At 36.0% G+C, this 114,039-nt stretch overlaps 12 protein-coding genes and 1 non-coding gene across 16 annotated transcripts; 6 read left to right on the forward strand and 7 right to left on the reverse strand.

Moving 5' to 3' along the window:
• Positions 1-6,465: 6,465 nt before the first annotated feature.
• LOC133851565 (transcription factor RAX3-like) lies at positions 6,466-8,223 on the forward strand. Its single transcript, XM_062288029.1, has 3 exons — positions 6,466-6,799; positions 6,907-7,036; positions 7,148-8,223. The coding sequence occupies exons 1-3, from the start codon at positions 6,664-6,666 to the stop codon at positions 7,872-7,874; spliced, it is 993 nt and encodes a 330-aa protein (XP_062144013.1). The 5' UTR covers positions 6,466-6,663; the 3' UTR covers positions 7,875-8,223.
• A 16,678-nt stretch (positions 8,224-24,901) lies between these two features.
• On the reverse strand, positions 24,902-27,111 carry LOC133851653 (1-aminocyclopropane-1-carboxylate synthase 3-like). Its single transcript, XM_062288171.1, has 4 exons — positions 26,814-27,111; positions 26,560-26,691; positions 26,308-26,468; positions 24,902-26,185 (listed from the first exon to the last, which is right to left on the reverse strand). Exons 1-4 carry the CDS (start codon positions 26,958-26,960, stop codon positions 25,201-25,203), a joined length of 1,425 nt encoding a protein of 474 aa, XP_062144155.1. The 5' UTR covers positions 26,961-27,111; the 3' UTR covers positions 24,902-25,200.
• A 13,351-nt stretch (positions 27,112-40,462) lies between these two features.
• Positions 40,463-40,990, forward strand: LOC133852683 (uncharacterized). The gene is made up of 2 exons (XM_062289446.1): positions 40,463-40,480; positions 40,577-40,990. The coding sequence occupies exons 1-2, from the start codon at positions 40,463-40,465 to the stop codon at positions 40,988-40,990; spliced, it is 432 nt and encodes a 143-aa protein (XP_062145430.1).
• A 4,982-nt stretch (positions 40,991-45,972) lies between these two features.
• Positions 45,973-48,504, forward strand: LOC133851860 (pentatricopeptide repeat-containing protein At3g49710). The gene has a single exon (XM_062288460.1). It carries the CDS (start codon positions 46,061-46,063, stop codon positions 48,218-48,220), a length of 2,160 nt encoding a protein of 719 aa, XP_062144444.1. The 5' UTR covers positions 45,973-46,060; the 3' UTR covers positions 48,221-48,504.
• Positions 48,505-49,984: 1,480 nt separating this feature from the next.
• LOC133883054 (probable pectin methylesterase CGR2) lies at positions 49,985-54,289 on the reverse strand. The gene is made up of 7 exons (XM_062322241.1): positions 54,045-54,289; positions 53,099-53,253; positions 52,856-52,895; positions 52,549-52,590; positions 51,159-51,533; positions 50,582-50,637; positions 49,985-50,220 (listed from the first exon to the last, which is right to left on the reverse strand). Exons 2-7 carry the CDS (start codon positions 53,210-53,212, stop codon positions 50,068-50,070), a joined length of 780 nt encoding a protein of 259 aa, XP_062178225.1. The 5' UTR covers positions 53,213-53,253; positions 54,045-54,289; the 3' UTR covers positions 49,985-50,067.
• Positions 54,290-57,120: 2,831 nt separating this feature from the next.
• LOC133852167 (GTP-binding protein At3g49725, chloroplastic) lies at positions 57,121-62,874 on the reverse strand. The gene is made up of 13 exons (XM_062288860.1): positions 62,374-62,874; positions 61,984-62,048; positions 61,808-61,870; positions 61,585-61,674; positions 61,357-61,469; positions 60,422-60,490; positions 59,883-60,027; positions 59,703-59,758; positions 59,526-59,576; positions 59,349-59,403; positions 59,218-59,274; positions 58,178-58,297; positions 57,121-58,057 (listed from the first exon to the last, which is right to left on the reverse strand). Exons 1-13 carry the CDS (start codon positions 62,810-62,812, stop codon positions 57,551-57,553), a joined length of 1,830 nt encoding a protein of 609 aa, XP_062144844.1. The 5' UTR covers positions 62,813-62,874; the 3' UTR covers positions 57,121-57,550.
• Positions 62,875-66,079: 3,205 nt separating this feature from the next.
• On the forward strand, positions 66,080-70,918 carry LOC133851792 (DUF21 domain-containing protein At2g14520-like). Of its 2 annotated transcripts, XM_062288368.1 has the most exons (11): positions 66,080-66,264; positions 67,938-68,014; positions 68,123-68,206; positions 68,338-68,451; positions 68,546-68,632; positions 68,741-68,880; positions 68,986-69,073; positions 69,446-69,519; positions 69,662-69,783; positions 70,243-70,505; positions 70,593-70,918. In XM_062288368.1, the coding sequence occupies exons 1-11, from the start codon at positions 66,087-66,089 to the stop codon at positions 70,632-70,634; spliced, it is 1,269 nt and encodes a 422-aa protein (XP_062144352.1). In that variant the 5' UTR covers positions 66,080-66,086; the 3' UTR covers positions 70,635-70,918. The 2 variants fall into 2 exon arrangements, with proteins under 2 accessions (XP_062144352.1, XP_062144353.1); XM_062288369.1 differs by lacking the exons at positions 69,662-69,783; positions 70,593-70,918 and having other exon boundaries at positions 70,243-70,379.
• A 669-nt stretch (positions 70,919-71,587) lies between these two features.
• On the reverse strand, positions 71,588-77,096 carry LOC133852310 (putative pentatricopeptide repeat-containing protein At5g65820). Of its 3 annotated transcripts, XM_062289046.1 has the most exons (5): positions 74,700-77,096; positions 73,548-73,694; positions 73,097-73,294; positions 71,997-72,150; positions 71,588-71,849 (listed from the first exon to the last, which is right to left on the reverse strand). In XM_062289046.1, exon 1 carries the CDS (start codon positions 76,827-76,829, stop codon positions 74,805-74,807), a length of 2,025 nt encoding a protein of 674 aa, XP_062145030.1. In that variant the 5' UTR covers positions 76,830-77,096; the 3' UTR covers positions 71,588-71,849; positions 71,997-72,150; positions 73,097-73,294; positions 73,548-73,694; positions 74,700-74,804. The 3 variants fall into 3 exon arrangements, with proteins under 3 accessions (XP_062145030.1, XP_062145029.1, XP_062145028.1); XM_062289045.1 differs by lacking the exon at positions 73,097-73,294 and having other exon boundaries at positions 72,013-72,150; XM_062289044.1 differs by lacking the exon at positions 73,097-73,294.
• Positions 77,097-77,753: 657 nt separating this feature from the next.
• LOC133852088 (pentatricopeptide repeat-containing protein At3g49740) lies at positions 77,754-80,326 on the forward strand. The gene has a single exon (XM_062288760.1). It carries the CDS (start codon positions 77,811-77,813, stop codon positions 79,995-79,997), a length of 2,187 nt encoding a protein of 728 aa, XP_062144744.1. The 5' UTR covers positions 77,754-77,810; the 3' UTR covers positions 79,998-80,326.
• Positions 80,327-81,222: 896 nt separating this feature from the next.
• Positions 81,223-86,901, reverse strand: LOC133852089 (squalene monooxygenase SE1-like). The gene is made up of 8 exons (XM_062288761.1): positions 86,476-86,901; positions 85,212-85,323; positions 84,049-84,223; positions 83,746-83,914; positions 82,480-82,698; positions 82,127-82,402; positions 81,653-81,931; positions 81,223-81,551 (listed from the first exon to the last, which is right to left on the reverse strand). Exons 1-8 carry the CDS (start codon positions 86,722-86,724, stop codon positions 81,441-81,443), a joined length of 1,590 nt encoding a protein of 529 aa, XP_062144745.1. The 5' UTR covers positions 86,725-86,901; the 3' UTR covers positions 81,223-81,440.
• Positions 86,902-89,080: 2,179 nt separating this feature from the next.
• LOC133852764 (squalene epoxidase 3-like) lies at positions 89,081-93,760 on the reverse strand. Its single transcript, XM_062289511.1, has 8 exons — positions 93,176-93,760; positions 92,286-92,397; positions 91,921-92,095; positions 91,511-91,679; positions 91,062-91,280; positions 90,649-90,924; positions 90,025-90,303; positions 89,081-89,374 (listed from the first exon to the last, which is right to left on the reverse strand). The coding sequence occupies exons 1-8, from the start codon at positions 93,722-93,724 to the stop codon at positions 89,237-89,239; spliced, it is 1,917 nt and encodes a 638-aa protein (XP_062145495.1). The 5' UTR covers positions 93,725-93,760; the 3' UTR covers positions 89,081-89,236.
• A 1,138-nt stretch (positions 93,761-94,898) lies between these two features.
• On the forward strand, positions 94,899-94,990 carry TRNAY-GUA (transfer RNA tyrosine (anticodon GUA)). Its single transcript is given in 2 exon segments — positions 94,899-94,935; positions 94,955-94,990. It is a non-coding gene; the product is annotated as a tRNA-Tyr (tRNA).
• A 612-nt stretch (positions 94,991-95,602) lies between these two features.
• On the reverse strand, positions 95,603-103,895 carry LOC133851616 (DEAD-box ATP-dependent RNA helicase 16). Its single transcript, XM_062288109.1, has 15 exons — positions 103,616-103,895; positions 102,993-103,151; positions 102,819-102,908; positions 102,520-102,648; positions 102,043-102,143; positions 101,678-101,792; positions 100,839-100,970; positions 100,189-100,254; positions 99,831-100,010; positions 97,914-98,009; positions 97,528-97,665; positions 96,716-96,798; positions 96,365-96,402; positions 96,052-96,266; positions 95,603-95,864 (listed from the first exon to the last, which is right to left on the reverse strand). The coding sequence occupies exons 1-15, from the start codon at positions 103,784-103,786 to the stop codon at positions 95,769-95,771; spliced, it is 1,809 nt and encodes a 602-aa protein (XP_062144093.1). The 5' UTR covers positions 103,787-103,895; the 3' UTR covers positions 95,603-95,768.
• Between the last annotated feature and the right edge of the window lie 10,144 nt (positions 103,896-114,039).

Genomic DNA, 114,039 nt, shown 5'->3' on the forward strand with positions numbered 1-114,039 from the left:
TTGGTAAACTTGGGATTAAAAAAAGTTCATCATGTGCCCACCAGACCAAGAACTAAGCTTGCCCATAACAAGATCAGGAGGTCGCGGCTTGCCTCTTTTATCAAAAGCCTAGGGCTTACCCAGGAAGAGTTAAGAGGAGAAGATCAGAAAAGTTGAAGTATTCCAGGGACAACTCTTTCTTATTCTCTGATGGTGATGGCAAACGCCTTAAGGTCGGTGCTCATCATGTCGAGCAAAGCAATAACCGTAAGAGTGAAAGCAGGAAAGTTGAATATTTTTTTTTTTTTGAAGGGAAAAGAGGAAATCTCATTAATCACTCCCAAAGGATGACAAAATTACAATCAAACTGAGACAAAGCTCAAAACATTACAGGGACTCACATTATAGGTACCCCGTTACAGTTACCCTAAAAACACATATTATACTAACAATTGCTACGAATAAGCCTAGCCAACAGAAAGGTGCCTCTGCGATAACATAAAAACTGCTACTTGCACTATAGAGTCGGTCGAACAATCCATATTTTAGAGAAATAATCCGTAACTATGAGAGAAATAATCTGTATTTTCGTCGGGATAAAGTTGAAGCTTTTGACCATAACAACAAGGTAGGCTCTCCATGCATACAAGGTTAGAACTCAAAATTGTTCGCCAAAAATTGCCCATCATCGTACGCGCGGAATGTCGTTTAAAGTGTCCTTCAACTGTCGACGTGTTCGTTGAGACGAGAGTATATGTGGTGAAGCTCGTTGGAAAATTAAAGAAGCGAAAAGAATTTTAAAAGAGGTTCAAGAGATATATATTTGGTGGGTTTTCAACCTTTTTTTTTTTTTTTCAAAAAATATACATATTTAAATTTTACCATTTTCATGATAAATGATATGAGATTTACGATAAAAAGACAATAGTGTTGCGTAGTGATTTTTAATCTTCAAAACCCAAAAAAAGTGCCTTGGTGTCAATTTACATTGCAGGAGTTTAGTTTCGGCTCAGTCCATTTCATCCTTGTATTTACACCTCACAATATTCACGATGATAATCTGACATGATCCCACAAGTTCATGGCCAGAAGCAGTAAAGTGTCTCACACAAACAATGGTACATATATTATCACGTCATTATAAAATTGTAAATAATCTGGTACTGTCATATACACCATTAAATACAAAAAAAAAAAAAAAAGAAAAAAGAAAAAAGAAAAATCAAAACTGTACAATCAATGATAAATGAGATGTTTTTTGGTTCTTTTAGAAAAGGCGAAATATATAGTTCATTTCCTGTTGTAATTTGGGTATAGGGCCCATTTGGGTTGTACTGAGCCACTTCTAATTGGGCCAGGCTTGTTTAAAATTCATGCAGTGAGAAAGTTTTGGGTCGTTTGGTTAACTAATTTGAAGATCATCTTTTATATATATGTTCAAACACAGAATTACGTACTCGATTTCACATTGCTTCTAGCTAGGGACTTTTCATGGCGATCGATATATTCCGCCCTTACAACGTTAAACCTAGTATCAGCAAATATGTTCGCAACTAGTGTTTGCACATGCAGTGCAGGCGTTAAATGTTGCAGATGTTCCGTACTTCTGTTGTCTTGACAATTATTTTTGTTCCGAAATTTTCCGGTCCGTAGTTCCTCCTAAATATAAATTGGGCAACTTACTCCGATCCTCTAAATTAATCTAATGTCTCTGATCGGTGGAACATCTTACGGACAGTGTGTACCCTCTTTTCCAATGATGCAGTGGGGACCCTACCCTAAAACACAACACACTTTCAATTGTGTCATGTTTACAGAGAAAACATACTATTCTACCACACCCACCAAGGCCTAGAGACAAAAACAGTGTAGAGAAACAGAAAAATCCCTTTTGAGTTCTCTCTTGATTAATTTGGTTCACTTTTTTTTTTTTTTTTTTTTTTTTTTTTAATCTTTACGCTATTTGATCGATTTTAAGTTAGTGCTAAAATTAATTTATTGTCTTTCTAAGCTCGTGGGATGGTTATAATTAAGAATATCATGATTGTATGAAAAAAAAAAAAAAAAAAAAAATGCAAGTTTTTAAAAATTTCAATTTTCATTTATTATCACCGTACCGTATGTGTTGATTTTGTAAATTAAAAACACAACATTTTCAATTACTTTATTATCGCTTCCCCAGACCCCAGTGTTATTGTCGATTACATTGATGTAAAACAACGTAAATTTGCCTCTGTCTTTCTATTACGCATTTCTAGAACCATCAAATTAAAGGAAGAAGAAACCGCGTGGCTGACTTAACTTTAGAGCCTAATAAAGGCTCAATCACTTTCTTTCTTACAAAGTATTTTAGTTTGTAGTGGTCAATTATGGTAATGCTTTTCTTTTTCGGTCCCAAAGCATCAGAGCAACGTCATGCTTACATGACATGTTTATCGTACAGCGTATTCACCACGGATCAAGAATTCAAGTTACAGTTGAAAATTATCACTTATCCATAGTTGAAGATTGTGACATAACTACAGTTGAAGTCTATCACTTAGTCACAGTTACCTAATTATAGTTGAAGTCCATTTGTATTATCTAATTTTCTTATTTATAGGAGCTTGTTATATTATGTAATCATTTAGACTTTATTCTATGAACGTATGTCATTGACCGAACAACGCAATTCTGTGTGTCTTTTTATTAATATTCCGCATTATATTTTCTTTCGGTTTAATCCACAACTTTTTCGAGATATATATAATTGAGTGCAGAAACTGATTTTTCATACGCCATTTAATTCCCCCCCTCCCAAAAAAAAAAAAAAAATTTACATTTTTTTTTTCTTTCTTTTCTAGGTGGTTTGCTAAGGATGCCCACATAATTAATTACCTTTCTCTTTTTAACGAAAACTCAATAACCATTATTTATTATTTCTTCCTTCTCTGCGAGCTAGGCACAAATTGAGCATATATTATATCAGTTGTAAGGATATGCACGCTACAGTCATTTTTGTCCTAGTCCAACTTCCTTAATTATTCCATTGCTATGGCCCTATGGTGCACCTTAACAACAAGAAAAGACGTAGTCTCTGACGTTTTTTTAAAGATCTTATTAAAATATGCATGTTTCTAGATGTTCAGAAAATTTCAACTTGATTAATATATGTCCTTTCACCCCTTCAGTGTCACGTATATTTTGACTTCAACCATTTAATTTTTGATGACTATACAATAAATACAAATTAATAATAATAATAATAACAAAGAAACAAAAAAAAAAAAAAAAAAAAAAGGGCAACATCATAGGAGAAGTTGGGCTCGAGGAAGGCGAGAGTCAAGAATCAAAGAGAAGTAAAAGTGAGGTAAGGTTCCGCCTCCGATTACAAAGTCTACCAAAGCAATTAACTAAATGCACACCCCAAATGGTCAGGGGGTGGTTTTGGCTATACCATTTGGCCATTTGGGGGTGGCAGAACCACCTTCAAATGGTTATCGAATGATTTCGATCGATCACCCTCATTTGGTCATAGGTGATGGATTGAACTACCACAATGACTGTAGGTGATGGACTGGCCACCCCATTTAGTCATTTCAGGGTGGTTGAACGACCACCATAGCAATTGGTGGTGGTTTGGCCATCCCCTAGCTATAAGGGGTGGTTTTTTTTTTTTTTTTTTTTTTTTTTTTTTTTTTTTTAATTTTTAATTTTATTTGTGTTATATTTTTAAATAATATTAATGAGATATATGAGACACGTGGTAGTTGCTAATTAATTTAATATGACACACCGTTAAATTATTGGACGGAAATACCAATTCCATGTCTACATATATTATCTACGATACTTTTAAAAACCGAAGAGTCCGTTTGACTTCGCGTTAAACCACACTTGCCTATGAAATATTTAACCCAAACTTTTAATTTCTCTACCAATCTAACCAATTATCTAACCTATCCTTTGCCATAGTAGGGGTTGTTTGACTCTCAATCACAAACCCTTATTTATTTATTTATTTATTTTTTAATAGAAATATCTCAGCTTTCATTAAAAAACAAATGAGTTGATCCGAAACACAAGATTTATGGACCACATTGTTCCCCAATAACAATATTAGAAATGCTTCGTGGAGCATCTTCCAACCAAATACAACCCATCTTTTTATGAGCAGCCTCCTTAGCCAATACATGAACTGTAGAATTAAGATCTCTATACACATGAGTGACGCTTGCAACTCTAAACTATTTTAACTCTTGTTGGATGGTCTCCGTTAAGTGCCCTGTCTTTGATTTTTCTTGCACATAGATAATGATTTTTTATTAGGTTCAACATAGGGGATTTGTATATGGGCGGCTAAGGTTAATTAGGCTAGGGGTTTATTTATTTTTTATTTGTTTCCCTTTCAAAGAATGTAGGTAAAATCTAGAGTAAATTAAAGTTTTGTTCTTGAATCCTATGCCCTCTTAGTGTTAATGTTGCTAATAAATCCATTAATCTAATCATATCATTCAAAATAAAATTATTTATTCCATGTGTGTATAACTTTTGTTTTGACCCACTTAACTGAGATAATTTCATTTCATTTCCTTCGTGAGCTTAGACTTTCTAGACCTACATCTACTTGGATTAGGCTTACAAATTACCCTAGCTTAGGATTAGAGTCGTTAAACTTCCAAGTAAACGTACCAATTGAGAAAAAAGTGGCCATGAGCTGTATCGGCCTTAGAAATAAGCAAAGGAAGAGAGAGAGAGAGAGAGAGAGAAGACCATTTCCTTCTATCCATGTTTGAAAAGTAGTGTACTTGCTTTCTCCCGCTTACTTTGTCTACTTTATAAGCAAATAAATAATACGCAAGAAAAACTCAGTGAAAATGAAGGAAGACAAATCTAAACACAGTGAAAAATCAACAACCATTAATATAATGCCACCTTTGACTTTTAGACATTCATCCAAGATTCAAGTCAGCCTCACGGTATTTTTCTTTTGGCGTTCATACCACTTTAGTTATTATAAATATGCTCTCTTAGTTCGTGAAAAAATAAAGAAAAAAGAAAAAGATTATGGGGGGGGATTATTATGAAATCTCAACAAAAAGACAAAAAAGAAGGTCTAATTTTGTGACGGGATTGACGTGACAGTGGGCTTCCTCGTTCTCTTGACTGCTATTGGCAAACTTGTACGTTGCCTCTTGAATCCTGATGTCTTTTTTAATTATTATATAAATTTTTTGGGTCCCAAATGGCATGTGTTATTAGCATAATTGGTTACACCCATAAGCCTTTTGCCTTGAAGGAGCAATCCATAGTTGAAACTAGCTAGGACCTTGGTTATATAATATTTGTTTATCTAAAAGCCCTCCATTATTGTTGCTCTAATTTGAAACTTTTGCTCTAATATTTAATTTATGATTAAATTTCAGATTTGGCGATACATTCAAACCATCACCACGCCAGCCAGCCAGTACACTCCCTTTATAAATATCATGGTACCCATTTGGTCACCTACTATAACGAAATATCCCTCATCATTCCCCACGATTGTAATACTTGACCAATTTTTTGATCACCATTGTTGTTATTGTTTTCTTTTTTCTATATATAGATATTACAACTTTGAAGAGGCATCTCGAGACTGATGGATCATAATAATGGTTCATATATAATTGATAAGATTAAGACATGCCACTTAACAGATCGATATTAGATTTTCAGGGCTAGCTTCAACAAGTTGATATCTTGTCACAAACTATGGCAAAAAATGATGTTAAAAAATGAAATAGAAACTGTCTGGATGACCATAAGACGTGTCTAGCCGGATCTTTCAAAGAACATAAAAGTTTTTGCATGTCTGGACAATTTGTGATGATGTCCGGACAATCAAATCGATACTTGATAACTCTTTGAAATTTCCGTCCGAACATGTAAAAACTTTGATGCTCACTAGCTAAAAAATTCGTTCGGACGATCAGAACAGACACCCACGTTTGATATGTCTTCTTTTAGCAAAATCTTTATACTGATAGTAGAAGATAGCGGTACCCATAACCAAGATTTTGACATTAATTAATCTTCCCTAGTAACGCACTGATGTGTACCACTCTCTGCTATGCACTTTCTTTCTTTGCTAATCATTTTCTCTCTACTTCTCGTTTTCTTTTAGAACCGTTTCTTCGTAAATAGGACACTGATGATATCATAATATTCTCCTAACATGCATAATCGAGCCATTTAGCCTACCACTGAGGAACCATTCAACTAGCTGATGTCTGATCTCTTAACCTTGTAGCCGGGTCCACTTATATAGAACCATCATGATCATGATCATAGAAATTAAGATGTAGCAGATCTTGACGAGGGGGAGAGAGAGTCAGTCAAAAGGAGGATGGCGGACATAATTAAGTTATATATATAGATTCTGGATTAAGAAAGACAAATGAGAAAAACCCTGGTCTCCTATTCGGGCATTTGCAAATGTTTTTTTAATTATTATTTTATTCATAAAGGTTCATCTTTTCTCATTACTCTTTTTGAAATCCTGTGACCCCTTCCATGTCTGTCCTCCTCCAGCCATTATAGTCTCCCTCTTATCTCTCTATTATATATATTACATAATCATCTATCATCGGGGGGCTAATAATAAAGGGGTCGAATTGATCAAGCTTACTTGAGAACCTCTCATCGATAGACAAAGAAAAAAACATGGGGAGAGCTCCTTGCTGTGACAAAGCCAACGTCAAGAAAGGACCATGGTCGCCCGAGGAAGATGCCACTCTCAAGGCATACATCGAGCAGCATGGCACTGGCGGCAACTGGATAGCCTTGCCCCAGAAGATAGGTATTAATTAGTACTTTCAATTTTTCACCTTCTTGATCTTTTTGTAAATTAAAATCCAAACCATGGCCAACTTATTCAAATTTGCATATTATCATTGCCTTGCTCAGGCCTTAAGAGATGCGGGAAGAGCTGTCGGCTTAGATGGTTGAATTATCTCCGGCCAAACATTAAGCACGGAGGGTTTTCCGAGGAAGAAGATAACATTATTTGTAGCCTCTATATAAGTATTGGAAGCAGGTAATTAATTACTTTAGTTTTGACAATATTATTTTGCAACCCTTTTCTCTGTTATAAGATCTTGTGGACAATAATAATTCGAATATGTTCTTGGTGTATATATCTATATAGGTGGTCCATCATCGCAGGACAATTACCAGGGAGAACTGATAACGATATAAAAAACTACTGGAACACAAGGCTGAAGAAGAAGCTCCTAGGCAAGCAGCGCAAAGAGCAACAGGCTCAGGCTCGGCGAGCCAACAGCCTAAAGCAAGAGATGAAGAAAGAGAGCTGTGAGACGTTTATGGCTCCTGGTGTCATGAACCAGATGATCAGCCCATACTGGCCTACAGACCCTCCTCTCGAGGACGAAGCAAATCTTAGGAGTTTGCTGATGAAGCTTGCAGGGGGAAGATTTTCAGACAATCATCAACAACCAAACACTAATTTTCAATACCCCATTAATGTTATTTCCTCGCCTCAACAAGATCAGCTATATGTGGACTCGATGAGTATGCTTACTTCTTCGGCAGCCATGAATTCCATTAACAGTACTACTACTTGTACTCAAATGCCAAACCTGTTTGAAAATCTCCCAAGCGAGCTTTGTGAATTGGGCTATGATCACAACCCACAACAATTAGATGGGGGGTTGTTGGAGGGGTTTTATGGAATGGCCGACATGGTCAATGGTAGCACCGGGACGACTAGTTCTGGAGAAAGCACCAGCTGGGGAGATATAAGTTCTTTAGTTTATCCCCCTTTGGTCTCTGACTATGAAGGTTGCCAACAAGGATTGCCACAGCCACAGGATTCTGCTTTTGAGGAGTTGAGGTACTTTGTGCCGCCGCAATAGCAGCAGTACTTCACATGCGTGGTGTAAATTAATTTGTACCGGTAGAGAATTTTCTGTCAGATTTTCAGAAAAAAAAAAAAAAAAAAACCGAAATGAATTCACTCAGAGAATTGTCTGTTCTTTCTCATATATGCTTCGTTAATTAGTTATATATAGTTCTTCACTCCATGCGTTCTCTTTTGCTATGATTTTTGGATTGATCAATTGCTAATGATTGTGGCTGCCGAGGAACCTTTAACTGTGACATTAATGTTCCACTGCGCCCTCGATCGGTCCAATTCTTCCGGCACTTTGAGTGCAATCATGTTTAATTAGATTTGTCTCCGCGTTGACTGGTCGATCTCCTCAATCAGTAGTGTTTGATGAACTTTATCGTTTATTTCTTAATTAATTACAACTTAAAAAGCTACACCCTTTTTTTTTTTGACGCCCAACACATGGGTTGATCGAGTTGTGTCGTTCACAAATCTCCCCCTGAATCCTCCATGAAAAGGCAGTAAAGTTGGAAAGGTGCTTTGACGTTTTGGCCGTCACTTGCTCGGATTTAGCAAGGTAGGGCATCAAAATGTGGCTTGTTTCTTTTATTGGTTTCTCCATGTCTGCTAAAACAATCAGAGCAGTGAAAGCATATCTTATCTGTCCATTTCATGTAATTCCAACTAGAAAGAGGAAAATTTTAAGTTGCCTAGAACTTTCTGTATTATGGGTGTGTCTGGTGGATCAAATTGGAGACCTATTTTGTTCAATATGCAAGAGAAGATCGAGCGGAGGTGGAGAGAGAAATAGAACACAAGAATTTTGGAGTAGTTCGATCTTAGAGATTTATGTACACTACTAGCAAGGCTCTATAGGTTACATTTTGATTTTATTGAATTTTTTTTAATACAATTGTTTTATATGCTCTATTTATAGAAAAATGTGGTAGCTAGGTAAGGTAGCTAGAAAAGGTAATCAAATCCTATAAATTTGATTACAAATCTATTAAGAGTATATATATAATTAGAGAAATGATTCATTTTCTCTTCCTGTCATTCTCTCATCCTCCCATTTTTTAAAATCATTATTGGATTTGTGCGGTTCATGTGGGTTCATCATAAGAGGATGGGAGAAAGACAAGGCTTAACATGAAAAATATCCTTAATATTCTAAGACAAAATTCAATAATTCAAATCAATCTTTTTATCTTGTTTTGCCTTTAATTAATTGGGGTTTTCTATTTGTCACTTGTTTAGTAGAAGTATATGTCACTATCAATTAATATAACTCTAACATGATAGAATTTTAACATCATGGAATAGCATCACATTGTTCAAAATCACATTTCATGTTCCTTGTGTTGTTCTTTCATTTCTTCAATTTTGTGAAGCTCTTGTATCACATTTTAAGACAGAAAGTATGCGTTGTTCACTAAACTAGATAGATGGTCTAAGGGAAAGTGAATTCGAATTGTGTTTGCCTTGATCTTTTGGATGCTCAATCAATCATTTTCATTCTTTCCTTCACAATAACATAAGATGAATCACCATGCCACTCATTAATTACCTGGTTAAAACAAACAATTGGCGGACCTCCATATCTTGCATTCACAATTAGCAGAGTTGTACTATGACAACAAAGCAATCATTCACATCACTTTGAATTCCCTATTTCATGAAAGAACAAAACATATAGAAATTGACTACAACAACATTCTAAAAAAAAACTATAAAACGAAACAATTCAAACTTTCCACATACCTATCAATCAAGGAACTCAATTCGACACAATTCCATCACTTGCTTGACAAGTTGGGTGGCATGAATATCCACTACAACTTGAGGGAGAGTATTAAGGGAAGAGAACCTGTGCAAATAAGGAAAGTAAGGGCGTCATTCACTCACCTACTGCAAATCCACTGATAAAGGAAACTCCATCTAGGTAATCCATCGATCACCTGTTGAGCTCATGGAGAAAGCTAGGATAGTCTCTTTCATGCATTTAAAGTGCTAACTTCCACGTTAATTTAGAATAACCATAGTTAATACGCTGTCATGTAATCGATCAATCATTAAGTAAATATACAGTTTCCGTAAATAGAGTTCTTTCTTTTCTTTTCTTTTTCGTAAATAGAGTTTATTTTTCTTCTTCTTTTGTTTATCTCTTTTGTTTTATAGCTATTTCTATCGATCATTAAATCACCACTTATCCTAAAAGCTTAAGTTAATAGTTAGGAAGAGGTAAATTTAATCACTTGATCAATACTTTAATACTCACCCACACGTGTGGGCTCAAACTTCTTTCTAAATAGGTGAGGCTCAACACGTGAAATATTTAATTGAAATGTAAGGTAACCAAAAGAAACAGAGTTCGAATTCAAGATCTCTGCATTATTTTTTCAAAAAACTTAAGCTTATAAGAAGAGATAAATTTAATTAATTAATTAAAATTATAACCAAAGAACGTGATAATACGCTCCGGCATGATGCCGGGTTTGCAAAGGTCTCTCATTTATGGAAGACATGCATCATACGCAAGGAAAACGAACAAAGCGTGTCAATCATACGCAGGACACAATTTTGTGGGGGGAGAGAGAGAGAGAGAGAGAGAGAGAGAGAGCACATGTTCATGCCCACAAGTCAAAAGAAAAAGTAGAGACGAAGCACCAAGTGAAACAAAATTGACTCGGTCTTTAATTGTCATCTTTTTCAGAATTCAAGTCCAAAGTATCGAGTCGATCGGAAGGATATATATGTGGACACGAGATAGATAGCCTTTTTAATTCAACCTTGGCTGCTAAGGAATTAATTAGTAGAGGTTAACTCACTGTCACCTGTCTTTTTTTCATTTTTCATTTTTTTTCTTTTCTTTTCTTTTCTTTTTCTTTCTCGATGTTTTGGGTGGATGGCATTTCTGGTGCATATATATATATATATGCTTGATGCAGACTGATAAGTACCTAATTATTTTAGCCTTTTAGGACGCAGTTTAATTATATATATATATATATATACACAGTCAACAAATTAATACATACCTTTCCCTTGTCCTGATTATGTCGATGGCAGCTCGATCCCAACATTTTCTGATACGGTTTTCGTCACCATTGATTTCATATGGTCCGTGACTACTGAAACATGACATCATGAAATTTCTTTTCTCGTTAAGCATTTCGTTTGTTACTTCAAATTTGTGTTTTCAAGTGGTTTCCATGCTAGATATGTCACTATACAATTTTACTTCACACTCCATTTGTTTTTTTTTTTTTTTTGGTGGTAAATCACCATGTTAAACCATTAATTATTTAAAAAGCTTAAATTATGAGAAGAAAAAAAAAAAAAAAAAAAGAAAGAAAAGCCCAATTAAGTAAAAGGTTGCATGTTGCATATTATTGAGCAAGCAGAAGATTAAAGAACAAAAAACAAAAACAAAAAGAAAAAGTGCTTACTTTTTTTTTTTTTTTTTTTTTTTTTTTTTTTTTAATTAGGTCAAAACTGATCAACCGACTCAATCAACCCGAAATTAATGCAAGATCGTTGTAGTTGTTCAGAGTACTAATTTTCAACTTGACTTTCCTTCCAGCTTTGTTTGGTAGGCCAACCTTTTATATTAGAGCCAATTGAAACAATGATTGGGAACTTTTTCAGCAGATTTTGTCAATACATGTAGGCAGGCACTTCAAAGTCTAGCTATTGGCAAAGTCAGTTCTTAGATTAATATTGGGTTCAACAACTAAAACTCTCGTAATAAGGCCTATCATTGATGTGAAGGGTAAGAATATTATTCCCCGAGTATTAATTGAATAGCTTTTACTTAAAAAATGAACAAAAACTTTAATTTCTTTATTAACTACCGCTCATTAATTATCTAGCTAGATCTCTAGCTACCGACATGTGGATCGATCGAGTTGCTTCCATCGATCTGATCAAGCTAATTAAGGGGAATCAGAAACATTATTTGCAATAATATAGATTATAAAATTCGCCCAATAACCCCAAGTAACACTTAGGGATGAGTGAATACGTGTTTTTAAATAATCACAACCAATTAAAATTTCACAATCATCACACACACACATATAACATCACCAAAATTAATTAAGTACAGCAATAAAAACATTAAACAATATACAATTTTGACGACAAGGTAAAAACCTTTTGAAAAAATCTTCAAAAATAAAATCACTCTGTAGTAGGTAAACCCAAGAAACTCATCCGTTAGGGAAGAATCAATTTACAGTTAGTCATACTAAAAAAAATGATGTGTTTGTCTCTACAGCTCTACTGGCCCATTATATATTCTGTCAAATCTCATTGTAACCTGAAACTCCGATAGCTATAGGTTTTTTATTTTGAGTGTGGTTAAGAGCATGCATGTGGATGGAAAAAGTATCTCTTGCAAACTAAATAATGGCCTCAAGGTTTTTGAAAAATCATGCATAAGGATGCTTATATAAGTCTTGAGTTCGAACAGATAAGTTTTTTCGTTTGGATGCAGCTAGGGTTTTAAAGATTTCTGGCTACAAGACGTGATTCGACCAAGTCTCCAATTAATCAAAAGTCTCGGCTTTGAGAATCTTCCTATTTTTGAATTGAACATACTCGTTCAGTGGAGATCCAATGAAACCTCCCAATCGAGTAGATATGGAACACTTGAAATATATCACTTTAAGTACTTTGCCCGAACCATCTGCGAGTACTGCCAAATCGGATTGAGTGTTTCAGGACACCTTCCTCTAGTGCTTTGACATAGCTCATCCAAACATGGTGCAACCACACACCGACAGACTAGATATATCGGCAATTGAAAACTTGAATTCTTGCACAATTGTCAAAGTTTCTTGTTTTCAATTTAAATACCAACTTAGACTAACAAAGTTAGGCTTAATTATACCAAACTTAATTTTGATACTGAATTAGCCAACATAAAATCTAACATGTTAGAATGAGAAGGAAATAAAGTACAATTTTGAAGAATACAAATGTGCACCAAATATGTAGTATAAGGGTGAAATCATGCGTATAGATATCTTCGTACATAGTGCTATGTACATCGTTATGTATGATTTGATTTTTTCTTGTACTTTCTAAAATGGATGAGTTCAATCGTATGCGATTGTGCAATGAATTCTCTCTCATGTCATGGACCAATATGATTATATATACTAAAGATAAAAATAAAAAATAAAAAAAAAAAAAAAAAAAAAAAAAAAAGAAGAAGAAGAAGAAGAAGAAGAAGAAGAAGAAGAAAAAAAGAAGAAGAAGAAAATTCCACGTAAACGTCGTGAACATAGACAACAAACAGCAAGAAAACAAATTCAAAAAAAGTAGATAGCAATTGATCAATAAAAAAATCATATGAAAGGAACAACAGAAACTACTGTTCAAGTAAATAAAGTTCTACGTACGTTTTCAACCCATGGGTGCCTGAATCCGACATTCATCAAGGTAATATATTACAAGTGTCACGTCAGGAATGGTTGACAAAGATGTTCCAAGTCAAGGTTTCTTATCATGCGTAGAAAAGTTTGGTACATAATGACAAATTAATTAGCTCCAAAAAACCCCGAGAGGAAGCTTCAAAGAAGCTTCAAATAAGCCCTAGCTAGCTAGCCTGGCAAAGGTGCGTGTTCCTTGTTCAAGAACACTACTTATCTCTTAAATTCAAAAGGCTTTTTATTAATAAAATGATTAATTAATTTGTCTAAGCAGTGACATCACTGAGAAGAGAAAAGCGCAGTATGAAATGAATACATGCACGCCAGACCATATGCTACTAGCTACAATCTGAATGCATAATGTCAAAGAGTCTGAATATTAATCTACTTGAATTAATTTAGTATATATATATATATATATATATATATATATATATATGAAAGCTATATATGTATGTATGTTGATGCGTGTTCGCTAATAAATGGAAGATACTACGAGCTTTGAAGGAGCATGGATGGTGGTAATTACTGAATAATTCCTGTAAAGGGAGGAAGAATAATCCAGGACGAGAAGCAGATTATATATGACAGAAAAAGCCTGAAACAAAAAACCAAAAATTAAAAAGATCGATTTATTATTTAATTCCGTATATATATCCGCACATTCTGTCGATCAATGCCATGACGATAATAAACACCAAATAAACCTTGATTGATGGCTTCAGGTCATCGAGGCCAAGACAAAAGCCCCGCGACGACCTGGCCTTCATGCAACCTTTTTCATATTTTATTGGATTGCAATATAATTAGATTAACGACAGTTGTTTTGTTTATTTTTGTGATATTGACACTCACTAACACGAGAATAATTCTTTATTCCAATTTGTTTTTATCAGAATATATAAACAATTAATGGAGTATATTTCCTTGTGGAAATAGATTTGTCTTCGATTATTCTGTTTCCACGAAGAAGACGTCGGTCAGAAATTTCTTGTTATCGGATGTAGATCAATATATATATATCCAAGATGATAAAGATAAGGTCATAGCTAGTTCATAGGATACCATTTTCCTAATCTCTTGTATATCTTAATGGATTAACTTTTCTCCCAATGTGTTTTTTATTACAAGCTAGAGTGAACACATTATTTTTTTTTTTTCCCTTTTTCTAAACCATAAAATCCGAACACACAGATTTCCTTGGACGTTTGTGATCAATTAGGGAGACAAGATTCTCTGTTTCCCAGTATTTGCTCAAAAAAAAAAAAAAAAAATTAGGTAGACAAGATTCAAATACACATACTATGTTAAATTATTATCTATCAAAATAAATTAAATTAATAAAAAATAATGAATTTAATTAATATTATAATATTTTGAAAGTGAACGTAATTAACGAATGGCAATTTGGCGAAGACTTGGAGACTCAAACTGGGCTTTTGTGTGATATTTTTAGCCTGCAAGATTGTAGTTTGCGAAGATTGAGTTGGGCCTAAGAACCCGAGAGTAGGCTTAACCAATCGTCCTTCTTGAGCGAATATACAAGTCTTCTGAATTTCGGCCTTTAGATATTGGGCTTTACAATGGGCCGGGTACAAAGATAATGGGCCCGCAAGCAACTGGCTGGAGCCTGAAAGGACATGATTATAAGAATACAACTTCAGCTAGCATCATTTTCAGTGGTTTTAGGATTCTCTCTGTCCTTGACAATCCTAACAATTACAAAACCCTAGGTAGTTATTTACTCAATTTTTCATTTGGCCAGCATCTCGTTATCCATCACGTCATCTATATCAGGTAATTCAAATTTAAAACCCTAATTTATGTTTAATTAATTTCGTTCGGCCGAATTAAAAATTTAAATAATTCAGCGATCATCTCATCATCCATCTCCACGTGTTTGTGGCTAGCTCCTACTCAATGCTAATCTGACACATGATAGATAACGTGGCGTACGTAAATACTGACATGTGGGACGATGTGAACCTCATGATGATTGACATGTGGCATAATATGGTTTTGGCATGTGGCACAATCTGAGGCTAACACGTGCCATAGTAAGGTGCTGACAGATGGCTCAATTTGAGGTTGACACATTTCATAATCTGTGGATGACACGTGGCATAGTCTGGGGTGAGACGTGTTATGGTCTTTAGCTGACACGTGGTACTATTTTGCACATGTGATACTACATCATACATAACTTTTGCTTCGAATATCATATTTGCACGTAAGATCTCAATTTGAAAAAGCTCTCTACTTACGGTTCGCATGTCATTAAGTACTGTATCGTTCTGGGGCCCAAAATCTATCATTAATTTTCATCTTCTAAAACCTTCTTCAAGTTAATTCTTATTATTTCTAACAAATATCCGCGAGTTTTCTTTAGATCGAATGGCCAGATTAATTTCTCTAAATTTTTCTTATTATCTCTTGCTTATCCTGGTATCACACAAACTCCCTTTGTCTTCATTACTTTGATTTACTAGAGAGTCGTCACATTCAACAATAGTTGCTATGTATATAAATGTACTTTTAGTAGCTAGGCTGCTTTGTTTCCGGAAGCTTGGCCATAAGTACTAGTGATCTCCAAAACGGAGATACATGGAGAGCGGAAAGAGGGCTAAGTATGACATTGGAACACAAGCTAGAAACCCTTTTTGTATTCATACGAACCGACAATATAAATATTGGAAAATCAATGTAATTAAACGTCCGAAAGCAGGAAAATGGGTCACGTTAATTAATCACCCCATTTGCGAGAATATGGAGCTTAATTGGCTTTTAGTATAGAATTAGAGTGATCATGACGGTGGAAGAATATTTAAGCATATATGTCCATGTCCACCCCAAGCAATACGTTATGATCTGATCATGACTTTCCACCCACACTTTCTAAATTCTTCCCGTTTCATACCTCGATTTCAAGCTTGCATGATCTTCTATGTCAGGATCCTTTGGAATTGGAGACCGTCCTACTGTAGGGATGACCCACATATCTGCTGGAATTGGACATTGGAGACCGTCCAACTCGTTAAACAGAACAAGAAAGGAGAAATTTTCTTGGATGACAGCAATTTTAGACGTCAACTTTAGGCACTTGCAACTTTTTGTCAGCTAAAGAGAAGGTAAGGGATCTTTTTCTTCATGAATTAATGCACCTAACCATAGAAATGTAGGGTACCCCAAATCACTCGTCCCACGGCAATGAAACGGGATACCTGGGATATCTCAGCCACTTTTGGAAGCAATAAAGTAAAGAAAGCCAGACGTTGTAGAAAGGGATCAAAAAGATCTCTCAGCCACGAATGTTTTGGCACCTTTCAAACACTTTTTTTTTGTTAAAGTCACAGTACGTACTGCTGAAGTTTCTTCGAAAGTGTCCCAATTTTTTGTTAATTATAACCAAATATTTCGAATTAAATGCTTGACGAAATACTTTCGTTCTTCAGTGGAGGCTTGATTGGTCACCAATCGATCACCATGACCCTAAAATATAATTGGTTCCCCTTTAGTTCACAAAAAGTGGTGCTTATAAAGAAAATGACCTTAAAAATATCAACAGATTAAATGCACGATGTATATGTATTGATGTTGCCAACCTTTATTCAATTCTGTCTTGAATAAAGAGGGTACGTAGGACTAGTGATCACATCCTATAAAACAAATGTCAGTAATTACGAATCTAGCCCAGAAAACAAAAAGGAAAGAAAAATAATTGTTTTATGTTGGGTAAACTTTTTAAAATCCCTTTCTATCTTTTCAAACATCCAAGAATACTTTTCAAAAAATAGTGACCAGATGACTTTCAGATGTGGTATCCACCACGTAGTAACACACTTTTTAAAACAAATCGTAAAATATTTTTTTTTTAAAATTAAAAAAAAAAAAAAAAAACTAATTTTTAATAATAATAAAAAAAGGGCCACGTGGCTACCCAACGGAGGAGAGGTTGTGGCCACCCCTCCTTTTTTGTGCCTTTTATTTTATTTTTTTTACTTTGCGTTTTGAAAACAGTACTCATGATATGCTTTTCACAGTAGTTATGATATGCTTGTCATTAACACTAAAAGTTTTCCAAAAAAATTTTCAAAGGTGGTTTTACCAAAAGAGACATATTATTTAGTACACTTGAGTTCCCTCTCATTTTTAAAAATAAATAATTATATTATTGGTTTTTGAGTTGGTCTAAATTACAAATCATTCATTGTGGTACAAAAAATTATTGTAAGGGTGGCACATGATCCTGTTAGGGTGGTCGCGCGCCAACCCCGACACCTTCTGGGGGTGGTGTGCGGCTATCCTCATTGGCCGAGGTTTGGCAGCCATACATTTCCAACACCTAATATATATATTTGAAAAAATAAAAATAAAAACTAAATGTTAGGTTTTTAATTTTTAATATTTTTTTTTATTAAAAGTAACACGTGTCGCGTTTTATTGGTCTGACGTGGCAACCTAATGATTTCTGTTAACTTCGTGGACGAAAAATGACTTCGAGGAGTGATTTGTAATTTTAGTTTACCACAAGGACCCTACAATAATTTTTTATACCACAAGGAGTTATTTGTAATTTAGGTCAACCTCAGATACTGATAGTGTAATTATTTCATTTAAAAATTAATCATTAGATCTATAGAACCCACAAGGCCCTGGACAAGCAATATTTCCGGATGAAGCACTGCTCTTACTAAATTCTTCTGTAACTGACTCAGAAAGAGTCCTTTCCAAGTTAACTGACTTTTGCTACACTGATTCCGGGAACTGAAAAGTCCATAATGGCGATCAAGATCGAAACATATCCTGCAGCGTGAACTTGAAATTCAACGCAACTGGAAGAAAATGATCCAGACATTCAATCCAGTAAATGTGCATATATATGTCAACTTCAAGTACTCGATCTATGTTCGTGAGCAAAAAAAAAAAAAAAAAAAAAAAAAGTTCTTTTAATACCCTTTCTTTTTTTTTTATCTTTTTTTTTTTTTAAAAAAAAAAACAAAATATTTGTATTATTATTTTATTTTAATAAGAGTATTTTCATCAATAGAAAAACATTAACAATTTTTTGTAGTTTGAGAAAGGGATATTGTCTAAATTGAAAGTTTATGGAGGACATTGTCAATTGTGTAGTAGTTTGAAGGATATATAGACTCTACCCTCTAATTATTATTATTATTATTATTGTTATTATTACCTTTTAATTTGCATGGATTTGAGAATCAAAACCCAAGCTGCATGTAGGTGGTTCATAAATGAACTGGGTGTAGTTTATAATGCAACTGTATATGAATGTTTAATTAATAGGTGTGTTTCCTATTAGCATGCAACTATTAGCATGGATCGATTGTGGCATGCACGAAGAAAAATATTTCAACTAAAAATATTTTCTATCCGGAATGTAATCATTACATTGGAGTTCAGGGGGTTTCTGGGATTAATTAGTTGCTGTCCAGGAAGAGTTGATTTACCATTCGTATTATCTTGATCCGTAATTAATCCTAGAGTTTGATGTTAAATATACCAAAGTTAATGCACTACAAAAAAATCAGGAATTGTGGATGGTTTCAAACCGTCTAGAAATTGAAAAAAACCGTCTGGAAATGGTCCAGACGGTTTCAAACAGTCCAGGACAATGGGTCGCTAATCCGTGTTAAGGACGGTTTGGGTCAAACCGTCCACAATTTGTCTTTTTTTTTTTAAAAAAAAATTATAATTATTATTATTTTTATGTCCATTGGTCAGATCGAGCTCCGTTTACCAGCGTAAATCAGCTCTGAAAATCCATCAGAGAATCGGGCTTCCTCGGTTCTTCTTGGGTACGACAGGTCATTGCCTGTCTCCTTCGAGTTCCACCGGAAATCAACGGTAGATCCGGTCACTGGGATTCAAAAAATCCTTCACAAATCAAAACCTTGTCTTTCAAACCCAATAATTTTCACAAATCAAACCCAATAATCATCATAATCCAAACCTAAAACAAACACAAAATGTAAATCAAACCTAAGAATTTCACTCACTTAAAAAAAAAAAAATCACAGATCCGTCCGGTGGTCTGGAAGAGAGTGGTGTCGAGGAGGCCGGAGGGGGGGAGAGAAAGACAGAGGAAGAGAGAACCGGCCGAAAATCCACGTATTCCGGCCAGAGATCCGCCCAGGCGTGGGTTTCGTTTGGATCTGACCTCGATCAGCGACGTCACCGACTCTGTGTCAAGATCCCGAAGTCGTCCCGTTCACGTCGCCTGTCTCATTCGCCGGCCAGAGAGAGAAGAAGAAGGACAAGAGGGAGAGGGAGAGGTGAGGTCGAGACTCTCTCGAGAGATTTTTTTTTGAAGGGAGAGAGATCGATCTAGGTCTTTCTTTTAAAAAGAAAAAGAAAAAGAAAAAAAAAAAAAGGCGATTTCAATAAATTTACATATGGTTTTAGGAAAATAGTTTGGAATCTCGAAAAAAAAAATGGAAAAAAAAATTAGACAGTTTTTTTTAAACCGTCTTTAAATTTACAGAAGGTTTTATTAGAACCGTCTGTAAATTTATAGACGGTTTAATTGAAACTGTTGTAATTTATTATTTTATGGACGGTTTTCAAAAAACCGTTAGTAAATTTTTTTTTTCTTGACGGTTTTAAAAACCGTCAATAAATGAGAGTTTTTTTTTTTTGTAGTGATAGCCATTATCTAGAATCCCAAAGCTAACAGCCTCTACATATGTTGACTACTCTGAAACAGGGTTTTTAACCTAGGCTAGTCCAAATGCCACGTGTTGAAGGGAATGAGTTTTTGGCAAAATCCTATCCTCAAAATTGCTCTTGTAGCTAGAAAAAGTTGTTGAAGCTTAGAATTTTAGCTAAACAATTTTTGAGCTTTAAGGTTGGTAATGGTAGGAGAACTTCAATAATTAGAGATGGGGCCTGGTATTGGCCAAGTGCCATGCCTGATCATCTGGTCCAAATACATAGTAGACTTCCTGAAATCAGCATTGGAGGGGAGGACATTCTGGTTTGGCGTTCTTCCTCTAGAAAATATTTTTGTGCATAGACTTGGAAGCAGATTTGGCCCAAATTGCCGAGGTTGATTGGCATAAGTTTATCTGGTTTGAGTTGGCTATTCCTAAACATGCATTCATTCTTTGGTTGGTGTTTAAGAATGCTCTTACCACTAAAGAAAAAATGTGTTGTTGGGGCTTTACAGGTTCTTCCCTCTGCAAATTCTGCTTTGCTTGTCAAGAAAGTAGAGAACGTATTTTCTATTGTTGTAGTTTCAGTAGGAGAATCTGGAGGAGTTTGCTTGCCGATTGTTTGATTTTGGATCCACCTATTGATTGGGATTCTCTTTGTCAATGGTGTGTTGATCATCTTAAAGGTATTGTGTTTAGGTTCTGTTGTCTACCATCTGTGGCTGCATCGAAGCGATTTGGAGCATGGCAAACTTCTGAGAACGAAAGAAGTTTTGATTAGACAGATCAAGTGGGATGTTCGTTCTCGGTTGCTTGGGCGTTGTTTGGCAAAAAAGTTTGAGAATAGTATGACTTTAGTTGTGAAATGGGGCTTACAGCCTCTTCTTGCAGTGTAATTGTTTGTTGGTTTCTTTTGTTGTCTGAAGTTGATGATGCTTTGTTTTGAGTAGCCTTGTATCCAGCTTGGGTGGAGTGATTGTTGGTTCTGTGTTTGAGCCATAAAAGAGTCTATTCATCAAAAAAAAAAAAAATAGCCTTTACTAGAAATATATCTTTATCATACCTCTCGGAAGAGAAAATAGCTTGAGAAATTCAATGAGAATTGTCTAGGGATTTTAATTTGAGTGGTAAGGATGGAAAAAAAGAAAAGAAAAACCCGAAGCGTAGAAAACACATAGACACAAGTAGACTAACCCCATGATTTTAGAATTAATAGAATTTAATGCCAAAAATATAAATCGATTAATAATATTTAATAGGCTATTATATATATATACGACTGTCATATAAGTGTCATAACACGATAGTTTTCAAACGACAAAGTATTTGTTAGCGATATGGTGAAAAAGCTCTTGAACAAAAGGAAGAGAGAAAGGCAGATTGACTGAGAATCCAAAGGAGATCGAAAAGGAAGAAGAGCGCGCTCTTCCTCATAATGAAGATGTGTGATTTTTCATTGGAGGGATGAATAAATTTAGTTGGCCAAGGTCATAAGGCCGGTAAGGTAAGCTTGTTGACTCAAGAACTCACTCTCTTTTGGCATTCACGAACAAAGAGTTTGGTTGAAACTATTGAAAATCAACCTTTGTATCAATAATGACAGGTAAAAAAAACAATTAAAGGCCAATTTTGATTACTACGTTATTCCAGTCATACATATATATAACAATCATATAGCAGTTACTAATTAAATAACATTTATCGTAGACATAATACAAGCTACCAGCCACATTGTTGGATTTAGGCATGGCCCTTGAATGAAGACAAACCTCTTATTGCTCAATCATTCACATAGAAATTCCAACAAAACATCAATCGATCTTATGTGCAACCCCACGGGGCCTGGGCATACTAGACTGTTTTTTTTGGTGGGGGGAAGTGGGTACGCTGGCATTACTGTGTGAGGCATACAGGCATGTTCACATGGCCCTCTTTGTCCCCATGAGAGCGAGCATCACCAAAGGGAGGACATACCAGGTTGCTCCTTCAATAAGGCACTAGAAGAAAACCCTAGCTAATACGTACACCCAGCTACCCCATTCAATTAAACGCATTATTCCAAATTTTTCTGCAGGTGTTCTATGTTCCCTAGCATGTGCTAACTCATGTGAAACCCACGTGTCACCCATACCACGTAATCTTCAAGAGAGAGAGAGAGAGGAAGCTAGAAAAAAGAAATTAAAAAAGAAAAAAGATCGAACTAATTAATATATACTTTTCGTCAATAAATTTAGTGCTAGCTAATTACCTGATCAAAAAGCAGTGAATTTGAGGGGGTTTTACTGCTAATAATTATAAATAATATATGGAGTATATTATACATTGTCATAGCCTTTCTTGTCATTGTCCCAGCAAGTTTTGTAAAGTAGACGCATGTAGGGTGATTATGGTCTAATTGTGATGTTTGTGTTTTTGTTTGCCGACAAACAGCTTTATTAATCAAAGGTTCATGTCTTGTTTTTCTCTCCAGTATTGTCTCCACTGAAAGCCAATTAATTAGCTGCTTTAATTACTGATCTTTCTCGCTTTTCTTGTTCTAGTTTTTAGGCTAAAAGGTGGTAATTAATTAAATAGTCCAATTGGGTACGTACGTACTTAATTAATTAATAACCTTATAGAAGGGAAATTTCCTTTTCCTTTCGTTTCTTGTGGAACCACGAAAATTTTATTTTAGAAGAAGAAAAAGAAAATGTCGGCTCTTTAATTTTAGATATGGTTGCGCGCGGCCAGCACATGCAACTCGATCCCATACAAAAGAAACATTTCTTTTTCCTTAAGTGATTGACTAACCCATTAATTTACGATTCTCCAAACTCGCAATATTAATGGATATAAACCCCTGATCAGCCGCCCAATATCTCAGATGGGTCGTTGAAGAAGAATTAGTCGAGTGATTAACTCCGCGCGCGCGCGTTGACATGTGATCGATCGATTAATATATATATATATATATAGGTGATATTGGAGAGATATAACTTAATTAATTAAAGAGCATATATTAATTAATTAAACCAATATGTAAATTAATTAAGGTCTGTCCCAGTTTTAATCTCTATATATATATGAACCTCGCGCGGCGTTAAGTGAACGTACGGGAATATGTGCAGCGTCGAAGACCAATTACTCAATTAGTAATTTGTAGCGATTCATGGGCACATGCATATGGTCAACAAGAACATGGAGATCGACCAAAATTCCCACTTATATATTTTATTTCACTTCAATTTTAGCTTCGCAACATCCTTCAATTCCCCACCACTAATCAGAGCAAATCAAACTCCGATCCTCACATGCAAGAGCTTAAGCCGCATATCATGCGACGTTAGAGAAAATCCTCATAAATAAATTAAACTTAAAGATTAGTACGTATAATATATTTCTACTTCATTAGAATTATTATGCTAACAATTAAATTAATTATTTCTGTAAACAATTCTTATCATTTGAGTGATCGATCCCCGTAAATAAACTTAATTAAGATAAGATGCCCATGAACATTAATAATTAGAGTAAAACCCAAATATATATACCTTTGTATACGATATAGATCGAACTATACACTAAGACTTCTGAGCTTTCACTACCTATTTGATGACTGTCCATTGGAATTATTTAATATGGTTGGTGGGTACGTCAAATATGAACACATGACTTCAATGTTAGCATACTATTCAATGAAGTAGCACATTCATATCCGGTTTAATTAGCAAATATTTAGTTAAAATTAATTTGGTTATAAAAGAACACCTTTTTTTCTTTTTATTTAGCTACCACTTTTTCACTATTTCATTTTAAATATTTTTTTCTTTATCTATTTTTACTATTTCCAAAGAGGAGATAGAGGATAAGATTTTATATATATATATAATTATTATTAATTTAACTTATGCATTGTTGAGCTACCGTGCTCAGCAAATTTCATTAACCGAATGTAAAGTTATTTTTGGTATTTTTTGCTGCAGGGCTTACCAAAGCAACATTTTGACTACCCCAACGTGAGTGCTTAGCTAGATTTACTTCTAACTAAGAATATTATAAACACATCCAAACTCTTTAACAGTGACATAGTGTTGTCGGAAGTAGTACAATTTTTCTTACAAACTAACATGCATGCTTAATATATATAATTTTATTAATTATGAACGGACACATCGGGTTTAGAAGAAATTGTTATAAAAACTATAGTAACCCAAATATTTCAATTAATAATACTATTTTAAAGGCATATATATATATACCGTATTTCACATCAATTTAAGTGAAAAATATTTTGATATGAGTTACGTACAGAACATCAATCTCAGATTACATACTGCTGTCAAAAGCAGAGGAGGATATGATGCTTAATATCAGTAATTGGGACATACTTTGTTTCCTGAAAAGTAACTCAAATTCCAGAACAGACTCGAGATGGGCCATTTAGCCGGAAAACCGCGTACGTAACCTGTGAAAAGCAAAAACCCTATAATTAAAGCAGTAAATTAATACACAGAGAAAGTTCTTCAAAATGCTACTTCATGATATATATCGGGCAAAAGAGCTTGTGTAGTAGGTGACGACTTTGACGATCGCAGGGGACCAAGATAATGTCAACTTTTCTTGCATATTCTTTCTTCCAGTGGAAGACTGAGATGGTGGCGGCCTAGGAGTCTCTGAGTTTGAAACCCTAATACCAGCACAGATCCCCTTCGGCCTCAGCCCCACACAAACAGGCTCCCCTAGGCCCTAGCTACGTACTCACACGGCTTAATTAAACAACGTTAATTTTGAGTCACCACAAAAACAGTGTTAATGATAAGGTCGGTTGAGGTCGAAACAATTAATGAAGAGCCGCCCAACGTCGGCAGCACAAGTCATCGCGCGTCTGAGGCCACTAATCTCGCCGGCGCCATTACGTACGTATATCATTTGCAAGCAAGATATTTGTTCACACGTACAGGTCATAAAATGAAGAAGATAATACTTGGTATTAAATTAAATTAAACCGTAGTTACATTCTCATGACAAGTAAATCATGATCAAATTACAGTTTAGCTAGTGTTGAAGATCACGAAGATTCAATGAAAGAGGACGACACAAACCAGCTTGTACAAACGGAACTAAAGCCACTTCTCATCCATGGCCTGCAAGGACAGAGTGCACCTTCTACGTACAATTTGGTAAAAAGGAAAACTGGAACTCCAAAAAAAAAAGAAAAAGAAATTTTCAAGTGGATGATAATATACTCTTAATTCACACCAGACTATCGCTCATCAGAGTCGCGGTCGCGGTCACGAGACGATAGCCGGAAAACCCACTTAGGAATTGACTTTCTTTTGGAGTTCTTGGAAGAATGGTAATTGCAATTGCTCTGGTTGTGGCCATTAATGGCGGTGGACTCGACCACAAAAGCCTTCAGTCGTTGCATGGCGAGGTTCAAAGTATCTTCGGACATGTTAGCAAAACACACACGGAACCAGCCGGGTTCGGCGCAGTGGCAGGACGACCCCGGAGAGATGTTTAACCGGACATCGTAAACAATTTTCTTCCAAAGCTCCATTTCCGCTTCGAATGTGTTGGAGCGCAAAAGGTGCCTCATGTCCACCCAGCAAAATAGTCCTGCATTGCTCTTAAGGCAGCTAATCCCGGCATTTTGGAGGCCCATAACGAGCATTCTATGCCGTTGCTTAAGCCTTTTTTGGTTCTCGGAGATGTAATTTTTCGTGAATTTCTTATCGGAAAGCAATGCGGAAAGAAGATACTGAGTTTGGGAAGAAACAAGGCCAAAGCTAGACATTTTGGTTGCCGCGGCCACGACCATGTCATCGTTGGAGTAGATTGCTCCGACACGAAAACCAGGTAGACCCAGGTCCTTTGAAAGACTATAGACAATGTGAACGCGGTTCCAGACTTGGGTATTGTGACAGTTTCTGTCCTTTAGCACTTCCATGACGCTTATAAAGCCTGGGGACCTGAAAACGGTCCCGGAATAAATTTCATCGCTTATGAGATGGATGCTTTTGGCGGTAATGAAGTCAATGAGAAGGTTCAGTTCACTTCGACTCATTGTGGTGCCCAATGGATTTGATGGGTTGGTGACTAAGACACCTTTGACTCTTAGATTACGTTTTTGTGCTTCTTGATAGGCTTCTTCAAGAGCCGATTCAGTAATCTGGAAGTCATTGGAGCTAGTGCAGTGTATCGGCACAATCTCAACCCCGGTTCGCCACTTGAGATCTCTATCAAATCTGTAAGCCAAGGAATGCAAGCAAAATCAGGGAAATGAACTTTATAGTATAAAGAATGAGCAACTTGGCAATATATTAAAAAAGGGAAGTAAAGAGGAAGATATATATACACGTATACGTACCCAGGGTAGTATGGCGTTGGAAGAAGAAAGGCTTCGCCGGCTTCGGCCAGGCAAAACATGAGAGTCTCGTTAGCAGAAGTTGCTCCGGCAGTGAGAACTAAGTTGTTGGGATTAAAGGTCACTTTGTTTCCTCTGGTTTCTGCCATGAATTCTACCAATGCCTAAACAACATAATGAAAATTGGAGTTAGAGAAAATAAAGTATTTTCATAATATTTCGCCGAATAATGAAAGTAGTTTCTTATATATATACCTTCTTGAAGTCGGGGAGGCCATGATAATCTTGGAAGAGAGCAAGCTCTCTGAATATGGATTCTCCATCTCTCTTGAACCCCGCTGCGTCCGGGTTCTTAGCAAGCCACGATTCGAGAAGATCAAAGGAGAGCTGCATATATATATAGATATTATCAAAACGATCGATGTAAGCAACCACGCGTTACGTTGGATAAAAATATATATTACATTTAAGGAAGAAAATTAACAAAATGAAAGGGATGGTTTTCTAACCTGATTCTCCGCAAGACCCATCTGAATGATTCCTTTTGGATTCCGAACCTCAACGTATGGGTTCTTCTCGTATTCTTGCCACCCCAGGAAGTACGAGGAATCTTGCCCGTGAGAGTTGCACGTAGCCTTTCTAGACAACAGCCTCATTTTTGGCGTCTCTGTGATTAAGCTATGAAGTAAGAAGCTGAGCGAAAGAGAGAGACAGAGACAGAGAGACACACAGCCAGAGAGAGGGATTGGCTTTTGGGATCGAATTAATCTTGATTTTGAAGAGAACCTGTAGGTGTGGTGAACGGGTCTATGGAATCGTAGTATATATAAAGGAGCCCTTCTAGCTGGACACGGAATGCCACGTCAATGACAAAAACACGACCATAACTAGAGGCCAGGGGGCATGACTTCTTGTGGCAATATTAATTAGTCTAATATTATTATTAATCAACAATATAATGTACGCGCTTTCTATCTGCTCTCCACCGGCTAGCTCAAAAATTAAAATTGCCGGTCGATCTATATAATATATTAATATTTACTATATTAACTCCTAAGTTTTACTCAATTGACATGCATCTGATCATATACCACCACATTTAATTTGGAAAGTGTCCCCCACTATAAAGTCAAGTGGCCGGGGGTTGTTCGGGTATTACCAATATATTCAAGTTACAACAGAGAATAAATAAGCTAACGGTACAAGGAATCAACCATAATTATTAATTATTGATATATATATATATATATATATATATATATATATATATATATATTGATTGGTAGGTGTTATATATATTGTCACATCAATTTGTAAAAAAATCAATAGTAAAAATTGTAGTAATTTTACTGTAGTAAAATGTGAGGAAAAATATTCGATCTATTATATTACAAGAAATTGAGGGGCATCATGATTTTTGGGTAAAGCTAAGATTTACAAAATTTAAGGTGAAAACTGACTGAAGACGATGCCACGGGGGCACAAAGGGATGAAGGTAATTAATTAGAATATTAGTTTTTTTGGAGTTGGAATAGGCCAGGTCGGTAGGGTTGGGATTTTTGGGATCACCATTAAAAAAAAAAAAAAACTGTTCATATATATAGCGCGCACTTAAGCCAATTAAATCCATGAGGATATGATGATGATGATGATGGTTAATGTTATAGGAAGTGAAAACCAAGAACCCAAAAAATGCATGAAAAGTGGAATTAGAAAAAGAAAAGAAAAATATAAAGTGTACGTATAATGTTTGAGAAAGCCATACCGACAGCAAATCTAATAGAAAATGGCAAGAGAGACCCACAAGGTCGACCTGAAGTCGGATCCTTGGCTGCACCTCCCGGGCCCATATGCTCCCGTTCTTCACTAGCCTCATCGAGTACATGTCGGCCACATCCTTCGCCTTTAAGCCTCTCCATTACTTCTTGTTTCTCCTTAATTTTTGTTTGTCACCCTCGCAACCAAATGCGATTTCTAGTCAAACAATCTCTAGTAGCGCTGCGAAACAAAAAGGTTGTCTTATTATATTGCGCTACAGATTACACCAAAACACATTGCATTTCGCGGAAAATCGCATTGCTCAAGAGATTTTCCAGTCGACGATATATATATATAATTTGATGATGATGATGGGTTTGAAGTTTGAAGTTTGAAGTTTGAAGTTTGAAGTTTGAAGTTTGAACGCTACATATATATATATATATATACATATGAGAGGTGATCAAAGACCTTTGTTTCTCGCAACGTGGGTGGAATTTTCTGACTGTACTTAATTAATTGCAGCCCAAATTTAACCAGGATTCGATCTCAACCAGGTGGTTCTCTAGCTCGTGGCCCATCGAATGGTGTTGATGGTCATGCTCTCGTAATGATGCTCGCCACTTGGACGGTCAGGAAGGGGGCATTCGTTTTACAAAGCCTTTTCTTTAAAGCTGAAAAATTAAAAGCTAGGCTAAAATTGGTGAGTTGGTAGAATGGAATATATATTATTAAACAAAGCAGTAATTGCTAACAACTTGTAATCAACCGTCCGCCGGTAGTTTTAGCTACCTGATTTCTTAGTGTCATAATAACATTTGGGGATTGAGGAGAGTCGTAAAGGGAAATCTCATGAAAAATCATAAAGAAAGTCTCTTTTGGGTAATAAATATATTGTTAAAAACTGACAGACGGTTTCTTTTTAAATGAGGTTGACGGATCAAAATAGCGATAGCTGGCTAGCTAGCTAGGTAGCCATATATTCGACGCTTTTTTTTTTCTTTTTTTTTTTTTTTTTTAATTTATGGTGTAATATTTGTTTCTTGCTTTAATGTCTTTGAGAGAATTAATTGAGAATATATACTGAGGGACAGCTCATGTTTCATGTACGTTTACTTGATCCTTTCTGGCAGTTTAAGGCTCATGTGGGTTACTTTAGGAAACCACGAAGAAATTATAACTCTAGTACTACAACATGCAACAAGAGGTCGAGGGTGATTACTTACGGACACTAGATTGAAGCAACGTACCCTTAATAACTATGAAGCATAAAGGGTAGGAGTACTTGATAATAACTAATGAGTGACCATATTTTAATTGATGCAGCACGTGAATAATTGTCATGCCAACTGATCGATCGATCTAGAGCAGGAAAAATAAAGGATTGACGTCTCACCAAACAGAGAAATTAGCATCACACCATAATATTCATAGAAGAGTAATCAAAACTCCTAAACAACAAAATCTGTTTATTCATCAATTTTAATTTGTTTATATTGGAGTACAATAGTTCACTTAAATGGACTCATTGACTAAACCTAACTCTAACCCAAATTTAACCGACTTTGGGCCAAATCCATTTAATAAATTACAAAATAACACAACTCTTAATTACCAACTTTTGCGCAAAGCCTCCACAAACTACCAACTCGACCAAAATAGAGCATTCAACTACCAAACACAACCCTTTTTCTTCCATTTCGTTAGTTAGAGGGGTTAAAAGTTAAAACAAATGGTCAACGGGTCACGTGACCGTCATGTGCCGTTTTTCATTGGGGCATGTTGGAAGATGGTGGTAGTTCATGAGGGAAAATAGGAAGAAAATGAGGGTAAAACAGCATGTGACGGTCACGTGACCTGTTGACCGTTTGTTTTAACCCCTCTAACTGACGGAAGGGGAGAAAATGGTTGTCTTTGGTAGTTGAATACTCTATTTTGGTCGAGTTGGTAGTTTGTGGGGGCTTTGCGCAAAAGTTGGTAGTTCATTGGGGAAAAATGTAATTACCCCTAAAATTTAAGTAAAATATAAAATTAAATACAAATAACCTAATTAACAAAAAATACCAAAATAAAACTAAAAAATCTGATTATTTATTTCCCATCTTGCTTGAGGGTTACTTTAGAAAACCACAAGAAGTACTAACCTTAGTACTACAACAAGAGGAAGATGGTCATCACTTATGGCCACTATAGTGAAGCAAAGTACCCTTACTAATAATGGAACATAAATTTAATGTAAGAGTACTTGATAATAACTAATGAGGAGACCAACCATCTGTGGTGGTAATTCATTGGCCTCAAGGAAATCTCTAAAGTGGTTGGGCATGTATTAAGATGAGAGTTCAACTCTCGACAAAGGAATCCTCAATCATGTCGTCTTTGGTCCCACTGATTTCTTGATGGAACTGGGTCAAGCTATGACTCAACCAGACTTGAGGGAACGCCTGCGATTCTCACTGTCTAAGCCCCTTCATGTGCGGTTCCTAACGTGCAAATGCTATTATGGTCACATTCAAGTAGAATAACTACATTTTTTAGTAGAAAAAAACTAATGAGGTGACCATATTTTAATTGATGCAGCACGAGAAGAATTGTCACACAACTTGATCAAGAATAGGAAAAATGAATGATAAGCATCTCACCAAACGAGGATTTGGCATCACACCAAAGAAAATGGTGTCTCACCATAAAAGAAGAATAATCACAACTCACAAAGAACAAAATCTATTTATTCATCAATTCTAATTTGTCTCTATTGGAGTACAATAGTTCACTTAAATAGACTCAATGACTAAACCCTAACCTGAACTCTAATTTGACAGATTTTGGGCCAAGCTCGTTTAATAACTTACAAAATAACACCAACTCTTAAAATTTAAATCAAATATAAAACTAAATACAAATAACCTATTTAATTAATAAAACTAAAAGACGCAATTATTTATTTATCATCTTACATTAGGGTTACTTTAGAAAACCACAAAGAAATAGCCCATGTACTTCAACAAAAGGTTGATGATGATTACTTATGGACACTACAATGAAGCAAATTACCCTTCCTAACTATGGAGCATAAAGTAGGAGTACTTGATAATAACTAAGAAGGGGACCATATTTTTTAATTGACAGAGCATGGGAAGATTTGTCATGCCAACAAATCAAGAACATGAGAAATGAAAGATTTGCGTCTCATTAAACAAAGGAATTGGAGTCACACAAAAGAGAATGGTGTTTCACCACAAGAGAAGAGTAATAACTAATAAGAACCCAAAAAGAAAAACAAAATATGATTATTAATCAATCCTAATATGTCTTTATTGAAGTACAATAGTTTACTTAAATAGACTCAACGACTAAACCTTAATCTGAACCCTAAATTAACTGACTTTGGGCCAAGCCCATTTAATAACTTACAAAATAACATAACTCTTAAAATTTAAATAAAATATAAAATTGAATACAAATAACCTAATTAGTTAATAAAACTTAAATAAAACTAAAAGACTCAATTATTTATTTCTTATGGTTACTTTAGAAAACTACGAAGAAGTAACTCTAGTACTACAACAAAAGGTGGATGGTGATCACTTATGGACAATAAAGTGAAGCCAAGTACCCTTGCTAACTATGGAGCATAAAGTACTTGATAATAACTTGTGAGGGGACCATAGCTTTTATTTGATGAAGGACGAGAAGAATTGTCATGCCAACAGATCAAGAACATGGAAAATGAGGGATTAACGTCTCACCAAATAGAGGAATTGGAGTTACACCAAAGAGAATGGTATTTCACCACAAGAGAAGAGTAATCACAACTCACAAAGAACAAAATCTGTTTATTCATCAATTCTAATTTGTCTCTACTGGAGTACAATAGCTCACTTTAACAGACTCAAAGACTAAACCCTAACACGAACCCTAATTTGACTGACTTTGGGTCAAGCCCATTTAATAATTTACAAAATAACACAACTCTTAAAACTTAAATCAAATATAAATCTGAATACAAATAACCTAATTAATTAATAAAACTAAAAGACTCAATTATTTATTTATCATCCTACATTAGGGTTACCTTAGGAAACCACGAAGAAGTAACCTCAGTACTACAACAAAAGGTTGATGGTGATTACTTATGGACACTACAATGAAGCAAAGTACTCTTACTAACTATGGAGCATAAAATAGGAGTACTTGGTAATAACTAAGGAGGGGACCATATTTTTTATTTGACGGAGCATGGGAATATTTGTAATGGCAACAGATCAAGAACATGAAAAATGAAATATTTGCATATCATTAAACAGAGGAATTGGAGTCATACAAAAGAGAATGGGTTTCACCACAAGAGAATAGTAACAAGACAAAATATGATTATTCATCAATTCTAGTCTATCTCTATTGAAATACAATAGTTTACTTAAATAGACTCAATGACTAAACCTTAACTTGAACCATAATTTGACTAACTTTGGGCCAAACTTATTTAATAACTTACTAAATAACATAGCTCTTGAAATTTAAATAAAATATAAATTTGAATACAAATAACTTAATTAATTAATAAAACCTAAATAAAACTAAAAGACTCAATATTTATTTCTCATCCTACATTAGGGTTACTTTAAAAAACTAAGAAGAAGTAACCCTGGTACTACAACAAAAGGCCGATGGTGATCATTTATGAATACTTAAGTGAAGCAAAGTACCCTTAGAGCATCCCTAGTGAGCTCTCCGCTTCAAAATTTTCACCAAAAATTGGTGAAAACCTCAAAAAAGCCCACTCCAACAAACTCTCTGTAATTACTCTATTTTGGGCCTTGTTAGAATTTCATCCCAAATTTTGCTATCAAATTTCATGAGCTATTCAATATTTTATTATTTTTCGTTTGTTTCCCGCCTCTCCCCTTCACTTTTCTTTCTCCCCCTTATTTTATTGCGTTAGTGAGAATCACATTAGTGTTGGACACCAAGGACTCAAACTCTAGCATCGAAGCTGGAGAGGTGTGTGACAATACACTCTCATAGTCATCCAAAGAACCTAAATGGTGGTTCTTTGACTTAGAAATCGTAGCAGAAGACGACGACGCGTTGTTGCTCTTCTCAAGAGCGGCATGGGAAACTCCTCAAAACACCCAGAAAATTTTCAAGTGCAATTAATGCAAAATAAAATCAGAGAAAGCTAAAAAAGGGGGCAAAAATATCTCAGAATCTCAACGATATCAAGTAAGACCCCATCTGAGGAACAAGAAAAAGAAAGAAAATTGTTTTATATGAAAAGCCCCAAAGCACTTCACTTCAGAACAAGTCCTGTAAAAACACCAAAATCACACAAAACCATCTTAGATTTAGCCCAGAAAAGCACCAAAACCCCCATAACTCAAACAAGGGTTTAACTGAGATTTAACAAAATTGCAAAAAGCCCATACCTCTTTGGCCTCAAACACATCGAAATGGACGAATTTACTAGATTCAATATATCTCTACCAAAAACAGCATGGAAGCATGCAGTAGCAAGAGCATAGAGCAAAAAACGCAGAGAAGATTGCTGTAGAAAAAAGCCAGAGTTGCAACAGAGCCCCAATCAGCACCAAATCAAACCCAGCTGACATAAATCCGCTAACCCACAACCACGCTTACTCCTTTCCACAACGCCAAAACCTCTCTCTCTCTCTATGTTCTATTACTCTTAACAGAGAACAAAAAACAAGAAACCAAAAGCAAAAATTCGTTCTGTGAGATACTAAATATAAGCAACAAAACCCCAAACCCCAACAGAGACTTAGAGGGTTAGAAATATTGACAGTTAATGCTTGAGTTGTTAGTTAGATTTATTTTGTGAATACCATTTTTCTAGATAAAGCTTATTTTACTCATTTGGAGTAACTTTTCATGGTGGTTAAAGTTGTTAAAGTGGTTGCTCTCAAAATCAATAAAAAAATAATATATGTTTAAAATATAGAAATATTTAAAGAGTTTAATGTATGAAGATTTTTAAAAGTGATAGATAAAATAACAAAAGTAGATTGTTTAGCTAAAATTTGGAGAGCTCACTAGAGATGCTCTTACTAACTATAGAGCATAAAGCACTTGATAATAACTAATGAGGGGATCAAATCTTTTATTTGACGGAGAACAGGAAGAATTGTCATGCCAATAGATCAAGGACATGAAAGTGAAGTATTGGCGTCTCACCAAATAGAGGAATTGGAGTCACACCAAAGAGAATGGTATCTCACCACAAGAGAAGACTAATCACAACTTATAAAGAAAAAGAAATATGATTATTCATCAATTCTAATTTGTCTCTATTGAAATACAATAATTCACTTAAATAGACTCAATGACTAAACCATAGCCTGAACCTTAATTTGACTAACTTTGGGCCAAGCCCATTTAATAACTTACAAAATAACACAACTTTTAAAATTTTGATAAAATATAAAATTAAATACGAATAACCTAATCAATTAATAAAACTAAAAGACCTGATTATTTATTTCTCATCTGCGTTATGGTTACTTAATTTATAAACCACAAACAATTGACCAAACTACGTACAACAAGAGGTTGATGGTTATCACTTATGGACACCGCGTGCAGTGAAGCAAAGTACCCTAGCTATGGGGCATAAAGTAGAGGAGTTGATAATAACTAATTAGGGGACCATATTTCGATTAGGTCAATGAAAATGTCAATGTCTCTCTCTCTCTCCACCCCCCCCCCCCCCCCCCCCCCCCCTTCCTTCTTCCTCACCTAGCGTTTTTTTTTTGTTTGTTTTTTTCCTAACAAGTTGAACAATTCACCTATTTACTATTGAACAATCCCATATACTAGATTAAAATAATCAAATATTGTTAATATATAGTATACGTACTCTTTGGATCAAATAACATATCTTTGTTTTTGACCCATAAAATAAGGATCGAGTACATAGTAGCGTTACACATTCAATACTATATATATATATATATATATATATATATATATATATATATAGGAGTATAAGCAATGCTTACTTAATATCAAATGGTAGAAAAGGTAGTAATTTTCACCAAAAATGCTGTACTTAGGGATATGTTCACCTTGATTACTTTAACTCAAAATCAAACGTATCGAAAGATAGTCTTAATTTTAATCAACAAAGTCAGTATTTAGTGATTTATATATAATTCTTTATCATGGAGTCAAATCAAAGGTTAAATTAGATTGAGGTGTAATGTGATTCATTTTACAATTGTTTTCTCATTAGATTATAATTAAAGAAAAAAAAAAGTACGTTATCAACATGCATTATTTATTTGATTTTTGTGCAAATCAAATAAAAAACGAAAGCTTTATGTACATTGACGAAGAAAGTATATATATATATATATATATATATATATATATATTTCATTCATTTAAGGGAATTAAATAAAATGACATGCCAGAAGTTGAAAATGACCTGTGTTAATGCAGAGATCGACTAGATTTATGGTCTGATAATTAAGGACAACAGCGACCTTCCAGTAATTATTCTGATCGAATTCATAATGCAAGGACAATTCTGCTAAAGGTGTGGCCCATAGTTTCCTAACCAGGTCAGACTGGCTTCTCATCTGGCTGGAATGATCTGATTGATGAAACTTATGAATTTTGTCTTGACGGACACACTCCTGACAAGCAAAGACATGATGCAAAATCCCATGTAACACCCCGGCATCATAGTTTGTAAATTACATGGACTCTCGTATCGACAATCATCAACCTGTTTCCCAGGCAGGAGTTGTGGTTTTTGAATGAGGCCAATTTGGGTATATTGGTAGCCCTTGATAGGAGCAGGCAAGCATATGTTAGGGTTTGAATGGATGCTTAGAACTAATTAATACACACTACCCGTTAAACTTGATTAACCTTTTGATTAAATGGATGCTTAGAGATAATACACTATACCCCACTTGAGCCACATGGTTTGTAGTAGAAGAGGGGTTATTAGGGCATGTGAAACCCTCTTCAAATTGCCCCCACCACACCCTTAGAAACATACAAATAGTTTCGGGACCATTGGAGACCTATTCCTTGGTGACAACTAACATGACAATCACGTTAGTCCACTCCTCACTCTCTTCCTAGGAGAACGTTGCCATGGCCCATGGACCATTTGCTTCCGCTATTCAATAACCGTAGGACCCTCCATGGGTCTCTCTCTCTCTCTCTCTCGATCGATGACATTGATGTTCGCCGTCCGTATGCAATTATACACGTGACAAAGGTCAACGAAAGCTACTAATACCAACTTAACTAAATTGGTAGAAACAAAACATGTAAAATCCAGAAAGCTAGATTGAATATATATATATATATATATATATTTTTCCCAACCATTGACTTGAAAGAAGGTCGAGATTGGACAATTCAGAATTCAAAGTTGATGTTATGTGTGCTGAGTGGCACGTACAAATTTACAAGCTAGTGGTTATCCATGGTTCTCATCATGTGAAGGAGTATATAATATAGTGTTTATTATTGATAGCTACGTCGCTAGATATACATGCATGTTGTTGTTGTAGTGTACAGGTTTTGCATGGAAATATGGATATATATATATATATATATATATATAGGCCCCGATCGACTTCATTCGCTTAGTTATAATATTATTATCCAAATGGGTCTATTTGAGTAAAATTTAAAATGAAATGGTGTCATCTTATATACTCGAAATAATCAAAATATTGTCGAAGTTAATAAATAGTTCGTTGAACAAGTTTCAGGAACACTTTCATCAGCATCATCCAAATCTTCCTCTATGACACTATATATAGGTTTGAATAAAAGACCACGATATTACAAGAGAGTACTTTCGGTTTTTTCGATAACAAAGACCCTTGGAAGAACGACCTGCAAAGATTTTTTTCATATTTATTTTCTTTTTTCCCCCTAAAAAAATTGTCATCTAGATTATTATTTCTTCTCTAATTAAATTAAGTTAATCCTCGAAGCATATTTTTACAGGACATCCCGCGCGCGCAAGACAGGGTGAGGGGGGGGGGGGGGGGGGGGGGGGGAGACTACCTCTATCGGTTTTTTATTGCTCATTGAATTTCATAATGATTTAGTACTTATCAATTAACTAGCTAGAGAACAACATCATGACCATGATTCATAGGGATAGGCCCCGCTCAATACATTTTGAGGCCTAAGACTATAAGTTTAAGTAAAACATTTTTTTAAAAAAATAATTAAATATTAATTAAATCATATTTATTTTAATTTTAATATTATATTTTAGTTAAAAATCATTCTTCTCACTTTTTGGAATGCTAAATTACTAATTAAGTTTTTATATTCAAAACTTTTCATATTTTTCTCAACATTCAATTCAAATTGACGTTGGAGCACATTATTGGAGACAAATACTTTCCATGCATGTTCTACTACAATTTAATAGACATTGATGTTATTAATATCACCTTGAAGAAAGTTATACACGTTTCATGAATTTGAAAATGAGAAAGTAAACAAGTGGACAATTAAAAAATTTATATATATAGTTGAAATTTTTGACTTTCGGGGCCTTATTAAATCTCATTGGAAAGTCTATTCTTTATAACAACACACATCTAGAGTTAATAAATTCTCATTTTCACATGTCTAGAGATTTTTTAAAGCCCTGATATTGTAAAATTATTTGCTATCATAATTTATGGCCTTGATTAGTGATTATTTATTAACTTTTTTTTTTTTTTATCATATTAAAGTTTTAAAAAAATTTCCTTTATTGTAGAATTATTAATTGTAGGCCTTAATTAGAAATTATTTATTAACTTCCATTTTGAAGCATTAACATTTTTTTTGCAAAAAAACTTTTATTGTACATTATTACTTAATTGGCCGGGGTCTTAGCTAGGCAACTGCTTAAATTTCTTAAGAGTTGAACCGGCACTGGTTACTGATTATACATGAATTAGTATTTTTTGATGGAGATTATATATGAATTAGTAAAGCAACATGTTATGATCAAGATATAATATATATCAACGTACTCGATAAGTTTAAAGTCCTTGTTATATATAATATAATCAACCACTAATTATAAGTCCAATTCAATAAAAAGTGATATTATTCAAAAAAAAAAAAAAAAAAAAAGTCCAATTTAATTAGGAGACAACATTAATTCAAGTAGTTCAAGTCAGGTACTCTACAATTTATGAAGCGAGGACCATCTAAGGCAGCTTTAGTCCTGCATGGATCTATCACCCAGTTAGATTTTTGTTTTGTTATATGTACAAGTGGGTCAGAATGAGTAACAGTCAAGCATGGAGTGCGCCTCACTCGCACACATCACAGGGTCTCATTTCTGAGTCTGTTTTGTAATTATTTGCAGCAGCTATCCAAATCAAGCGCAGTGTAGTTGGCCTTGTTGCGATTTAGAGGGAACTCAGGCAGCTCACCTTCGGACTCTCTGTTCCTCCTGCTGGCCTACTTCATATATTGTTGTGTGTTTGATTTTAATATCTGCAACTTGGAGTTTATTAATGGTAATCTGTGTTCGCTTGTTTAGTTCGGGTCGTGTCAAGACGTGGATATAAGATTATATATATAAGTCATCCTTAATCCGACCTGTTAAATTAAAAGTGTTAGACCCTTCAACTCTAACCCCTTAATTTTGTACTGGGTTCGTGTTGTGTCAAAAATTGCTATCTTTTATGTTGAGAGTTTAATTCAGGTCGTGTCGAGGTATAAATATAATACTATATAAATCAATCATAACACAAACTATTTAATTAAACGGATTAGACCTTCAATTCTAACTTGCTAATTTCGTGTTTGATTCATGTCAAAATCATGGGTCATGTCAACAATTGCAACTCATAAATAAAGGCTCTTTAGAAACCCTAATTGTAGAACACATTGTCAATTCTTCTTAGGCACAAAGACGGTCCAAGATTTAATTTTTTTTTTTTTTTTCCTGAATGATATATATTGAAGAATTTAGCATTCTATTTTTTTCTTTATACGTTATTTATTTGGGGGTTAATTTTCTTTATATATTAAAACTAGATAGGGAATAAACTTAAAACCAAATCCAAAGAAGAATTATGAATGAACTAGACGAAAGGGTGTAAGAAAAGATCTCCTGGATTGACCCACAGCCAGTTGGGAGTAACAATCGTTATTCATTTCCAATGACAGCTAGTTTTGGGCCATTTGAATCCTCAAAAGGTGACCCTGGGTTCCTCATCGGGGGGACACTAATTTTATGGGCCAGAAACTGCACCGAAATTATGGGCCCAGGCCCACCAAGGACTGGACCCTGTGTATGTTGACAACCTAAGTATACATTCCAGGTTGCTGTCTTAGTCTAGGCTGTCTAGCTCTGAGGTAGTGAGGTGGCATGTATGTTGGAAGTTCAGTACTCTTCACTAAAAATATCTAACGGGCCGCTGCTTACATTTTCTATATATTTTTTATACAATTACATTCTACCACTAAATTTATAGGGCTCAATGTAGGTCCCATAAATTCAAAGAATTTAAAAATGAGATATATAAGAAATATATAAGTGATGTAAAAATATCATTTCTCACTAACTAATAACCAGAACCAGGCAGACAAATTATACCAAGAAATGTTATTTTGCATTTTTCTTTTATTTACACAGTATATTCAGTTCACGTGAGATGCTTAATCTACCCTTAGATCAATCTTAATTAAAAAAAAAAAAAAAAAAATCAAAAGTGAATTGAGTATGCCACATCATTTGAATATGCTGAAAAAATACTAAGAAAATATAAAATAACATTTCTTAATTATGCCAACTAATTTGGTGAATATCTGAGCAGAAAAGCCCATATATGAGTGACAGTCTCACTCAAAAGCATTTTGCATTGAAATGCCAACTATTAATTAGTTAATCTCTTTTGATATTCTGACAATACTTTATAGTATGTGGGATTTTACATATTCTCACAATGATACTAGTAAATGAAGTAGTTAACATTCATCCGTTAATTCTTAGACTCGTTCGATCTCAAAAAATACAAAGCAAACAAATATTCATCCTTAAAATAATCCACTTCCATAATTAATGCATAATGCGGTGGATCTTATTTTATTGTAAGGCCTACCATAATTTTTTTATTTTATTTTGAACGAATAAGGCCTACCATAATTAAACACATGCATGTCCTACAAAAAATAGAAAGCAAAAAATAATTGGACCAAAAAATTTTTGAGGAGCAACCAATGTTTGTGTTCTCTAGAAAGCCTTTCTTTTTTGTGGAGATTTATGCAAAGGATTGAGGTCCCGTGCAATTTCATGAGATTGCAAGGGCTTGAAATTTCAAAGATTTAAACCGTTAATTCAAAATAATCAATTGCTTAAAGTATTGTAGGTTGTAAATTGTCGACAATAATGTTTTGTGAGCCTAAGGTATTTAATCAATTTTTAACTGAAATTTGTTTTTTATTAATATTATTTTATCAAAATGATACCATTTATACAAATCTTCTTAAACATTTGAAGCAGTTTCAACCAGCTCCCTGGCTCTGTGTGGGAGATTTTAATGAGATTGCGGAACAATCGGAGAAGGTAGGAGCTACTCTTCGTCGTGAACCTCAGATGGTTATCCGGAATACCCTGGAATTTTGCGGGTTGAGTGATCTAGGCTATAAGGGACCACGTTTTACTTGGTGTAACAATCGTTCCGATGATTCCTTCACCAAGGAGAGACTCAATCGTGCATTGGCAAATGTGGATTGGTGCTTTCATTATCAACAAGTCATGGTGCAAGTTTTGGCAGCCCAATCCACTGACCACCACCCCATTCTTTTTGTTTTTCAGGATATAAATGACAAAAGTACGCCGTATAGGCGTGGTTTTAAGTTTGAGGCTGGATGGTTGAAGGATCCTGAGTTCCTAGAGCTTATCCGTGATGAATGAGACGGGGGGGGAAGGTGTGTGGGATGGTTCCATGCGGGATATCCAATGCAGGTTATCGGCATGCCAAAGGAGACTGCCGTCTTGGAGCCATCAGAAGTTTGGGAAAGCAGATGAAGAGGTGAAAAGTAAAACTAAAAAGTTGCTGGAACTTCAAAGCTTAAATTCTCCTTCAGTGGCTGATGAGATTAAAGGCTTAAAAAGAGACATTGAAACAATCTTGGAACGGGAAGATACTAAATGGAAACAGAGGGCCAAACGGCATTGGTTTCAACATGGGGACCATAACACTCGATATTTTCATACTTGGGCCAACCATAGGAAGAAAATTAATACTATCTGCACTATTACTGACGATAGTGGGAGAGTATGGAGGAAGAAGGAGGAAGTCAGTCGAGTTTTCATTGAATACTATCAGAATCTTTTCTCTTCGCAGGGGCCTAGTGGTGTGGAGACTTGTTTGGAATTTGTGGAGAGGCGTGTCACGAATGAGATGAATGAGAGGCTGCTTCAACCTTTTGAAGAAGCTAAGGTTGTGTTGGCAATGTCCCAAATCCAGGCCCCAAAATCTCCGGGGCCTGATGGTTTCTCCTCGAGGTTTTTTCAAAATGCATGGAGGATTGTTGGCAAGGATGTGATACGGGCTACTCTAAAATTCCTGAATGGGGGCCGGTTTGATGAAGGTATTAATGCCACTAATATTTTCCTTATTCCTAAGGTCAGTACCCTTTCTAAGGTCACGAATTATAGGCCAATCAGCCTATGTAACGTTGTTTATAAGCTTATCTCGAAGGTTTTGGCAAATCGGTTAAAAATGGTGCTTCCCTCAATTATCTCCCTGGAGCAAAGTGCTTTTATACCGGGGAGATTAATTACTGATAACATTATGGTGGCCTTTGAAGCTCTCCATACGGAATTAGGATCATCTCCAGTTGTACTTCAACTGGAGAGGATCCAATTCCCTCCATACGATGGATACTAGGTTACAAGGTAAAGAAGGTTTCATGACCCTTAAGCTCGATATGAGCAAGGCCTGTGACCGGCTGGAATGGGATTTCCCAGAGGCGGTGATGCTTAAAATGGGTTTTGATACTCGCTGGGTCCACCTCTTGATGGTTTGTGTCCGCTTGGTGACCTATGCTGTTTTGATAAATGGACAAGCTCATGGCCATATTGCCCCTTCAAGGGGTATTCGACAAAGGGACCCTCTTTCTCCTTATTTTTTCATCCTGTGTGCAGAAGCTTTATCTTCTTTACTTCAGCAGGCTGGCCGAGTGGGGGAGTTGACGGGGATTCCCATCTCTAGGGGTAGTATCCAGGTTTCTCACCTCTTGTTTGCAGATGACAGTTTGATTTTATGTAGTGCAAACCGGCTGGAATGGGGGCGGGTGCATGCCCTTCTATCCGTTTATGAAAAGGCTTCTGGGCAGAAGGTAAACCGAGAAAAGACAGAGGTGTTTTTCAATAAAAATACAAAAAGGGATGTATAGGATCAAATTTTGCAAGGTACTGGTTTATCAGCCACTCAACAATATGAACGCTACTTGAGTTTGCCAGCTTTGATTGGGCGTTCCCGGGTCTCAATGTTCAATGAGCTAAAGGGACGAATATGGAAGAGGATACATGGGTGGCAAGATCGTTTTCTTACTCATACATGGAAGGAAATCCTTTTAAAATTAGTTATCCAAGCTTTGCCCACTTATACTATGAGCGTTTTTAGGCTCCCTAAGACACTGAATAAGGAGATTAACTCTATAATAGGCAGATTTTGGTGGGGGCATATGGAGAATACTCACAAGATTCCTTGGATGACCTGGGATGAGATGGAAAAAAAAAAAAGAGATGTGGTGGTCTAGGCTTTAGGGAACTTGATAGCTTCAATGTTGCCCTTTTGGTTAAACAAGGTTGGCGACTGGTTATGAACCCGTATTCCTTAGCTGCCAGGGTCTTCAAGGAGAAATACTTCCCTGATAGTACATTTTTATCTGCAACCTTGGGGAGTCAACCTTCTTACATGTGGAGAAGTATTTGGAATGCCCGACTGTTACTTAAGAAAGGTTTAATGTGGTGTATTGGGGATGGGGCTTCGGTGAAGATTTCGGGCGACAAATGGATAACTAATACTAGTTCTCATCAACCAGTTGTTCCTACTATTCCACCATTGGCAGAAAGTAAAGTGCATATGCTTATTGATAGAGATAGCAATTGGTGGAATATACCTTTGTTAGAGCAACTTTTTCCCTCGCAGATTTTGAGCACATTTGCCAAATTCTTATTGCACCCCATTCGGCTGAGGACCGTATGATCTGGTCAGGTTCTTCTAATGGCCAGTTTAGTGTGCGGAGTGCATACCATGTGGAGGTGGCTAGCTGTTCCAGAGGTCTTACTAGTTGTTCCAATCCCGCAATGAATAGTCTGGACTTGAAGCTTATATGGAGTCTTGATATACCCCAGAATACGCAGTTATTCCTATGATGAGCTTGTCAGAACATTCTACCTACCAAACAGAAGCTTTTTCGGAGGAAGGTTGTAGAGGACCCTTTATGTCCAATGTGCGGGCAAATGGAGGAACAGATGGGGCATGTTCTTTGGAGTTGTGCTACTACACGGGCTGTCTGGGTGGAAGGTCCAAGGGGGTTGGGAAAATGCTCCCAGGGTGCGGCGGATTTCCTGTCCATCTTGGAGTCTTTGAGTGAGTGTTTGGAACTTGATGACCTTGCTTTTGCTGCAATGGTGGCCCAACAGATTTGGCATCAGTGAAACAAATTCGTGTTTGAAGGGGTTATGGGAGACCCACGGTGTTTGTTGAAATGTGCAACTGACTCATTAGAAGATTTCCGGATCGCTCGCAGGGTAGTTGATTCCCCGTCCAATCGGCCATTAAGTCAGCACTCTCCGTCGTGGTCTACTCCTTCGGATGGTTGGACCAAAGTTAATTGGAATGCTTCTTTGGATGTGAAACAGAAGGTGCTGGGGATTGGTCTTATTGCACGTGATAATCTGGGCCGAGTAAAAGGTTCTATGTGTTATGCCTAGAAGTATCTTCTTGATCCATCAGCTGCGGAAGCTTTTGGTGTAACGCTGGGAGCGGAATTTGGTCATAGGATGGGGTTTGATCCAATTTTCCTAGAAGGGGATGCCCAAGAGGTAGTTCGGGTTTTGCAGTGTGAGGAGTGGAGGCTTTGTCCGTAAGGGAGTATTATTGCTGATATGCACGCGGTGCTTGCTGGTTTTCATTCATGGAAAGTTAATTCTGTACGGAGAGGGGGTAATAAGGCGGCTCATCATCTTGCTAAACTGGCTAGTTCTCAACAGTTGAATAAGATATGGGTCGGGTCCTATCCCCCTTGTCTGTTGGGGATTGTAAATTCTGAGCTTATTTTGTCAGATTTCTAATAAGAATCCAAGTCCCTTTCTAAAAAAAAAAAAAAAAAAATTAATGGAGTAGTCTATATAATAAAGTTGAATAAAATAACACGACGAAATAATTGTTATAAGAAATCACAATGGGCCCAAACCGCCAATATTACAACTCAAGCACACTAACTAATATAATGGGCCCTATTACACTCGTAGCAATGGAAGAAGATCCTCTCCAGTTCAGAGTATCCACTATCCAGTTATTATAAAAGTGATGACATAATTGTCATTTCACATTTCATTTGCCTAAGAGCACTCACTTTGGATCGTATATATTTCAATCTAAAATAGATAATCAAAACTTACTTTATCTAGTTTAGCTAATGGGTTTTAAAAGGCACACTCCATCCGATTATCTATTCTTAACTCTATACTTTTTTTTTACTCTTATTTTATTCTTTTTATCTATTTTCTACTTTTTGTCATTTTACTTTTTTCACTTTTTGTATGTACAAAACAATAAAATAATGGATAGATTGGTGAATAGTGCAACTCCACATGTAGAGTTGCACTATTCACAAATCTACCAAAACTCTATTTTAGATTTAGGATAGATAATCTAATGGAGGGGTGTTTTTGTGAGTTTGTTATCTATTATAGATTTAGAGGGGCTTTTACATAATCCAATGTGAGTGCTCTAAGCCTCTATCTTACATTTTTGTAAACCCAAACCCAATGAATTGCACAGCCCAACCCAGCCCAGCCCATTACACCTTTCCTGTCCCATTGACTTTCAGCTTCCTCTCACAAATCTGACCAGTATGCCACCCGTAATTGCTTGCCACGTATCCTGTCAATTACTGACTTCCCAGTGCGCCTATCAAAAAATTGTTGACCACATGACAATATTTGATTGGTCCTACGTGGCTTTTTTTGCACAAGTGGCAATGAGCCTGACGACGTATAGACAAAAAAAACTAATTATTATTATTATTATTTTAATAGATACAAAAAGACTAATCTTATTTACTCGTGTAAATCCGAACTAATTTTGTCATCGTCTAAAAACACTCCAAAACTCAAAGGACTGTTGTGATATCCATGAAAACTATAGGGATTAATAGACAGATTAAAATGGTTGGGTTAAATATTATTTGGCCTCTTAAACTAAAATTTATTTATTTTATTAAGAACTACAAATTGATAAGGATTATGATTTGATTCTTCAAACTCTTAATCTGTTATTATTTAGTCTCTTTTGTTAGTCTTGACTGTTATGTTGTATGTAAAATTAAATTTGACTAAAATATTTTAAAAATACTCTTGTTTTGACCATTAAAAAATCAAAATTATCCATTTTATTTATTAATTAATAGAAAATGACAACGAATAGTTTTAGTTTTTGAATGATCAAAATAAGAGTATTTTTAAAATATTTTAGTCAAATTTGATTTTTCGTCCAATATTACGGTTCAGATCGATGGAATGGACTAAGTTGCAATAAATTAACAGTTTAAAGAATTAAACTACGACACTTGCCAATTCATAATACTTTATAAAAAATAATTGTTAGCAGAAGGATCTAAATTATATTTAACCGAGAAGTCTTGGGTCACAAGGTAGAATAGGTCGCACTTCGCCGACTCATTTCGTCCTGGCCTTCTATTAACACATGCCAATGCCTTTCCCTCCAGTAAAGTTAGGAAGGATTAGATGAACCAAATCTCATGGTCCTTCCAAACCTTTCGTCACCTTTTGAAGACATGCATTGCCCACAAAGACCTCCTCATAGGCAAGTCTCTCCACGCACTCTACATCAAGTCCCTCGTCCCTCCTTCCACCTACCTCTCCAACCACTTCATCCTTCTATACTCCAAATGTGGCCGCCTCTCCGCGGCTCGCCACGTCTTCGACTGCACACTAGACCCCAATGTTTTCTCCTTCAACGCCATCATTGCAGCGTACGCTAAAGAATCCAAGACTGGTCTTGCCCACCAACTATTCGATCGAATCCCCCAACCGGACCTTGTTTCTTATAACACTCTTATTTCTGCTTATGCTGATCGCAGCGACACTGAACCCGCTTTTTGCGTGTTTGCGGGAATGAGAGAGACGGGTCTTGACATGGATGGCTTCACACTTTCTGCTATGATCACCGCTTGTTGTTATGGCATTGACATGATTAGGCAATTGCACTCTTTGGCGGTGTCCGGTGGGTTTGATTCTTATGTTTCGGTTAACAATACGCTCGTAACGTATTATAGTAAGAATGGGTTTCTGGAGGAGGCGAAGAGGGTGTTTGATGGGATGGAAGATGTTAGAGATGAGGTGTCTTGGAATTCGATGATCGTGGCGTATGGACAGCATAGGGAAGGAGCAAAAGCGCTGGGATTGTTTCAGGAAATGGTACAGAGGGGATTTGATGTTGATATGTTTACTTTGGCAAGTGTTTTGACTGCATTTACGTGTGTGGAGGATTTGTTGGGTGGGCTTCAGTTTCATGCTAAGTTGATAAAAACTGGGTTTCACCAGAATTCTCATGTGGGTAGTGGTTTGATTGATTTATATTCCAAGTGTAGGGGTGGTATGTCAGATTGTAGGAAAGTTTTTGAAGAGATTCCTGAGCCGGATTTGGTTCTATGGAACACAATGATTTCGGGGTTTTCCCAGAATGAGGATTTTTCTAAAGACGCTCTCGACTGCTTCCGGCAGATGCAGCGTATCGGTTACTGCCCTGATGATTGCAGCTTTGTCTGCGTGATTAGTGCATGCTCCAATTTGTCATCTCCCTCTCAAGGAAAACAGATTCATGCAATGGCAATGAAATCTGAGATTCCTTCTAATCGAATTTCAGTGAATAACGCTCTGGTTGCAATGTACTCAAAATGTGGGAATCTTCAAGATTCAAGGAGGTTATTTGATAGGATGCCAGAGCACAATACAGTTTCTTTGAATTCGATGATTGCAGGTTATGCTCAACATGGTATTGAAACAGAATCACTACGTCTGTTTCAACAAATGCTGGACACAGGTATTGCCCCTACAAGTATAACATTCATCTCTGTTCTTTCTGCATGTGCACACACTGGAAAAGTTGAGGAGGGTCAGAGGTATTTCAATATGATGAAAGAGAAGTTCAGCATTGAACCAGAAGCAGAGCATTATTCATGCATGATAGATCTTTTGGGTCGTGCTGGCAAACTGAGTGAGGCTGAGAGGCTGATTGAGATGATGCCATTTAGCCCTGGATCCATTGGGTGGGCTGCGTTACTTGGTGCCTGTAGAACGCATGGAAACATGGAGCTAGCAATAAAAGCCGGCAATCATTTTCTTCAGTTGGAACCTTCAAATGCTGCTCCATATGTCATGCTTGCCAATATGTATGCCAGTGCTGGAAAATGGGAAGAGGTAGCAGGAATTAGAAAGCTTATGCGAGATAGAGGTGTGAAGAAGAAACCAGGTTGTAGCTGGATGGAGGTGAATAAGAGGATACATGTGTTTGTGGCTGAAGATAGTTCACACCCGATGATAAAGGAAATTCACCAGTACTTGGAGGAGATGTTGGGGAAGATGAAGCGAGCAGGTTATGTGCCAGATGTGAGATGGGCTTTGGTTAAGGATGACGAAACAGGGCAGGGAGAGAAGGAGATAAGGTTAGGGTATCACAGTGAGAAGCTAGCTGTTGCATTTGGGCTGATCTCGACTAAAGATGGGGAGCCTATTCTTGTAGTGAAAAACCTAAGGATTTGTGGGGATTGCCACAATGCAATTAAATTTATCTCTGCCATTTCTGGGAGGGAAATCACTGTTAGAGATGCTCATAGGTTTCACTGCTTTAAGGACGGACAGTGCTCATGTGGGGATTATTGGTAATCCCAGAGCGTACTGAACTTAGCCTTTTCACTGCTTCAATAAAGGGCAATGCTCATGTAGAGGCATACCGGTGCTGTCTCAGTCTCGAAGAAGGCATAACACCAGTAACTCGATCGGCAAACAAAGCTATCTACTACCCAGCCACTGGCGCAGTTCTAACTTATGGAACCGACCAAAATACAAAAGCTTATCGAAACTGTCAAAGCAGTCAGTTAAGATCAAGTTGACACAATTTTGATTCTTTCTTTGTCTGGGGCAAGCCATCCAGTAGACCTTATTCAAACTAGCTTTTTTTTTTTGGGTTTTGTGGGGCGGGGGGAGGAGGAGGGAGGGAGGATTGGCTAAATTGAGCAGATTTTACATGTAGCTTTTACGTGAATGATTTCACAAACATATAATGGGATAATTTATTAGGTTTTGAGGGAACTTAGACTCTTTAAATTTATTAAAGGGAACCTAAATCTTTAAAAACACAAGATTTGAGATTAATTTTTTGCACACCTTCTCATTATTTCATCGTACTTAAATAGAAAATATTACAACCGTAAAAGTGAATAAAAATAAATGTGGTGATCAAATTTGATTTGATTATCATCAATTACAATCAATCCTCTAAAAAGTAATTATCCTATAAGGTAAGTATCAAATCATAACATATATTTTAACATAAGAAAAATATTATACCATATTATATATTCTAATATTAATATCAGCTCCGCCTAGAATTCCATTTTCATTACACTTTGATAACAGTAGCTACCTATGTGCCAACATAATCCTAGTAAATGTTATTTATGTTGGGACTCTGCATTCTGATAGTTTTAAATCTCCACATGCACATTAGAAGATCCTTTAACACATCATAGGCAATAGGCATGCAACATTTGTACAATATGAAAAATGTTAATTAGTAGATTGTTATATGACTCGGATAAAGTGACAGTAAAAATTAGTTGTTGATATTTTTTTTTTTTACAAGCTATTGTGGATCAAAATGTATATTTTTACTGCTATGTCATTTCAATTATATGACAATTGTATGCCAGTCTATTAAATAGCATTACTCGTAATATATATATAATTAACTCACAATAAAGCACTGGATCTGGAAATCACAACATAAGGGTTCTATACCACATGTTTGTGAAACTAACTTTGTTACTGTGGGCAAAATTGCAAAGTGAGGGTGGAGACCTTTCGTGTTTGTACCCTAATTTTAGCCTTTATACCATACGCCAGAAGAAATGGGGGCAAAACGATTCGCTGGAGTTAATGGTGTGGGAGCGAACCACAGATTCTTAAGAGCTAATGTGCACAAGCAATATCCAGAGACACAAAATAATAATAATAATAATAATAGCCTGGAGATAGACTTTCAGAGAGTAAAACACAGATTTAAGAAACCGATTTAAATATTTAACAAACAGATCACAGAAGCAAACAATTTATGTTAATATTTTCCATTATTCAATTTAATAGATATTGACGGCATGCAGTGAATTAGAAACAAATGGATTTAATGAGCTGCAGGGGGCACATCTTGTATTAGAGCTGAAAGTCTTCTCTTTTTCCTTCGTAGCTGTTTTGCATGAGAACTTCTCAAAAATGGTGAATAAAACAGAAAGATTACGGAGAAAAAGGAAAAAAAATCAATTAAATTAATAAATTTAATTGATTGTATAATGTTAAGAACAAAACATCAGGTAATATCATTAACATCTATTGTAGCAAAGCTAATCATCACACAGTACATTATATGAGGGCTTTCACTTTCTTCCTTTTGTGCCTTTTGTGGCAGGATTGAATCCCAAAAACAATGAATAAGATGTCATTATAATCTTAAAATATCAATGGTATGAGTTGAGATGGAACACTTGGCAGTTTGGCTTGTATGAATTCTTGAGTGCAGCCTGCTCAAACTTCTTAATGGCAGCTTCATTTTCTTCTAAGCTGGTTTGGACAAAAAAGCGTGCCCACCAAGACGAGCTTCGCATTTTCGCCTTAACAGGAAAAGCATAAACAATAGTCAAAATGCAAATCGAAAAGAGAACTCAAAAAAAGTTACAGAAACAATTGAACAATTTCATACTGTACCACATGTACATATGACATATAAAAAACCATATAATCAAAACTGAAATTTATTTAAAGGTTTTGCTAAAGAATTGTACTCGGTATTCATTTACCAATCAACCATATACTATAATCTTGACTATATTTGACTTAAATGAAACTGTTTTTTTTATTGAAAAGTGCACCAAAGAGAATTCACTATGAATATGACTGCTAACAGAGTAGTTACAATCCAAAAACAACCCAAGAGCTGAGAGACACCATGTAAGAAATGTGAGATACACTTACCGGCCGTCCAAATTTGGATAACTCAGCAACTTTAGCTCTCTGTTGACCAGGGTGACCTAAACATAAAATTGAAAAGCAAAGAAAACTCAAGATATTATTACCAACACAGAGATCAAGCTCAACTACTATTTCACCTAAATAACAATGATGAAAAAAGTGGAAAATTAGAGATTAAGCATGACTGCCAGCAGGAGATTTTTATGACAGTATCCTAAAGGAATAACAGAACCAAGAAAAATACATCTAAAAATCATTCAAAAAGGTGTACTTATGTCCAACAAGTATTCTTTTAACGCTATAAATGGAATTATTTCTGCTGATTATTGATTATGATGAGAAAGATTAATTATGTGTCCTCAAGAGTGACATGATTTAGAGAGGGAGAGAAAGATAGGAGATTGTTAAAACATCTCTTTGTATGCCTCAGAGGTTAATGATGCATCCGCCAAAACTGATGTAGCAAGAGTACAATTACTTCAGAACATCAATTTATATTTTAAAAAAAAAAAAAAATCTTAATAAAAATAATATATCACCAGGGTACATAAATTTCTCAAAAAAATAAAAAGAAGAATACCTGTAAAAATAACAAGACCATCAGCAGACACCCTTGCAAATTCTGGAAGAGTCTTGTTTAGGTATTTTGGAGACAGATAATCCAAAGCATCTGACACAATAATTAGAGAAAAAGATTTTGCTCTATATGGCAGAGGAAACTTGATATCAGCCACGCGTACAATGCCTTTGCGCACCAGATTCTTGCAGTTTCCATCAGCGTCCTCTATGTCATATGGCTCCACACCCCACGCTTCAGTTTCCTCTTCTTTTAACAATTTGGAGACCATAGAACAAGTATCAGGGCCCACATGCAAAACTTTACGCATGCTGTCCCCATATGCTTTCTTTAGAATAGGTATTGCTCTCTGAACTTCTAATGTGCATGAAAAGTCACCTGCAAGATGAAATGAATTTCCAAATCATACTCGAACAAATAGTTGACAGCATATTGCTAACAGTGATCTCTTTGCACTAACTTAAACCTCACTTTGGCCAATGAGAATGGAAACTTTATCAACCAAAAAATAGGGATTGATTGATTTTTACTATGGTTCAAATTGAAAAACATCTGATATTTTCAGAACTTTTTCACCTTTATATGCTGCATGACACATATACAGGGGAAAATGTGACCTACTGTAGATGCTGAATGATAAGGTCGCCATTTGAAGCATGTCATAGCAGAACATATTTTCTTATGACATTTAAGTTAGAACTTCTGCCTACATGGTTTCCACTTTTTTCTTGGATAGAGAATCTCGATAGTAAGATTTTTATCGTATTTTGCATGAGTTTTTCAGGAAATAACATACAATCCAGAATCTTGGATCTTGGCACACAACAAATTCAAGAATTAAAAGTACTTTCTCGATAATCTAGCGCCCACTATACTTATCATATTAATACAATCACTCTTACCAGAAACAAAATATTGCTTGATTAAAGTTTTCCACAACATACCTTGTTGAAAAGACCTGATTTTTCTAGCAAAAGCAACACTTGTAAAACATTTATCATTATAAAAGCTACCGTTTTAGTGTATATACACACCATTGATATGTACAGCTTTGTTCATGATTAAAGGATCAAGGAGGAAGTTACCATGCTCCCACTTTATTTCATGACAGGGTGTGGACAGGCTTTTCATTGTATGCCCATAGACCTACTAATGTGCCTCCAGTGTTCCAAAAAAGAAAAAGAAAAAAAAGGAACTTCCAATTCATCGAAATGAAAACATAAATAGTTCTTAGAAGAAAAAAAGGACTTTCCAATATTTCAGCAGTTTAATATCAATACATAGTTATAGAAGTGTATGTATAACATGCCTAGACCTTTATATGTGTTCATTCACAAGGCAAAATAAGCAGCAACATCTTCTTTTTAAAGGGAAGGAGGCAAAACAAATTTACCTTCAATATGACTAATCGCTTCTCTACCTCGTCCAAATGCACCTGTATTGTTAAAAATGACAGTTTAATCAATGCACTAATTAAAAAAGAATATAACTCAAAACATGTTTTGATCTACAAAGAAAGTACACTAACAACCGAGCAACTTAGCAATTATTAGGGTAGACTCTAAAAAGAATCCACTAATGCTGGCCCATAGCTATTTGACAACAAGAAGACAAAAATGGCATTGGTAACCTGTTGTGGCTAAAACTTAAAAATCATTATATGTAATGATAAGAGAAGTGTAGGTAGTCCAAATACAAACCTGAGCCACGAAAAGCATAGCCGATAAGAAGGAACGCTCCCTGCAAGTTTCAACCAAAAGACAACAAGAAACAATTAGGATATGAACTAATAACTTGTGATATCTTTTATGCTATTTTAATATGGGTATAAAATTGATAGGGAGTTAGTAACCAACAATCATAATCTCTTACTGAAATAGCAACTACACATAGAATAGAAACTAAAATATATGTTGGCAAAAGGAAAGTGATCTGAAGAATACCAGAAGGAAAAGGCATGTGGATAATAATGGAGAAGATTTTGATTTTGAATTTAAGGCTCCAACAAACGGAAAGCTTCCACCGCGTCGTGTGGAGCTTGCTTGCCTCCTTGACATGACTACTTTTATATAAAGCAATGAGTCCACAAAACTGTACCCTGTTTGAGAAAATCATGGGGGGAAATTAGGATTTAGAGGCAAATAGACCACATAAAAACAGTAAATCTTCACTGTTTCAAAGCTAAAATTGTGTGGAAGAAGCAAATTTCATGGCCATAAATTGACCGATATTTGTACTTGAGCCACTACCGTTCACCATATATGTACTTTTAGTTTCCAAGTAAAGACCCAGACCCAGACCCAGACCCACATTAAGCAAAACACTTGCATTCAATGCATTCAGCTCCAAAATTCAGAAAGATCTAAAATAAAAAATTTCAAATCCTCTTCTTCCCCCACCTTTATCTAAGAAAAAAAAAAGAGCTCCAAAAATAGAACAAACATAAAGAGAAACAAAGATCTTCCATAATTAACATAGCCACCTCATAACCATTAGCATAATTAGATAGAACTACACTTTGAGATTAGCCCACCAGATTCAATGATACTGGATCAAAATCGAAGACACAAACAAGTTCACATCCAAACAGAATTCATAAATGGAAAACGCAATCATAATACAATGGAAACCAAGTAAACGGTGGACTCAGATCCGTATAAATTGGCCGGCTTTGTGTCCCCAACTGATATTATTTCAATACCCAATTGAGAAAAACTAAAATCTCCAGCCCTTTTGGTCCCAGGAAGAATGAAACAAAAGCGAAAGGTTATTCCTTGAAATTGCTCAAGAGTTGTTTCAATAAGCGGACTAAATAAGCATTGAAAGCGAACACGAATATGACAGACCAGTTTGGGTTGCAGAAATAGAATTCGAGTCGGGATACATTACCTCAGACGATGAAACGAGCTCACCACATTGAGGATTTGGATCTTAGATCTGTTGTTGTGTGTGTGCGCTCTTGCCTTTTTAGCTTGCAATGCAGAGTGCAGAGAGAGAATAAGAGAAGGAAGTGGCAGTCTGGCAGATCGAGTTGAATCTAAGAGCGAAGTGTGCAGTAATCTAATGATGGGTACGTCACCCGTGTATGGGTGGGGGGAGCCTAACGCTCGCGATGGCACGCGGTAATCGTACGAATAGAATTCCTTAATGCATCGCGCCGCAGTGTCGGCGACGTGATTATAGATTGTTTCTGTCAAAATGCTACACTTTTTCGCCCGTTTATCACATTTATTTTCTATCAGTTAACTTAATGTATTTTAAATGATTAATATAAAAAATTACTTAAAATATATCATGTTTATTAAAAATTAAAATAATTATGTCATTGGTCTTTAAAGTTAGCCTAAATTATAAACTACTCCCTCTAATGTTAAATTATAAACTACTCCCTCTACTGTCAAATCTAATTGAGAGATCCATGTGATTGACTTAATTTACAAATCGCATTACTCAATATATATATATATATATATATATATATATATATATATATATATATATATATATATATATATATATATATATATATATATATCTTTTTAAATTAATACTCAATTTGAATTGCTCAATTAGACTAAAGATTCCATCCATATCTTTTAAATTACAAAAAAAAAAAAAAAAAAAAAAATTTGCAATGTACCCTATAGGATAAAAAATACCCTAATAAAAATAAAAATAAAATTCAAAAAATTAAACAAAACTAAACATTAGAGGGAAAAAAAAAAAAAAAAAACCAACGACAAAAAGGGATGGTCGTTCAGCCTTTATTATTATTATTATTATTATTATTATTATTTGTTTAATTTTCTTTTTTTTTTTCAATTTATAGGGGTATTTTTGTCTTATTTGAAAGACAAATTAGGGTTTTTTTTTTTTTTTTTTTTTTGTCTTTTTGCAAAATAAAAAAGGGTATATTGCAATTTTATTTTATATTTATGCAATCTTTAATTTGGAAGATATTGCAAATCGAGTATTAATTTTAGAGGATTATGTGTATTTTTTTTTCTTCTAAATGTTATCTTAATTTTGCGAGGGGTCCTACAATTCTTATTATAATTCTTTTACAAATTAATGTGACAATATATGTGATTGGTTATTAGAATATGAATTGTCACGTGATAGTTTACACGATACTTGTCATATTTACAAATTAACGTAATAATTTATACGACACTTATCATGTTAGCTAAATAAATTTGAATTATCATCCGACAATGTGACATTTATTTATATAAAATGTAAACTAAGAGTTTGGCAGAGGTTGTAATAAAAGTTAGTGTCCCAAGCATTTTCCAATGTTATTTTCTACCTAGTTTACCTTTTATAAACATGTAAATTCATCTTCCTCTATATATTATGTTTTTAGGAGATGGATCTATCATCCAATATACCACACTAGTAATTAAAAAGATATATGCATAGAATAGAGTCGTCATCATTTTTTTTTTTTTTTTTTTAACATAATATCGATAAAAGAAAATAAAAGAACATGGAGACAGTTTTAAAACTTTATATTTTAAGGATAAAATTAACATCTGACACATAATTTAAAGATTAAAATAATATTTTGGCCTATAGGATTTGACCCAATCGTTAGGGAGTTTTTATTGGGCCAGCTAAAAGTTATTTTGGTTAACCAGCGACAAAAATAGACAAAAGTTTATTTCCATCTGACTAGTCAATTTAGCTATATATATATATATATATATTAGCGGCTACAATGCTAGCCAAAATACATAATTAATATAATAAGCAGTAATAATGCTTAATCAATCCATCATTTTAATTTTTGAAAGCTTTTCACTGACTTGCTGAGATAGGGAAAATGATAGTTGGGGCCAACTTGCCGACCCAGCAGGCTTTTTTTAATAAAAAAAAAATAGTTTTTTAATGAAAAAGTAATTTATAATGCCATCCAAAGTTGCTTTTTCATTTAAAAAACTCTCTTTTAATGAAAATGGCGGGCAGGAGCTGACAAGTTGGCCCTTGCCTATCATTGCTCCTGAGATAAACTAATGTAATTGAAGAAAAATGATTAGTGGGAGACAGTTTGCCGTCCTCCACCCGTCATTTGGGTAGTGATTGGGAGGGGGGAGAGACCCTTGTCGGCTCCTTTCCCCCCTTTTCAATAAATAAGTCTTTTTTATTCTAAAAGTGATTGGTTTTATTGTTTTATTTTTTTCTTTTTCAATAAAAGGGACTTGTTTATTGAAAAGGGGAGGGAAGGGAGTCGGACAAAGGTCCCCCCCAATCACTACCTTTCCCATCAGGGTCTTCTGGGAAATGATTCCTGGGGGACGTTCAACCGTCCCCCAGGAACCCTTTTATATTAAAAAAATTTGTTTTCAAATTAAAAAATTGTCTCTGATGTCAAGGCTTGCAAGGGGACGGTTGAACGTCCCCTGCATATCAGGCCTCTCCTGGTAATGAATCGCTACATGGGTAGTGATTAGGGGGGGACACTTGACCGGTTCCCTCCTCCCCTTTTCAATATAAAAACCCATTTTATTCCAAAACTAATTTTTTATATTTTATTTCTTTTTTTTTTTTCAATAAAATGAATTTTTATATTGAAAAGGGGGAGGGAGCCGGTCAAGTCCCCCCCAATCACTACCCCCAGTACAACACCAGATAATTTTCATCTTGTTCGTTAACTTGGTACTTGAGCTTATGATATTTATTCCACACGATGTTTTACGCTCATTTTTTTTTTTTAGTTGAAAATATTTTTTAAAAGATTTTTAAAGTGGCTGTCGGCGGAAAGATTTTTATGAAAATATTGACAGCAAAATGTTTTACGATCCATCTATTTTATGCGCGACCAAAAAATAAAAAATATTAAAAATATTTTACATCAAAACCAAGAGAGTTTTAGGTGACCAGATTTTACAAACTGCATCATTCACGCTGATAGAAGAAGAGGATCCCTCCCGTGCATGGAGTTTTAACAAGAAACATTATATCATATCATATCAAACATAATTAACGTTGTAATAATCTATTGCAAATTTAATTGTCCAAACAAAAAGAGATTATCGTGCTTTTGTACACGTTGGGCCAAAGACTAAGAAAATCTTATACAGGTAGACTACTAAACTCCATACAAAAATGCTTTCCAAAATCCAGAAATTATTTGTGTATCAAAGTTCACTATTGTGGGAGTAAGAAAATTCAAACTCTCTAGGCTAGTTGAAGACGTTGAGAAAAAGATCGAGGAAATGGAGGAAGCTCGTGAGCATTTTCTGCTCCTACCCGGGCCAGTAGCTTAACAAACGATTAATGAAGCCGAGGAGAACTTCTGTTAAGGGATGCCAATTATGCATACCAACAGGCCTTTCAAGTATAGAGCTTTAAGCTGGATAAGAAGACACACATAATGTATGCTGTAATGCATGCTACTGTTCACCTGCTATGCCGGCATCCTCTGCGCGAGGGGGCCTCCATTTTCGATTAAAGTCACCCCTTTCGACTACTTTGTCGGCCTTCATCTTTTCATCCTGAAACCTTAGCTTCTCATCGATAAGTTCGAGCAACTCTTGCAAGCCAACTCCTGTGATGGCAGATGTTCTGACATGCGGACCAGGCTGACCTTGAGAATGCAAATCCTTTTCCATTAGGCAGTCCTTAGATGGCTCACGATGCTGGTCATCCCAAGCCCATCTTGAAAGACTTTCTTCTTCACCTGGAGTCTCTTCATAAAGCCAGTCGTCTGAGTAATTACCCGGTTGATCATCTATGGTCTCTGCAAGATTCTCTGGCGACTGTTCAGATACATTGTCATCATCATAATCAGCATGTTCTGCCCCTATTATGTCCGATGATGCCCTATCATCATCATCTCCTGAGATACTGCTGCAGTCACCATCTTCACCATCATCCATGCCCTCTTCTTGACAATCAATCTGAGCAATTCTCAAAATTCATAAGACAGCACAGTTTGATAATCACTTTCACTTTTTCCCCTTTTGGCCTTCTTAATTGGAGTTGGCAGAAAAGGGGAGGAGAAATCTGAAAATTAATACCTTATTCCAAACTTCAATCATATTATCAAGCTTCTCCTGTGATACGCCTAACTGCCGAAGAACTAGCAGCACTGTTGACCGGTGCTCATCGAGATTAGGGGCAGTAGAATCCACTACATGCTGCAAGAACAGAGGATTCTATCAGATGAGTCCTACCACATATCACGTTAAGTATTAATTCCTGGAACTAGCGCCGTATATCATGTTGTATCATGTGGGGTGAGATATGGGAAAGACAAAAGATCAGTACCAGGTAAAGCATACCCTATCGTATATCCTTGAATGCTTTGTTCTAATTTAACCATGACAAAGCCTGAAGTGAAATTAGTTTGCCTACTGACTCATATCTAAAAGATGACTGGCAGAAGGACTAGGAAAACATTGAAAAAAATATACCGCCAACAAAATCACAAGGGATACCATGTAGAATTCAATAGATGATCTTTCAGAAATAATATCAAAGTCATATTCATTCCAGAGAAAACCATACCCTCACATAAGGGCATATATCTTCGAATTTATCAGGATCCTCTTTTCTTGTTTCAGTTAGATCTCTAAGACATGGCCAAATTAGTAAATACTTCTTATTTTACAGTCCTCTTGTTGCTTGGACAACCTGTATGAGGGCTTAAATAACCTAATTGACAACCTGTATGAGGGCTTAAATAACTTAATTGACTGGTATAAGGAGGTATATATATATTTTTAAAAAAATTATGATAAGGAACCCCCCCTTGTATCTCATGAGACTACCACAAAGACCAAGGCTTTACCACTTGGTATACGGAGATAACATATAATGATGGCATATCTAAAGGAAATTTTTCCTCATCAAGAGGGGAGAAAACACCATATCATCACAAAAACTAAAAATAATTTTGACTACCCTGCTTCAGTATTCTTGTTTCCCATCTCACATTTTATCTTCTCATTACCCTTTATTTTTTTTAACAAAGCAAGGACAGCTATGGACTATGTGAGAAATCACAGAACTGAAATTCTGATATCCAGCAATAGAAGAACAGGCAATTAAACCATACCACAAGCAGGTCAGCTTCCACCACTTCTTCTAAAGTTGCATGAAACGCATCCACTAGCTACACAAATGGATTGTATTAGTTACCCAAAAATAGTGGTAAATACAAAGCACTTACACATGCTTTTCAATCACCTGAACAGGCAACTCTGATATAAATCCTACTGTATCACTAAAAAGCACCTTCCTCCTGAACATACACTCAGTCAAATCAGGGGAATAAAAACTCTAAAAAGGCAAATAATAAAATTCATTTTCAAAATTCAAGGCACGACAGAGAGAAAACATATAGCTCGTTAATGAACTTGTTACCCTGAAGGAAGAAAAACACTTCTCAGTCTAGGATCAACTGTCGCAAACAATCTGCCAAAAACAGAAGTTCATATCACCAGTTAGAAAAAGGGGGAAGATATATATTAAAACTCAACTGCTTAAATGAAATATAGAACATAAATTCTAGTAACATATTCAACAAGAGGATTAAAATACCGAGCATCACTATACAGATCACTGTCTGAAACTGCACTAACTAATGTGGATTTTCCCTGTTACCAAAAATAACGGAAAAACATATTAAAACGGAAAAGAGAAGAAAACGTTAAAAAAAATGTTTAGACTACATGTGCAAAGGCTATGAGGAGCGAGTATAATTAAATTTAAACCACCTACAGCATTCGTGTACCCAATAACAGCAACAGTTGCTAACCCTTGCCCATATAAGCCTCCATGCCTCTTGCGAGCAGCACGTTGCAGAGCGCGTGTACGGCGAACATCTTTAATTTGTGATAATAGATTATTCCTCCGTTCTAGAATTCTGAGATTATAGTGTCATTCAGTGGAAATATGAATAAATGCAAGTCTTATAATCAGTAAACCAAGGATGAAAGACTTAATCAGTCTTATATTTCATCAACTGGATATAATATAGTCATTAAGGCTCCATATGAAATGATAGTCATAATGCTATAGCAGGATTTTAACTTGAAGGAAAGGTCTAATTAATCAAATTCGCATACATACTCGACAACAAGTTCATGGAAGTTTCAAGCTGATACCTTCACAGCTTTCAATAATTCTCACATTCATTTGCATTTGAACTTTCATCAGGCACAAGGATAAAGTCACCACTCACACAGGCAAAGAATAAAGTACAATCCACAGCATGTAAGAATCAGTATAGACTAAAGAGATAAGTATCATGGAGTGACCTTCGTCTTTGAAGCTGAAGCTCAGTTTCTCCTGCACCACTAATAAAGCCACGCCCCCCACTTCCTCTCCTGCAATGATACCCATTCAAATTAGAAGTTATTCTAAGATTCAAAGATAAATCATTACCAGTACAAACACACAGAAATTCGCATACACAGAATATGGGTATCTAGGGGGAGAGAAAGTTTCAGGAGTGATTAACTATATTAGCCCCAACCGTGTGGCATTCTGACCATTAAATTAACAGGAACCAAAAGAAAGGGGTCTTGAACACCACTCCTGAATGTTACAACCTAAGTTTACGCCTTTAAACTTAAGAGAGAAATGGACAAAACTAAAAAATGTTATATAAACAGGGCATGAAGCTACCATAAATAAATCAAGAGTGGAAAAACAAAAGGGATAAACTTAACGTCTTAATTAATGAAAATAAAGCTTTTAGAGAAGTGCACCGGTCAATATTTTAATGCCAAAAAGAAACCTAGGTCACTGTCAAAATCATGCAGGTTGAGGGCCCCATAAAGGGAGGGCTAACAAAATCTAAGCCAAGCTTTTGCAAAGGGGTAGCAAATTTTATTTGAGGCCCTGTTTTTTCAGTCACCAAAGTAAGACAAAGAAATCAGCACAAAGAACTATAACCGAAATTCATGTCCAAATCCATCCCAAACCAGAATTTCTAATTGGATCGCTTTGTCTTGGACAAACCACCGCAGTTCAGTAGCAGCTATACACAAACAGGTTCCACAGCCTATTTTCAAAAATCCAATGCACATAAAAAATAACAATTTAAAAATAAAAAATTAAAAGCATTCCTAAGCAGATAGCATGGCATGTAACATGCACTTGGTAGCATCATCGGAATATTTGTTTTCAAAACTTATTCAATCATGAATGATTGGCATTATTTCAAAAGAAATTTTGGCAATGTACTAACCCTCGAGCACTAACAACTTCAGCTTCTCCACTTGCTCCAAACGTATCGCGTCCAACTAGGCCACGCACACGAACAAGTCTCGTTTTCTTATACATTAGAGCTGCCAATTCAGCCTGTAAAGATCACAAGGACCACAAAAAAGGTTCACTGAAGCATTTCCTCACACACAGTCAAATCGAAAGATAACCAAAATATTAAAACTTCTCAAGTAAAAGATACCAATAATACCTGTAGCTTCCCTTCCTTCGTACAAGCATGAGCATTGAAAATCTCTATTATAAGACCCACACGATCCAATACAGGTTTGTCCCATGCTCGCTGTCATCCATAACGATAACATAAACGAAATGATTCAATGACAACCCATCCTTAGAGAAACATAAGCATGGGACTAAAGCTCAATTTTACTTATACACCAAAAAGAGGAGAGAAACTGACAGGGACAACTTGCCTCCAAATTCCGTTGCTGAACTCCAGAAAGTATCGTATTTACAAAAACAGCATCCACTTCCCCCTGTTACACATCTAAGGTTATGTGAACTTCTGCAGGCGTATGCTATAAATGCTGTGTATATAAAACCCGACAATCAAACAATCAATAGGGGAGATTTAAAAAAAGTTCCTTGCCTTCGATTCAGCATCATTTAGGTGGCATTTGACTGTGTCCACTGTCCCCTGTCCAAAATATGTGTCTGAAACGATAAAGAAACAAACAAATTTAAATAAACAAAGATAAAAGTAAACATTATAGACCCAGCAATGGTATTGACTAGTTTCTCTTTCACATTCCAAGTTGTAGAAAATTTAACAAAGAAACATAACCCATTAACCTCACCCTAACTCTGACATAAAATCCATTTAGACCCAAAACACAATTACCGAAACAGGTGCTTTTGTTCAAGCTCAGTCAGAATTTGCTACTAACAAATGAAAATAACGACAGCCACAGATTGATATCAATAGTGCGATGTGAAAATTTAACTTCCGGAGGCACTAAGATCAATGTTAGATAGGGACCTGCGCGAACTTTGTGGACCTTGGCAGCTGGGTTTTGAACTACAATATGAGAGGGCAAGGCCTTGTCGAAGAAATCGGAGTGAAAGCAGCCATCGCGCTGGTCTTCGAGAGAGTTGGCGAGGCAGAGAGCTTCGTTGAGCTTGGGCTGCAATAACGTATCGGGTCGGAGGCGGGGTTGGACCACGAAGAGCTTCGGATGGGTATTCGGGTCCCTGTTGAAGAGCGACACGACGTCGTTCGCCTCCTCCTCCTTCTTTTGCTTCGACGAGTGCGAAAACCGTGAGGTGAGGATGCGAGTTGGAGAGGAAGAGATAGGCTGAGGAGTAGAAGAATGTGGTGGTGGTGGTGGGGGCTGAAGTGGGTTTGAACAGAGTGAAGAAGTTAAGGTCTGAGAGAGAGACCATAGGGGCCTTCGTGAGAGAGCGATGGCTCTGATCATTTCACAAGTGTTGATTCGGTTCGTTTTCTGCGGAGTTTTCTTCTTCTTGGCCACGGCAGTGATTGTTTTGCGGTGTCCGGAATGGGACAACAAACAGAGGTGGGCTTGGGATGAGAATCTGAGATGGGTTGGTGGAGACATTGGTTCGGCCCTAGCCCTGTCTAGCGGTTCGGCCCAATGGGTTGGTTAACACTCATAGTATATAGGGAAAAGTACACATAACCCCCTCAAACTACCACTCAATTGTTAATGTACCCCCTAAACTACCAATTGTGTCAATCTCCCCCTTTAAACTACCAGAAAATGTCAATGTCCCCCCTAAGTCCAACAAAAAGACAAAAATGACCCTAATTTTTTTTTAATAAGACAAAAATGTCCTCATAAATTCAAAAAAAATTAAAACTAAAACTAAAAAACTTAAAAAAATTATAAATTATAAATTAAATTAAATAAAATAAAAAACGAAAAAAAAATATTTTAAAAAAAAAGAACAAAATTTTTAATTTTTTTTTAAAAAAAGTAAACAAAAAATAACTGATTTTTTTTTTTACAAAAAAATCAAATGAAAAAAATAAAAAAGAAAAACCAGTTTTTATTAAATTAAAAAACGAAAAATAACAAATTTTTTTAAACAAAAAAACAAAAAATAACAGAAATTTATTTATTTAAAAAAAATAAAACAAATGAAAAAAAAAACCAGTTTTTATTAAATTAAAAAACGAAAAAGAACAATCTTTTTTAAAGAAAAAAAAAACGAAAAAACAAAAAATAACTGAAATTTATTTATTTATTTTAAAAAAATAAAACAAATGAAAAAAAAAACCAGTTTTTATTTAATTAAAAAAACGAAAAAGAACAATTTTTTTTAAAAAAAAAAAAGAAAAAAAACTGAAAATTATTATTTAAAAAAATAATAAAAAACAGTTTTAATTTTTAATTTTTTTGTTGGAATAATTTTTTGTTATTTTATATTTTTTTAATAATTTTTTTTAGTTTTTATTTTATTTTAATAATTTTATGAAGGGCATTTTTGTCATTAGGGGGACATTGACATTTTCTGGTAGTTTAAGGGGGAAGATTGACACAATTGGTAGTTTGGGGGGTACATTGACAATGATGTAGTAGTTTGAGGGGGTTATGTGTACTTTTCCCTAGTATATATTTGCTAATGTGATATGTTTTTATTTTATTTTATTTTAAAAAAAATACACAACATTAGCCAATTTAAAATGCTCTTCATACGAAGAGTAGCATTAATTATAAGTATACTCATGACAATTGTCACCACACTACCCGTTGATTTAAAATTATGATTTATTTCTTAGTTTTGGTAGAAAACTGATGCTAGATAATGATACCGTTCAGAATAACTTGTCAAAATATCTAGAAAATCTTCAATTTTGACCAATAAGTAGTTCAATATTTTGCTTGCTTTAGTACAAAACTATAGGTTTATGAGTTTATCCAATATTTAGCAATACTTTTTTTTTTTTTTTTCATTTTTTTGAGTGTAATAGTAAAAGAACTTTTATCTCATAATTTAGAAAGAATTTACTTTCAATAAGGATAGGCTATAAAACCTCTATTTTACAACATCCAATTAGAAGTTAATAACTCATAAAAAAACAAAAATTACAACAAAAATACTATAAACCTAAAAACACCAAATCCATCTCCCTCTCAGCACTCACTCTCTAAGAAAACTCACAACCATGTTCCTACGGCCAATAGGCTGGAATTCGGCTGGAAAGAAACTCCCGAGCATGTTTCCCCGGCCAATAGGCCGGAATATGGTCAGGGAGGGGCTAAATCCCGGCTGTTTTGGCCGGGGAAGGGACATATCCCGGCTAGCCGGCTGTGTTCCAGCTGTTTTGGTCGGAGAACAGGTTGCCATGACGTGGGTGGAGGATTGGCCGTCGGTGGAATTCGGCGGAATTTGGCGGCGAATAGCTGAGCAAGTGGTGGGTTTAGAATTGATTGAGCTCTTTGAAAATAAAAAATATTAAGTGTTTTTCATGCATAATGTATTTTAGTTTTTTAATAATGTGTCAACTCTTCGATGGATGCTGTAAAACATTATTTTTATAGCTCATCTTTATAGAAATGACTCTCATTTGGAAATACAGATTTTTCACGCACGGTTAAGAGAAATAAATTACAAAGAGTATAATTACGTTACGTACCACGCTTGCACCAAACAAAATCTTACGCTGGAATCAATGGTGTAATAATGCCATCCCAATTCCCACCACCAATCACGATATACAGCCTATTTCTTACGAGGAGTTGCCTTTAAAAATTTCTTATCGAGGGCTTCAAATACCGTCATATCTCGTGGACAGGAAAAAATACAAAGATAGTATTATAATTTTTATTAGAAATCCATATATATTTATTTTATGGTTATAATTTAAAGTTAGCATATTTGATAGTGTACGTACATAATTTTTCATAATTTAATTTTCTTAAAATACGAACTATTAAATACATCAATTTTAAATCTATATTTTATAGCTAGCATTTTTCATGATGTACGTGGTAAGAAGTTAATTATTGGACCGGATTATTTCTTTGGCTAATTTTTTTTTTTAATGTGTTTCTATAGATGAAAGAGAGAAAAAGAATCATGTCCTGATTATCCACTCACATTTCCACTCGGCCAGATCAAATATTAATCCCCCACAAAATATGATCAAATACATAGATCGAAATTGCCACTTGTACGTACGTGGCCACGTCCTTCGACTTTCGTCGATCGGATACATATTGCATTGTACACTACATATAACTTAGATTAATTTAGGTCCAAAAGTGGATCAACCGTGGGACAATCCATGTCAGCATATATATGGGCCTACATACAATCCTAACAGACATAACCGCGGTTTCTTGGACCGACAGAGATCTTTCTTTAGTAATTTTATGGTTTGAATTGCTAATAATTTTTATAACCTACTTGTTTTAAGAAGTTTCGAGCAAGGTTACTCATCGGTTGACATTTTCTGCACAGAAAATTGCTAAAGATCCGGGTGTGATTGGTAGAGACTGCCACGGACTCTCCGACACCTTGGCCCCTCAAAGCTCGATCTCTTTCTGTTCCTTGAAAGAGAAGTAGAATAACAGAAGCAAAAAGTAAGCTCCAGACGTTTCAAGCAAAAGGTGCCACAAAAAAAGTGAGTCGAATCTGATTTCATTCTGGCCTAGCTTGTGAAATAAGTAGCTAGAATAAGACTATAAAGCTCAAAGAAGAAGAAGAAGAGGAGGAGGAAAAGGAATGGCTGTGGAGTATAGGTGCTGCGAAACAGGGTTTTTCATTCGCATAGCAATCATCACTTTGCTAGTGTTGTTTGCCGGGCTGATGTCTGGGCTCACGCTGGGGCTCATGTCGATGAGCCAGGTCGAGCTTGAAGTTCTTGTCAAGTCTGGAACGCCCAGTGATAGTAAACATGCTGGTTAGTGAGTTTAATTATCAATCTCTCCCTATTCCTCTGATATATCTTCTTAATTAAATATAAAACACATCATACTTTTTCTTCTGCTGCAATTTGTTTAAGGAATGTATATATATATGGCTTAAAGTTCTGATCAGATGTAACATCAAATATTTGTTTTATTGGGGACGAAGATCGAGGTTTGAATGGTTTTAGTTCTCTGGTCATCTTACCGATCAGTGATTTTTTTTTTGGTAAGACCATCTAAATGACTATTGAGGACTTCCTATTTTCATATTGAAAATTATGATTTAGACCCCAAGTTGTTAAATATATGCACAACTCAATTAGCAAATTGAACAAATATATATTAAGCCAAGGGGCAAGTACTACAGATAAAATTACCAAAATTGAAATAAGCATAAAACAAATTAACATAAACAGAGATTTTGGTAAAGAAATAAAAACCTTTTGATTATTTCTTTAAAATTAATATCACTTCAGTTCGGGAGCAGTCAACTCGATCCAAAGGCATTTACTATAGAAGACTTTACATATTGTTCTTGCTTACAAAGTCTTTGTAACTTTGAAGACCCAATTTGTAATTCTGGTGAACATGTGACTTGTGTTACATATTGTTTTTACCTACGAAGTCTTTGTAACTTTGAAGCTAGACCCAATTTGTAATTCTAGTGAACATGTGACTTGTGTTACATATTATTTTTACTTACAAAGTCTTTATTACTTTGAAGACCCAATTTGTAATTCTGGTAAACATGTTCATCTTTCATCACAGTGGGCTTCAAAACTTTTGGCATTCTTCTATAGGAATTACATTAACCAACGAATTTCGATTGCTTCAACCCAAAACTTTAGTGGTTGTAGGCATTTATGTAGTTTTAATGCCAATAATGATGAGGTGAAGTTTTGAATCTATTTAGGCTTAATAACATTGGTAAACTTCTTTTATAACAATGAAACAATGTCTCTCTAGGTGTACGTATAAAAGTTGGAGAGGAACCGGTCCTTTATAAGAGGAGGGCAAAATTGTCTAATAAAGGATAGGCTCCTCTCCGATTGGTTTCAATAGGAAAGGATCCAAATCCATAAAAGTTGTGGTATGTATGGGCTTATATAGAAGGGAGAAAACAACACTTTTTTAACTAAGTCAGCTTGGGACTTGGGTGTTCACGATTTGCCACAATCTCGTTCAAACGTGAATAAGTTTCATTCGAATGAGATCTAGGGTTTCACAGTTTATGCATACGGCGATCAAACAGGTTTCAAATGACACTTCGATTAGAGTGCGCATTATGTGGCTCTTAATAGCTGCGAACTATTGGGCTTTGATTGGGATTACGACCAGGTCATTATGGAACATGCCGAAAATTCTTGTTAGAACAAGAATGGTTTCATTTGAACCAGATGTTTAACTTTTTAGTTTCAGATTTTCATACTTCTATTAACAACCTGTTTTGACCTAGTAAATATGAAATGCAAAGTTCTAACTCTTTGAATCAGATTTTAATGCCACTAAACTTGCCTTCATCTGATGTTGGAATAAAAAAGATATATTTCGTTTTTCTTCCCAAGTGAAAGCAGGGGATATTTTGAGTAGTAATCCTTTCAAGTTGCATGGTATTGTGTCATCAATGTGCTATTACTTGATGCCATGGCTTAATTTGTTGTAACAGCGAAGATATTGCCCGTTGTGAAAAGACAGCATTTACTGCTTTGCACCCTTTTAATCTGCAATGCTGCTGCAATGGAGGTAAGTACTGCTACCAGCAACAATATTAGTTTAAACGACACAGATTCGTGACCAGCTCAAAACTAGAAAAATATTAATGTACTTGACGGCTGCAACTTGTTTCTTCAGACACTTCCCATTTTCCTGGATAGTTTGGTCACAGCCTGGGGAGCTATCATTCTTTCAGTCACCTTGATACTTATGTTTGGTGAGGTCAGTTTCTAATTATCTTAGGGCATGTACGTATAACGTATTTGCATGCATTCAAGCATGTCCCAGAATAGCAAGTATTTTAGTGAGCATAGAATATTGGGATCGATCTGAACTATTTAATTTGTACGCAGATTTTACCCCAAGCTGTTTGTACTCGATATGGTTTGGCAATCGGTGCAGCCATGGCTCCAGTTGTCCAGATACTTGTTTGGATTTGTTTTCCTGTTGCTTATCCAATAAGCAAGGTGATGTGTATATTCTTTGTACCAGTTTTCATGCATGCCTTCAATTTTCTTCATGAATATTGATCCTGAGATACTTTTGCTGGCATATTACCAGCTATTAGATCATTTGTTGGGGAAAGACCATGATGCACTTTTTCGTCGAGCTGAACTGAAAACATTAGTTGATTTGCACGGTAATGAGGTATTGTTTTCTATATATCATCCTGTCTATTAACATGGAACCGATCGATTTTCCCTATCTGTTCTGTCTACTGATTACACCAATGCTTTCTTATTGAATGGTGTGTAGGCTGGAAAAGGGGGAGAACTGACACATGATGAGACAACGATCATTGCAGGAGCGCTTGAACTTACTAAGAAAACAGCAAGGGATGCGATGACTCCAATCTCTGAAACTTTTGCAATTGACATCAATGCCAAACTTGACAGGTATGTTGAGTACTCTTCGTCAAAAACAAAAACAAAAACAAAGCAGTTCCGTTTACTGCTATGCCGGTGATGATCAGATGTCTTTTCTATTTGGCGATCAAGTAGGGATCTGATGATGCTAATTTTGGAGAAAGGGCATAGCAGAGTGCCGGTATATTATGAGCAACTGACAAACATCATTGGAATTATATTGGTACGTACGTACGTACATACTTGTTGCATTTTCTCATGAGAAGTAAAGTAGTTCTTCGGTTGTCTGTTCATCTTGTGATATGGTATTAATAGCTAATTATGATTCGGCAGAGTTTGGCTTGCCTCCGGTAAAAAAAATCACAAAAATTAACATTGAGAATTGTCTCCTGTTTACAAATAATTGGAGTTCTCTTCCAATCTTGCAATTTTCAGTACCGTTTATTAATTTTTGCATATGAGATCTCTATTGAAAAGAAAAGAAAAAAATTTAACTGGAGGCAAGCCAAGCTCATGTTCTATTGAAAACAAGACAAGATGTCATAAATTGTTCATTAATGTAGATGGAATTAAGTGTACGTCTATATTTTTATAGGTGAAGAACTTTTTGACCATCCATCCAGCTGACGAGATGCCTGTAAGGAATGTGACTATACGCAAGATTCCAAGGTATTTTACCTCGACCAAGTATATATAATATATTGTTAGTCATATATCTATATGTGAGTGTGAACAACATATATATATGCATACATAAATATGTACATTTACAACTATATATATACATATTCTGTATGTTTATGTCTGCCAGGATCTCAGAAACAATGCCTTTGTATGACATACTAAATGAGTTTCAGAAAGGTCATAGCCATATGGCTGTTGTTGTTAGAGAGCACCGTGACGCAGAGCAAACAACTACTGAAAACTCAATTGGTAAGCATCGACATGCCTTGTTTATCATGTCATAGACTTATGACTGACAATTTTTTTACACGACCAACAAACCCAATATGACATTAGCGGGTTAGGGTTGAAGAGTCTGACCCGTTTGATTAAATGGATCGGGTTACGGTTGACTTACATAGTCTTATACTCATACATTGACATGACCCGAACCTGACACACAACATAAGGATTGAAAATTTTTAATACGACGCGCGATCCTGACACGAACCTAACATTAAATTAGCGGGTTAGAGTTTAGAGGTCTAACTCTTTTAATTAAATGAGTCGGGTTAGGGTCAACCTATATAGTCTTATACTCATACCTTGACACAATCCGAACTCGACACGCAAACACAAATTGCCGCATTTAGACTAATAGTAAATATTAATTCTCTCTCCCCCTAGGATCTGATCTAATTTGCATTACGTGATTACATATAAATGTAGCAAGAGATGATGTGAGGGTGGACATTCATGATGAAATGCCTCCCCAAGAGAAAAGTTTAAAAGGCAAAATAACCCTCAAGAATCGGAAGAGTCTGCCTAGCGAAGGCGATATAAATAGAGGATTCTCCAAGAGCAGGAAATGGTCAAAGGACTTAGACCCAGAAGTCCTGCATATCAGTGACGAGCCACTCCCGAATTTCACCAAAGAAGGGGAAGCTATTGGTATTATAACACTTGAAGATGTCATTGAAGAGCTCTTGCAGGTTTGAGGAATTTTGTTTTAATTTGCACGTTTAATTCTTTCTCATACTCTCAAGAAATTTACAACCCTCTCCATTTTGTTCATGTAGGAGGAAATCTATGATGAGACAGACAACCACGAAGGGAGTTAATAATTTGAAAGCTTCTGTTACTACACAGACATACAACGTTGCTTTTTAAAGCAGATTGAACAACGACTCCATTGGTCTCTGGAAATGAACAGCACATAGTTGACAGGGGAACAAAGTTCCATGTTTTATTTTATTTTGTGGGTACATATATGGAAGAGAACATAGAAATATCATACGTAGCGCCTAATAATATATAACTGCAATCAGTCGGACAACCCTTAATTGAGTGCTTGAGAGAATACATGAGGCTCCTTTCTATTTCAAAGTTATGTGCCGGTGACGCATTAGACGCACACAATTATAAAAAAAAGCTTGAAGTATTATAATTTTTACTATAATTTTTTACAAACTTACGTGGTGATCCACAATTTTATGAAAAGGAGTTAGCATTTATGAGTGTCATCAGTTGCAGTAACATCCCTCATCTTGAGCTGTGAAATCACTACTTATCTTAAAAGTTTAAGCTAATAGAAAATGATTGATTAATATTATAACACTCTCCCTTCACGTGTGAACTCAAACTCCTCTTTAATCAATGAAGCCCAACACGTGAAATACATCACTAAAATAAAAGGTGAATGATAGAAACAAAGTTGAAACTCAAGACTTTTGCTCTAATACCAAGAAAAATCACCACTTATTCTAAAAATTTAAGCCGATAGAAAATAATATAATTAAAACTTAAGCCGATAAAGAATTATTAATTTAATTATTTAATTAATATTTTAACAATATCCGCATGGCCAATGCTACCAAGTACAGCACAAACAATAGGGTACTGCACCCTTCAAAAAAAAAAAAAAAAAGGGTACTGCAGAATATTCTTTCAAGTATCATTCAAATCAACAAAAACTAACGTACTCCATTTCCCAAATATATATATATATATATATATATATATTAAAAAACAAAAAAACAAGTGCTGCTAAATTTATAGCAAGACCCTAGCCATCTCAAGAATGTCATGCAATATCCCTATTGAAGGAGTATCATCAAGCATACACCATATCGACGCAGTTACGAATACAGAATTGTTGGAATTGGACAGTACGTCATGAATATAGAATTGTTGGAGATGACAACAAAAGGCCATTATTACTTAGTTTCTGTCGCTTTACATTCACCAACTCAATTTCTGGAAAAGCGCTAAAATATGCAGGAAAAGTTTTATGAGCCTCTCTGAATTCACAAGAAGAAACTGATAATCCATGCACCCTGGAAAAGAAAGTATTAAGTTTACAAGTTAGAAGAATACCACCTTTTCATTGCTGAGATAGTCATAAATGCACCAGCCGGCAGCCAACAATAAGGAATTATATTTAAATATTCTGCTCAACTTGAGAATGAGAAAGCTGTCACTACCTCAGACACACTATACCTTCCTAACTGATTTGAAAAAGAAAATCTACTTCCTCTTTGTAGAAGGCAAACTAGTGCATCAGGGATGGAGCCATGTGTCTACAATCCCATTTGTGCTGTCTGCTTGCACCTTTGTTTAGAGAAGTCGACTTTTTCACTGTAATGTGGCCAAGTGAGGCACCATCATTAATGGTCAAGCAGCAAAACAAAATCCGCAACAACAATACCCAAAAGGACTCCACCATATGACTGGCTTCACTAAATAGACAGTGTACAAAAGATAAGCTTAAGTAAACAAAGTTTAACAATCTTGAGACATCAACTTTTCTTAGAACATGAACAAGTTCTTTCACTTTTTTAGAATATGGAAAATCCGATGGATGAATTATTCAATCTAGCTTATTTTGGTATTCAAGTCAATTCAACAGATGTCATCATATTGTAGTCTAATCTTTTTGTAAGCAAATAAGGCCAGGATTTTTTGGTCACTTGATCATATGGGATTATGACTCATTCCAGGGTCTAAAGCCAAGGCATACCGTTTCATTTTCTTTCTGGAAACTCCACGACAAGTTTAGGACTAGTGGTCGGCTTCTTTCCTAGAGAAACCTCATGCGATATAGTCAAGAAACAAGTGTAATTCTCTATTCTCAGCATCAATAAAGGGAGCAAAACCACCTTATAATGAGGTCTATTGAGTTGGTCAAGAACGTAAAAAATCGGTGGACATAATAAGTTTTATCCATCTTATAACTCAGCATCTTTTCCAAGACACTTGCAAAAGATATTGTACAACCCAAACAATGAGACTGAACCCGAATGGTGAAATCAGTCAGTCCAGCTTGCTTTCGAAACACTTGGTCAAGTTAATGGTGAGACTATATTGGAAGCCTAAATTCCTTTATAAGCATGCATATAAAGCATTGTTTTTATTGTTTTTTGATGGGATCCAAGCATAAGAATAGCTAAATTTATCAACCCCCATAATAGGTCCCCAAAGCTGCATCCATCTAGTGCATCGACTTGCCGAATGGTTCTCACACAGTAAGAGTTAATAAAACAACCTAGTACAACTATTGGAGAAAGAAAACGACAAAACATACCAGATGTTTAGTAAAGAAGATGCCAAATAATGCAAGCTGCAAAGGAATGTTCAACACGACTAATTGAGGAGGAGCCTTAAGAACATAGATTAGCCACTGGTCCCGAAACAAAATCCAAGTCGGAGGCATAATTATTTAAGACATGCTTATTTTCCTTCATTGTTTGATAAGTAGAAGCACAAAAATGACTAATGTAGGCTGTACAGCAAAGGATATATATCAGATGCCACTGGATGCAAATCAAATACAAATCAGATAAAAATTATGCAAACAAATCATCAGAGTAACATGATAATGCTTTATTGAATCTCAATAGACTGATTTGTAACAATAGCAGGATAACATGGTAAAGCAAAACTTTTTCAACCACCTCAAGCAATGAAAAAGGTATCCAGAAGAACGGTGAATAACAGTTGATAAAGTTTTGAAAGCAATATTTTTTATAAGTCACCTGTTAGAATCTGACTTGAGTATGGGGTACTATCTGCACCTCATGGTTGCATAAGCAAATGTCCCACAAAACTGCGAAGTGCTTAAGTGCACGGAATGCTCCCATTTTCTTCAAGCAGGGATCTAGAGTTTCTATTTCATATGCACCCTGGAAAGAAAGAAAAGTGATGGTGTGAATGTTTCATTACATAACTAGCAAATAATATAATTTTTCAACAATATATACATCCACATGGACATGTATATTTGGGTATATAAAACCTGATGTTGATAGGAGATCTCAACCTGCCTTACCCTTACTGTGCCCCAAATTACGATTTCATATTTTCACTTTTAATTACCTAAATTAAGTCTCATTATAGTTGTCTCTTTATTTCAGTCCATAAATCAGACATTCAGATATCTGATAAACTTGACAGTAAGACACATGAGTTTCAAATGCATCTGGACTCTAGGAGAAACACTAATCTGTAAATATATAACTGACACACATAAATGTAGCCAAACTTACATAGCAGGCATAGCACTAATAATTATTTGCTGATTTTGCTCAAGCTAGTGCTGGCAAACATGTTTCTGCATTGAGATCAGTGATAGCAAAGACTTTTTGAAGTGCCAGATCCCTGGGACTCATGCAAAATGCCAAAGTAACAGCTTTAACAAGAATTAGCCAAAATGAGGAGTGCATCACTGTCAATACTTGCTTTTTAAGTACCAAGTACTGTTATAAATCTTACATGCCACTAGAAACCATCTACCCAAGATCTTACCACCTTCTCTAGCTGAATGGCAGAAGACTAGCCACTAAATATCTGTATAAAAGGCAATACAACACTACTATAGTTTTGAAATAAACAAACAGCATTTTAAATACACCAAGTAAAATTCCCTATTTACTTGAGGACTATATACCCACATGAATTACAAGCTAGCCATGACAATGATATTGTAGTAAATACAGAGAACCATATGTAATAAATAGCACAAAAGACAAAAACTAAAACAAATTGATAAAATAAAGAGGCAACAGAAAATACTAAAAAAACAGTTATTTCCTAATGTCAATTAGTGATGCATGCATTGTCACAGTTGCATCACAAACAAATTTAAATGAAGTTTTTCTCAGGGATATAAATGGGTCCAGTACTTTTACCTTCCATGACGAGTGCATTACACAAATAATGGCTGAGAACCTATCACCTCCAAACAATCTGCCGACTGAATGACATTTACTTTCATAGCAACTTTCTCATTCAAACTACAAAATTTTAGCTCTACCATGCACTCCACCCCAACGGCGTCGGCGAGCCCTCCTTTTCCTCCCATCCTTTACCTCCTTAACTTTTTCTTTCAAGTCCCTTTCTCCTCGCCGTTTGTACATCTTGAAAGTAATCTGTCTATCTGCAGCCATCTTCCTTACCTTATCCGTTATCTCAGCTGCAATCTGCCTGTTATAAAGTTTCCTTAAGCCACGCATGAGTTTAGCAAAAGTATCTGGCTGTGGCATTAAATCTGCATCCATCATGTCCAGACAGTATGAACAAGCCTCCTTAACATGGCCATTCGAAAATAGCGCATGAATCCAAATTGTCCATGAAGACACATTAAGCTCACAGCCTTTAGTTGTGATGCAACTCCATACATCTTTAGCCATTTCAAGCTTCTCGGCTCTTAATAGAGAATTCAATAGCTCTTTCAGGGTACCATAATGAGGAGCAGATAGAAGACCTCTACCAACCATTTCTTTGAAGTACTCACAAGCTTCAACTAGACAACCTTGCCCAATAAACCCATGAATCATTATGACAAAAGTGTCAAGCCCTGGACCAAGTCCATCTGCTTCCATTTCATTCCAAAGTCGTACCCCTTCCTTAACCTCCCCCAACTTGCAAGCCAACCTTATCACTGTATTGTAAATACTAAGATCAGGAATGACACCAATCTTCCGCATCTCCTGCACAAGTTCCATACACTCTTCCAGCTGTTCCTTCTTCTCATGAGCAACCATGATATGCAAATAAGTCGTCTGATTTGGAGCATGTCCTTGCTGTATCATACTATCCAAAAGCTCATTACTCTTATCAATCTTCCCCCACTTGCAAAACCCACTAATCAATGTAGTGTAGGTCACAACGTCAGCCTCCCACCCATCCCTCTGACTCTCAACAAGAATCCGCATTGCCTCCTCCATTCTCTCCTGACCACAAAGCGCCTGAATCAAAATAGTATAGGAAGTTGCATTTGGTTCACAACCCTTCCTCTTCATCTCCTTCAAAAGATCAGAAGCATCACTCATCTTCCCCACTTGAGCATACCCACTAAGCAAATTGTTATAAACCACAATGTCTGGCTCAAATCCAGCCTCCCTCATTTGCACCAACACAAACTTGGCCTCCATAAGCTTCCCTTCTCTACACCAACCATACAACAAAGACGTAAAATGCTTAATCGTCGGCCTAAACCGAACCCTCATATCCTCAAACAACAATGCAGCTTCCTTAACACTACCATTCTTGCACAAAGCGTCCAACAAACACCCAAACACATACTCATCAGGCTCACAACCATACTTAGGCATCTCATCCAATACTTCAATCGCTTTCTTAACCATCCTGGCTGAGGCAAACCGCCTCATCAGAACAACAAACACTTCTGGGGACATCAACTGGGGATTATCCCTCCTCATTTCCTCAATCAGTGCCCAAACAGCACCGAATTGCCTCATTTTCCCTAAAATCTTTATCATAGCTTTGTATACTTCGTAGCTATGCCTATAACCGGGCTGCTTCGAAGCCCAAACAAAAAACCGGTACCCCAAGTTCCCGGCATCGCCGCAGCGATTCAATACGCGTTCGGCTAAACCTGAACGCATAACAACACCGGATTCTAGCAAAGCGAGCTCCAATTTGGTAACCCTAGAATGGAATTTCTTTAAGATTCTATATACCTTTTCGACATCGGCAGCAAACTCGTCGTGGCTCTGTTTGTGGGTCTGATCGTCTGGGTGATTTTGAAGGCGAACTAGCCCAAACCCAGTTCTTGCATCGTCTGATAGATGATTGTGGCTGCTCTGATCGGTGGGATTTCTACGGTTTGGATTGAATTGTGGAGGGGTATGGGGAAGACCCATTTGATAGTGTGGGGGATGGGATTGGGGAATTTCATGGTGCGTGGAGTGTGACGCTGCGTGAAGGAGGTTGAAGGGCTGATTTGATTTGGAGGAAAGGAGGTAGTGAGGGTGCTTATTGAAGAAAGTCGTGGTTTTTGAAGATAATCTCTGCATTTTCGTTTGTGGGTCTGCAACTACAGCTCAGCTTGGCTTTCACTGATTTTACTACTTACCCACCAAAAAAAAAAAAAAAAAAACGAGGAAGAACAAAATATATTTCTCAAATTTTCTAATTTTCTCGCATTTTCTTGGAATCTCAAAGTCTTGGACCTCTTGGTTTTTTGTTGGGGGACGTATCAAAGCTCGCTCACCTGAACGGCTGAACCAAAGCAGACTAGCAGTATCAACGAGGGTAAACTTCAAAAAGGCGCTTTCAGCTGCGTATAATGAAAGTGAAGAGGGGAAATACTGCCTAAAAGGCTAAAATAAGTCAATCAAACGTACATACTTTATCTATTCATTTGTATTCTTCTTTTTTTTTCTCATTTTCTTCTCCCTTTTTTTTTGCCTTTTTTTTTTTTTTTTATTATTATTAAGCATAATGGTACTCATTAGGGCATGATGGTTACAAGAACGTAGAATTAAGATCACTAATTGATTTATTGAATATAAGATTTAGAACCAAATTATATATTACAACTGGTGCTGATAAAATCTTCCCATTCCAAACAAAAATTGATTGATAGCTGATAAATATGCAAAGACATTTGAAAGAATGATTAATGATTGTGTATATATATATATATATATGAACACCAATCCTATAAATAAATGGAAATATGGCCTTAAATAAGACCAATAGTATGGAATTTTTTCAGAATTGATTCTGATCAATTGTGATTAAGATTTAATTGGAGCTGAATAATTTTATTGAATTTCACAAGTAAAATTACTTAAAAAATTACTCAAATCTCTTCCAACTAAAACCAAAGGTGATTCACCCCCACAAAATAAATTTTCGACTATAAAATAAATTTTCTATATTTTTCCTTAAAATGGAGAAAATGCTATTCCAAGTTCCAATGCTTATATGTAAAACAGATTGGTCATTATTATATAAAGCTTCCTCCATGAAAAAAGAACAAAAATTGAGTGATGAAGCTCACACTTATCAAAAGCACCGCCCAACAACAACAGCAACTCGTTAAGCTCAACCAATTGCTCGCAAAGCTCACTCGCTCAAACCGTTGCTCCGATTGCCTCCGCCTCTTCACCCAAATCCACTCGTACCAGTACCCCAAACCAGACCACTACACCCTCTCCGCCGCTATCACCGCCTGCGCGAATCTCCGCGAGACCGCATTCGGAAACCAGCTCCACGCCCATGCTCTATCCACGGGCCTCGGAGCCTACCCTCACGTTGCAAATACTCTGCTTTCGCTTTATGCTAAAGCGGAGGATTTGGATTCGGCGAGACGGGTCTTCGACGAGATTGAGAGCCCGGATGTTTATTCGTGGACGACGGTGTTGTCAGCGTGTGCTAAGCTTGGGTGCGTTGAAGATGCGTGGGAGATGTTTGATAAAATGCCGAGAAGGGAGGTGGCGGTTTGGAATGCGATGATTACGGGGTGTGTGGAGAATGGGCGTACGGAGGTTGCTGTTCGTTTGTTTAGTGAAATGCACAGGGTGGGTGTTAGGCATGACAATTACAGTTTTGCTAGTGTTTTGAGTATGTGTCCTGTGGAGGCATTGGGTTTAGGGAGGCAATTGCATTCATTGGTGCTCAAAACCGGGTATTTAGTTAGAGCTTCGGTGGTTAATGCTCTGCTGACGATGTACTTTAATTGTGGACGCGTTGTCGATGCTTATGAGGTATTTGAAGAAGCAGAAGCTGAGGTATATGATCAGATTACTTTTAATGTGATGATAGATGGTTTGTTAAGTGTGGGAAAGGATCGCAAGGCCTTGGAAGTGTTCAGAGAGATGCAAGAGGCTTCTCTCAGTCCTACTGAGCTGACTTTTGTGAGTGTGATGGGATCGTGTTCATCTGCAAGAGTCGGGCATCAAGTGCATGCCCAAACGATCAAGATGGGTTTTGAAGCATGTACATCTGTGAGCAACGCGACTATAACCATGTATTCCAATTGTGGGGATTTACATGCTGCTCACATGGTTTTTGAGAGACTGGAAGAGAAGGATCTTGTCTCATGGAACACCATGATTTCGAGCTACGCTCAAGGGAATTTTGGTAAATCAGCAATCTTGGCCTACCTGCATATGCGAAGGGCAGGAACTGACCCTGACGAATTTACTTTTGGAAGCTTGTTGGCAAGGTCAGAGTGCTTAGAAATTGTGGAGATGATACACGCCCTTGCATCTAAAAATGGGCTCTTGTTGCAAATCCAAGTATCAAATGCATTAGTTTCTGGATACTCTAGGCATGGGAAGATAAAGCAGGCTTATCAAATATTCCACAATATCTACCCCGGAAATTTGGTATCCTGGAATACTATTATTGCAGGATCGTTGCTAAATGGATGTCCAATACAGGGCTTAGAACAATTCTCTCAATTGCTGAATACGGAACTAAGGCCGGATGTGTATACTCTCAGTCTTATTTTGAGCATTTGTGCAAGCATTTCATCCTTGCAACATGGGAAACAGGTCCATGGTTACATTCTCAGATTCGGGTTATTTTCAGAGACGTCTTTGGGTAATGCCCTCCTGACAACTTATGCAAAATGTGGGGTTTTAGATTGGTCTTTGAGAGTGTTCAATGCAATGGTTGAAAGAGATACAGTTTCTTGGAATTCCCTAATATCGGCTTATGCACAGCATGGGCAAGGAGAAGATGCCGTGAACTGCTTTGAGGCAATGAAAGACTCATCTGGGGTTGAACCAGATCAGGCCACCTTCACTGCAGTTCTTTCTGCCTGCAGTCATGCAGGTTTAGTTGATGATGGTACTCGGATTTTCAACTCCATGGTGAAAAATTATTGCTTGATTCCTGGAGTGGATCATTTTTCTTGCATTGTTGACCTTCTAGGTCGTGGTGGGTATCTTGATGAGGCAGAAAGAATAATAAAGAGTAAGCATGTTGAAACACATCCCAATATCTGGTGGACATTGTTTAGTGCTTGTGCAGCTCACGGTAATATAAGACTAGCAAGAATAATTGCTGGATTTCTTCTTGAAACTGAACGCAATGATCCATCAATCTATGTGCTTTTGTCAAATATATATGCAGCTGTGGGACAATGGGAAGAATCAGCCAAGGTTAGGGAATTGATAAAGAGAACTGGGGTGATGAAGCAACCTGGCTGCAGTTGGATTGGATCATAAAACCTTCAAAGTTGTTTTAACCCCGTCAATGGACATTGGACAATGACGTTTTAACCACTTGTTGCCGACCACGTGGTTATGAGCTGGACAGTACAAAGACATCAGATGAAAGGGCTCCCCCAAACCAGAGCTGCCATTCATTTTCTCCAAATCTCTAGAAGTGCCCATTCTTTGTCCGACTTGTATCAAATCAAGGTTCATAAAGGTTCTGCATGGCCAGTCAAGCTAAAAGCGCATTCATCTCGATCACAATTAAACAGAAACTTGCCTGAAATGCAAGGCCTGGTTGGTTGTTTTATATAAAGTAATGGGTCTCAATTAACAACAAATCCAATCAAATCCTCACTCATAAAGTCGACTGGATCCAAGCGGGTTCCATCATGCTCACACATGACACACCTAATTTGTGGCCTGACAACCAGACCATCTCCCTTCCGATAGTTACTACAAAAATCTAACCAACCTAGTTGTTTTCTACTTTTGGATGGTGTCCACGGGACCCCGAGTAGACCCATTGGCAATATAAATAACCCAAGTGAGTCAGGCCCAAAACAAGAAAAGAAAAAAAGATCGGAAACTTTTTTTGTTCAAAATTAGGGTTAGGTTGCATTCGAGCTAAATCAAATTGAATCAAACCGAATATTGGATGGTCAAGCTTGGTTCATCTAATTTTATTTGTAACACAAGTCGAGCTTGAGTTTATCATGAATTTCTCAATTAACTTATTCATTTCTTATATAAAGTAAATATCATAATTGTCTATCTTTTCGTAAATCTATACTAATAATCAGTTAATTATTTATTGTTAAAATTTTATCATTTGAGTTAATTAAATAAATTAACTTAAATCTTAAATAGTTAAATCTCTAGTTTATATTATATATATAAATTCATTATGCACATACACAAACACACACGCGCACACACAAACATATATCCATAAATACTCACAAACACACTCATATACACATAAATCTCTAAAACTAAACTCACAACAATAATAATTCAAGTTATATCTATCATATTAGGAAAAAAATAAATTGAAATTTTACTTCTATTTTTTTTTTTCAATTTGGCCCCTCCAAATTGTCAAGTCTGGTCCGCCACTAATGAAATTATACGAGTTTACACAAGTATATTTTGTTTAATATTTGAACATATTATTATATTAACATATAACTCATTTATTATTATCAAATTAAATTCACCACCAACCGGACTCATCTTACGCCCCTATTCAAAATTGATTCTTCAACTTTGGAGATATTCATATTTCGGCCTTTAGTGGATGTTCGTCCAGGCTGTCCAGCTACAAACACTTTCTAGGGGTCTCACGAATAATTTATAATTGTAGAATGTCCTCTAGTGGAAGCCTATAATAAGCGTACAAATCTCCCAGTCATGCAAGTCTGTTTGCTTCACTACGTACAACAAAGCCAAAAGCTACTTGACTGGAGGAGCTCTAGCTCTATAATATGCCGGAACGGTTGCAGGGAGGAACATCTGCCTCACTCCTTCTGCCTTGATGATGGGAAATATTATACCTGACGCACTCTGTAAAAGAAACAGTTTTTTCAATAGGAATTATAGAAGAAATCTTCAATATATATAGATATTCCAACGACAATCAACCAAAAAGGAGAAAAACTACGCACCCAAATCAATCTAGCGCCAACCCACATGCGCTCGGGCGAAGGAAATGGTAGTAGGAGACGGCCAACGCCATATATTGCCACAGCAAAGAAGTGGAGAACTAAACTTAATGGACGAGGGTTCAGACCAGACAGTAAAGCCACCGGCCCTGTTGAAAATATGCCTCCAAGGCTTAAATAGTCAAAACATGCTTGGCGCATCTCCTTCCTTGCCTGATCAGGCGACGCAGAAAACACCTTATAGAGGGCACCAGCCAGAGTATTTATTGTAGACGCCACTGGCTGCAACAACAACAACCATATCATACAATAAGCTATACAATGTGAAAAATAACATCCCTTGGACATAAAAGGTTCCTTGACTTCCAACAATGTAGGAGCCAAACACGAACACAGAACAAAGAAATTCCGAAATCGCATGTTTCGAAAATCAAGACAAACAATGGAAACAACCGTTTCGTCTAGAAAGCTAATTACCTTGCGCAAGGTGTAAAAGGATTCAAGATATTTGGACAATGAACCTGCGTCGTTCAGGTTACGCAGTGGCTTGAGAAGATCTCTAAGTACAACAATATCAGATAATGCTACAGTCATCCCCCCACCGGTTAAAGGATGACGCATGTTGAAAGCATCGCCCATTAAGAGGGCTCCCGGAGTAGGATGCGGATCCGCCGGCATGCTTCTATTTGGCATAGTTCTAATATTTCCTTTATCAGCTGCAGATATGAAGGCGTCATGAAGCTCAGATGGAATCTGCAACAAAAGCTCTCACGATCAATCCTGAGCAACGGACTTGATAAGCTAAGATCATGATCGCAAAGACTGTATACCTGTGGAGCCACCACCGTTTTCAAATAGTTGGCCATCTCACCATCAGCAACAGAAGGTAATTTCTGCCCAGGTACATCAACCAAACAACGAATCTCTGTACTACTGATTGGATAAAACAAGATCGGTGAAGGGTCTGCCAAAATAACATGCCCATGATTTGCAAGTGGAAGTTGACAGTTCTCCAAGACTAAACCCACAAAACACGAGGGCACGTCTACCTGTTCAACACAATATTTGATCGTAAGTCAATCTCAGTAGACCGGAGCAAGAATGCAAATGCATGATAAGAAAACTTGATGACACGTATTAGTACATAATTAAAGTTGTATTAACACGTGTCAACAAATTAGCAATTCAGGTATGATGTAGGACAAATTATATACCGTAGAATATTAATCAAAAAACGAAAGAACTGATTGATGTGACGAATAAAGAATAATTCATATAATAAGATTTTCTTTGACACAAAGTTTTACCGTAACTAGTTTATTTTCTTTGTCACCAAGTTTTGCCCTGACTAGCTTATTTTTCTTTTCTTTTTTTGTTTTATTTCCGTTTGCAGTATATTTATTTCCTTTTAGTAGCTTTATGATTTCATTATAAATAGAAGATCAGTTGTATTGAAAATTCATTCAAGTTTATTATTAATAATATCTCAGTTTTCTCTATCAACGTGTGTGTTGGTATTTATGTATTAAGAACACAGTTTCTCTTTCACGTTCTATTGCTTCCGCTACGTCAAGCGGAAGCGATAGAACGTGAAAGAAAAACTGTATTCTTAATACACAAATACTAACACACACGTTAATAGAGAAAACTGAGATATTATTGATAATAAATTGTTCTCAGTACTCCGCTTTTTTCTTTCTTGATTAATATTCTACAATAATCTGGCCTACATCAAGGTACCTCATAGAGAAAAGGCCAGGCTGCTGAATCTACCTACCCTAGGCATGTGGGCCTGCACCCAGGGTTGCCCGAGACAGGTGAATCTTATATTTCTCCTTTTTATGAAGTTATCCGAACTGCTAACAATTTGAAAATCTTAAGTGCAGGAAATCTCTATCACATTTTTTATGTACCGTTTATTCTTAATCATATGAATGATATATTATACAACGCAGACAACCTATCTTTTTTATGAATTGAATTCAATTAGTTGTTTCTATCTTTAAAAGGAGATAGTGAGGTTTCACTTTTAACCACATTAATTAAGCAGAGTGTGTTACCATTAATTAGATAGACGTTTCAAATGATAGCTTCACCTGAGGGTTGCAAAGAGAGCGGCGCAGATTTGAGAAGCAACCATCACACACAATTGTAAGAGGAGCATAAGCTTTATGTTGTTGACCATCCTTAGATTTGTACTGAACCCCCCTAACAGCCCCATTTTCTTCAACAAGGGATGTTACTGTACCTTGCTCCAATTGTAAGCTGAGAAAAAAGATTGAACATGAAAAATGAAACTTCCAGGCCACCAGGACCAGGAGTACTGCAGGACAATAATGCCAAATTTTAACAAGCTATATATATGTGCTACAGGGAAGTAAGAAGGCAAAAAAGAATACTTGGGAAGAGTAGCTGCTTTTTCTCTCATCCTTTGTATAAAACGCCCATTGTGGAAGCTCCTCCCAGCCACATCAGAACTAAATTTTTCCAAGGGGTAAGACAGTCTAGCATTCTTTCCGTCCTTGAAGAGAGCGTATCCAAGCACTCGCTGAGCATCAATTCCCTCCAGGCAATCTGATGTCAAAGCATGCACGTGCCAGAATTCACAACCAAAACCAAGTCTCACTACTCATATCATTCTCATCCGGCTAGCCAAAATAATTGGTTAAAATGTTATTTTGGCTAGTCAAGATACTAAAATAGGAGCAAAATAAGTTGTATGTATCCGCCTCAACAATTTAGAAAAACATTTGGCGAGCTGTTACAGTGCTCGATCACCAAATGTAAAAACAAAGCATTTTGGTGTAATTACCTTTTGTCGACCAACTAACACGCATTTTTAACATGGCTTCATGAACTAACATTCTTGACACTCGGCTTCATTGAATTACTATTTACTTACCAAAATCCCCTTATGTTAGTCAACCTCCTTAAAAAACTTGAAATGACACAAATATTCGAAGTTTATAAACAAAATTTAGATAAAATACCCTTAAAATTAAACAAATTTTAAAAAAATAAAAAAAAGATTTCTGGGATGTCCGAGGTCTAGATTTTTTTAAAGTTTTTTTTATTTAATTCTTAAGTTTTAATTTTTGTTTTTTTTTTTTTTCTAAGTTTTTATTAGAATATTCTGTTTGATTTAACAAAATTTCCTAACGATGAGGGTTTTTCATAAGTAAATGGCAGTTCAATGTGGCCGAGTGTTAATTCTTTGTGCATGTCATGTGGAAAATGAATAGTAATGATGGGGACAAAAAGTAATTACGTACTCTAAACATTTTTTAATCTCTAACATTCTCTTCTCTCTCAATAAAGAATAAACAAATCCTTAAAAAAATAATATTTAAATAAAATAATAAAAGTAAATACCTAAAATAAAGAGCCGAATGCAAATGTTTTGAAAAAAAAAAGTGAATAACTAAAAATAAAAAATTGTGATTTTTAACTAAAATAGAATAGAAATTTGCATAATTAGCCGGATATAAATGCTCTATACGGTATCCAACCAATTCTCGTTGGAACAAAAGTTAGTTCACAACCATGTTCCGAAATTATATACCTTCAAGGCCCAACTCAATTAATTTCAGGTATCCTCCAGGCTGAAGAAGTTCGCCGACAATTCGGTCCGGCTCTGTCAAATCTCTTTCTATCACGTGAACCCGTCTGCCATCCTGCAATTAGTTGCAGAATAAATTAATATTCGAGTTGAAAAGGGAAATAATCAACAATTTCAAGTTAAATGGCCGTTAAAAACACACACACACACAAAAAAAAAAAAAAAAAAAAAAAAAAAAAAAAAAAAAAAAAAACTTGTAACGAGATTTGTACAGAAACCATATGCCGCTAATTCTGCCCATATATACCATCATCATTCGTTAAGAGCAAGCTGCCGTTCACTTGTAAATATGCGTGCATGCGTCCAAGCCCACAAAATTCAAGGCATGTTTGCTTAACAATTATTTTTCAAATACAAAAAAAAATTATCGATATATGTAATTTTGAATTTTTTTTTTAAAAAAAGTTGCAAACCCAAATAAGCACTTAATCGCATACCCATTACACTTGCATAAAAAAAACAAAAAAAAAAAAAAAAAATCACAACCTTTCATTTCCCTATGCAATTACTCATCTAAACTTAAAGAAATTTCAATTTAGTATATCCATCTTCTAATTTCGTAAGTTGGAATTTTTTTTTGTTAAATTCTAACGTACGAGTGTCAAAATTTTCAAAATATTCTTTATTTGTTTTAAGAAAAAAAAAATTATAAAGATTTAAAGGATAGTCAAGATTTAACGAAATTTGTAAAAATACCCACATCTGAATCTTTGAAACTTTTGAAAGAAAATTAAAAAATTTATTAAAAAAATGATAAAATATAAAATACGGATAGACTAAATTAAAAATTTTTAAAATTTATAAAGATAATTATAAAAGCGGCCAGGATTCATAAAATTAAGTTAAGTTTCCGATAAATGAATAATAATAATAAAAAATTGCTACCATGCCATGATGCCAAATTCATGAATTTGAACCGACGATATGTAACAGAATCTGAAGTGGCCGGCACCACTAAAATTATAAAACCAGAAATTAAACCTTAACAAAATTCATTGGAAAAGGTTTTCATAACAACCACGCAAACTTATACTTTCCAGAATTTCCCAATTTCGCTAAGTCAAAGCTGGGAAACCAACATAAAAATTCCATAATTAGAAAAGACCCACCCATTTTTACATCCATTAGAAAAAATGAAAAATAATTCGAGTAAAAAAAAAAAGTCAAATTTAAGATTTTTTTTGGGGAAAAAAAAAAAAAACCTTACCTTGCCGAGGGTGTAAGCGAGGGCGGAACCGACGACACCGGCGCCGACGATGATGACGTCAGTGCCGGAGCCGTTAACAGAGCGGCATTCTCCGTCGGCGAAGGTCTCTTTTGCGGATTCTTGTGGAAAATTATTCTTCTTTGTCTTTGTCTTATTGCTATTGTTATTGCAACGGAGAGTGTAGAGAAGAAGGAAGCCGAACAGGGAGGCAAAGAAGGTCCAGAGCACGTGCTGATCGACCACAACCATTTTCTTTCTCGGAACGAAACAATGCAACCAAGAAGAAGAAGAAGAAGAAGGAGAATGGGTTGGGATGAAAAGCTCTCCTTTTCGCTCTCCCTCCGATCTGGTAATGCTGGCTCTTGTTTTGGTTCTTCTGGGCGTTATGGGGGTTGATGCCTGATGGTGTGGATTTATTATGTGTCCACTATAGAGATTGCAGGACTAGCAGGAGGGAAGGGTGTGACGGTGAAAGTTTTTTTTTTATTGTCCTATTATTAAATTGTATAGAAGTTGTATAATGATTTATTATTATTATTATTATTATTTTGTCTTTTAAATTAACGTGATTTTTAAAATTATTATTTAATCAAAATTTACTTTAATGACACAAAAAATATACGTTGCATTATTGGTATACTTGCAAAGAAAATGCTGTTTTTTTTAGCAAGTGTCTACTGAAGTGGAAGTGTTTTTTTTAGTAAAAGGTGTCCATTTTTCATTTTTAAAAAAGGGACAATTTTTTTTTTATTTTTTTATTTTTTTTTTTAAAAAAAGGTATATCTATGTTAAAACTCTTTAATTGAAATCTTCAATATTGACCACAAAAAGGAGTGAGTCTGTAAATGAAATATTTCAATAAGACTTAGCATAGTAAAGAAGGAGCATAGACTTGAAAGGAAATAAGCCGACTTCTTATAATATAAGGTTATAATTAGAGAAGATCCTAGTCCGGCTAGGTAGGGGTTGGGTCTCTTACTAACTGAATTCTTAAATGAGCTTTTATTATGTTTTAATGGCAACTGTTACCAGCTTTTGGGCCTACGTTGTCAAATGTTAACTGCAGCCTAATTACGCTAAGGTTGATGGGGCACAACTTGGGTAGTTAGTTGTCTTAGTCCTATGAGTCTATGACAATTCCTTAATCCAATTTTATATTTGGACGCATGCACCAAAGGATGCAGAATCCGGAGATAATAATTTGTCTTTCTCAACTTAAACCCAACCTTTCGGTATTGTTACAAATAACGATTTGTAATTTTTATAATTTCCTGCGTAGAAATAAATCGTAGGGACCATGAGAGGGGTCTCTTTTAAACAGGAGCTTTCCTGTCGGAGCAATTTGCTTGTGCTGATTCCTTGAAAAGGAGGGCTAATTTTGCCTTTCCATTTTAAGGAATAGGCTCCTCTCACGGTCAAATCGGGTTCCAACATATAAGGCTAGGAACATTAGTTGCAGGATTTGACGTTGAAACTGGAGGCAATAATCCATCAATTTATGTGCTTTTTTTTTTTTTTTTTTTTTTGTCAAATATATATATATATATATTATCTTACATTAAGATACATTGGACATGAAACTCATATATATGAAATCTACATATATGAAATTTACATGAATAAATTTCATACCCTATATATAGAATTGATGTAAAGTAAATTATGATCATAAAAAGTGGTTTACCCCTTCGATGGGGATCCTTGCAAATCCTTCGATACGTGGCAATTTCTTGATCAGATTTCGTAAAAGACGTGTATTAATTGGAGAACTAATTAAGGTGATGAATCATGAAGCAACCTGTCATATATCCATAAAAAGTGGTCTACCCCTTTCAATGGGGAACCTTACAAATCCTGCAACACGTGGCAATTTCTTGATCAGATTTCGTAAAAGACGTGTATTAGTAATGCTTTTGTTGTAACTTGTATACAACTCTTTTGTTTTGTATTCATTTAAAAAAGCAAAAAAATACACAAAGAGTGCACTGTGTACAACAAGCATTACTCCGTGTATTAATTGGAACCATACGTGCTATCATAGCGGAGGCAGAAGGGAGAAAGATGTTTTGACCACTTGTTGCCGACCACGTGGTTATGAGCTGTACAGTAAAAACGACGTGTCCCAAACCAGAGCTTCATTTTCTCCATATCTCTAGAAGTGCATGTTATTTGTCCGACTTTACGTTTGCGTTTCGGTTTGTAATTTCAAAACCCGCAATTAAGCGTAACACATATCATAATAATTTTTTAAGTTTCGAATTTTTTTAGTTTTATATAATTATATTTTTAATATATTAATATATTTTTTTAATTATTAAGAATGACATGTGTCATTATTTTATTGGTACTAATGCAACACGCTAATAAAATTCGTCAAATGTTTTGACGAAATTCAACTGTAAAAACTAAATTGTTATTTTAAACTATTCCGAGAATTTTTGATTTATTTTTTATATTGTAAGGAGTGATTTATAATTTAAATCAACCACATAGATTGATTTTATATTTATCCCTTTAAATAATAAAAAAAATAGAGTTTGAACGGATTATTTAACTCGGTAAATGGTAATATACTCGAGTTCAGTTCAAATTAAACGCACCAAACTTAAAGATTCAATACTCTTTTTTCATTCAAAATGGATTCCTATTAAGCTTGGAGAAATACACAATTTTGAGTTCTAAGTTGTGACAGAATATGACAAATACACTTTGTAGCGGTATCAAGGAATAATGTAATTGTATAACGTCCTCTGTGGAAGCCTCAAGCTACTTGGTCTTTGCTGGCTATATCCTCAACGGGAGGAGCTCTAGCCCTGTAGTATGCCGGAACGGTTGCAGGGAGGAACATCTGCCTCACTCCTTCTGCCTTGATGATGGGAAATATTATACCTGACGCACTCTGCAGAAGACAAAGTTGTTCAATAGGAATTATAGAAGAAATTTTCTACATAGATATTCTTGTTTTCCCTTATATCAACATCACAGGCACTTGAGATTCCGAGAACATTTCTCGCTTATTTTGGAGTGAAAAAAGAAACTTGTGTCACAGAAAACAACAGTACTTGCAAAATGGCACCAAAAACAAGTGGTTTTACGAACAGTTCATTTGATCGAAGTCCCAACACATTAATAGTTCAAAGTAAGAGACTATTCACGCTAGTAAAAAGTGAAGCTATTGTGGTTTCACATTTCATCACTGTGCTTAGTATGGTCAGGGCTAACAATATAAAGAAAAAATGGATGAAAGAATTAAAAAGAGCATAAAATTTGAGTTGAAAGTATGAAATGGCTGTTGATGTAAAACAGCTTGGAGAAGAAATGCAATCTCATGACTGGCTAAATTCAGCACTGAACGGCGAACGCATTGGCAGTATTATGAGTCGTTCATGGTCTGAGACTCAGAAAATTATGACCATAAAGCCCATAGGGTAGTCTACTTTTAATTCATATCCATGGACATTAAAAGGGTACGAAAAAAGAGAAGAAAAACTATCTGCATGACAAGGTATCTACAACAATCAACCAAAAAAAAGGATAGAAACTGCACACCGAAATCAATCGTGCTCCAATCCACATGCGTTTAGGCGAAGGAAATGGTAGTAGCAGACGACCAACCCCATATATTGCCACAGCAAAGAAGTGGAGAACTAAACTTAATGGACGAGGGTTCAGACCAGAGAGTAAAGCCACCGGTCCTGTTGAAAATGAGCCTCCAAGGCTTAAATAGTCAAAGCATGCTTGTCGCAGCTCCTTCCTTGCCTGATCAGGTGAAGCAGAAAACACCTTATAGAGGGCACCAGCCAGAGTATTTATTGTTGATGCCACCGGCTGCAATAACATTCATATCATACAATAAGTTATACAATGTGAAAAATAACATCCTTTGGACATAAAAGGTTCCTTGTCTTCCAACAGTTTTTGAGCCAAACAGGATCACAGATCAAAGCAATTCCTTAATCACATGTTCCAAAAAGAATTCAGCATAAGATTTTTAATATTATTCATGATGCAATTTTAATTTTGGGTTCTAGACAAACAACGGAAACTGCCCTTTCTTCTAGTGATGATCACTGCCACTTTTCCATCCAATTCTATTTGCACCACATACAATCAGCAACCAATGCCCACACTGTATACATTTCATCATGATACTTTTGGTTCTAGAAAGCTTACCTTGCGCAAGGTGTAAAAGGATTCAAGATATTTGGACAATGAAGGTGCGTCATTCAGGTCACGCAGTGGCTTCAGAAGATCTCGAAGTACAACAATATCAGATAGTGCCACAGTCATCCCACCACCAGTTAAAGGATGACGCATGTTGAATGCATCACCCATTAAGACGGCTCCAGGAGTAGGATGTGGATCTGCTGGCATGCTTCTATTTGGCATAGTTCTAATACTTCCTTTATCAACTGCAGATATGAAGGCATCATGAAGCTCAGGGGGAATCTGCAACAGAAATTCTCTTGATTAATCCAAGTTACAGGGAATGCATGTTCGTGTTGAATCCCAAGTGAAACAAGGATGAAAAATAAATAATATAGAAGTACTTTCACTGTGGAGCCATTAGCAAAAGGAATAGATACCTGTGGAGCCACCACTGTCTTCAAATAGTTGGCCATTTCACCATTAGCAACAGAAGGTAATTTCTGACCAGGTACATCAACCAAACAGCGAACTTCTGTACTACTGATTTGGTAAAACAAGATGGGTGAAGGGTCTGCTAAAATGACATGTCCATGATTTGCAAATGGAAGTTGACAGTTTTCTAAGACTAAACCCACAAAACACGAGGGAACATCTACCTGTTAAAAAATAGTATTTTACCATAAGTCAGTCTCAGTAGACCGGAGAAAGAATGCAAATGCCAAACTGCAAGAAGTAGATGTATATGCAAACAGACATTATTGTTCTCTAGACCCGGATTTTAACAGTTATACATTATAAAAGTCTATATAACCAGCAGTCATTTTCCAATTCAATTTTAACGACACCAAGCAAAACACTATTATTAGATAGTAGATGGTAGCTTCACCTTCGGGTTGCAAAGAGTGCGGCGCAGATTTGAGAAGCAACCATCACACACAATTGTAAGAGGAGCATAAGCTTTATGTTCTTGGCCATCCTTGGATTTGTACTGAACCCCTCTAACAGTCCCATTTTCTTCAAGCAGGGATGTTACTGTACCTTGCTCCAATTGCACACTGAAAAGATGATTGAACACGAAAAGGAGCACAAAAAAAAAAAAAAAAAAAAAAGGAAGAGAAGAAGGATGTCTTGAGTACATTGTAAAACCTCAAAATGAATTCAAGAAAAATGAAACATCCACCAGGAGTGCAGGACAATGCCGAGTTTTAACAAGCTACAGTGTAGGAGCATTGTGGAGTGATGATAGCATCAAACTTTACTATGCTACACCAAAAGGAAGAAAGCAAGAAGGAATACCTTGGAAGAGTAGCAGCTTTTTCTCTCATCCTTTGGATAAAACGCCCATTGTGGAAGCTCCTCCCAGCCACATCGGAATTAAATTTTTCCAAGGGATAAGACAGTCTAGTATTCTTTCCGTCCTTGAAGAGAGCGTATCCAAGCACGTGCTGAGCATCAATTTCCTCCACGCAATCTGATATCAAAGCACATGTTTCAAAATTCATAACCAAAACCCAAGTCTTAGTACTCATGATACCAAATCCAACTAATTCTTTTTGGAACAAAAGTTAGTTCAAAACAATGTTCTGAAATTATGCTTAAAACTTTTGTTGTACTTGAAGGTTGCTGTAAATTACAATAAGAAGGTTATCTTCCATGCATACCTTCAAGGCCCAACTCAATTAATTTCAGGTATCCCCCAGGCTGGAGAAGTTCACCAACAATTCGGTCTGGCTCTGTCAAGTCTCTTTCTATCACACGAACCCGTCTTCCATCCTGCAATTAGTTGCAGAACAAATAAGTTCCGACTTGAAAAAGGAAATAACCAAGAACTTCAAGTTAAATAGTCGTTCAAAAATTGCATGTCAAGTAGGTGAGGTAAAACACAAAATCTTGTAACAAGATTTGTTTAACAAATTATATGGGGCTAATTCTGCTCATGCCAGTAAATCATTCATTAAGAACAACCTGCCTTTCACACATAATATGTGTGCAAGTCCACAAAATTGACCCAAAACTCTACTATTAATACATCTTAAAACACCTATTAGGTGGCTGTAACTTCCTTAGTTAATTTTACCATTCAGTCAACCCTACCACCCCATTTAATATATTGTTTTCAATGCAACCCCATTTGATTAAACCGTTAAACAAACTTCTCCCATACTCTTTGCACTTGCATCATCTACTTCCACAAACATCCACCACTCCCGAAATTCATAACAGATTCCCCAATAAAGTATAACAACGCAATCATTATATAGAGGGAAAAAAAATTCCCACCATCCCATGATGCCAAATTCATGAATTTGATCAGGGGCCGACAGTACGTTACAGACTCTTAAGTAGTACCAATAAAACCAGAAATTAAAACGTTAACAAAATTCATTGAAAAAAGTTTCTATAACAGCCAAGACAAATATATGCTTCCCAGAATTCTCTAATTCCTATATAAGTCCAAGCTGGAAAATCAACATCAAAGTTACCATAATCACAAAAGAATTCGACTTAAAAATATCAAATGTAAGATTTCTTTTTGAAAATAAAACTTTACCTTGCCGAGGGAGTAAGCGAGGGCGGAACCGGCGACACCGGCGCCGACGATGATGACGTCGGTGCCGGAGACGTTAACGGGACGGCATTCTCCGTCGGCGGAGCTCTCTTTCGCGCATTCTTCTGGGAAATTCTTCTTCTTTGTCGTTCTTTTATCGCCGTGGGTATTGCTATTGCGACGGAGAGTGTAGAGAAGAAGGAACCCGAGAAGCGAGGCAAAGAAGGTCCAGAGAACGTGCTGATCGACCACAACCATTTTCTTCCTCAAAACGGAACAATGGAACCAAGAAGAAGAAGAAGAAGAAGAACAATGGGCTGGGATCAAAAGCTCTCCTTTTCCCTCTACCTCTCTGGGAATGCTGGCTCTTGTTTTGGTTCTTCTGGGCGCTATGGGGCTTGATGGTGTGGATTTATTACACAGGACGAGAGGGATCGTTGGAGGGAATGGGGTTTTATAGAGAATGCGGTGGTGAAGTCGATGTGAACGTGGGTTTGGATGATTTAAGGAGGGAATGTGGGTTTGGATGCTTTTGTAGGAGATTTGGAGCATTTGGAAATGGCAGTGGGGGTAATGACGACCTGACTTGATTATTGTCTTTTGGGCTTCTTCTTTTTATTATTGTTAAGAAATTTGATTAAGAGAGAATAAAGGGTTGTCTTTTAGGTTAATGCCCTCCAATTAAGGTCTTTAATATTGACCACAAGAAGAAGTTTATGTGAAATAGTTAGGTAAAAATTAATATAATTAAATAAGGCGTGGTCTTTGACCAAGTGATTTTTAAATGAGATTTATTATGTTTTTATTAGGGGTGACCACCCCATGATTATTTGTCACCAATCCCCAATCCGTGGAATTGGCGGTCCTATTGCATTGCAATTGCAATAAGGCAATTTATACGAGAGCATGGAGAAATTTCACTTGTTTATATGTGTTTTAAGTAGCTTGAACCCTATCTATTTGAATTGTTCGAGCTTCTACTTAATTAGGTAAGACACGCTTAACTCTCACATAAGATTACTCTATTTCAATATCATAGTCTCTATTGCATTAGATTCTGATCGTATTGTCATCAGTGTGAGATACATTGGTTAACTTTAAGCCAAGCTAATTAATTAAGAGTATCAAGCTGTTTTTTGAGTATCAGAAAGCGGCTGAAGTGGGGACTTGTGTCATTTAATACTTTGTACTATTTTGTGTTGTTATTTTGTCTGATCGGCAAATGTTAATGTCGTTTGCGTAATGATAAATTTCTTTGAGTCTTGACTACAATAAAAATAAAAATAAAAAATACTTGAAAGATTTTTGGAAATGTTCGGGGATTTATTGTATTGTGTTTCTTTTTTGTTATATTATAATTCATAAAACTAGTTGCTAATGAATAAACACTCTAATTATCTTGAATTCGGCTTCTATCTACTTTTAGTTAAAATTTGACTCGTTATAATTGAAACATGTGTTCCTTATGTTATGCCATAGAACACGTGTTCCAATCCTATATGTTCTCACACTTTATTACATTTGATGCCTCTAAGAGATTGATACTCTTTTACAAAGTGATCTCCATTGTCCATTGAAAGAAACTAGTGAACTGGTCATAAAGATTTTCAATAAAACAAAAAAAAAAAAAAAGAACTGGTCATAAAGATGCTGGGATACCATTTTTATAACAGAGAAATCAATTTATATTTGAGTATATATTTAGTTTGGAGAAGTTTATAGCAAACCGACCTTAGCTCAGTTGGTAGAGCGGAGGACTGTAGTGGTGTCGCCTAGCAGAAAATCCTTAGGTCGCTGGTTCGAATCCGGCAGGTCGGATTTTGTTTTCTTTTTTCACTGCCTGTTCCTTCGTTTTGGTTGGGAAAAATTGGGGACTCAGAAAAGTCAATACATTTTCATTCAACTCCAGGCTATAGAGTTGAAAAAGCCCAAGAATACACGTCCAGTTAGCCTAACCCAATCCATTTTATTTGGCAAAAAGAGTATTCGTTAGATCAAGAATTGGACACGCGTCTTACATCTACATTATAATGAAAGGACATATGAGGGTTTTTTCACATTGCAATTTTGTATTTCATGTTCTATAAAAATTATTATTATTATTATTATTAATCAAGTCTAAATGAATAATTTTGTAAAATTCTAGAATATAGATAGAAATCTAGGTTTCTTAAATAGATATTGTGTTAAGCTATTTTACTCAAACCACTCAACAAAATGGGTAAACAAACTCAAAGGGTTTTGAGAAATTGATGAATTAAGATTGAATATGAAATCAAACTCAGCTAAACGTAAGCTTGGCAACTAAATGAACAAACCAAGTTTGAACATCTTACTAAGGAGTCTATTGTTTATCCAAGCATAAGCATGATCCTAATTATGCAAGGTTTCGGTATTATTTGACGAGTAATTGTAACTATAGACCATTCAAATCAGTAAGAGCCAGACCCAATGAAAATAGAATTCTATGAGGAAATTTTGACAATGTCTATCCGGATATAGAGCCATTTGAAGGGGAACTCAAATTTAATACAAAACTGTGGGGGCTTTTATTGCCAACCCCAGGTTACAGGGATTTACAGCTAAAACTATTAAATCAGATAGATTTTCTCTTTTTGTGTTTATGGCTGTTATCACCATCTTTGTCCTCTCTCTTTATCCCACCATTGCGAGCTCTTTTTGGTGCCTGAGACTGAATCAATTCAAATCCATAAGTTTCCATACGGCCCATAGCCAGCTTTACAAAAGAAGAAGAAGAAAAAAACAGATGTTGGCAATATCTCATCCTTGATTTCTTAGAAGCACTGTCAATATCACTAGCATGAAAATTGGCAAAACCTAGCATCATCCAAGGAATGAAGTAAAAGAAGCAAGAATACCTCGGCAGAGAATGTCTTGAGAGGGTCTTTATTTTTCTTTAATTTTCTCTTAGATCCCCCGCGGCGAGAAGAGTTGGTATTTCCCATTGCAGCCCCAGCAAGCTTAACAAATTTGCTGGCTTCTTGAGTTGTTGGGTCCAAAAGGTAGTCGGGCACATCACGTAGGTGAGGAGGAGGGGGCTTCTTGCTGAGAACTTTGTCATGTTTCAATAGATCTGCTCAAAATATGAGTTCAACTCTTGAAACTTAGGCATGCAGCAAACAGGAAATATAGAAATAAGAATGCAGACATCCAACCAATAAAATTCATTACCTAAGTCCCTTGGGTTAACTTCAAAATGAGCTTTCAACCTAGACAGACAGAGGCAGATCATCAGAAAGACCAGCGGAATCATACATACGTGAAGTAACACACAATTAAGACAAGGCTGGAAAGCTTAATCAATAGAGTGACTACTCAATACAAGTAAACTAGTGCGCCATAACCAAAACTAGAAATATATGAAGAACAAAGACAGAAGTCAGACGCTAAATACAAGCCTTAGGAAAGTCAGAAGACTAGATTTGACTATTTTTACTAGTCATAGATCTATTTAGCAAAATATTTGGTTTAAAAGGAGCTCCTAATTAATCTCCAGAAAAGCAATATTTCGTATATACTCACTTTTCAGAGTTGAGAATTTCATTCCTCAAATCTTGAGCTCGTGACTCTCTAACCGCAACTTTTGTCACACTCTTCGCAACATCCTGTAAAAGTCATGATTTCCAATTAATCATTTGTGTTTTTCTTTAGCAACCATTTTTACCCAAATTTGAAGCTCATAACTCAACTACCACCCATTGGATAAGGAATTTTAGAAAAAGAGAAACTTCTACAAGAGTCATGTACAGCAAGATTTCTATGTACTTCCTCCCAAAGGAGTAGAGAACATGAAATGATCCATGGCACATTGGCACTATATCTAAACCCAAAAAAAAAAAAAAAGAAGAAGAAGAAGAAGAAGATAGAAAGAAAGGTACAAGGGGAAAACCGTGCTTGGTTGTTTTGATGTGCTTGGTAAAGGAACAAATATTGAAAATAAAGAAGAAGAAGAGGAAAAACTGTGCATGATAGCCCAAGAAAAGAACTAGCAGCTTGATTTTCATTTGTGCATAATGAGCAACAACCATTGACAAAGAGTATATCCTTTGTCCCTTTCACTAGAAAAAAATATTGCTGTCAAATTCTCACAATCTTCTCTCTTCTTTGTGTGTGTGTGTTTGTTTCTTTCTATTTTTGGGGGTCGATGACATTGGGAGAACATTTCGAAGTTGAAGTTGGGAGCTATAAAATTATCAGCATGTCAAAGCTGGAAGATTATATTCTACCAAAAAAAAAAAACAGATTAAGGTAATTGCAAGACTGTCATCGATCACAGGATAGCCAAGTTAAAAAAATAAAGTTATCAGTGAGAAAGATAAAGAATTAACAATTACCTCAGCTCTGTATCGTAAAGATTCCACTGCATTCTTAGAGAGTAAAGAAAATGGGGTAATTAGGTTTGAGTCCTTGTTTTCATCATCCCCTAAAAAAGATTTTACTTCTTCAAAAACTTCCATCTCATCTGAAGAAACCTGTAAAATGAAAACGTATTAGAACTGCAGAAAGCAGAGGAAAAGTTACTATGAAAGAGATTATAATCCAGTCATCATCCTCTATATCATTACCATCATCCAAGCTAGAACACCATGGGGGGGAAGGGGGGTGGGGGGAGGATGGGTCTAAGTTTTAGAGTTATCAGTCCCTACCATAAAAGGAGAAACTGCAATTTTGCTTGGATTGTCCTACACGATTAATTTTAATTGTTTGAATAAGAACTCACAAGAGAGATAGAAGCACCAGCATTGTGTGCTCTTCCGGTGCGTCCAATTCGATGTACATATCCAGCAGCGCTTTGAGGCATCTCAAAATTTATAACCTGTTAAAAGGAGAGAGAAAAAAAAAAGGCAGTGCCAGTGTTGTTAAATGGCATCCTAATTCACCCTTCAAAAAGAATGGCAAACTAACCAGACACAACATTTCCCAAGTAAATCATAACAGGGTACAATAAGAACTTTTTTAAAAATAAGTAATGCATGACATTAATAAGCAGATTGGAGCGCAACCCTAATACACATGATGTATACAAGACATAACACCCATAATGATTAAAAGAACAGAAATCCACAAATTTTCAGAAGAGTTAATAAAATGTGAGATATTATACGCCCCTGTCCATATGTAAAGTGATTTGACTAAGATGTTCTTCAGCTCTTCCATCAAATTCTCACGATCTTCAAGACATCTTTCATTCCACTCTCCATATGCTCCACATTAAGCACAAAAGGGACATCCTCCAAGTGGCAAAAACCGAACACCTTCCCAACTGCCACGCCAACAATCTCTATCACTCTTCTAAGCATGACCCATTCTACTCCAAAAAGCCTAAAAATCAGATTCCATAATTCTCTTATCACTTCACAATGGAGAAAAAGATAATCCATGAATTCCTCGCTCTTTTTACACATGCAACACCAGTCAACCACTATTACTTTTCTCTTCCTTAGGTTATCCAAAGTCAGAATCTTTCCAAGAGCCACAGTCCACACAAAGAAACTCACTCTCAATGGAACAGTGACTCTCCAAATACTCTTCCAAGGAAAAGATGAACCCCCCAAACTACATAACTCTTGAAAAAACGACCTTACTTCAAACTTCCTCCTCTTTGAAGGGATCCACCAAATACGATCCTCGCCATCTTGTCTCAATCTAAGGAAATACAACAAATCAAAAAATGTAATCACCAAATCGACCTCCCACTCCTGTACAAATCTTATAAAAGATAAATTCCACTGAAGATTACCATTAGAAAACCGTATATCATCCACAATCCATGCCTCCCCTCCTTACAACAGGCAATACGAAACAACTCCATAAAAGATTCCTTCAATGGTTGATCCCCACACCATAAATCATGCCATAACCTAAATCTTAGTTTCATACTTCATATCTGCCAAATATTGAGAAAAAAAAAAAAACCCCCCACACCCTCCTAATATGTTTCCACACTCCAACTCCAAAGGGTCCCTCTACCTCCTTAGAACACCAACCTCCGCTCATACTCTAAGAACTCGATTCATCCTTAAGCAGAATAAGAAACAAGAAGCACCATAACCATGGAAACAAGGAAAAATGCATGAAACGCGGTGCTTCTTATATTTATCCTCGATGTTCATAACAACATCCACTCTCAAGCCTAGGTGATTGAATTAATCAACCATATGTCCTCAAATTATAAAGGAGGACACATATAGTTATGTGATTTTGGGATTGGTGGCAACAGCCATAAGTTTGGATCAAAAAGCCTTTGGCATTTCATGATGCTTAATAGGGACAGTAAGATTTCGTATGATTTGAACTCCAATTTAAACAAATATATGGTCTCATCATTCCAGTGTAAAAATTAACTCGTGTGAAAATGAAACTTACTATAACTTGTTAATCAAAGAATGTGATCATATGATTTTCTTACTTACATCCACCCACAAACACACAAATTCATATATTTCATACACACGCACACGCACACGCACACACACATATATATAAAACTCAGCTTGAATTGTTACAAGAGAACATCAAGTTAGCAGGTTTGAAATCCCATAAACTACCAAGTCCAATTCAAATAACAAAAAAGCCAATAGCAACAAAATTCCAAGAGTTCGTACACGTGCATAGAAGCAAACCATCATTCACATACCGTGTGTACATTTTTGAAATCAATACCCCTCACTACTCCAAATTCAGAGTCTAGTTTTTGCTTGGCGTGCTTTCTAGACTTTCTTGGTTCAGCATTACTTTCCAAATCGGCTTTTTCCTTCTCTTTTGTTTGGCTGTCATCAGTTGCAATTAAATAATCGAAGAGCCCAGCATTGAATTCCTGATGACAATTCCAGCAATATTAGAGTACTGGTAGGTAATGACATAGTCATAAAACCCATCAATGAGGACAATGTAAAGTATCATTCTTAAAATGATAGGCTAGCAGCTAATCTACCATAATTAAATTTAGGGAAAAAGATTGTTACAAGCTTTCAGTATTGAGTATTAAAGCAGACCTCAAGAATATGGAGGCGAGAATTCTGTGGCAACTCAGCATTTAAAACAGCAGACTTAATTCCAAACTGCATCCAAAAATAAAAAAAAAATAAAAAAAATCAGTTGTGGAAGGAAACAAATGAAACAAAGAATTTTTTTTGATAAGTAAGAAGTGAAACTTACACGTTATGTGTTAGTATCAGCAATATTCTTTGTTTCATTTTTTTATGAAACAAGAAATGAAACAAAGAATATTGCTGATAACTAACACATAACATGTAAGTTTTAGTGGTTCTACTTAAAGGAGAAGAAAAACCAGTCAACTTCTTTCTTCTAAAATGATTTTTTTTTTTTGGAGGGGGGGGGGGGGGGGGGGGGGTGGGGTGGTTGGTTAAAAAAGTGCAGCAAACAAAATGAAGTGAGCAACAGCCTTTTAGACAGTATAACAGTTAAAAAAAATAGTATAGAAAATAAAATCATTGTTACCCAAGACTGAATAGATTGTAGGTATTGGAGGTTCAACTCTTGAAGACAAAATATAATAGCTTAAAAGAGAAACAGCTGCCTATGCAAAAGAAGGTAAGTATTTCCTAGAGATCTTTTTTTTTTTAAAAAAAAAAAAAAGAGAATAAATGTGATTTAGTGCATGCATCAAAAGGATTCTGTGTACCTTTTCCAGAAATAATTTCACTCTATAACCCATGTCAATGGTATTGGTAAATATCAGAACTTTCTTTTGAACCAACTCCAACTTCAAGAGGGCAAGGATGTAAAGTAATTTATCACGGCCACTGCATGAAATCTAAAAGCATAAGAAAGAATGACATTAAGCTCATTACTTGATGATAACTTCACTATCCAAACAAATAAAACGATTAATGAACATAACAGAAATCCATACAGATCAATGATGCAAACAACAATAAAAAATATTTTAAAAAGACAAACAAAATATACTTCATTTGAAAAATTAAAGGTGCAATTCACCATAACATTTGAAAAAATGAGGTGAATAATGACTAACAATAACACAACGATAGCAATGACAACTTCACAACTCAAGTGTGAAATGACAAGTTACGCAACCACATACTAGATATGGCCAGATACATTCATGTGCATTATGGAATTTCATGCATGGATTGTAATGCAGAAATAGTTGGTTGTGGCTGACTGAAGTAATCTTGCCCACACTCTTGTTAATTGTGTTATGAAAATGGCAAGACATATAGCTAGAGATTTTGTAGCATCCTGTCTTGCCATAACAGGGAAGTAAAACCTAACATATGTTGGTAATGGCCAGACCCATGCCATGAGCCCAACGGTGCAATAAAAATTTATCTTAGGAGAGCCACTAACTCCTTTTTTTTTTTATAAGTAGGAGGGCCACTGACTCGTACAAATTATATGATTCCCATGTGGGAAAATATTGGTCCATTGCCAGAGGAAAATTATCAGAAAGGCATGACAGTTTTCATAGCTTCCTAAAATGGGCATATCAAATCTTACCCAAAATTGCTGAACATTTTTCGGGATAATCTCATCCTTAATATCTCCCACTTCTGGCAAAGTCAAAATGAAGGGGTTGTGTAAAATCAGCTTCTTCAATTTCTCAACATCACCACTGCAAAATATCACAATAACAAAAAAGATATCATAGAGAACAACCATATTGGGCAGCAAACCCTTGAAGGATACCTAAGTATGAGAAAGAGGTAAAGGACACATATACTCTGAAGTGAACTCAATGGAACACCATTCATGTGTGGTCATGGAGGAAAATAGACATAAGGCACAATGTGCTCTGATAATCATAAACTACCTTCAATTAGCACAAAAATTGAAGTCGCACAAGTATACAGTAAAAAACCAACCTTGATGTAGCAGACATAAGAAGGCATTGACAACGTCTAGGGATATGAGCTGTAAGAGCTTTTATATCATCTTCATAGCCATATGACAAGAGAAGATCTGCCTGAAAACAAAAATAAATCAATCATCTCTCCACAAGAGAATACTATGTAACTATGTCTCAATGGTCAAGAAAGAAAATATCCATACATAAATGGTTCTGATCAACTGCTCTTTATGTTACCAGTTGAAAGAACAACATAATGGATGTTTTCAAGTTCTGGTTACTAAATAAGCAGGAAAAAACTTTCCATTTACATTCTAAATGAGACAAATATTCTGCAAACAAAATCAGTTAAGCCGCAAATAGTTGTTCAAGGCGCACAAAATTAGGCAATAATTCTTTGTAGTATGCTGTTAGCATAGAATCTACATGCTGTGAAACTCAGCCAGAGCCCAAGAAATAAAACTTCATGGCAAATTCAGCATTGTATGCTCACCTCATCAAGTACTAGAATTTCAAGTGAGCCATTGATGGATGCTGGTTGAAGTACACCAGCTGAAAAGCATTTTGGTATACAAGCAGGTGTAGAAACCAGAATATCAGGAGGTCCTGCTAATGCAGTCCGCTGCAACCAAAATTCAGGATCCAACAAGAGTTAGTGAAAACATGTCTGTATTGCATAGCCTACAAGTAAACATTATAACTAGAAAGGTATCTACAGGAGTGCATCTATACGCAAGTGTAAATGTGCTTAATGCTTTCTCAAAAAGAAAAATAAAAAGAGATTGAACAAACCAAATCAGAAGCAGGCATACTGCTCGTCAACTGTACAACTTTCAATTGAACTCTACATAATTCAATGAGAGATGAGACCTCTGTATAAACCTGGAAATACACAGACACATTTAATTCACAGATGAAACAAGAAGTGAAAGCATTACAAATCAAACCGGAGATACTTAATTGTACCTGCTGACACAGCTCACGAGTTGGGACAAGAATGAATGCACTTGGAGCGAGCTTATTCTTTGAACCAGAATCAGCAAACAGCTTCTGAAGTAATGGAAGGAGGTATGCAAAGGTCTTCCCAGAACCTGTCTTCGCACGGGCAACAACATCCTTACCTTCCTAAAAGCACGGCGAAGTACAACAGTCAACCAAAGCATAAAAAATGTTAATTGACCCGCCATTTGGTTGCCAAGAAAGGAGCAAAACAAAAGGCAAAATCAAATTTCGACTCTGATATGGCCTTTACAAGATAATTAAAAGATCAAATGAATTCGAAATGTCCCCTTAAAACTTAGGATCCCGGCACACAGTCAAATCAACCGCCCTTAGCCCAATACAACTCTGACTAACTTGAGGTAAAATTATCATCACTTTCTATTTTCTCTCCGTTTTCTTAGCAAGCAAATGGGGGGTCATGCATTCAGATAAGCATAAAGCTAAAGTTTTGATCAATAAACTAATGAAAAGTTCACTAACTAAAAAACTCAAAAATTTCCCACATTTTCTGAGCAGCCACACAGAGCATAGACAAAGTTAAACAGCTAGACATCATAGAAGCTGCGATTAATGCAACAAAAACTCACTAATATTAGAGGAATAGCGACTAGCTGAATTGGAGTGGGTTTCTCAATCCCCTTCTTTATTAATGCGCGTATAAGACGAGGGTCCAACCCTAGCTCTTCGAAGCTTTGTTCCTCTTCCTCTTCTTCATTGTGTGCAATCTCTTTCGGGGGTATTTCCATACTTTCAGCCATTCACTCTCGCTTTGGCTGTCAACAAATGTGGTCTTCGTATAAAACCCTTCTTTTCTAAATTAGGGTTTATGGGAGGGAGAGATGGATTCGGATCCTCTCCAGAGAGCAGCAAGTTCGCGGCTAGGGAGGCCTTTAAAACAATCGAAGGTTCATAATGGGCCACGTCATTTAAAATAAACAAGCGGAAAACTTGACGACTGACGTTAGACGTGAGGAACAAAAAGAAGCTCAAACAAAAAGAAAAAAAAAAAAAAAATGAAATGGAAAGATCGAAGACCCAGATCACGTACAAAAGAATTGATCATGATTTAACAGTTTCTTTCGCATAAAGTAGAGAATTTGAAATACAAATAAAGATTGAGAGCTGAGCTATTCAAATTTTCTTTAAATTTTAGCTAAATAATTTATTTTTAATATTTTCTCTATCACTTTAAAAAAAAACTTTTTATATCAAATTTTTAAAATATTTATAGATATTATTTTTTATTGATTTTGAGAGCAATAACTTTAACAATTTTAACTACAATAAAAAGTTGTTCCAAACAAGTAAAATAAATTTGGGGAAACTTCACAAAAGGGTATCAAATTATAGTGCTTTTTCAATTATTGGTACTGATGTAGCAAAACGTTCAATTGAATGTATAAATTTATCAAAACCGTGCAATGTAGGGTATTCCATCACCATCTGTTCCAAATCGATGACGGAACCCAAAACACGTGTGTTTCACGTGATTTTTTAAGTGAAACTTCCGATTATGCCCCTCACTCCTTCGCTGGCGTTGTCCGCTTCGTCTGTTATTTTCTTGGCCTTGTTGGGAGCTAGACGAACCAAAGGACACCAAATCTCAGTGAATTACATGAAGTCACAAATTTCATGACGGTGAGCATTATCCCTGGGTGCTCGGCCATGCATCCTCATCCCATATGCAAGCGATTCGCGGTCGTCGCGTCCACCAAAGAAGGACACCTCACTAGTCGACGAGAATTTCGACCAAGCACTGGGCCCGCGCGGAAGACACGCTCATTCACTGCATGGAAAGAGCTTCCTAGACACGCTCATTCAATAGTTTCATTGTTAGTGTTTTTAACGTTAAATTTTTATTTTTTTTTTAACAGGCATGGACTCCTACTCGTTGCTACTGGCGTGGACGATATGCGTGCATGAAGGTGGTGCCTATGCAGAGCGCCAAGTCCAGCTTAGATTCTTGTTTCTTTGCGGCAAGTCTAAAGCTTGGTTGATGCAGCTAGACTTTAAAGGAAAACTTGTTCCTAACAAATTCTTCCCAGATTCGGATAAAACTAGAATTGGTGATTTTTACAATCTTTCCATCTCCGGTCTCCCCTTTCAAAGCCCTTGTCGGTGGTGACGAAGGGTGCATGAAGCAGTTAACAAAAAGAGAAGAAGAAAAAAAAATCCTCTGTTTTGGAACATAAAAACAGAGTTGAACAGAGACAATCCTCTTCCTTCCTTTGCTGCTTGGTGGAGTGAAAGAAATTAATACTAGGCTAGGAGAAAACATAGGATTTTTTGTTCCAACTCTGTTTTTATGTTCCAAAACAGGGGATTATTTGCTTGGTTCTTTTTCCTTTCCTTTTAGTTTTTTTTTTTTCTTATCTTTTTGTTAACTGCTTGATGGGCGTGTATAGCTTCATTTCCTTTTGTTTCTTCCGATACTAGTTGGACGCACTGAGGCCGAGCTTTCCTTTACTACTCATTGGAGGTAGCATACGAAATCTTCCGTGGAAGCATATCCTGCACCTAATACAGAACATGACAGGGAATTTGGTAAGGGGATAGAAGCATATCCTGCATTTGATATGTCAAAGCAGCTTGAAGCCTTGCAACTCGCGTGTAAGATCAGTGCATGATAATGGTAGTCTTCAAAACTGATGGGAGTAATTGGGACAAAGAAGCTAAACATTCACTGAAGCTGGCAAACATGAATGACCCTTATGTTTGATTTAGTCATTAGAACTTGCATTTATCTGGAAAATTTAATGGTATTCTCCATTCACTGCTTGGAACCTTCATGAAATATTGATGGTGATATTTAAGAACCTTAACACTGAGGCTTGCTCTGTTGCTTAGTTCAAATACCACGTTTCCCAAACCGCTGTCTTTTTCTTTATGGCTCCAAGCTTCATGGTGCATCTCAACAGACCAATCCTTGAAGAGCTCGGCGAGTGCAAGTTTCTTACAAAGATCCAAGTCATGAAGAACTAGCTCAACGGGACGTGGACCTCGCCGTGGGGGATCAACTCACCGTCTGGGATCAGCTGTGTGCATGGAATCACTGGTTGATCACGTTTAACGGGTTGCGTTTAGATGCATGTGGGTGAGAGGGGCAAAACGGGTTGATCACGTTAAAAGAATCACGTGGAAGTCATGTGACTTCACTTCCGTCATCGATTTGGAACGGAGGGTGACGGAATACCCTACATTACACGGTTTTGATAAATTCATACACTCAATTGAACGTTTTGCTACATCGGTACCCTTAATTAAAAAAGCGTTATAGTTTGATACCCTTTTGTGACGTTTCCCCAATAAACTTTATTAAAAAAATGGTATTCACAAAATAAATCTAATAATTCAAGCATGAACCGTCAACATTTTCTTAAGTAAAAAAAAAAAAAACCCAAATTGGCGAATTTTAATCAAACGGTAAAGTTTTCTTTTCTTTTTTTTTTTTAAATAAAAAAAATAAAAATAAAAATTGTAAACCCATATGAAATCCATAAAGGCAGAAACAAAATATTTGATTGAAATCAAACAAAACAGTGAGACGAGGATATAAAGATCATACGATTGGCCATGTGCATCTTTATGAGCTTGAAATCCTCAACAGTGATTCCCTTCTCTTTGTCAAGTGGGTGAATGGGAGAAAAAAGTGAGACACTTAGAACATACGTACCGATGGAGCTGAAGTCCCATTAATTTTTTTTTATTTTTTTATTTTTTGAACGGGAACCAATCTTACATATCATAAAAGCCAGACGGCATCTACAACTGCCCGAAGGCATCAACACAGCCCCAATTACAACAACCCGAAGGCAGCCCCAAAGATACAACAGAAGCCCGAAGGCATAAGGTGGTGAGAAGAGATGAAGAAACCCTAATCACCAAGTTAGGAACAAGTCTAACTTAAAGCAGTTACTAAAACAACAAGCTAAAAAATGCAAGAACAAAACAATTGACCCTTTCTAAAACAATGAAGAACAACCCTCATAAAGTGAAAGGGCGTGGTCTAGCTACCAAGCAACCTAAATGCCCAAGCAATTTTTAGCCCATTACAATAGTACACTGTGAAAGAGGCAAGAATATACAGTAGAAACACAGAACAAATCGAAGCCGGCAAGAGGAGGGACCACTAAAACAGCGGAGCGTTGAGCCACCCCAGCTGCAAACAGTCAACAAACCATCCCGAAAGCACAATCCAATCGGCCAAAAAGGAGGCATGCGGCCCATACGCGGAAGCCTTTTCGGCGCGTGCAAGCCACGTTCCGAGCGTGGAGGTACGACACAGCCGGAGGAAGAGACGGCAGGATCAGAGGTTGATGGCGAACAGCACAGGGGGGGTCGTGTCGTAAGATCTCCAGCGAAACCATGTAGATCTAACTCAAATGAAAGCCGGAAAAAACACGAACGAAAGTCACTCCCGAAGACGACTTAAAACGAAATGTATCTGTTCAAAACAAAAGAAGAAACAACAACCACAACACAAATAAACCAACTCCATAGCCCCAACAGCTAGGAGAACAACAACACCACCGGAAACTAACCAGGGGAACAAAAAAACTCCCACTGGAACAAGCCAGGGGACACACACACAAAAAAAAAAAAAAAAAAAAAAAAAAAAAAACCACCCTAGTTCACAAAGAAACTAGGAAGAGAGAACACCACCGGGAGGAGGGAGGCGTGCGGCCTCCCTCCCCCAGAGAAACCAACTTCATAGAAAACTGTCTCTCTAAACGAAGAAAAAACAAAACAGTCTCTCTCCTCTAATTGGTCACTGCTTTGTTTTTTGAAGTCCCATTAATTTGAAAGTTGAAACCGCCGGTGATGAAATAGCACGGAGACCATCCACCATGAGGTTCCAAAGGCTAATGAGGAAGTGACAAATCCAAAGGATACGAGACATGCCTCACGGAAAATATAGGTAAGGTGGGTGAAGAGAAAGACTCAAAATGAAAACCCTAGAGAGAAGAGCTCTACGTTTCGATTTACCACATATGAGGAACCAAGAGAGGGGAAGGAAGTAAACGGGAGAGAAAAGCGAAGAAGTGAGAAAGGCGGGAAACGAAATGATAATGATAAAATATTCGATAGTTCATGAAATTTGTGAGTCAAATTTGAAATGAAATTTTGACAAAAGCCAAAATAGATAAATTATGAAGAGTTTGTTAATTAAAGTGAACTTTTTTGAAATTTTCACTCAATTTTGATGAAAAAATTGAAATGAATAGCTCACTAGAGATGCTCTGATATTGTTTACTCATTTGTGGTTTTCACAATCTTCATTGTATGTTAACATCCCTTCAAGTTAATGGATGTGGAGCAAACCTTAACTTGTTTCGAAGCAGTAAAAACTTATGGATAGTGAAGCCTTTAGTGAATATATCGGCAACCTATTCGATTGTGGAAATGTATTGAGTAGTTAGATCTTTTCAAACTATTTTCTCACTAATGAAGTGATAATCTATTTCAATGTGTTTGGTACGTACATGATTCACAAGATTTGAGGCTAATGAGAGAGCACCGATATTATCACATTATAAATTAGGTCTTTAGGTGGGATGGTAATGGGAATATGAAGTTATTGTGGTGGGGTTGTGCATGAATTAGCACAACTAATTTATCGAGAAGGCTATGTTAGGTCGATTAAGCGTGGAGTAATGCTTAATCGACCTGACATAGCCTTCTCAGTGCAAATTACATTGTAGTTATAATAATAATAATAATAATAATAAATAACAAAAAAACATATTTCACTTCTATTAACAATCTTTTATGTTAAAAAGAGCTGATTTTTAACCCATTGCTCAGTACCCGTTAATAAGAGTTGATTTTTTTTTTTCATGTAAAAAAAAACAAAAAAAAAAACTTGAAATTGTCTCTTTTACTACTTCTTCTTTTTTTTTTTCATTAACTTTGCATGAAGCCATGAAAGGGAGACGGTTAACATTAATTTCCTATCATTTATTAGAGATAGTTTGAGTCCACATGCGAGAATAAATATTAAGAATTTTTTTTTTTTTTTGACATGTTCACACAAGAGGGGGAGGGAATTCGAATTAATGACATCCGCTTCATGAGATGTGGTCTCCAGCCGATTGAGCTACCCCTTGGAGACATTAACTTTTTTCTATAAATTTAAAATTTGGAATAACTAATAATTTAATACCTAAGGGTTATTGGAGCCGAACAAAAATTCGCTACAAACCAATATAATAAAGTGACATGTGTTACGTTCTTAAAACATGTTCTTACTAATACTGTTAAAAAAACATATGAGAAGCACATGCTATTAAAAAAAAATGTAATTCTCATATGTTAACGTACACATTTCACTTTATTAGACTAATTTGTAGCTAATTTATGTTCATTAGAGCGCTAGCTTCTATTCTTTAAAAAGAATAATCGTGCAAAATTAACAAGAAAAATACTCATCAAAATTATTGCAATGTTTTATAATTAAAATTAGACGGTTAGTCCTAATAGGATTAGTTGCAATATATCCCCATTCTCCACTTTTCATTATACTTATCATAAGTTTATCACATTACCACATGATCATGTATTTCAATTCTATTATTAGTTTTTCTTTTTTTTTAATCACATAATAAATATTGAAAAATTAAGATCTATATATGATAGAAATTGAAAAAAAAGAAAAGAAAAAAGAAGCCAAATATACCCCCCAAGAAAAAAAGAAAAGAAAAGAAGAAGATGGTTTTTGTTTAAAGAGTTGGATCTTCTTCTTTATTTCTTTTTTATTTTTTCTATTGATGATTTGACGCTTAATAATGTGGCATTGATATTAGATGCTGATAATAGTTAGGGGTGAGCATGGGGTGGTAGGGGGGCGGATTTCCGCAATTTTTGCCCTTGCCCCGCGACCCTACGGGTTTAGAAAATCCCCCCCGTGACCGCAACTTTGTTCACTGAAGCCGCAGGGTCACGGGGGAGGGCGGGGTAGTTTCTGCTTTTGCGGGTTTTGGAGGGAGATCGATCTGAGTCAGAGAAACGAAGGAGATCTAAGTCGATCTGGGAGATTAGAATCGGAGGAGAAGAAGGATACGGAGCGGTTTCGATCTCCTTGGGGCGCCGTAAGAAGGACTAGTATGTTGAGAAGAATGAAAAAACAAAGGAAAAGGAGATGAAAACCGTGAATAATGAAGATTATGTTGACTTGCTGAGGAAGGATCCAAAAGTCCACGTGCCAGAAGATGGTGGGTCCATGGGTATCTTGAGACAAATAATGGCTTAAAGTTGTAAGCCATTGCGTTGGTTCAAAACGCACAGTTTTCACCTTTTTTAAATACCCAAATATTCATGCGTTTTATTTATTTATTTATTTTTTGAACAAAGTAGCATGTGCTACCCAATATATTGCTGAAAAAAGCCCTAAGGCTTACAATGAGAAGGAGGTACAAGACCCCTACAACTCTAAGCCAGAAGGATCTGACTTAAAAAACAGCTGTTTTAGCAGAACCCAAACCTTACAAGAATTACATTGGAGCCTCTTTTTACATTAAAGCACACTCTCAAAATAAAAGAGGGTTGATCTAGCATTTAGCTACTAAAAATTTCAGTAAAATTTAAGCAATACAAATACAGGCTGTACTGGAGAAACAAAGGAATAACACAACACAAGGTAGAAAAACACCAAAAACAGGACGCTGGCAGCGGAGAAAACATGCATTGGGTAGACAGGCTGTGCTACCCAATGCATGTTTCCACTTTCCAGGCTTCCAGCTGTACTCCAACTTCACAAGTGACTACCACATTGCCTCGTACCCTTCTAGCTCTAGAGCCTTCTCACTGCAAGCCATTTCTTTCCTTTGCTCTGCTTTCCCTTTTCAGTTATTTGGGTGAAGAGAAGAGAATAATGAAGAAGAGATGCTGAACGAACTCAATGAAGATTGAAGAGAAGAGAAGAGAAAAATTAAGAAGACTCTAGAGGCAGTGCATGGTTAAGATTTTTTAATTTTTTTCCCTTTTTTTTTTTTTTTTTTTTCTTCTTGCGGGTAGGGGCGGGGAGGGGAGGGTCCCCGGGATTTTTTAAAACCCCAACCCGCAACCTGCCCCGCGCCTCACGGGTATACCATATTTCAACCTGTACCCGTAAAAAAAACACTAAAACCCTTGTTTTTAGGGGCTGGTGGTGTGGGTTGGGGCGGGTCCGCGGGTTTTTGCTCACCCCTAGCTGATATGGACGCTAATATATCAATTGAGACACATATGAAATATGACAAACTATTAATTTTGAGAAAAAAAAAAATGACATTGAGGCCTATTTAAAATTTGTACAAAACCTAAGAACCATATTCTTGAAATTAGAAACTTATTGACTAAATTCAAATAAGATAAAACCTAAGGACTAAATATGATATTTCCCTTATACTTATCATAAGTTTATCACATTACCACATGATCATGTATTTCAATTCTATTATTAGTTTTTTTTTTTTTTTTTTCACATAATAAATATTGAAAAATTAAGATCTATTTATGATAGAAATTGAAAAAAAAGGAAAAAAGAAGAAGAAGAAGCCAGTGGGTGAGGTATTCCAACTGGTCATAGTTTTGGTTAATTACTCAAATTTAAATTTGACAAAGAATAAATTAACCTCTCCTCCACCCCCCTCCCCCCAAGAAAAAAAAAAGAAAAAGAAAACTCACTTTGAACCTGCAAGATTGGGGGCCTTCTCAAATGAAGACTGCATGAGTGTCTCTAGGCCCAATTGCAAGTGTTCAGTTGGGCCTTAGCCACTCTTCCAAGGGCCCACTTATTTGCAATTTCAGTCAGCCTTTTTCACCTCAGCCCTAATTAGGGATTCAATTTTCTGTGTAGTGTTTCAATTTTCCTCACATATCCATCTGATCAGGCTTCCATTATTTGAATAAAAGAACAAAAGTGTGTTACAAAAAATACCAGGAGATAATTACATTCGAACTTTACACCTTTCTACGTTAACTTAATAATAGCCCCAAAATAACCAGAAATGAGTGTTAAACTTAAAATTATCTTAGTCTACTTTTGGTAGCCGCTTTAAGGCAGGTTTTTCCTGACTTAGTGGGTGACGTTTTTTTATCTCTAGTTACAAATGGCCTACGGGCAGTGTTGTTTGCCTTCGGGCATGTAGGAGCTTCTCTTGTATTTGTATTGGCCTTTGGTCAAGTATAATCCCCCGGGGAGCTCATATTCAGTAATGAAGTTTTCTGTTTTACTCAAAAAAAATAAATAAATAAATAAATAAAAAACTTAAAATTATCAAGAATTGGTCAAATAAATTGTCCCGTCCATCAGGAGAACGCTGCAAAAGAGAGCGGTATGCGTAAAGCAGCAGCTGTGAATGATAAGAGTAAAAATCGCATGCCGGTAAAAATAGAAAAAATAAAAAATTGTCATAGTATATATATATATGGTGCCGTGAAGAATAAAATTAAATCTGAATATACTCATTCAAAGATGCAGGGAAGAAGTCGTAGGGTGTAGAATTGGTCTATTTTGGTACCTTGAATTCAAATATATATATAGAAAAGCTAACTGTGCATTCAACAAGATTCTCATCGATTTTCAAAAAAAAAGAAAAAAACAAGATTCTCGTCGACATTAAAGCAGTAAAAGGAGGAAATTAATATCACCCCACTTTATTGCTTGAATTAAACTTTTACATATTAAACGTTGAATCTTCAAGACATGCAGAACCCCTTCCTTGCAGGTGAAGTAGGCAGACTTCGTCGTTGTTCAAAAGATGGCTAAAAATATAAAGAGAAAGGTATGATTACCTCTAGTTGCCAGATTCCATAGCAATATTGACTGCACCTAATTGAAAGTATATCTCTGAGTGCATGGAGGACCATATTTATATATATGCCAACCCAATATCCTTGGAGATGCTTATCTGAGACTTCTGTCTTTTGGCATTATGACTGGCCCTTTTCACACCTACAGTACATGCACCATAATATGACAGATATATATATATACACAAAGTTTCTCAATTCTGATCCGTTAATTTCGTATCAGATTCGTGTCGAATTCGCGGGTCATGTTAAAAATTGATAATCTTAACTAAATGACGTGTGTTTGGTTTGGGTCGTACCAAATGCCAAGACATGTGTATAAGACTATATAGGTCAACTATAATCTTACTCATTTAATTAAATGAGTCAGACCCATCAGTCTTAACCAACTAATTTTATATTGAGTTCGTGTCAGGCTTGTCGATCATATATATATATATATATATATATATATATATATAAAATTACTAGCCTTAACTTAAAACTAGTGAAGTGTGTGATCTTTAATTATATTAATCAAGGAGTACAACTAATTGTTTTAGTTATATAAAAAACTAATTTAGTATGTAGTGGCGGCATTCCAAACTAATTTCTTGTCTTTGAGACAACTCTTTTTGAGCACTTTTAACCCCCACACACAGAAAATATCAGTGATGCATGACAAATTGCTTAGATTATAAAAAAGGATGGCATCACAGAAATATCTTCTGAAATATATAATCTGTCATGCAACACGTGAAGTGGTACTCTTTCAAGCTTTAGCTTAAATTAGTGGTGTGTGATCTTTATATATATATATATTAATCAAGGACCATTAATTAATTGATTGTTTTAGTTGTATATAAAACAAAGCTCCTTAATTAGCTGGTGAGCAAGATATTTTTCGCACTCATAGATGTTTATGATATATTTTAAGTGTAAGAATCTGAAATTGTTCTTCAAAATAAGAAAAGAAGGGTGTCTATAATGGTAGCCGCAGAAAAGCACAACCAAAACAGCTCTTCTTAAGGCTATAGCTCTAGCTGATCAAAAATATCTTCCTCAGAAATTTATTTAAAGCGCAGTAACATCATAATAAAGTGAAGTGACGAGATTCAGATTCTTTTGTTCATTGTTCAAAAAGGCCATGAGAACAACTATATTAGTAGTGGAGTACAAAAGGACGAATTTGGAAGCCAGGGGTTGGAACCATCAAATGGAACTCACAACTACTAGGGAT

This window comes from Alnus glutinosa, chromosome 12, assembly GCF_958979055.1.
Source record: "Alnus glutinosa chromosome 12, dhAlnGlut1.1, whole genome shotgun sequence".
Classification (NCBI taxonomy): Eukaryota; Viridiplantae; Streptophyta; class Magnoliopsida; order Fagales; family Betulaceae; genus Alnus; species Alnus glutinosa.

What these genes read in the sequence shown, in the direction of transcription:
- LOC133852088 (XM_062288760.1), top strand. Translation starts at nt 77,811, where the DNA reads ATGAAGCTCACACTTATCAAAAGCACCGCCCAACAACAACAGCAACTC.
- LOC133852764 (XM_062289511.1), bottom strand. Translation starts at nt 93,724, where the DNA reads ATGCTCCAAATCTCCTACAAAAGCATCCAAACCCACATTCCCTCCTTA. An exon ending in AGACAGTGGTGGCTCCACAG is followed by an intron (nt 90,925 to 91,061) that starts GTATCTATTCCT and finishes TTTCTGTTGCAG; the next exon opens with ATTCCCCCTGAGCTTCATGA. An exon ending in TTGGAGCACGATTGATTTCG is followed by an intron (nt 89,375 to 90,024) that starts GTGTGCAGTTTC and finishes TGTCTTCTGCAG; the next exon opens with AGTGCGTCAGGTATAATATT.
- LOC133851616 (XM_062288109.1), bottom strand. Translation starts at nt 103,786, where the DNA reads ATGGCTGAAAGTATGGAAATACCCCCGAAAGAGATTGCACACAATGAA. An exon ending in GAAATTCTCAACTCTGAAAA is followed by an intron (nt 96,403 to 96,715) that starts GTGAGTATATAC and finishes CTGTCTGTCTAG; the next exon opens with GTTGAAAGCTCATTTTGAAG. An exon ending in AGTTAACCCAAGGGACTTAG is followed by an intron (nt 96,267 to 96,364) that starts GTAATGAATTTT and finishes TATTTTGAGCAG; the next exon opens with ATCTATTGAAACATGACAAA.
- LOC133851792 (XM_062288368.1), top strand. Translation starts at nt 66,087, where the DNA reads ATGGCTGTGGAGTATAGGTGCTGCGAAACAGGGTTTTTCATTCGCATA. An exon ending in CAGTGATAGTAAACATGCTG is followed by an intron (nt 66,265 to 67,937) that starts GTTAGTGAGTTT and finishes TTGTTGTAACAG; the next exon opens with CGAAGATATTGCCCGTTGTG. An exon ending in AACTACTGAAAACTCAATTG is followed by an intron (nt 69,784 to 70,242) that starts GTAAGCATCGAC and finishes ATATAAATGTAG; the next exon opens with CAAGAGATGATGTGAGGGTG.
- LOC133852167 (XM_062288860.1), bottom strand. Translation starts at nt 62,812, where the DNA reads ATGATCAGAGCCATCGCTCTCTCACGAAGGCCCCTATGGTCTCTCTCT. An exon ending in TTCAGCAACGGAATTTGGAG is followed by an intron (nt 61,675 to 61,807) that starts GCAAGTTGTCCC and finishes TATGGATGACAG; the next exon opens with CGAGCATGGGACAAACCTGT. An exon ending in CTTCAGCTTCAAAGACGAAG is followed by an intron (nt 60,028 to 60,421) that starts GTCACTCCATGA and finishes CTATAATCTCAG; the next exon opens with AATTCTAGAACGGAGGAATA.
- LOC133851860 (XM_062288460.1), top strand. Translation starts at nt 46,061, where the DNA reads ATGAACCAAATCTCATGGTCCTTCCAAACCTTTCGTCACCTTTTGAAG.
- LOC133851653 (XM_062288171.1), bottom strand. Translation starts at nt 26,960, where the DNA reads ATGAGGCTGTTGTCTAGAAAGGCTACGTGCAACTCTCACGGGCAAGAT. An exon ending in TGGGTCTTGCGGAGAATCAG is followed by an intron (nt 26,692 to 26,813) that starts GTTAGAAAACCA and finishes ATATATATGCAG; the next exon opens with CTCTCCTTTGATCTTCTCGA. An exon ending in GCCTCCCCGACTTCAAGAAG is followed by an intron (nt 26,469 to 26,559) that starts GTATATATATAA and finishes TATGTTGTTTAG; the next exon opens with GCATTGGTAGAATTCATGGC.
- LOC133851565 (XM_062288029.1), top strand. Translation starts at nt 6,664, where the DNA reads ATGGGGAGAGCTCCTTGCTGTGACAAAGCCAACGTCAAGAAAGGACCA. An exon ending in AGCCTTGCCCCAGAAGATAG is followed by an intron (nt 6,800 to 6,906) that starts GTATTAATTAGT and finishes TGCCTTGCTCAG; the next exon opens with GCCTTAAGAGATGCGGGAAG. An exon ending in TATATAAGTATTGGAAGCAG is followed by an intron (nt 7,037 to 7,147) that starts GTAATTAATTAC and finishes ATATCTATATAG; the next exon opens with GTGGTCCATCATCGCAGGAC.
- LOC133883054 (XM_062322241.1), bottom strand. Translation starts at nt 53,212, where the DNA reads ATGTCAAGGAGGCAAGCAAGCTCCACACGACGCGGTGGAAGCTTTCCG. An exon ending in CTATGCTTTTCGTGGCTCAG is followed by an intron (nt 52,591 to 52,855) that starts GTTTGTATTTGG and finishes TTAACAATACAG; the next exon opens with GTGCATTTGGACGAGGTAGA. An exon ending in AGCGATTAGTCATATTGAAG is followed by an intron (nt 51,534 to 52,548) that starts GTAAATTTGTTT and finishes TTCATCTTGCAG; the next exon opens with GTGACTTTTCATGCACATTA.
- LOC133852310 (XM_062289045.1), bottom strand. Translation starts at nt 76,829, where the DNA reads ATGCAGAGATTATCTTCAAAAACCACGACTTTCTTCAATAAGCACCCT.
- LOC133852089 (XM_062288761.1), bottom strand. Translation starts at nt 86,724, where the DNA reads ATGGTTGTGGTCGATCAGCACGTGCTCTGGACCTTCTTTGCCTCCCTG. An exon ending in TCGCTTACACCCTCGGCAAG is followed by an intron (nt 85,324 to 86,475) that starts GTAAGGTTTTTT and finishes AACTAATTGCAG; the next exon opens with GATGGCAGACGGGTTCACGT. An exon ending in GCTCTCTTTGCAACCCTCAG is followed by an intron (nt 82,699 to 83,745) that starts GTGAAGCTATCA and finishes TGTGTTGAACAG; the next exon opens with GTAGACGTGCCCTCGTGTTT.